At 43.2% G+C, this 105,546-nt stretch overlaps 4 protein-coding genes across 11 annotated transcripts; 2 read left to right on the forward strand and 2 right to left on the reverse strand.

Annotated features, from left to right (window-relative positions):
• Positions 1–17,046: 17,046 nt before the first annotated feature.
• LOC106567903 (solute carrier organic anion transporter family member 2B1) lies at positions 17,047–36,253 on the forward strand. Of its 2 annotated transcripts, none has more exons than XM_014137781.3 (15): positions 17,047–17,252; positions 20,193–20,319; positions 22,821–22,958; positions 24,920–25,082; positions 25,224–25,448; positions 25,976–26,074; positions 28,188–28,318; positions 29,926–30,022; positions 30,291–30,455; positions 31,325–31,514; positions 31,634–31,784; positions 32,604–32,773; positions 33,561–33,625; positions 35,648–35,768; positions 35,987–36,253. In XM_014137781.3, the coding sequence occupies exons 2-15, from the start codon at positions 20,233–20,235 to the stop codon at positions 36,171–36,173; spliced, it is 1,989 nt and encodes a 662-aa protein (XP_013993256.1). In that variant the 5' UTR covers positions 17,047–17,252; positions 20,193–20,232; the 3' UTR covers positions 36,174–36,253. The 2 variants fall into 2 exon arrangements, with proteins under 2 accessions (XP_013993256.1, XP_082816505.1); XM_082960379.1 differs by lacking the exon at positions 17,047–17,252 and adding an exon at positions 19,935–20,070.
• A 10,064-nt stretch (positions 36,254–46,317) lies between these two features.
• Positions 46,318–51,404, reverse strand: pedf (Pigment epithelium-derived factor). Of its 2 annotated transcripts, XM_014137434.3 has the most exons (9): positions 51,321–51,404; positions 51,161–51,218; positions 48,939–49,002; positions 48,419–48,608; positions 48,119–48,277; positions 47,804–48,007; positions 47,563–47,702; positions 47,216–47,426; positions 46,318–47,105 (listed from the first exon to the last, which is right to left on the reverse strand). In XM_014137434.3, the coding sequence occupies exons 3-9, from the start codon at positions 48,999–49,001 to the stop codon at positions 46,855–46,857; spliced, it is 1,218 nt and encodes a 405-aa protein (XP_013992909.1). In that variant the 5' UTR covers position 49,002; positions 51,161–51,218; positions 51,321–51,404; the 3' UTR covers positions 46,318–46,854. The 2 variants fall into 2 exon arrangements, with proteins under 2 accessions (XP_013992909.1, NP_001133806.1); NM_001140334.1 differs by lacking the exon at positions 51,161–51,218 and having other exon boundaries at positions 46,322–47,105; positions 51,321–51,357.
• Positions 51,405–63,038: 11,634 nt separating this feature from the next.
• LOC106567902 (alpha-2-antiplasmin) lies at positions 63,039–69,122 on the reverse strand. 5 transcript variants are annotated; one of them, XM_014137778.3, is made up of 8 exons: positions 68,967–69,122; positions 67,619–67,690; positions 67,299–67,497; positions 67,037–67,180; positions 66,695–66,883; positions 66,448–66,590; positions 66,038–66,242; positions 63,039–65,446 (listed from the first exon to the last, which is right to left on the reverse strand). In XM_014137778.3, the coding sequence occupies exons 2-8, from the start codon at positions 67,673–67,675 to the stop codon at positions 65,070–65,072; spliced, it is 1,314 nt and encodes a 437-aa protein (XP_013993253.3). In that variant the 5' UTR covers positions 67,676–67,690; positions 68,967–69,122; the 3' UTR covers positions 63,039–65,069. The 5 variants fall into 5 exon arrangements, with proteins under 5 accessions (XP_013993253.3, XP_013993251.3, XP_082816506.1 ...); XM_014137776.3 differs by lacking the exon at positions 68,967–69,122 and adding an exon at positions 68,112–68,890; XM_082960381.1 differs by lacking the exon at positions 68,967–69,122 and adding an exon at positions 68,112–68,900 and having other exon boundaries at positions 65,211–65,387; positions 67,619–67,708.
• Positions 69,123–77,017: 7,895 nt separating this feature from the next.
• LOC106567901 (Na(+)/citrate cotransporter) lies at positions 77,018–101,470 on the forward strand. 2 transcript variants are annotated; one of them, XM_014137773.3, is made up of 12 exons: positions 77,018–77,606; positions 79,500–79,628; positions 81,271–81,407; positions 81,577–81,902; positions 82,166–82,355; positions 82,552–82,674; positions 82,918–83,130; positions 97,532–97,641; positions 97,722–97,837; positions 97,950–98,111; positions 98,701–98,838; positions 99,045–101,470. In XM_014137773.3, exons 1-12 carry the CDS (start codon positions 77,478–77,480, stop codon positions 99,171–99,173), a joined length of 1,902 nt encoding a protein of 633 aa, XP_013993248.1. In that variant the 5' UTR covers positions 77,018–77,477; the 3' UTR covers positions 99,174–101,470. The 2 variants fall into 2 exon arrangements, with proteins under 2 accessions (XP_013993248.1, XP_082816508.1); XM_082960382.1 differs by having other exon boundaries at positions 81,314–81,407.
• The last annotated feature ends 4,076 nt before the right edge of the window (positions 101,471–105,546 follow it).

A 105,546-nucleotide genomic window follows, 5' to 3' on the forward strand; every position in this document is an offset into this window, starting at 1 on the left:
GGACCCCTTAATAATTAACCTGCTGTCCCAGAAAGAAAGGTCAATGACTTGGGTGACAGCAGTCTTTGACAATTTTTGGGGCCTTCCTCTGACACCGCCTAGTATATAGGTCCTGGATGGCAGGAAGCTTCGCCCCAGTGATGTACTGGGCCTTACACACTACCCTCTGTAGCGCCTTACAGTCAGATACCGAGCAGTTGCCATACCAGGCGGTGATGCAACCGGTCAGGATGCTCTCGATGGTGCAGCAGTAGACATTTTTTAGGATCTTTTCAGTCTCCTGAGGGGGAAAAGGCATTGTCGTGCCCTCTTCAGGACTTTCTTGGTGTGTTTGGACCGTGATAGTTTGTTCGTGATGTGGACATCAAGGAACTTGAAACTCTCGACCACTCCACTACAGCCCAGTCGATGTGAATGGGTGCGTGTTCGGCCCTCCTTTTCCTGTAGTCCACGATCAGCTCCTTTGTCTTGCTCATGTTGAAGGAGAGGTTGTTGTCCTGGCACCACACTGCCAGGTCTCTGACCTCTTCCCTATAGGCTGTCTCATCATTGTCAGTGATCAGTCCTACCACCATTGTGTCATCGGCAAACTTAATGATGGTGTTGGAGTTTCCCTCTGAGGGGCCCCCGTGTTCAGGATCAGCGTGGAAGACATGTTGTTGCCTACCCTTACCACCATGGGGCGGCCCGTCAGGAAGTCCAGGATCCATTTGCAGAGGGAGTTGTTTAGTCCCAGGCTCCTTAGCTTAGTAATGATCTTTGTGGGCACTATGGTGTTGAACACTGAGCTGTAGTCAATGAACAGAATTCTCACATAGGTGTTCCTTTTGTCCAGGTGGGAAATGGCAGTGTGGAGTGCGATTAAGATTGCGTAATCTGTGGATCTGTTGGGGCGGTATGTAAATTGGAGTTGGTCTAAGGTTTCTGGGATGATGGTGTTGATGTGAACCATGACCAGCCTTTCAAAGCACTTCATGGCTACCAACGTGAGTGCTATGGGGTGGTAGACATTTAGGCAGGTTACCTTCACACAAAGACTATGGTGGTCTGCTTGAAACATGTACGCTACCCATCAAAAGTTCTTGAACAACTACTCAGTCAAGGGTTTTTCTTTATTTTTACTATTTTCAGCATTGTAGAATAATAGTGAAGACATCAACACTATGATATAACACATATGGAATCATGTAGTAACCAAAAAAGTGTTAAACACATCAAATTATATTTGAGATTTGAGATTTTTCAAATAGCCTCCCTTTGCCTTGATGACAGCTTTGCACACTCTTGGCATTCTCTCATCCAGCTTCATGAGGTAGTCACCTGGAATGCATTTCAATTAACAGGTGTTCCTTCTTAAAAGTGAATTTGTGGAATTTATTTCCTTCTGAATGTGTTTGAGCCAATCAGTTGTGTTGTGACAAGGTAGGGGGAGTATACAGAAGATAGCCCTATTTGGTAAAAGACCAAGTCCATATTATGACAAGAACAGCTCAAATAATCAAAGAGAAATGACAGTCCATCATTACTTTAAGACTTTGAAAGTTTCTTCAAGTGCAGTCGCAAAAACCATCAAGTGCTATGATAAAACTGCCTCTCGTGAAGACCGCCACAAGAATGGAAGACCCAGAGTTACCTCTGCTGCAGAGGATAAGTTCATTAGAGTTACCATCCTCAGAAATTCTAGCCCAAATAAATGCTTCACAGAGTTCAAGTAACAGACACATCTCAACATCAACTGTTCAGAGGAGACTGTGTGAATCAAGCCTTCATGGTGAAATTGCTACAAAGAAACCACTAGTAAAGGACACCAAAAACAAGAAGAGACGTGCTTGGGCCAAGAAACAAGAGCAATGGACACTGGACCGGTGGAAATCTATCCTTTCATCTGATGAGTCCAAATTTGTGATTTTTGGTTCCAACCGCTGTCTTTGTGAGACGCGGTGTAGGTGAACAGATGATCTCCACATGTGTATTTCCCACTGTAAAGCATGGAGGAGGAGGTGTTATGGTGTGGGGGTGCTTTGCTGGTGACAGTGTCTGTGATTTATTTAGAATTCAAGACACACTTAACCAGCATGGCTACCACAGTATTCTGCAGCGATACGCCATCCCATCTAGTTTGGGCTTAGTGGGACTATCATTTGTTTTTCAACAAGACAATGACCCAAAACACCTCCAGGCTGTGTGAGGGCTATTTTACCAAGAAGGAGAGTGATGGAGTGCTGCATCAGATGACCTAGCCTCCACAATCACCCGACCTCAACCAAACTGAGATGGTTTGGGATGAGTCGAAGTGCAGAGTGAAGGCAAAGCAGCCAACAAGTGCTCAGCATATGTGGGAACTCCTTCAGACTGTTTGAAAGCATTCCAAATTAACTGGTTGAGAGAATGCCAATAGTGTGCAAAGCTGTCATCAAGGCAAAAGGTGGCTATTTGAAAAATCTCAAATATAAAATGTTTTGATTTGTTTAACACTTTTTTAGTTACTACATGATTCCATGTGTTATTTCATAGTTTTGAAATCTTCACTATTATTCTACAATGTTGAAAATAGTAAAAATAAAAATAAATAAACCCTTGAATGAATAGGTGTTCTAAAACTTTGACCGGTAGTGTAGGTATTACAGAGTTGGCCAGGGAGAGGTTTAAAAAGTCAGTGAAGTCACTTGCCAGTTGGTCTGCGCATGCTCTGTACATATCCCACGGCCTTGTGAATGTTGACCTATGGAGAGAGTGATTGCACAGTCTTCCGGAACAGCTGGTGCTCTCATGCATGCTTCAGTGTTGCTTGCCTCAATGTGAGCATAAAAGGCATTTAGCCGGTCTGGTAGGATCACGTCACTTGGCAGCCGACAGCTGGGTTTCCCCTTGTAGTCCGTAATAGTTTGCAAGCCCTGCCACATCTGACTTGCGTCAGAGACAGTATAGTAGGATTCAATCTTAGTCCTGTATTGAGGCTTTGCCTGTTTGATGGTTCGTCTAAGGGCATAGTGGGATTTCTTATAAACATCCGGATTAGCTCCTTGAAAGCAGCAACTCTAGCCTTTAGCTCGGTGCGGATGTTGCCTGTAATCCATGGCTACTGGTTGGGATGTGAACGTAGGGTCACTGTGGGGACGACATCGTCGATGCACTTATTAATGAAGCCGGTGACTGAGGTGGTATGCTCCTCAATGCCATTGAATGAATCCCGGAACATACAGTCCTGTAGTTTAGCATCCGCGTCATCTGACCACTTCCGTATTGAGCGAGTCACTGGTACTTCCTGCTTTAGTTTTTGCTTGAAAGCAAGAATCAGGAGGATAGAATTATGGTCAGATTTACCAAATGGAGGGTGAGGGAGAGCTTTGTTTGCGTCGCTGTGTGGGGAGTTTTCCACATGTGACATGCTGGTAGAAATGAGGTAAAACGGTTTAAGTTTGCGTGTAAAGTCCCCAGCCACTAGGAGCGCTGCTTCTGGATGAGCATTTTCTTGTTAGCTTATGGCCTTATACAGCTCGTTGAGTGCCAGCATCGGTTTGTGCTGGGAAATAGATGGCTATGAAAAATATAGATGAAAACTCTCTTGGTAGATAGTGTGGTCTACAGCTTATCATGAGATACTCTATCTCAGGCGAGAAATACCTCAAGACTACTGTGGCGGAAGAATCAGAATTAGTTAGGTAACATAGATAATTAAGATGTCTTATCTGCATAATATAATAATAATAATAACGCTGTCCTGGCGTCGTGAGGGAGCTTGTTCCACCATTGGGGTGCCAGAGCAGCGAACAGTTTTGACTGGGCTGAGCGGGAACTGTGCTTCCGCAGAGGTAGGGAGGCGAGCAGGCCAGAGGTGGATGAACGCAGTGCCCTTCTTTGGGTGTAGGGACTGATCAGAGCCTGAAGGTACGGAGGTTCCGTTCCCTTCACAGCTCCATAGGCAAGCACCATGGTCTTATAGCAGATGCAAGCTTCAACTGGAAGCCAGTGGAGTGTGCAGAGGAGCGGGGTGACGTGAGAGAACTTGGGAAGGTTGAACACCAGACGGGCTGCGGCGTTCTGGATGAGTTGTAGGGGTTAAATAACACAGGCAGGGAGCCCCGCCAACAGCGAGTTGCAGTAATCCAGGCGGGAGATGACAAGTGCCTGGATTAGGACCTGCGCCGCTTCCTGTGTGAGGCAGGGTCGTACTCTGCGAATGTTGTAGAGCATGAATCTACAGGATCGGGTCACCACCTTGATGTTAGCGGAGAACGACAGGGTGTTGTCCAGGGTCACGCCAAGGCTCTTAGAATTCTGGGAGGAGGACACAATGGAGTTGTCAACCGTGATGGCGAGATCATGGAACGAGCAGTCCTTCCCCGGGAGGAAGAGCAGCTCCGTCTTGCTGAGGTTCAGCTTGAGGTGGTGATCCGTCATCCACACTGATATGTCTGCCAGACATGCAGAGATGCGATTCGCCACCTGGTTATCAGAAGGGGGAAAGGAGAAGATTAATTGTGTGTCGTCTGCGTAGCAATGATAGGAGAGACCATGTGAGGATATGACAGAGCCAAGTGACTTGGTGTATAGTGAGAATAGGAGAGGGCCTACAACTGAGCCCTGGGGGACACCAGTGGTGAGAGCACGTGGTGCGCAGACGGATTCTCGCCACGCCACCTGGTAGGAGCGACCTGTCAGGTAGGACGCAATCCAAGAGTGAGCCGCGCTGGAGATGCCCAACTCGGAGAGGGTGGAGAGGAGGATCTGATGGTTCACAGTATCAAAGGCAGCAGATAGGTCTAGAAGGATGAGAGCAGAGGAGAGAGAGTTAGCTTTAGCAGTGCAGAGAGCCTCCGTGACACAGAGAAGAGCAGTCTCAGTTGAATGACCAGTCTTGAAACCTGACTGATTTGGATCAAGAAGGTCATTCTGAGAGAGATAGCAAGAGAGCTGGCCACGGACGGCACGCTCAAGAGTTTTGGAGAGAAAAGAAAGAAGGGATACTGGTCTGTAGTTGACATCGGAGGGATCGAGTGTAGGTTTTTTGAGAAGGGGTGCAACTCTCGCTCTCTTGAAGACGGAAGGGACGTAGCCAGCGGTCAAGGATGAGTTGATGAGCGAGGTCAGGTAAGGGAGAAGGTCTCTGGAAATGGTCTGGAGAAGAGCGGAGGGGATAGGGTCAAGCGGCTAGGTTGTTGGGCGGCCGGCCGTCACAAGTCGCAAGATTTCATCTGGAGAGAGAGGGGAGAAAGAGGTCAAAGCATAGGGTAGGGCAATGTGAGCAGGACCAGCGGTGTCGTTTGACTTAACCTGTTTTGGATAGGGGGCAGTATTTTCACGGCCGGATAAAAAACGTACCCGATTTAATCTGGTTATTACTCCTGCCCAGAAACTAGAATATGCATATAATTGTTTGATTTGGAAAGAAAACACCCTAAAGTTTCTAAAACTGTTTGAATGGTGTCTGTGAGTATAATAGAACTCATATGGCAGGCCAAAACCTGAGAAGATTCCATACAGGAAGTGCCCTGTCTGACAATTTGTTCTCCTTATGTGGCATCTCTATCGAAAATACAGCATATGTGCTGTAACGTGACATTTTCTAAGGCTTCCATTGGCTCTCAGAAGGCGCCAGAAAGTGTAATGGGGTGTCTGCAGTCTCTGGGCCTCGCCAATATCCAATGATAGAGCGTGGCGCGAATTACAAACACTTCAAAAATCCCAAAACTTCAATTTGTCAAACATATGACTATTTTACACCATTTTAAAGACAAGACTCTCCTTTATCCTTGATGCAAAGACAACTATGTAGCTAGCTAGCTAACATTACACTAATCAAATCGTTCCGTTGTAATGTAATGTAATGTAATATTACCCGCGGAGCGAAGTACAGCACGACTACTCACTTTGGCATCCGATGCATCCGATGCATCCGATGCTCCGATGCTCCGATGATCATCCCTTGATCATCTTCTTTCCCGAAGATGGCGCCGACAGATAGGGCAGCCGTGCTTCTAGCTCCTAAGCAACTTTGCAGTATTGCGTTTTTCCTGTGTTATTTCTTACATTATTAGCCCAGAATTGTTTTTTTGTTATTACATACAACCGGAAAGAACTTTTGGATATCAGAGTGGCGGTAACTCACCAGCTTTACCAGCATTAGAACCAGGAATACGACTTTCCCGAATTGGATCCATTGTTTGAACCCCCCCAGGGCGAACAATGGAGAAGAGGTATTCAGGGTGGACTCCGGCGGAGAAGGGGTATTCGGAGTGGACTCCTAGTCCAACTCAGGAGGCGTGCACACCACCCATTTTTCCGAGTATATTACTCACTAATGTTTAGTCTCTGGATAATAAAGTTGACCAGCTCAGGGCGAGGATCTCCTTCCAGAGAGACATCAGGGATTGTAACATACTCTGTTTCACGGAAACATGGCTTTCTCGGGATATACTGTCTGAGTCCGTACAGCCAGTTGGGTTATCAGTTCATTGCGCAGACAGGAATAAAGATCTCTCCGGGAAGAAGAAGGGCGGGGGTGTATGTTTCATGATTAACTACTCATGGTGTCATTGTGATAACATACAGAAACTCAAGTCCTTTTGTTCACCCGACCTAGAATACCATATTATCTCCCAAGAGAATTCTCTTTGGTTATAGTCACAGGCGTGTATACTCCCCTCAAGCCGATACAGATGTTCTACCAACACGTTTAATGTAGCACTCGCTCTGACAAAACATTGGACCACTGCTACTCAGCTTTTTGAAACGCCTACAAGGCCCTCCCCCGCCGTCCCTTCGGCAAACCTGATCATGACTCCATTTTGCTCCTCCCTTCCTGTAGGCAGAAACTCAAACAGGAAGTACTCGTGCTACAGACTATTCAACGCTGGTCTGACCAATCGTAATCCATGCTTCAAGATTGTTTTGATCAGTCAGACTGGGATATGTTCCGGGTAGCCTCTGAGAATAATTTTTACATTTTACATTTAAGTCATTTAGCAGACGCTCTTATCCAGAGCGACTTACAAAATGGTGCATTCACCTTATGATATCCAGTGGAACAACCACTTTACAATAGTGCATCTAAATCTTTTAAGGGGGGGGGGGGGGGTTAGAAGGATTACTTTATCCTATCCTAGGTATTCCTTAAAGAGGTGGGGTTTCAGGTGTCTCCGGAAGGTGGTGATTGACTCCGCTGTCCTGGCGTCGTGAGGGAGCTTGTTCCACCATTGGGGTGCCAGAGCAGCGAACAGTTTTGACTGGGCTGAGCGGGAACTGTGCTTCCTCAGAGGTAGGGGGGCCAGCAGGCCAGTGGTGGATGAACGCAGTGCCCTTGTTTGGGTGTAGGGCCTGATCAGAGCCTGAAGGTATGGAGGTGCCGTTCCCTTCACAGCTCCGTAGGCAATCACCATGGTCTTGTAGCGGATGCGAGCTTCAACTGGAAGCCAGTGGAGAGAGCGGAGGAGCGGGATGACGTGAGAGAACTTGGGAAGGTTGAACACCAGACGGGCTGCGGCGTTCTGGATAATAAAAAATAATATCGACGAACACCCAGATACGGTGACTGAGTTTATCAGGAAATGTGTAGGAGATGTTGTACCCACTGTGACTATTAAAACCTACCCAAACCAGAAACCGTGGATAGAGATGTGCTTAACAAGTCACATAATAAGTTGCATGGACTCACTCTGTGTGCAATAATAGTGTTTAACATACATTTTCCATAACTACCTAATCTCTGTACTCCACACATACAATTATCTGTAAGGTCCCTCAGTTGAAAAGTGAATTTAAAACACAGATTCAACCACAAAGACCAGGGAGGTTTTCCAAGGGAGGTTTTCCAACGCCTCGCAGAGAACGGCACCTATTGGTAAATGGTTAAAAATACAGACATTGAATGGTGAAGTTTTTAATGACATTGGATGGTTTATCAATACACCCAGTCACTACAAAGATACAGTTGTCCTTCCTAACTCAGTTTCCAGAGAGGAAGCAAACTACTAAGGGATTTCAAAATGAGGCCAAAGGCGACTTTAAAACAGTTACAGAGTTTAATGCCTGTAACTCTGGAGAAAACTGAGGTTGGATCAACAACATTGTATTCTGAACAAAAATATAAACGCAGCATGTAAAGTGTTGGCCTCATGTTTCATGAGCTGAAATAAAAGATCCCAGAAATGTTCCATTTGCACAAAAAGCTTTTTTCTCTCAGATGTTGTGCCCAAATTTGTTTACATCCCTGTTAGTGAGTATTTCTAATTTGCCAAGATAATCCATCCACCTGACAGTTGTGACATATCAAGAAGCTGACTAAACAGCATGATCATTACACAGGTGCACCTTGAACTGGGGATAATAAACGGCCACTCTAAAATGTGCAGTTTTGTCACACACCACAATGCCACAGACGTCTCAAGTTTTGAGGGAGCGTGCAATTGGTATGATGACTGCAGGAATGTCCACCAGAGCTGTTGCCAGAGAATTTAATGTTAACTTCGCTACAATATGCCACCTCCAATGTTGTTTTAGAGAATTTGGCAGTATGTCCAACCGGCCTCACAACTGCAGATCACGTGTATGGCGTCAAGTGGGCAAGCGGTTTGCTGATGTCAATGTTGTGAACAGAGTGCCCCGTGGTGGTGGTGGGGTCATGTTATGGGCAGGCATATGCTACGGACGACGAACACAATTGCATTTTATCGATGGCAATTTGAATGCAAAGAGATACCGTGGCGGTGGATGAATGGATTTCGTCATCACCTCATGTTTCAGCATGATAATACACAGCCCCATGTTGCAAGGATCTGTACACAATTCCTGGAAGCTGAAAATGTTCCTGTTCTTCCATGGCCTGCATACTCACCAGACATGTCACCCATTGAGCATGTTTGGGATTCTCTGTATATACGTGTACGACAGTGTGTTTAAGATACTGCCAATATCCAACAACTTCGCACAGCCATTGAAGTGGAGTGGGACAACATTCCACAGGCCACAATCAACTGCCTGATCAACGCTAATCTAAGGAGTGTCGCTCTGCAAATGTTGGTCACACCAGATGCTGACTATTCTATGCTATTCTAACTGCAGGTACAGTATGTGGCGGTTCAGCACTGTGGCGGTGAACCACTGAGGTACCATGCTATCATGACCATGGCCCACATGGTGTTAGTGATCGTGCTGGCCAGGAGCAATCAGCCTTATAGCTTTGCTCTTCATTTTGAATGTGGGTACTTCCCTATGTGGCAACCTCATCAGGCATGTCTACTGCAGTAACCGCTCCATCCTGAACCTGGCCTGCTTACCGACCCCCATCAACAACATCTACGGCAAGTAAGTGTATTCTTCATGTCATTCCAGGTTTGTGCATGACTTGTCTTGGACTCTCAGCAGCAGCTCCTTTCTTTATCATCAGTTTCTGCTACGCCAAGATCCTGTCAGCCTGTCTGATGAGGAGGTGTGACAAGGGCAATCCACGTAAGACCTTACAGACCTACGCCTCTCACCTGGTCATCTATATGATCTATGAGATCGTCATTCTTATGATCATCATCAGCTACCGCTTCCCACTAGCTCCAATAAATGTCAGGAGGTTCTACAGTACCATAATCCTGAGAATAATTTAGATAAGGAACACACATTTGATGATAATAGTCATGGATGGTGACATAAATTAGTAATGGATAAAAAAAAAAGTATAATAATATTAGTGCCTTCCATCAGGTTCCAACACTTTAATTGTACAAATGTTAGCCTAAGCATTGGGTGTGTCGCTGGCTAGCAGGGATACTGGTCAGAAAAAATGTATTGTTTCAAAATGTATAATTAAAGGGGCAATCCGGAGTAGAAACAATAACAAAGCAGTCATCCAGCCTCTGTTTTGGTAAAAAGATGAGAGATGGGCCTGAATAAATGTAACCACTCTTAAATTCATAGACATACTGTAGCTATTGATGCAAGGACTGACCATCTAAGTTATCCAATTTAGAGTTTAAGCATATTTTTAGGTTATACAGTGTTTGTCTACATTTACAATGTTTTCAAACATTGGAGTAAAACAATCTTATATTTTCAGTTCTGATGGGGTACCAGTTGAACTAAGCTCATTGAGCTTTTATAAGTTATATTCTGAAGGAATCGATGAGTATGTATCATTGGTATGATATATCCTTATTTATACGTTTGAAAAAATTATGCAGCAAATGATTTGCAAATACATATCAGAAATCTGTCGGAGTGTGTATCTGCATGTATGTGTTTCTTATTTTGCTTGTTGTTTGAAGCAGGGCTTAGGTCAATTCAAATTAAGGTAACTCGATTCAGAAAGTGATTTGAATTTTTAATTACAAAACTTGAAATAAATAGATTCTCCTTTTCAGTCTATTGAGAAGTCACTTAAAATAGATGTAGTGCCAACAGTTTACTTCCTGAATTGACTGATTATATCCAAATTGACCCCAACCCTGGTGTGTAGGCATATCTGTGTGTAAGACTGACTCTGCTATTTCATCACACATACTTGTTTGTCAGTGTTGCAAATTGTTGCTGCAGTATAGAGCCCATGTCTGACTAATGAGTTCCCCAGTCACTGTCATAGAGTCACTAATCACACTGTGTAACACCAGGGGGTTAATGAGGCCTCTGTAGGAACAGCCTCCTCACCCCCTCCAAACAGCCACCGGTGAGAAAGCACTGTGCAGACTCACTCAATGTCCAGTCAACAAACTAAAGTTTTACTTCAGAAGATCAGAGTTGACTGCACTGTACTCCTTTAGGGACTATGGTTGATGTGGTCAGTGTGAGTGTGTGTGCTTCTGTATTTATGTATGTGTGTGAAGGAGGTGGTGTGTGTGGTCTTGTAGGTAGTGAACGGTCCCTCTGGCCTCATAGGTGTTACTGATGACCCAGAGATAATTGAATTAGAGGAGGTGAAGTGATGCACCCTGGGATGGCCCTCCAGGGCAGAAGACAGGGAATAGTTGGGCCCCTTTGGATGGACTGTTCCGTTTGGCCTGTCCCTCTACTCATCTCTTATTCTTCCCCCCCTTTCTCTCCCTTTCTCAGCCAGGTTTTCCACTGGGCACTGCAAGGTTATAGAGCATACTTTAGTGAGGAGTGAGGACACAGAAAATAGTGTCACACAGACAGAAAAGGTCAGCTTACATAATGTAACTTTACGTAGGCCTATTATTGTCTGAAATAGGAGTGGTATTCATTATGAACACAGACTATATAATACTGACTGAGCAAAATTCAAAGTTTGAACTGTTGTCTAAACTAGATCACTCTAGAAGACAATACAGAAAAACCCAAGGCCCAAAAGCCAAACTCCAATCAGTCTTGTGACTATGATGTAGAGGTGGAGCTATTGGGCCTCAAATACCAGGAGACCATTATGGCCTTATCTCATTAGTATTAACGTAGCCGTCTGATAAACACAATCTCTGGCTCCAAAAGCACTAATTACTATCAGACACTGTTAATAGGTGTTTGTTGAAGTCATCCCACAATGGAGCTCGTTAATGACAGTGCAACAGTTCCACTCATCCCTTTGGGTGTTAGGCAGAGCTATTAGGTTAGCGTTCATTACGGATCCTCTAGTCGCTCAGAGGTCCATGCTATTCTAACGGGGGGCGTGTTGACTGGGGGCAGGGGTGATGAAACAGCAGACATTAGGGGAGCCAACATTTCCCTTGAGCTCCTTGTTAATAACAGAGTGTTCCATGGTGCTTGGAGGAGAAAGATAAAAACAGAACTTTAGTTGTCATAGAAACTCAAGGACATGAGAGTAAGAACTGGCCCTAACTCAAGAATTTGACCATCTGAAAATAAGTAAATAATGTTGCCAATTCAACTGGGAATCTGTGCTGTCCTGTTACTCTCTCACCAAATATGTTCCCTTTCACTAGTAGGCTACCCCTAGTCCTTGACACATTTAATTACAATTAATTGACCATTGAACAGGCGTCCACTACAACAGCGGAGGTGATGATGATGATAATGATGACTTTATTGTATCCATTAGGCATTTCTTTGAACAGGTGTTTCACTTCTGAAACAAGAGTTGGAAACACATCCAAGACCTTTTATTGTATAAGAAAATGACTGCCAAGGTCTGACTCAGAAACCTATTACTTTGCTCTGGAAAGATTCACAGTATTTGAGAGGCTGTAATTGATTTATTTAACTCAGCAAGTCAGTTCAGAACAAATTCTTATTTACAATGACAGCCTAGGAAGAGTGGGTTAACTGCCTTGTTCAGGAGCTGAACAACGACAGACTTTTACTTTGTCAGCTCAGGGATTCGATCTAGCAACCTTTCGGTTACTGGCCCAACGCTCTAACCACTAGGCTACTTGCCGCCCCGTTAAATCACGGCTGGTTGTGATACAGCCTGGAATTGAACCAGGGTCTGTAGTGACACCTCTAGCACTGAGAAGCAGTACCTTAGACTGCTGCGCCACTCAGGTCTTATTATTCTTGCACAATAAAAAAATCAGTCTAAGCAACATTCAATGAAAAGTAATATAATAGATATGGACCCTGTAGTGTTGTGTCCACTGCAGGGACGACAGCAAACGTGTGGCGAGCAGGCATTTGCCTCAGCACTTTTCAATTAGGTGGGGTAGCCCCCCACCACTTTTGATTTGGTTTACTAAATTTAAGCAAAAGCATGGAATACAGGGACAAATTAGGCCTACTGTTTTTCAGACTGACTTGCCTTGCCTCATAATCCGTCAACTCACACTCTATGTCCTTCTCATCAGAGTGCTGCTGGTGTGTGTGTGTGTGTGTGTGTGTGTGTGTGTGTGTGTGTGTGTGTGTGTGTGTGTGTGTGTGTGTGTGTGTGTGTGTGTGTGTGTGTGTGTGTGTGTGGTGTGTGTGTCTTGACCAATCAGATTCACTGAAATCACAGGTCGCGCGTGTCAAGCATCTATAGAAAGCTCACTCCCATCAGACAAAAGCAAAAACTCTTTACAGAAATGTTGTAGCAGCCTACACCTACACATTAACAATCTGACATGCTGTATCAGGCTGATCAACTGTATGCCTGGCCTCTATGCGCCCTGTCCCATCTGCCCATGGGAAACGAAGCAGAAAACAGGGAGCGCTGCTCAAACCCTCAACATTCTCCATATCCGCGCTTATAAACCAGGATCACTACAGTATTTATAGCCTAAGCAAATTTATTTGTGTTAAAATGTGAAATGTTGTTTATATTTTGTTTAAAATGTTGTTAATATTAAAACTTTAGTTGGCTAGGCTACCTGGGCCTTTTTTAATAAAAAAAATGTATTAAATCAACAAATAGTGATTACATAGGCTAGACTGTGTTAATGCAAATGTAACAAAAACCCCATTAGTCTACTTTTAAAATATAATTCCTTGAACAAGTACAAGGTTGCTACAGTTTGACAGGGTATTCATCCTCCCTATAGGGCAGGAGTTTTTCTAGTTTAAAACTATGTGACCTGATTAGAAAAACTCTGTCATCATAAAACCGTTTTGCAACCTTTTAATCATTATGTCATACCTTACACAGAGACTAACTTTAAGGTCTGAAAAGCACTTTCCCATTGGCCAAGTCAATTGAAAATGGGAAAACAGTTGTTTACACAAAGAAATGCCATAACTTGTCAGTTTCTGAATTAAACAACAAAATATGTTTTACTGGCCCGCTACATCGGACGCGTTGTCCAGGTAAGTCAGTTAAGAACAAATTCTTATTTACAATGATGGCCTACCCTAGCCAAACCCGGACGATACTGGGCCAATTGTGCATCGCCTTATGGGACTCCCAATCACAGCAGCATGTGATACAGCCTGGATCCGAACCATTGACTGTAGTGATGCCTCTTACACTGAAATGCAGTGCCTTCAACCAGGAGCCAAAATCAGGAGTGGGCTGAACGAAAAATGAAACCATTTTGACAAGTTTGGATTTTGCAGTAAGGAGATTTATTAAGGAGTTAACTTGGATAGTCCATCTGTAGATGCTCTACAGACTATCAGTAACATTTCAACTAACTATCTACTAACCCTAACCCTAACCCTTAACCTAAACCTAAATTTAACACTAACCTTAACCCTTACACTAACCCTCATTTTAAACCGAACCCTAACTGTAACCCTAGGAAACAGTTGCTTATCAACATATAGTTTGTTGATAGTATGACCATCTGTAGAGCATCTGCCGATGGACAATCTGGAATATCCAAATAAAGTGTGGCCAGGAGATAAGTACGCTAAGGGGATGTAGAGTAACTCAAGTACTAAATAGATGGCAATGCAGCCTGGCGAGGGTGTAATTAGAGCAGTAGGCCTGTGATTCAGACCAAGATATCATTGCTTTTCAAAATTTCCAATTACACGTTTGAAGACTGCTGCAAAATGAGTTTTGTCTTGCAGTTGGTTGTATAGTACAGGTTCTCTGTGATTTTCTGTAGCGTGCTCTTTACGGAAATATCCCATACAAAGCACTGTATTACCACCTCCTGGTGATATGATGCCATTGCAGCCTGATCAGAGTCCTGAGGATATCCAATAAAACCACCAAAGGCCAATATCAGAATAGTGTTATTTACACTGAACAAAAATATAAAGGCAACATGTAAAGTGTTGGTCAAATGTTTCATGAGCTGAAAGTAAACATCCCAGAAATGTTCCATACTCACAAAAAATACATTCTTCTCAAAATGTGTGCACAAATTTGTTTACATCCCTGTTAGTAAGCATTTCTCATTTGCCAAGATAATCCATCCACCTGACTGGCGTGCAATATCAAGAAGATGATCATTACACAGCATGATCATTACACAGGGGCACCTTGTGCTGGGGACAATAAGATGCCACTATAAAATTTGAGGTTTGTCACAGAACACAATGCAACAGATGTCTCAAGTTTTGAGGGGGCATGCAATTGGCATGCTGACTGCAGGAATGTCCACCAGAGCTGTTGCCAGAGAATTTAATGGTCATTTCTCTTCCAATAGCTGCCTCCAACGTCATTTTAGAGAATTTTGCAGTACGTCCAACCGGCCTCACTAGCGCAAACCACGTTTATGGCATTGTGTGGGCGAGCGGTTTGCTGATGTCAACGCTGTAAACAGATTGCCCCATGGTGGTGGTGGGGTTATGGTAACGAACACAATTGCAGTTTATCGATGACAATTTGAACGCACAGAGATACCTTGACAAAATCCGGAGGCCCATTGTCGTGCCATTCATCCGCCGCCATCACCTCATGTTTCAGCATGATAATGCACTGCGCCATGTAGCAAGGATCTGCACACAATTACAGGAAGCTGAAAATGTCCCAGTTCTTCCATGGCCTGCATACTCACCAGACATGTCAGCAATTGAGCATGTTAGAGGATGCTCTGGATCGACAAGTACAACAGTGAATTCCAGTTCCCACCAATATCTAACAACTTCGCATAGCCTTTGGAGAGGAGTGGGACAACATTCCACAGGCCACAATCAACAGCCTGATCAACTCTATGCGAAGGAGAGGTCGCACTGCGTGAGGCAAATGGTGGTCACACCAGATACTGACTGGTTTAATGATCCATTTCCCTACCTTTTTTTTAAGTATCTGTGACCAACAGATGCATATCTGTATTCCCAGTCATGTGAAATCCATAGATTAGGGCCGAATTAATTTATTTCAATCGATTGATTGCCTTATATGAACTGTAACTCAGTAAAATCTTTGAAATTGTTGCATGCTGCTTTATTTTTGTTCAGTATAATTAAAAGGATTATTAACGCTAATCAAGGTAACATACAGTTGAAGTCGGAAGTTTACATACACCTCAGTCAAATACATTTAAACTCAGTTTTTTACAACTCCTGACATTTGATCCTAGTAAAAATTCCCTGTCTTAGGTCAGTTAGGATCACCACTTTATTTTAAGAAAGTGAAATGTCAGAAGAAAGTAGAGAGAATTATTTATTTCAGATTTTATTTCTTTCATCACATTCCCAGTGGGTCAGACGTTTACATTCACTCAATTGGAATTTCGTAGCATTGCTTTTAAATTGTTTAACTTGGGTCAAACGTTTCAGATAGCCTTCCATAAGCTTCCCACAATAAGTTGGGTGCATTTTGGCCCATTCCTCCTGACAGAGCTGGTGTAACTGAGTCAGGTTTGTAGGCCTCCTTACTCACACACGCATTTTCAGTTCTGCCCACAAATGTTCTATAGGATTGAGGTCAGGGCTTTGTGATAGCCACTCCAACACCTTGACTTGCACTTTTCGCACCAAAGTACGTTCATCTCTAGGAGACAGAACGCGTCTCCTTCCTGAGCGGTATGATGGCTGCGTGGTCCCATGGTGTTTATACTTGCGTACTATTGTTTGCACAGATGAACATGGTACCTTCAGGCGTTTGGAAATTGCTCCCAAGGATGAACCAGACTTGTGGAGGTCTACAATTTCATTCTGAGGTCTTGGCTGATTTCTTTTGATTTTCCATGATGTCAAGCAAAGAGGCACTGGGTGTGAAGGTAGGTCTTGAAATACAATCACAGGTACACCTCCAATAGACTCAAATTATGTCAATTAGCCTATCAGCAGATTCTAAAGCCATGACATCATTTTCTGGAAATTTCCAAGCTGCTTAAAGGCACAGTCAAGTTAGTGTATGTAAACATCTGACCCACTGGAATTGTGATACAGTGAATTATAAATGAAATAATCTGTCTGTAAACAATTGTTGGAAAAATGACTTGTGTCACGCACAAAGTAGATGTCCTAACCGACTTGCCATAACTATAGTTTGTTAACAAGACATTTGTGGAGAGGTTGAAAAATGAGTTTTCATGACTCCAACCTAAGTGTTTGTAAACTTCCGACTTCAACTGTATATCACACCAAATTAACCATCCCATTCAGATCTATTGCGCTCAGTCTTTACTGTAAGCCATATAAACAACGTGCATAGCTGTCTAACAACCAGTACAGTATGTTGTTCAGACATTCTACCCACATGATAGTAGAGTTTATCTCCTTTATCTTATCCTGTATTCTCTTATAATGTTAACTTACCTCCCTTTTCCTCATTCCCACCCACACCCACAACCCCAGCCCCACTCTCCTCCCCCTATCTGTTCAGTCACTGTTCAGTTACATTCAAGGAATTCCTCAAAGTTGAGCACGCCTTACTTCATCGAGTGAAAGCTACCTCCTGGGGTTCCAACTAAGCTCACTTTCTGTGTGAGTCGATATCTGAGGAGTGGATACAGAACACACCACTAAACCTCAGCTTCATCTACAGAGTAAGTGACCAACTGTACTGTTCTGTAATACTGCTTTTAACTGTGATCCACTAACTCTACTAGCTGTAATTCAGACACTGTAATCTAATGTACTGTGCAGTGTGTAGAGATTATGTGTGAGAGAACAGGTTGCTGTGTGCAGCATAGAGTTGAAGTCGGAAGTTTACGTACACTTAGGTTGGAGTCATTAGAACTTGTTTTTCAACCACTCCACAAATGTCTTGTTAACAAACTATAGTTTTGGCATGTAGGTTAGGACATCTACTTTGTGCATGACAAGTCATTTTTTCCAGCAATTGTTTACAGAGAGATTATTTAACTTATAATTCACTGTATCACAATTCCAGAAGCTTACATACACTAACTTGACTGTGCCTTTTAACAGCTTGGAAAATTCCAGAAAATTATGTCATGACTTTAGAAGCTTCTGATAGGCTAATTGATATCAATTGAGTCAATTGGAGGTGTACCTGTGGATGTATTTCAAGGGCTACCTTCAAACTCAGTGCCTCTTTGCTTGACATCATGGAAAAATCAAAAGAAATCAGCCAAGACCGCAGAAAAAAAATTGTAGACCTCCACAAGTCTGGTTCATCCTTGGGAGCAATTTCCAAATGCCTGAAAGTACCACGTTCATCTGTACAAACAATAGTACGCAAGTATATACACCATGGGATCACTCAGCCGTCATACCGCTCAGGAAGGAGACGCGTTCTGTCTCCTAGAGATAAACGTACTTTGGTGCGAAAAGTGCAATTCAATCCCAGAACAACAGCAAAGGACCTTGTGAAGTTGCTGGAGGAAACGGGTACAAAAGTATCTATATCCACAGAAAAATGAGTCCTATATCGACATAACCTGAAAGACCGCTCAGCAAGGAAGAAGCCACTGCTCCAAAACCGCAATTAAAAAAGCCAGACTATGGTTTGCAACTGCACATGGGGACAAAGACTGTACTTTTTGGAGAAACGTCCTTTGGTCTGATGAAACAAAAATAGAACTGTTTGGCCATAATGACTATCGTTATGTTTGGAGGGAAATGGGGGAGGCTTGCAAGCCGAAGAACACCATCCCAACCGTGAAGCACGGGGGTGGCAGCATCATGTTGTGGGGGTGCTTTGCTGCAGGAGGGACTGGTGCACTTCACAAAATAGATGGCATTATGTGGATATAATGAAGCAACATCTCAAGACATCAGTCAAGAAGTTAAAGCTTGGTGGAAAATGGGTCTTCCAAATGGACAATGACCCCAAGCACACTTCCAGTTGTGGCAAAATGGCTTAAGGACAACAAAGTCAAGGTATTGGAGTGGCTATCCCAAAGCCCTGACCTCAATCCTATAGAACATTTGTGGGCAGAACTGAAAAAGCGTGTGTGAGTAAGTTACACCAGCTCAGTCAGGAGGAATGGGCCAAAATACACCCAACTTATTGTGGGAAGCTTGTGGAAGGCTACCCGAAACGTTTGACCCAAGTTAAACAATTTAAAGGCAATGCTACCAAATACTAATTGAGTGTATGTAAACTTCTGACCCACTGGGAATGTGATGAAAGAAATAAAAGCTGAAAGAAATAATTCTCTCTGCTATTATTCTGACATTTCACATTCTTAAAATAAAGTGGTGATCCTAACTGACCTAAGACAGGGAATTTGTACTAGGATTAAATGTCAGGAATTGTGAAAAACTGAGTTTAAATGTATTTGGTACAGTGTTTGTTTTTGTTGACATTCCACAACTGATTGGTGGTTGTCTCCTGCCCATCTTATCTCTGTTGACTGCAGCCACACCAACTCCCATGTTACACAAACATGCTTGGGGGGAAAAACGTGGAAAAACACCACACAAAAACTAATGCCTTCAGAAAGTATTCATACCATTTGACTCCACATTCTGTTATGTTACAGCCTCAATTCAAAATTGATTTTTTTTCTCTCACCCATCTACACATACCCCATAATGACAAAGTGAAAACATGTTTTTTTTTGTTTTTTTGCAAATGTATTGAAAATGAAATGGAGAAATATCTAATTTACATACGTATTCACACTTCAAAGTCAATACTTTGTCGAAGCACCTTTGTCATCATAGGGATTGTGTGTAGGCCAGTGACAAAAATGTTTTTTATACATTTTAAATTCAGGCTGTAACACAACAAAATGTGGAAAAAGTCAAGGGGTGTGAATACTTTCTGAAGACACTGTCTATTGCAGCATCTTACTGCTTTACAGTAAGAACACACAGTAAGTATATACTGCATGTGGAAATGCTTCTCTAAGGTGTGTTCTAGTGGCCAGTGCCATGCAACCTCTCTTCTGTGTGGTCTTCAGATCAGATTTATATCTGCTATTAGTGCATTGTTTAGTGAGATCTGGTGCATAATGTGCACAGTAATTCACTAAACTGTTGTAAAACGCAGAGGTAAAGTTAATCTTAAAGTCATGATCTCTCCAGCATGTCACCACAACTTGGGATTCTTTATGGGATGTAATGGAGCAATGCTCACTGACTTTCACATTCACTTTGTAATAAGAAATGGTGGACAACTTGAACCCAGGCATATCCCCCTAAATTTTCCTCCCTACATCTGTCTCTGTTGGTCTCAATTTGTCGATCTGTCTGTCCCCATTCTCTGTCTCTTTCTCTCTTAATCTCTCTCTTTCTCTCTCTCTCAACATTATGATGTGAATGAAGATCGTTTCTCTTCAAACTGAATATAAACTCAGAGCACTGCATCTCAATATGATTTAAATGAATAGCACATCTCCTCTACCTGATTTTAACAATGGCAGTAGATACAGAACACCAGCAGAGATAGAAGTAAGTATAAGTGTTATTGGAGTCCAAATTATATAGAGACAAAGTGAATATAAAGATTGAAGATACAAAGTAAACAGAGTACAAGGAAAAGAACTTGACTGGAAATCTTGTGACATTTATAGATTTTCTACTTCCTGGGTTGGATCACTGAGTCAGACAGGTATGATGGCCAGCGACCTCCAGATGAACTCTGAACAATTGAGGTCGAAGCCTCCCGCCAGATGCAGGAGCCCCTTCAACAGCATCAAGGTAGGCTGCGTCACCTCAAAACTACATATAACATTTCCACTTGCAACTAGCGCCAAATGTCAATTACATACCAGTAGTAGCAAAGGAATAGAAATCTATGAGAGTGGCATACTTTTTAGAACGCCACGCAATACTGCTGATTAGCATAATAGCATTTTACCGTCCGGCTGTTGCTGTTGTGTGTACAATTTCCAAAATTATTGGTTCTCGCTTATTACATTTTACTCCCAGTGGTGTAAAGTACCTCTTAAGGATCCGACCCTTTTTTTCAATTTTCGCCTAAAATGACATACCCAAATCTAACTGCCTTTAGCTCAGGACCTAAAGCAAGGATATGGATATTCTTGAAACCATTTGAAAGGAAAAATTTTGCAGTTTGTGGAAATGTGAAATTAATGTATAACACATTCGATCTGGTAAAAGATAATACAAAGAAAAAAACATACGTATTATTCCAGCCCAGGCTCAATTTAGATTTCGGCCACTAGATGGCAGCAGTGTATGTGCAAAGTTTCAGACTGATCCAATGAACCATTGCATTTATGTTCAAATGTTGTACCAAGACTGCCCAAATGTACCTAATTGGTTTATTAATACATTTTCAAGTTCATAACTATGCACTCTCCTCAAACAATAGCATTGTATTCTTTCACTGTTATAGCTACTGTAAATTGGACAGTGCAGTTAGATTAACAATAATTTAGGCTTTCTACGAATATCAGATATGTCCATGTCCTGTGAAATGTTCTTGTTACTTATAACCTCATGCTAATCGCATTAGCCTATGTTAGCTCAACCGTCCGGCGTGGGACCCACACTTTCCTTTAGAAAGGTTAAGTAAAAATACTTCGAAGTAATACTTAAGTCATTTTTTGGAGTATTTGTACTTTGCTATTCATATTTTTGACTACTTTTACTTTTACTCATTCCTAAAGAAGATAATGTACTTTTTACTCCATACATTTTCCCTGACACCCAAAAGTACTCATTATATTTCGATTGCTCAGGCAGGACAGCAATATGGTCCCATTGATGCATGAATCAAAATAACACATTGTAATCCTTACTGCCTCTGATCTGGCGGACTCACTAAACACAGATATTTAATTTGTAAATTATTGATGTGTGGGAGTGTGCCCCTGTCTGTCTGTAAATTAAAAAAACAAGAAAATTGTGGCGTCTGGTTTGCTGAATATAAGGAATTTGATGCATAGCGTTTACTTTTTACTTTTACTCAGGTATGACAACTGAGTACCTTTTCTACCCCTGTACTTAAGTACATTTTAAACCAGATACTTTTAGACTTTTCCTCAAGTAATATTTTACTGGGTGACTTTCACTTTTACTTGAGTCATTTTCTATTAAGGTATCTTTACTTTTGCTCAAGTATGACAATTTAGTATTTTTTCCACAACTGGTTACTCCTGTCTCTCACCTCTCACATCATTACTCCCAACTCTCAGTGAGTGTCAGTGTTCGAGAGCATCAAATCTGTGATGTGTTGTGAGTAAATTGACTGATCTACAAATAATAATTAGTAGTTATTTATGATTCAAGCTGATTTGTAGATCATCTGCAATGTCGAAAAAGCCCAATTGATGTATTGGTCTGCTTTGTGTGTTGTGTTGTGTTGTCGCAGAACTGAGACAAATACCGGGAAGTGAGGTCAAAGGGCAAATCTATGTCTAGAGACTGCTGTTCAGGAGTCCAGAAGATTTAGACTTGGATTCTGTGATGTTAGGGTCACAGAGACAGCTAGCGTGCTAACATTAAGGAGTTTAACCTACATTAATTGACAGGATATCCTCATGTTGTGGACTGGAGCCCAAAAATCTAAGGTCCATCGTCAGAGAGGAAAGGGAGCAAATCTTCCTTGTTTTGCAATCTGAAATGTAGTTTATTTCTTAATGTAGTGAAAACTTTGATGTGTGTCCTGTAGCCTACTGTGATGTTCCTCTCCAGCCCCAGGAGGGGTTGTGTTTCCTGTTGTTTTCAGCACATCCTTGTAGTGTTCCCATGAGTTAGAAACACATAAACTTGGTTCTGTATGTGTCTTTTAACTACATGAGTCTACTTCCTTGTGAATTCACTTGTAAAACTGTATCTTCAGGAGAATTAAGATAAGAAACTTGGCAAATAAAGAATTACTTTAAAAAGATTAGGGTTAGGCAGTTTGTATTACATGTAACACATTATGTTCTGGGAGTGAAAATCCTCATTAAGTTACTCATAGGCCTACAGAGTGGCCATTCTAAAGAGAGAAAACCAGACCCTCTTTAGCCCTCCAGGTAACTACAGTAGCATTATGTTTTGTTACATTACATAATCTCTTTACATAAAGGTGTCATACGTGAAACATGACGTGGTTCCACATAAAGTTCTCCTGAATATTTGAATCAGACTTTTGAGCTTTCTATAGACCATTGATCAGATCTGTTATATTAATTATGAATGATTTATACTACACGTATCTATAGTCTGTCAGCCTCTCTCCCCACTAGTTCTTCGTGCTATGCCATGGTATGCTCCAGCTGGCCCAACTGTTGGTGTCTGGGTATCTGAAGAGCTCCATCTCCACTATAGAGAGACGCTACGGCTTCTCCAGCCAGAAGTCTGGCATCCTGGCCTCATTCAATGAGGTGAGCCTGCCATGCAACCCACCACTCTACTGAGCTGGTTCAGATTTGTTCCAAATTCATTGGGTTAAGATTATTATTTTCAGAAGATGTACTTTAAATTTTCACATGTGAGAGGGTGCACGTGAGTGTGATAAGGTATGTGTGTGTGTGTGTGGACGTGTTTAACTATTCTTGTGGGGACCAGAAGTCGCCCCAAGAATAGTAAATAAAACATTTTTGGACCAACTGGGGACATTTTGTTAGTCCCCACGAGGTCAATTGCTTTTTCTAGGGGTTTAGGGTTAAGGTTATTTTCACTTCCGAGCTGGCCATGATAAGAGACAATACTGTGCAGCTGTATTCATCGCCCTGGCCAAGGCTTTCAACTCTGTCAATCACCATATTCTTATCGGCAGACTCAACAGCCTTGGTTTCTCAAATGACTGCCTCACCTGGTTCACCAACTACTTCTCAGACAGAGTTCAGTGCATCAAATCGGAGGGCCTGTTGTCTGGACCTCTGGCAGTCTCTATGGGGGTGCCACAGGGTTCAATTCTCGGGCAGACTCTTTTCTCTGTATACATCAATGATGTCGCTCTTGCTGCTGGTGATTCTCTGATCCACCTCTACGCAGACAACACCATTCTGTATACTTCTGGCCCTTCTTTGGACACCATGTTAACTAACCTCCAGACGAGCTTCAATGCCATACAACTCTCCTTCCATGGCCTCCAACTGCTCTTAAATGCAAGTAAAACTAAATGCATGCTTTTCAACCGATTACTGCCCACACGTCCAGCATCACTACTCTGGACGGTTCTGACTTAGAATATGTGGACAACTACAAATACCTAGGTGTCTGGTTAGACTGTAAACTCTCCTTCCAGACACATTAAGCATCTCCAATCCAAAATTAAATCTAGAATCGGCTTCCTATTTCGCAACAAAGCATCCTTCACTCATGCTGCCAAACATGCCCTCGTAAAACTGACTATCCTACCAATCCTTGACTTCGGCGATGTCATTTACAAATAGACTCCAGCACTCTACTCAGCAAATTGGATGCAGTCTATCCCAGTGCCATCCATTTTGTCACCAAAGCCCCATATACTGCCCACCACTGCGACCAGTATGCTCTCATATTTGTCGCCAAACCCACTGGCTCCAGGTCATCTATAAGTCTTTGCTAGGTAAAGCCCCGCCTTATCTCAGCTCACTGGTCACCATAGCAGCACCCAACCGTAGCACACGCTCCAGCAGGTATATTCAACTGCTCACCCCCAAAGCCAATTCCTCATTTGGCTGCCGTTCCTTCCAGTTCTCTACTGCCAATGACTGGAACAAATTGCAAAAATCACTGAAGGTGGAGACTCATATCTCCCTCTCTAACTTTAAGCACCAGCTGTCAGAGCAGCTCATAGATCACTGCACCTGTACATAGCCCATCTGTAAATAGCCCATCCAACTACCTCATCCCCATACTGTTATTTTTATTGTTTGCTCCTTTGCAGCCCAGTATCTCTGCTTGCACATTCATCTTCTGCACATCCCTCCAGTGTTTAATTGCTAAATTGAAATTATTTCGCCTCTATGGCCTATTTATTGCCTTACCTGCCTTATCTTACCTCATTTGCACACACTGTATATGGAATTTTCTATTGTGTTATTGACTGTATGTTTGTTTATTCCATGTGTAAATCTGTGTTGTTGTTTGTCACATTGCTTTGCTTTATCTTGGCCAGGTTGCAGTTGTAAATCTGAACTTGTTCACAACTGGCCTACCTGGTTAAATAAAGGTGAAATAATAACATTTTTAAAAAAGTTAGGTTTTTTCGGTTAAGGTTAGGGTTAAGATTAAGGTTAGGTTAAGAGTACGGTTTAGGGTTATGGAAAATAGGATTTTGAATGGGACTGAATTTTGTGTCCCCACAAGGTTAGCTGTACAAGACTGTGTGTGTGTGTGTGTGTGTGCGTGTGTGTAGGTGGGGAACACGGTCCTGATAGTGTTTGTCAGTTTCTTTGGTAGCCGTGTTCACCGACCGCGGTTCATCGGTGGAGGGGCACTGGTGGCCAGTCTGGCTGCTTTGATGATGGCCCTGCCTCATTTCATCAGTGGCCCCTACGAGTACACAGTCCACATCAGCCGTAAGTCACACACACACAAATGCAGACACGTACACACATTCAAATACACGCACACACGAACACACATTTGTTTGAATCTCAAAACAAAAATAGTTATCACCTAACTTCTAACTCCTTCCTACCTCTACCTTTGTTCCATAGAATCCAAGGATGACAACTCTGGCCTCTGCCAATTAGAGAGCTCCTTCCAAACACCCTTGTCCAATCACAGCTGCACACAGCAGGAGAGTCATGCTCAGCAGGGCGTATTCCCGCTCCTGCTCCTAGGACAGCTACTCCTGGGAATCGGCGGCGTTCCCATCCAACCCTTCGGAATCTCCTACATTGATGACTATGCCAGCAAGAGAAACTCTCCCTTCTACCTCGGTACGATCACTGGGAATGATTGGGAAACACAGAAAATTATTGGAATACTGGGAATACACATTCTGATGCAGGTCTTTTGGGCCAAAATGGCGTTTTTTTTAAAACTACAAATCAATAGATTATTGTTGTTTTTTAAGAGGGAGCGTTCCACCATACTTCTGTAACGTTCCTGCAACTTTTGCCTGCACTCTATAACCTCCATTACTGGGAATACTTGCAGGGACATTAGAGGGAGTGTGAGATGAGACATTTCACACATAACCCTGGTGTAGAAGGTGAAAAAAATAGCAATGAAACAAAAGTGAATGTATTGTATCCACTCATTGTTTGCAGCTCTCAAGGCTGTGTCGTGTTTAGTCTAAAAACAATGAGCAGACTTTCATTTTCTTTTCATCAACTTAAGTATGATCTGGGGAGAAGCAAATCATGAGCAATCACACTTTATTTTCTGTTTAAACTTTATTTTCTGTTTAACTGTATTGCCCCACAACAGGAGTGTTATGTCTGACTGTGGTTCCCCCCTGTAGGTATTCTCCTGGCTGTCACGTCTATCGGTCCTGCATTTGGTTTCATGATGGGCTCCTTCATGCTGAGTTTTTATGTCGACATCGACAAGATGTCCAAAGGTTAGCACACGCACTCGCTCACTCACGCACGCACGCACGCACGCACGCACGCACGCACGCACGCACACACACACACACACACACACACACACACACACACACACACACACACACACACACACACACACACACACACACACACACACACACATAGAACTAATATGGAAGTTATATACGGTGCCTTCGGAAAGTATGCAGACCCCTTGACTTTTTCCACATTTGTTACGTTACAGCCTCATTCTAAAATGGATGTAAAAAAATCCTCATCAATCTACACACAGTAGCCCATAATGATAAAGTGAAAACCGTTTTTTAGACATTTTTGCAAATGTATTAAAAATAAAAAACAGAAATACCTTATTTACATAAGTATTCAGACCCTTTGCAATGAGACTCAAAATTGAGCTCATGTGCATCCTGTTTCCATTGATCATCCTTGAGATGTTTCTACAACTTGATTGGAGTTCACCTGTGGTAAATTAAATTGATTGGACATGATTTGGAAGGCACACACCTGGCACACACCTGTCTATATAAGGTCCCACAGTTGACATGAGGTTGAAGGAATTGTCCGTAGAGCTCAGAGACAGGATTGTGTTGAGACATAGATCTGGGGAAGGGTACCAAAAAATCTATGAAGCATTGAAGATGCCCAAGAACACAGTGGCCTCCATCATTCTTAAATGGAATAAGTTTGGAACCAGCAAGACTCTTCTTAGAGCTGGCCGCCCGGCCAAACTGAGCAATCAGGGGAGAAGGGCCTTGGTCAGGGAGATGACCAAGAACCTGATGGTCACGCTGACAGAGCTCTAGAGTTCCTCTGTGGAGTTGGGACCTCCCAGAAGGCCTTTATGGTAGAGTGGCCAGACTGAAGCCACTCCTCAGTAAAAGGCACATGACAGCCCGCTTGGAGTTTGCCAAAAGGCACCTAAAGACTCACAGACCATGAGAAACAAGATTATTTGGTCTGATGAAACCAAGATTGAACTCTTTGGCCTGAATGCCAAGCGTCACGTCTGGAGGAAACCTGACACCATCCCTATGGTGAAGCATGGTGGTAGCATCATGCTGTGGGGATATTTTTCAGCGACAGGGACTGGGAGACTAGTCAGGATCGAGGATCGAACACAGAAAAGTACAGAGAGATCCTTGATGAAAACCTGGTCCAGAGCACTCAAAACCTCTGACTGGTAGGAAGGTTCACCTTCCAACAGGACAACAACCCTAAGCACACAGCCAAGACAACGCAGGAGTGGCTTTGGGACAAGTCTCTGAATGTCCTTGAGTGGCCCAGCCAGAGGCCAGACTTGAACAATTGAACATCTCTGGAGAGACGTGAAAATAGCTCTGCAGCGACGCTCCCCAGAAGAATGGAAGAAACTCCCCAAATACAGGTGTGCCAAGCTTGTAGCATCATACCCAAGAAGACTTGTTTTTTTTTAAATACATTTGTTTTTCCTTTGTCATTATGGGCTATTGTATGTAGATTGAAGAAAAAAAACTATTTAATCCTTTTTAGAATAAGGCTGTAATGCAACAAAATGTGGAAAAAATCAAGGGATCTGAATACTTTCCGAAGGCACTGCATATAATGAATAACTTAACTTATTTACTTCTGTACAACAGTGCATGATATGAGATTAATTTCTATGAGAGAAATCCACTTTACTCCCTTTCTGGAGTAAAATAGGTTCTTAACTGGAATTTGGGTTCCTATAGCCAGTGAGACCTCATTCAACAGAACACTTAACTGATAGCAGTTTACAGGAAAAAATCACTCTCTTTCACTGGGAGAAGCTCCACATTCATTTTCAATGACTGAAAGTGAAAGACTGTGATTTCTTCCTGTAAACGGCTATCAGTTTGACGGAGATTCAATGTTCTGTTGCATGATACCAAGGGGAAAAAAAACTTTCTGTTAACACTGTCAAAAATTGCTCAAAATGTTATAACATGTTGAAACCAGGAACTGTGCTCAGGGTACATTTCTATACATACAGTGCATTTGATTCAATTTATTATTTAATTTAATAGTATCATCGAATATTTTTATTTTATTATTGATATTGTACTTTACCACTAGTACAGTAACATGTCTCTCTCCTGTCTGCAGATGAGATAGGTCTGGAGAGAGGGGACCCTCGCTGGGTGGGAGCCTGGTGGTTGGGCTTTGTCGTGGCAGCCTCCTTCCTCTTTCTCACCTCCCTGCCCTACCTCTTCTTCCCCCAACAGATGCCAAAAGAGGTGATTGTATACCAGCTGAGTCACAGTCATGACATATATTTATGATTTATTGACTCTAACGAAAGTTGCACAATCTTCTCTCATAGAAAATATGTGGTTCAGAGCAAGTGAGAGTGGTGTGTTTTGACCTTGTTGAATAAGGTCTTGGCTCATATCCATCATTCTGAAATGTTGTTTTATCAGATTTTGGTTCATGTTTCTCTAATCAGTCATCCAGCACAAAGAAGAATATTCGTGCCAGGTCTTGCTCAATAGTGAAAGAGGCTGTATATCACATTAACATGCCAGAGCATAACTGGGCGTGCACACACACACACAAACACAAACACAGACACACAGTCTCTCTCTCTCTCTGTCTCTTGAATGCTGGAGCTTTAAAAGCTCTAAAGCTTGGCGTGTAACTTGAGTGCACTGCATTGCACCATACTTAGAATATGTGGACAACTACAAATACCTAGGTGTCTCCAATGCACAATTAAATCTAGAATCGGCTTCCTATTTCGTAAAACAAAGCATCCTTCACTCATGCTGCCAAACATACCCTCGTAAAACTGACTATCCTACCGATCCTTGACTTCGGGGATGTCATTTACAAAATAGCCTCCAACACTCTACTCAGCAAATTGGATGCAGTCTATCAGAGTGCCATCTGTTTTGTCACCAAAGCCCCATATACTACCCACCACTGCGACCTGTATGCTCTCGTTTGCTGGCCCTCGCTTCATATTCATCGCCAAACCCACTGGCTCCAGGTCATCTATAAGTCTTTGCTAGGTAAAGCCCTGCCTTATCTCAGCTCACTGGTCACCATAGCAGCACCCACCTGTAGCACACGCTCCAGCAAGTATATTTCACTGGTCACCCCCAAAGCCAATTCCTCCTTCAGCCGCCTTTCCTTCCAGTTCTCTGCTGCCAATGACTGGAACAAACAGCAAAAATCACTGAAGCTGGAGACTCATATCTCCCCCACTAGCTTTAAGCATCAGCTGTCAGAGCAGCTCACAGATCACTGCACCTGTACGTAGCCCATCTGTAAATAGCCCATCCAACTACCGCTTCCCCATACTTTTATTATTATTATTATTTTGCTCCTTTGCACCCCAGTATCTCTACTTGCACACTCATCTTCTGCACATCTATCACTCCAGTGTTTAATTGCTAAATTGTAATTATTTCTCCACTATGGCCTATTTATTGCCTTACCTCCATTATCCTACCTCATTTGCACACACTGGTGTATAGACTTTTTCTATTGTATTATTGACTGTATGTTTGTTTATTCCATGTGTAACTCTGTGTTGTTTGTGTTGCACTGCTTGCTTTATCTTGGCCAGGTCGCAGTTGTAAATTAAAACTTTTTCTCAACTAGCCTACCTCGTTAAATAAAGGTGAAATAAAAAATAAAAAATACACTTTACATTTGATAATTTTGCAATCAGACAAACTATCTCTTTGCCACATCGTGTGACCCAGGTCTCTTCAAAGTCTATTAGAGAGAGTTAATGCAATACAGGCAGGATTACATGTTTACTGTACCGTATTCACACTCAAATCTGCTTTAACACGAGTAAAGAGCATCATTGTGGTTCTTCCTCTCCCCTGGTTAGGAAGCTGCAGGCGATGCCAAAGAACCCAGAGGCGAGGAGGAAAAGAAACCGCTGCCAGACCCCATCCAGGAACTCACCCTCACACAGTTCCTCAAAAGTTAGACTCTTTTATAAGACCACATCCGTCTGTTTCCTTTCCATTTCCCTTCATTGTGTCTGTGGGTGACTACATGGCGTTGAGGGTGACGGTCACTGATGTCATGATACTGATAGTATATGAAAAGTAGTTGTGGTGGTCTCTCTCTTCCTCTATTGCTTCTCATCCCTTGGTAAATATGGTCTGAAGCAGTTAGGTCATCGACTTCGCTCGCCTCTTCCTTCTCCCCCTCGTCTCCCTCTCTTTCCCCTCCCCTTCTCTCTCCCAGGTTTCCCCCGTATTGCCCTGCGGACCCTGCAGAACCCCATCTACCTGTTGGTGGTGCTGGCACAGGTCCACCTGGCAGCTATGATAGCGGGCCTTGCCACCTTCATGGCCAAGTTCATAGAGCGCCAGTTCACCCAGACCGCCTCCTTCTCCAATATGATGATCGGTGAGAGACACCATTCATTATCTCTGTGGAACATCCTGGTTTAGGTTAAGGTTAGGGTTTGTCTAAAAAAATTGAATAGAAATAGAACCAATGGACCAAATGAAAATTCCACTCCATGGAGAGTGATTGCTTCAGTCAAATCTGCACACCTCAAGTATTTGACACCTGTGTTTGACATATACACAGTACTAGCTAGAATAATTATGCTTCAACTCTCCAATGGTCTATGGAAAGCACAGAGCGCATAGAAAACTACCACATAAACACTTTTAACCCCCTAAGGTCGATGTCCGTGCCCCGTGGAAATCTAATTAGCATAGTAAAAAAATCCCCATAAAAATCTGTCAGATTAATGATCAACTGGAGGTAATCATTCACAGATGCTGTCCAGACGATAAAGACTCCATTGTATGTGCAGAGCACAGCCAATCAAACCCCTGCCACCCATGTTTATAGCCTTGGAATACAGTGTGTTCTCTTTGATGAACAGGGTCAAATCTGGATGGGGTTTACTTGCCCTTTACCCTAGTGTTGTAGCCAGTTCTTTGGCGGGGTGCAGAATCTCCAGTGTTAGCACCTGAAGCTGCCAATATATCAACATTTTCCATGACAACCAAATAAGGCTAACCATTTTTAGGAGGGGGTTAACAGAGCTAGTCCGGGGGGAACCACCCTGCCTAAGTAAGGGGAAACACTGGTTGTGTTCCAGGTTGCCTTTCTCAAAGTCGGGATGCGCACATCTCAGTGTTTTATGTCTCCGGAACCATATTTACATAGCTATCTTTTGAGACTGCAATTAACATTATCTGGAACGTGCCTACTGCTTTATTCTGAGTGACCCTTACTCTTTGATCTTTGTGTGCCTGTAGGTGGGGTGAACATCCCTCTGGCGGTGCTGGGCATCGTGCTGGGCGGGGCTCTGATGAGGAGGCTGAGTATCTCTACTAGAGGCTCCGCCCTCATGTGCACGTCAGCCATCTTGATGTGTATACTCACCGCTCTGCCTCTCCTCCTCCTCGGCTGCTCTACACAGAGGGTCACTGGCGTCTACCCCACCAAGTAGGTTGCCGTCTCAAAAGGTTACCCTCACCTCGCCACCCTCCTTAAAACAACACTTAAGCCATAAGCTGCCATATTGTACCAGGCACCATTTCTCTTACATCTTCTTCTGTTCTCAGACAGAACAGGTCTTTGGAGTGTAGCTCTAGGTGCTCCTGTCCAACTGAGGCCTTTAACCCAGTGTGTGGCTCAGACGGGGTGGAGTTCAGATCGCCCTGTCATGCAGGCTGCTTGACCAAAGTGCTGGACGATAACACCAGCAAAATCCTGGTAAACCACTACACCTGCCTATCCATAAATGGGCCAAATCCTAACTTCTCCTGGCCAACCATTCCCATTCAACGACTCCTAACTTCTCCTGGACAACCATTCCCATTCAATGAATCCTAACTTCTCCTGGCCAACCATTCCCATTCAATGAATCCTAACTTCTCCTGGCCAACCATTCCCATTCAACGAATCCTAACTTCTCCTGGCCAACCATTCCCATTCAATGAATCCTAACTTCTCCTGGCCAACCATTCCCATTCAACGAATCCTAACTTCTCCTGGCCAACCATTCCCATTCAACAAATCCTAACTTCTCCTGGCCAACCATTCCCATTCAATGAATCTTCCATATATTATATTTGCACATGAGCTTAAAAAAGAAAGCAGAGAGAAAATGAAATCATATAAGATGCAGAATGACTGAAGAAACCCTAGATGATGGGTTTCAAGGTAGTAGACATGTCAGACAGACTCTAAAGGGGCCTCACTTCTGCTTTACTGTCACAGCCCGATGCCTACTGCATGGAAAACTGAGTTTAAAGCCAGACTCAGCATTCTTGAACCAACACACACACACACACACTTACACACATGCAGGCACACACACACCACCACCACCACCACCACCACACAAAGCCTGGGAGAAGAATATTAGTTTTGCTTGAAGCCAGAGAGACTGTTTCTTGACAATGTCTTTTCAATGTCTTTGTGAGATTCTCATTCATACCTACTAATGCCAACAGTTACTACCAGATGCAATGGTGTGGGTCTGCTTGGCCTGTGGTTAACGTCATGTGACTCTCTCTGTCTCTCTGACAGAAATACACCGACTGTGGCTGCATAGGGGTCAGCGGATCCTATGGTTATGCGTTGCCAGGGACATGCGGTAGCGACTGTAAACACCTCCTCCTGCCCTTCATGGTTCTCTCTGCTCTCACCTGCTTCATTGCATCATTCTCACAGACCCCATCCTACATGATGATACTGAGGTAGAACATTCACACACCTTTCACACACAGGCCTAACATGATATTAACATACTGAACACACACACCAATGAAAGAGAGAGAGGGAGAGAGAGAGAGCATCTGTAAATCAAAGTCACGTACACAGATTTGCAGATGTTATTGCAGGTGCAGCGAAATGTTTGTTTCAAGCTCCCGTGCCTAGAAAACAATACGCACATAATCCAAAAGTGAAAAGAAATGAAGAAATATCAGAACGAGCAATGTCAGAGCAGGAAGATAAATATATATAATGGTGTGTATAGACAGAAGGGACAGTATATGAGTAGAAATGGTGTGTACAGCAGTAGTTATATAGGTTGAGCAATGACTAAAATACAGTATATACATATAAAGTCGGTAAAACACTATGTAAACATTATTAAAGTGACCAGTGTTCAATGATTATATGTACATAGGGCTGCAGTCTCTAAGGTGCATGCAACAATGATTTCAAGATAAAGTAAAGCACGTTGGTGTGTGTGTGTGTGTGTGTGTGTGTGTGTGTGTGTGTGTGTGTGTGTGTGTGTGTGTGTGTGTGTGTGTGTGTGTGTGTGTGTGTGTGTGTGTGTGTGTGTGTGTGAGAGAGAGATGGTTTACTGCATCCGTTCAGCTGTTGTGATACACTCCGATTTAAACGCTGTTCCATCCAGCTGGTCAGTAGCTTCTTCACACCAGCACTGATTCTGTTACCCCTCACCCATCCTTTCACTCTCCGTCCCCTCTACCCTCTCCATCAATTTTTCCTTCTCTCTCCCACTCTCCTCTACAGGACAGTGAGACCAGAGGATAAGTCTTTTGCTGTGGGGGTTCAGTACATGCTCTTCAGAGTGCTGGGTGAGTTACAGTGTTACAGCCTGAATTTCAAATTGATTCAATTTAGATTTTGTGTCACTGGCCTACACACAATACCCCATAATGTCAAAGTGGAATTATGTTTTTAGAAATTGTTACACATCAATAAAAAATGAAAAGCTGAAAATGTTTTGAATCAATAAGTATTCAATCAATTTGTTATGGCAAGCCTAAATAAGTTCAGGAGTAACAAGTCACATAATGCTTAACAAGTAGTCACAAAATAAATTGCATGGGCTCACACTGTGTGCATTAATCGTGTTTAAAATTATTTTTGAATGACTACCTAATCTCTGTACTCCACACATACAATTATCTGTAAGGTTCCTCAGTTGAGAAGTGAATTTCAAACACCGATTCAACCACAAAGACCAGGGAGGTTTTCCAATGCCCACAAAGAAGGGCACCTATTGGTATCGGTAAAAATGTTTTTAAAAAGCTGACACAATGAATATCCCTTTGAGCATGGTGATGTTACACTATGGATGGTGTATCAATACACCAAGTCACAACAAAGATATAGTTGCCGGAGAGGAAAGAAACCGTTCAGGGATTTCGCCATGAGGCCAATGTTTACTTTAAAACAGTTAAGAGTTTAATGGCTGTGACAGGAAACAACTGAGGATGGATCAACAACATTGTAGTTACTTCACAATACTAACTTAAATGACAGAGTGAAAAGAAGTAAGCCTGTACATTATGAAAAATATTCCAAAACATGAATCCTGTTTGCAATAAGGCACTAAAGTAAAACTGCCAAAAATGAACTTCATGTCCTGAATGCAAAGCGTTATGTTTTGGGCAAATCCAACACAACACATCACTGGTTCAGCCTGCTTTCCAACAGGCACTGGGAGACAAATTCACCTTTCAGCAGGACAACAACCTAAAACACAAGGCCAAATACAGTAAATACTGCACTGGAGTTGCTTACCAACACAACATTGAATGAGTGGCCTAGTTACAGTTTTGGCTTTAAAATCTATGGCAAGACTTGAAAATGGCTGTCTAGCAATAATCAACAACCAACTTGACAGAGCTTGAAGAATTAAGACATTTATAATGAGAAAATATTGTACAATCCAAGTGTGCAAAGCTCTTACATTTACCCAGAAAGAGTCACAGCTGTAATCACTGCAAAATGTGATTCTGACATGTACATATTGACTCAGGGGTATGAATACTTATGTAATCAAGACATTTTAGTGTTTATTTTCATACTTTTTTTAATTATTTTTTTTACATATGTTCATATTTTTCTTCTACTTTGACATCACAGAGTATTTTGTGTAGATATATTACAATTAAATCCATTTTAATCCCACCTTTAACACAATAAAATGTGGAAAAGTCAAAGGGTGTGAATACTATCTGAAGACACTGTATATCAGCATTCCACAGACAGCCACACTCACCTCTTTCCCCTTGATTCCAAGAAATGTAGATAAATGACCTACAGTGATCGACTTTTCTGCTCGAGTAGACATCCATAATTTTAACAGCAAACATCTGGGAAACTGCCTTTTAAATATTTAACCCTGAATTTGACTCTGTTCGTCCTGTTAGGTGACATTAAAGGTACAGTAGAGTCAGCAATATGGCGTAGATGCACAAAGCAAACAGCATAGTGGGTCAATTTCCACAACAACTAAGAGCATTGGAGCGCGATGCCAAACTTCTCTGCTGTTTTGGTCCCGTGGCTACCACGTTGTAAAAGTGTGAAGCGAACTTGTGAGCATGCACAGATACTGTCTTGCATCTCACTCATCACAATATCTGCGTTGCTGCTCATGCAATGTCATTTAGCTGACTCTACCTTTAAGCAGGACCATGTACACTATGGAAGTAAGACTCTACAGGGATAATTAACATAAACACTGCCACTCAAGAATAATAACCTCACAGGCACTCATCCAAATGTCTGTTTACACAGTGTGTGCATGCATGTCTGTGTGCGTGCGTGCATGGATGTGTGTTTATAATTCTGTGTATGTGTGTCTCCAGCGTTCCTGCCAGCCCCAGTCCTGTATGGCACTGCCATAGACACCACCTGTATCATCTGGGGGAAGAAGTGTGGGAGGAACACATCCTGTCACTACTACAACATGGACCTCTTCAGACAGAGGCAAGTGCCAACAGATATGTCAGCCATGTCAGCCATACTAGAAAGTATTTGAGATGTGCTTGATTTAGCATAGAGCAGTTACAGACCATTTTACCAGGCAAACTAAATCAAACACAGTTCAAGTATTTAAAAGTATTTCCAATACTGTATTTATTAGACCCAGGCCTGTTATAGAGTATACAGTATGTCTGATATTCCCACCTCTCTTCTGTGTGCAGGTTCCTGGGTCTGCAGGCATTCTTTGTCACTGGAGCGTTTGTCTGCTTCCTGCTCTCCCTCCTGGTCCTGAAACATAGGGCAGGAAAACAAGGCCAGCAGGCAGGACAGGGATACACTATGATTGACAGAGAGCAGAGTCCAGACAAGAACACTGCCTCCAAAGAATTACAGAGTATGGCAGCATGAGAGAGGCCTAATAGAGAAGGAGAAGAAAGAAAGAAAGAAAGAAAGAAAGAAAGAAAGAAAGAAAGAAAGAAAGAAAGAAAGAAAGAAAGAGAGAAGAAAGAAAGAAAGAAAGAAAGAAAGGAAAGAAAGAAAGAAAGAAAGAAAGAACTGAATTGCGAGCTGAATAGAAAGTCTATTTCTATCCCCCAGAGGGTCATGATGAAGACTACAGAAATGAGAGCTGCTCCTTAGAATTCTCTCTCATTGAGAGTCCATCCCTTACTGTGTGTGTCCTCCATTTTGTCCATGGGAGGACTTGTTACTTTCTCTTCCTTTTCCCTGTTGGCCAATGAGCAGTGCTTCGAAAGTGTTGGGGAAGCTACTCTGAAAATATAGGTTACCAAGCTAGCAATTACTTCACACTGGAAGAAGTTAAGCTACACAAAAGCTACCCTTTAAAAAAAATATATATAGTTTTATTAAACTAAAGTTACTTTGAAAAAGGAGTTCACTACATTAAAAATACTTAGTGAAAATTAATAAAAATAAAAATTACATCAAATGTCAGACTACCAATTGCAATAAAGCATCACTTTGGGGTATCAACAGAATGTGTAATTAAGCCTATTAAACACAAAAACTATGTATCAAGTGAGAATTAAGTCATGTGTGGCTCAATTGGCAGAGCATGGTGCTTGCAATGCCAGGGTTGGGGGTCTGATTCCCATGGGGGACCAGTACGAAAATGAATCCATTCTGAGTAAGCGCGTCTGCTAAATGAATTAGGCAGGTGTGATGCAGAAAAAGGAAATTATTGACTACATCACCCATTTTATTTTTGCAAAAAAGTAGGGTGGAGTTCCAGTAGTTAACTACACTCCTACATGGCAAAAAGTAATTAGGTGTGCAACTCCAGATTTCTTACATACTCATATTATTATTATTTGATTTCTTTAGCCCGTTCGAACTTAAACGATTTAACACGAAACCAACTTCCAAATGCCCAGACTGAGCCAACTGGGGTTGCTTGAGAAAAATATTTTTTATAACATTTATACTTTTTGAACCATATCAATATTTAAATGAGCTCCCAATGGATTTCAATGGGAAAAAGGGTCATAGATTTGAATTGTAATAAAAATTTAAAAAATGGAGATTCTAGACCAATCTCTACTAAGCTATTAACTCCAAACCAACATTGAAATGTTCAGACTGGCCCAACTTAGATTTATTGTCAAAGGATTTTCTTATACTATGTATACTTTTTTAACTATAACGATCTTAAATGTCCATAAATGAACATGAGTTTAAATGAGAACCATAGGAATACAGGGGTAGCTTATCAAAATGGACCAGTTCCTTGGCCAGTTAAGCTACAAGACCAACTTTAAAACATTCAGGCTATACCTACTTCAAATTCTTTAAAAGCTTTATTAACTATAACTACATGAATGTGTCCCACATTTGCATGAATTAACTCACCAACAGTAACTCTTAGACCATTCAAACTAGAGACACCAAAACAACTGTCACATGTTCAGGCTATCCTATACCTTTCTAGTTACCTACTAAAAATACTACCATATTTTCATTTAGTTCAAGTAACACTAAGCTACTGCAAAATGTATTTCAATTACTGCTTGAACTACATAGTTCCCTACTCCCAAAACTGTGCTTAGAGAAAGTACACTATTACTGTGCCCAAACTGACTGTAATAATGTGCACAGCAAGTGCTGTATCTGAGCCATGGCACATTTACTATAGCATGTCAATATCTGGGACCAGTCTGAGTGGTTCCCTATCCACTGAAACAAGGTCAGACCTTTTTCTATACCTCTTATGGTTAAGGTTAGGACTTGGGGAGGATAAGCTGCTATAAGCTGATCCTAGACCTCTAGAGGGTCATCTCTACCTACAGGAGACACCTGATCTATGAACTGTAGATCAGTGCTATCAGACCAGAGAGCATTAGATAACCAAACTTACCAAGCCAATGTTCTTCAGATGTTGTTTTTTTATACCATTTTTATATACCATATATTTTTCTGATTTAAAAAAAAATAAATATTTTTGTCCTTTGTAAACAATATAAAGTGGTGAACGTATACTTTCAAAGAAAACTATCATTATAGATTGAGGAAGCGACTTACATATATACAACTCCAATAATATACAGTGGGGGAAAAAAGTATTTGATCCCCTGCTGATTTTGTACGTTTGCCCACTTACAAAGAAATGATCAGTCTATAATTTTCATAGTAGGTTTATCTGAACAGTGAGAGACAGAATAACAACAAAAAAATCCAGAAAAACGCATGTCAAAAATGTTATAAAATGATTTGCATTTTAATGAGGGAAATTAGTATTTGACCCCTCTGCAAAACATGAGTTAGTACTTGGTGGCAAAACCTTTGTTGGCAATCACAGAGGTCGGACGTTTCTTGTAGTTGGCCACCAGGTTTGCACACATCTCAGGAGGGATTTTGTCCCACTCCTCTTTGCAGATCTTCTCCAAGTCATTAAGGTTTCGAGGCTGACGTTTGGCAACTCGAACCTTCAGCTCCATCCACAGATTTTCTATGGGATTAAGGTCTGGAGACTGGCTAGGCCACTCCAGGACCTTAATGTGCTTCTTCTTGAGCCACTCCTTTGTTGCCTTGGCCGTGTGTTTTGGGTCATTGTCATGCTGGAATACCCATCCACGACCCATTTTCAATGCCCTGGCTGAGGGAAGGAGGTTCTCACCCAAGATTTGACGGTACATGGCCCCGTCCATCGTCCCTTTGATGCGGTGAAGTTGTCCTGTCCCCTTAGCAGAAAAACACCCCCAAAGCATAATGTTTCCACCTCCATGTTTGACAGTGGAGATGGTGTTCTTGGGGTCATAGGCAGCATTCCTCATCCTCCAAACACAGCGAGTTGAGTTGATGCCAAAGAGCTCCATTATGGTCTCATCTGACCACAACACTTTCACCAGTTGTCCTCTGAGTCATTCAGATGTTCATTTGCAAACTTCAGACGGGCATGTATATGTATTCTTGAGCAGGGGGACCTTGCGGGTGCTGCAGGATTTCAGTCCTTCACGGCGTAGTGTGTTACCAATTGTTTTCTTGGTGACTATGGTCCCAGCTGCCTTGAGATCATTGACAAGATCCTCCCGGGTAGTTCTGTGCTGATTCCTCACCGTTCTCATGATCATTGCAACTCCACGAGGTGAGATCTTGCATGGAGCCCCAGGCCGAGGGATATTGACAGTTATTTTGTGTTTCTTCCAGTTGCGAATAATCGCACCAAATGTTGTCACCTTCTCACCAAGCTGCTTGGCGATGGTCTTGTAGCCCATTCCAGCCTTGTGTAGGTCTACAATCTTGTCCCTGACATCCTTGGAGAGCTCTTTGGTCTTGGCCATGGTGGAGAGTTTGGAATCTGATTGATTGATTGCTTCTGTTTACAGGTGTCTTTTTTACAGGTAACAAGCTGCGGTTAGGAGCACTCCCTTTAAGAGTGTGCTCCTAATCTCAGCTTGTTACCTGTATAAAAGACACCTGGGAGCCAGACATTTTTCTGATTGAGAGGGGGTCAAATACTCATTTCCCAATTTAAAATGCAAATCAATTTATACAATTTCTGACATGCGTTTTTCTGGATATTTTTGTTGTTATTCTGTCTCTCACTGTTCAAATAAACCTACCATTAAAATTATAGACTGATCCTTTCTTTGTCAGTGGGCAAACGTACAAAATCAGCAGGGGATCAAATACTATTTTCCCCCACTGTATCATGCTTATAATCTTATCCTGTGAAGAAGAAAATGTAAATATTTTCACGTACATTATATAAAGTGGAATTTTTATTTGATGGACAATTCCACACAAGGCATCTGTTTCTCCATTGCTCTTGTCATGTAATGAGTTATGGTAGGCAAGCATTGTGTGTTCAAAGGCCCTTTCCAAACAGGGAAGAAATCATGCATGTAATGAACTAATGTGAACCCATGTGACATGGAAGAGGGCATTGCTCTCCAAGGGGAGCGAGAGGAGGGAGGTGGAGATGGGGTGGGGATGTTGTGAAACCTGAGCCAAGCATTTATAACTGCCATCCTGAGTGATGATACACAAGGTTAATAAACTCTATCAGCAGACATGTTCAGTCCTCATCCTTTCACTGCAGAAAAGGTTGTGTCAAGGAGTCATGCCAGGAGATGGCATGTTTTTAGTTCATAGAGCAACAGTGTCTTGCTGACTTACTGTCATAAACAGGTATGGGGTGACACAAGCTGGTGCATGAACAATTGTGTGTGTGGACCTGCCAAGACCTCCCTGACATTGATATATCTGAATGCACCTGAATCTCAGAATATCAGAGTTAACATCTGGGAGTTCTGCCATGTCCCGCAGAGTCAAAAGGCAAAGAGGTTCAATTCCTGTTGTCATTCCAGAGAGACACATCATTCTTGAATTGTGAGTGTGTCTGCTGGCTGGCTCTAACACTGCTGCTTCCAGAACTCTATGTTGGGGTATAGGGGAGTGTGAGTGAGTGAGTGAGTGAGTGAGTGAGTGAGTGAGTGAGTGAGTGAGTGAGTGAGTGAGTGAGTGAGTGAGTGAGTGAGTGAGTGAGTGAGTGAGTGAGTGAGTGAGTGAGTGAGTGAGTGAGTGAGTGAGTGAGTGAGTGAGTGAGTGAGTAACTAGGCAAGTCAGTTAAGAACAAATTCTTATTTACAATGACGGCTTACCAGTCAGCTAGTCACGGAGGTGTGCTGGCGAGCGCATCTGTCAACTGTCTTCGAATAATTTGTCAGAATTCTCCTCTTTAGTCTATGTACACAGACTAATCTTTACCTCAGCCACATCTCCCCTTATTTTATTCCATTGTGAAACTGCATCCCATGTCTGCACCCTGCTTCCTCTGTCTGTGTGTGCGTGCGTGTGCGACTTCCTCTTACAGAAAATCTGACCCATAGTGTTATGAAAACATGAAGTTGTGAAATGCTGAATGGTTTAAAGCCAAAGGTTAACCTTGTTCACTGACAGGGATGTGAATTAATATGAACTAAAGTGCATAGTGACATTCAATATAAAATAAGGTTGTCACCAATCAGAAATCACACTGACCAACTGCTGACCTCCATATCTTCACAATGCAGCAGAATGCCAAACATGGCATTTCATGTGGAAAAACACATTGAAGTGTGCTACATGACCTCAGCTCTCCTCTTGGTAAATGAATGTCTCAATCTCAATAGTCTCAACTTGACTCTGCATGTTTTCTCCTCCTGTCCTCTCTCTGCCTCCTCAGTGCCTCCTCAGTGCTGTCCCTGATAAAGTGCTCCCTCACGTGGCCACAATGGGGGGCCTGAGAGGGATGGCATGGAGAGAGAGAGTGAGTCATGATTCACGCCTTCAAACTCAACTCTGGATCTCGAAGCCAGTTCCACTGCATTTTTTAATTGTTCCCCTCTAATCAGCGACTGATGTCTTCCAGGCATGGCTTTGGTTGTGTTTGTTCTGGGAAGGGTTACCGTGGCCACAGGAATCTCTTCCCAAACATGGAAAATGTATTTCGAATCAGCTCGTACAAGAAACATGACTTCATGCAAACACACCACACACACACTACACATACTCTTCATCTATGTTTAATTTGAAAGATACTCTGACGTACAGAAAAGAATGAGAAGAGTATATGTGACCCGTTCCAGGAAGCTAGGCGTATGTTCCACATCACTACTTCACAGGAGAGGCATTTGAACGTACATTTCCTTTTATCAAAATGCGATTTTTGGGAGAAATGCCTTCTGGAACATGTGAACTTCCATGTGCCTTAATAACAGACTTGTATGCCATCTGTAAATATGAATACAATTGTTAAATTACGAGCCTAGTTGGTTTAGCCACAGAAAAAGACAGCAACCTCCCGCTATCCATGATTGGCTGAGATAATGAGTGGGCTGGACATGCCGAGAGAGGCGTTCAGATTGGTTTGCCATACAGCTCGCTTCTGTCTATTTGAGCTGGTCAGTATGTGTAGGTAATCCTGTCTAACGTGGCTTTTTTTAATGTATCACATAGTACAGGTATTCCCAAACTGGGGTACGCACAATGCCGTCAGGTGTATGCCAAATAAAAATGTGATTCACATTTCTTTTAAATGTAAAAAAATTAAAATTCTCTTCACATTTTCAAACAGTACATTTATATTGTCAAACGGGGCTATACAATTGGGCGATTTTTTTTTCCATGCCTAAGTTGCCTCGTTTCACTGCCAAAAATAAAATTAAGCCATCTAGGTGTTCAGCGAAATAACACAATGTCAAATTCAGGTAGCCTAGTGAAATAATTAACATCCAATCACATTAACTGTTACTCTATCGCGGGAATTCCACTAACGGTCCATATGTAGCCAAACGTAGCTGCTTCCATTGTTGGTATCTGTACTGATGGTGCAAAAGCCATGACAGGGAGACATAGTGGAGTGGTATCGCGCGTGCAAGCAGTTGCTCCCAACGCCACGTGGGTAAACTGCAGTATCCACCGAGAGGCTTTTGCTGCCAAGGGAATGCCTGACAGTTGTTTTTTCTTGCCTGAATGATCTGAATCTAGGATTACAGGGACTCTCCACAACTATATTGAGGCTATGATTAAAAAGTTGGAGCTCTTCTCTGTCTGCATTAACAAGGACAACACACAGGTCTTTCCATCATTGTATGATTTGTGTGCAAAAGAACTCAAGCTTACGGACAATGTCAAATGTGATATAGCGAAGCACCTGAGTGAGTTGCGCAATTATGCAACTACTTTCCCGAAACGGATGACACAAACAACTGGATTCATTATCCCTTTCATGCCCTGCCTCCAATCCACTTACCGATATCTGAACAAGAGAGCCTCATCGAAATTGCAACAGGCGGTTCTGTGAAAGTTGAACTTAATCAGAAGCCACTGCCAGATTTCTGGATTGGGCTGCGCTCAGAGTATCCTGCCTTGGCAAATCGCGCTGTTAAGACACTGATGCCCTTTGCAACCACGTACCTATACTACCGTTCAAAAGTTTATGGTCACTTAGAAATGTCCTTGTTTTCCATGAAAACATACATGAAATGAGTTGCAAAATGAATAGGAAATATAGTCAAGATGTTGACAAGGTTATAAATAATGATTTTTAATTGAAATAATATTTGTGTCCTTCAAACTTTACTTTCGTCAAAGAATCATCCATTTGCAGCAATTACAGCCTTGCAGACCTTTGGCATTCTAGTTGTCAATTTGTTGATGTAATCTGAAGAGATTTCACCCCATGCTTCCTGAAGCACCTCCCACATGTTGGATTGGCTTGATGGGCTCTTCTTACGTACCATATGGTCAAGCTGCTCCCACAACAGCTCAATAGGGTTGAGATCCGGTGACTGTGCTGGCCACTCCATTATAGACAGAATACCAGCTGACTGCTTCTTCCCTAAATAGTTCTTACATATTTTGGAGCTGTGCTTCGGGTCATTGTCCTGTTGTAGGAAGAAATTGGCTCCAATTAAGCTCCGTCCACAGGGTATGGCATGGCGTTGCAAAATACAGTGACCGCCTTCCTTCTTCAAGATCCCTTTTACCTTGTACAAATCTCCCACTTTACCACCACCAAAGCATCCCCAGACCAACACATTAACTCCACCATGCTTGACAGATGGAGTCAAGCACTCCTCCAGCAGCTTTACATTTTTCTGCGTCTCACGAATGTTCTTCTTTGTGATCTGAAAACCTCAAACTTAGATTCGTCTGTCCACTTTTTTCAAATCTTCCTCTGTCCAGTGTTCTTTTGCTCATCATAATCTTTTATTTTTATTGTCCAGTCTGAGATATGTCTTTTTCTTTGCAACTCTGCCTAGAAGGCCAGCATCCCGGAGTGTTTTGTGGGACTATTTAATGAAGCTGCCAGTTGAGGACTTGTGAGGCATCTGTTTCTCAAACTAGACACTAATGTACTTGTCCTCTTGCTCAGTCCTCTTGTGCACCGGGGCCTCCCACTCCTCTTTCTATTCTGGTTAAAGACCGTTTGCGCTGTTCTGTGAAGGGAGTAGTACACCGCATTGTACGAGATCTTCCGTTTCTTGGCAATTTCTCACATGGAATAGCCTTCATTTCTCAGAACAAGAATAGACTGATGAGTTGCAGAAGAAAGGTCTTTGTTTCTGGCCATTTTGAGCCTGTAATCGAACACACAAATGCTAACGCTCCAGATACTCAAGTCTAAAGAAGGCCAGTTTTATTGCTTCTTTAATGAGCACAACAATTTTCAGCTGTGCTAACATCATCGCAAAATGGTTTGCTAATGATCAATTAGCCTTTTAAAATGATAAACTTGGATTAGCTAACACAACGTGCCATTGGAACACAGGAGTGATGGTTGCTGATAATGGGCCTATGTACGCCTATGTAGATATTCCTTAATAAATCTGCCGTTTCCAGCTACAATAGTCATTTACAACATTAACAATGTCTACACTGTGTTTCTGATCAATTTAATGTTATTTTAATGGACAATTGTTTTTCTTTTCTTTCAAAAACAAGGACATTTCTAAGTGACCCTAAACTTTTGAACGGTACTGTATGTGAGTGTGGATTCTCGGGCCTCACTAGCATGAAAACTAAATACAGGCACAGACTGTGTGTGGAAAATTATTTTAGACTGAGACGCTCTCCAATACAACCCAACATTGCAGAGTTATGTGCATCCTTTCAAGCACACACTTCTCATTAACCTGTGGTGAGTTATTCACAATTTTCGATGAACAAATAACAAGTAATATGGTTAAATAAAGAGCAGAAATATTGATTATTATTAGTGCCCTGGTCTTATAAGAGCTCTTTGTCATGGCCCACGAGCCGGGTTGTGACAAAAACTCACACTCATGTTTAATAAATGTATCGTATAGTGTGTGTGTGTGTGTGTGTGTGTGTGTGTGTGTGTGTGTGTGTGTGTGTGTGTGTGTGTGTGTGTGTGTGTGTGTGTGTGTGTGTGTGTGTGTGTGTGTGTGTGTGTGTGTTTGTTTGTCGCAGGCTTACAATGATGGCAAAAAAACATTTGAGAGTTCGCTGACCCTGGTGCTAGAGGAGGTACGCAGCTGGAGGTTGAATGTTTGAAGAGGTACGGGACTATAAAAAGTTTGGGAACCACTGGCGTAGTAGAAGGGCAACCATGGCATCCATGATATGGAGAGGCGTCCATCCATGATATATACGGGTAAGATAGTCTAGCTAGCTACATTTTCAGATATTACACGTATCTAATTTTGACAAAGTCTCAAGTTAAAGTGTACTGTTAGCTAACTAGCTAAAGTTAGCTGGCTGGCTCACTCGCTAATGTTATGTGTATGATCTTATTATTCGTATCTCAGAGCCATTTGCTTTGCTAGCTATAGCATAATGTTAGCTAGCTAACATTGAACCTGGTTGGTTAGCTACCTGCAGATTAATGCTGGGTAGTAACACCATGAGTTGAGATTATGGTTCATTGTTTAGCTAGCTAACTAGCTACACATCTTAACAAAAGACTCCACTATGCAAGTATCCATTTCAATAGAAATTCACTGCGACAACCGTTGATAGACGTAGCTGGTAAATTCGCTCTAGCTATCTACTCCGAGTGTGCCAGAGCGCAGAATAACTGACAAATTTACAAATGCTCAAAACCCGTTGAATATAGCCGGTGTCAGTAAACGTTGACAAAAAAAGTGTAAATTGTTGCCAGCAGCACAGTTGCAGTCACCAACGCTCTGGATAACATAAAAACTGCCTAACCAGCTCTGCAAGGGCAGAAAATGGTCAGTGAGCTGTTCTCTCATTTGTGTCTGGAAGTAGCTAGCCAATGTTAGCTTGGGTGCTTGACTGTTGTTGTTAGGACAGAACGCTCGGCTAAAGCTTAAGAGTGTGTGAACGATGCTGAATGGGTGTAGACAATGAGCAGCTCTCCAGTAGATACCAAAACATTCAAAGGCCATTTTCTCAAAAGTGAGGTTAAGTTAATCAACTTTCAAAGCAGAATTACTTTCCCATTGTTCCTCAAATGCAATGCATGATATACAATTTTGTCGCTCTGTGTCTCTGCTTTAATCCAATGTAAAAAACACCATTTCAAATTTTGCTACATAAGACTGAATCAAGGCGGTCGGCCACATATGTTTGTGTTAGTCCTTTAATTTTGTTTAACAGCACAATAGCTAAGGAAAGAGCATCCAAGAGTCCAATTTCTTTCCAAAATAACCCAACCCTTTACTGGAAGCAGCTATTGTATGTCAACTGGATAAAGTTATACAATTCCATCTATGGAGTCAGACAGACAAACAGAAAGACTTAACTTCAATGTTTATTTCTTGCATCGCAATTGACAATATTATGATGAGTATTTTTGGGGTTAAAGAATGTGCCTCTATTTAAAAATTATGAGAGCTGTACTTTTCAATCACAAATTATTTTCCCTGAAAACAACTTGAGACTATCAGTTGTGAGTGTTCAGACTTTTGGTCTGAACTTTTAGTCTGAATGTTATGCATGGTTTCCATACATGATTAAGAAACTGTATTATATGATCAATGGGTAAATCTAGCTGCTTATCCACCCTCTCATATTGTGCATTTATGACACACAGAAGCTTAAGCTTAACGATGGCTGATCCCCTCCTAGGACCTGCTTAGAAGGCAGTGTGTGTCTGTGTTTATATCCTCAGATTGCGTGGGTTGACCACCTTGCCAATAAAGAGCAGTGCTCCCGAGGCCTCATCCCTCACCAGGAACAGGAAGGGATGGTCCACGCAGTACGAAAGGGGTGTGGAGGCGGGGAGGGAGCTGGCATACTGGGTGCCCTCTGGGGCCATCTCCATGACAACCTTATGATTGAGGCTGCCGAGCTTCGCCGCCTGAGACGTGATCTTGGTCAGGTCCGTGTCTGCCAGAAATTCGTCGAGACCTGGAGAGATGGAGAAAGAGGATATGAGAGATGTGAAGGCAGAAGAAGAGCAAAATGAAGACCGAGAGGGAGTGAGAGGAAGAGAGAAGGAGGGAGGTGAAGAAACTCACCCAGGTCAGTGAGCAGTGGCAGCAGGTCAGTGGAGTAGCTGAATTTTAGGACAGGCAGTGTGAGGGCCGTCTGCACGGGGTGAAGGGTCATGGAGAGGTCCTGAACAAACTCAGCTGTCAGGCTCTCCTCCACCAAGGTCATGTTCTGAGTGACATCATCAGGAAGGAACACAAACATGCTGACGTCATCCTGCATCTGGATCTGAGCAATCTGGAGAGAAAGGGAGAGGGAGTGGGGGGGTCATCAATAAATGTTTTCCCTGAGGTAAACTTGATAACTGGCTAGTTAAGAAAGTAATGACCAATGGAAAAAGCATATCTGCTGAATATACTGCATCTGTACTCACTGTACAGCCCAGGTCTGGGTCTACACCCATCTTCACCGGGTAATTGTCCTGCTGCATCATGGAAATGCGGGCGGGAGCCTCTCCAACAAGCTGGAAGTCCTCCATCACTCCACTCTGACTGAACCGAGTCATCCACTTCACTACACACACACAAACAGCATGTTACAAACAGCACCCCATAAACGACTGCACACTTTGGGGAGAAGGGCAGAGAATTGGACTGCAGACAGACTGTCCTTACCTTTGAAGTAGGCCGCGCCCAGAGGAACCACACCAGAGTTCCGTCCCAGGGGCTTGGACATGAAGCGGTCGACCTTGCCGCCCGTCTGCTGTTTGACCCAATCATTGATCTCATTCACATCTTTAGCCCCGCCCATCAGAGCCTTGGGCCGCACCCCATACTGCTTCTCCACCACGCCAAAGTATTCCTGCTTCAGACGCAGCCCTAGAGAGATACACACACACAGGTCAACAAACATACACACAATCAAAATACACACAGACTGATCAAAATTATCTGAGACACATGCATGCTTACACACACACTCTCACTCACTGCGGGCCAGGTAGACACGTGCAGCGATGCTGAGGCCTTTTCCAGGTGCTCTGAGTGAGGCAAGTAGGTCTCTGAGTGTGTCGTGGAGCTGAGGGTCCTGCAGGGTGTGATACCTCAGAGCTCTGTATAACCACCTCTCTGAACGATCCGGAGACGCTCCTGGGGGGGGGGGGGGGAGAGAGAGAGAGAGAGAGAGAGAGAGAGAGAGAGAGATCAATATGTAATTACAAATTTGCCAATTAAACACCAGATAAATAGCAGACAGTGATATAAAGTATAACAGTGCTGAGGCTTACTAACCCATGGATAGCTGAGTGAGCACCGCAGAGATGCTGATGGGGGCCAGGAACACGTTAGTATTGGGGTTGCGACCCGCCAAGGCCCGGAACAGGTTGTAGCCGAAGTCAGAGGTGGCAGCGGCCATCTTTGCTCTGGGCGTGGTAAAGAGCTCCACAGCTTCCTCTTCCCCTCCCGCCGCCTCTGTCTCCAACTGCATGGGATTTGTCAATCGAAAGACACAGGAAGAGAGAGAGAGAGAGAGAGAGAGAGAGAGAGAGGAGGGTTATTGACATGGCTTGTTCATGCAGAATGAGAAAAATAAGGAGATAGAGAAGTGATGTGACAAAGAGTGATGCTGTTCGGAATTGGCAAGCCAGAATGAAAATGGAGGGACGTAGAGATGGAGAGACTGTGGAGAATCTACTAGAGGAAGAGGAGAGAGATAAGGTGTAGAATAGGAAAGCCAAAGGTACGGAGTGAATAAAAGACATGAGAGCATAAGAAAGAATTGAGTGAAAACGGAGATGTGGAGTGGCCTCACCAACTGAGCATAAGAGAGCGAGAGGAGGGCCCCCAGACACAGCAACAGGGTCGTCCGCAGCATCCTGCAACACAAATTCAATTACACACACATTATTATTAAAACATACACTCTCTCCATTGAGAATGCTTTTTAGTCCAGGGCCTAGGCTTAATCTGTGTCAGGGAAACTAGAGTGTGAGTCAGATTTTTTGACTGAGTGTGATTGGCTGCAGGGCTCCTGTGGGAGAACGTAGTGTTAACTTATGATAAACCCTGTCAGCATCTCTTCTTTTCCCTCTTTCACTAGGCAGTGATGTTTAGATGTTTGTGTGTTCAAACTGAGCTCCATTTCTTCCTCTTACTGAGCAGAGACTAAAACCATGCCCAAACCGTCCGTGCGTGACATCGTGCGCAAATTGATTTTGTCCCCCTACAACAAACGTGATCATGACACGCAGGTTGAAATATCAAAACAAACTCTGAACCAATTATATTAATTTGGGGACAGGTCGAAAAGCATTAAACATAACATTTATGGCAATTTAGCTAGCTAGCTTGCAGTTGCTAGCTAATTTGTCCTATTTAGCTAGCTTGCTGTTGCTAGCTAATTTGTCCCGGGTTATTATTTCACCTGAAATGCACAAGGTCTTCTACTCCGACAATTAATCCACACATAAAACGGTCAACCAAATTGTTTCTAGTCAACTCTCCTCCTTCCAGGCTTTTTCTTCTTTGGACTTTATATGGCGTCTAACTTTCATAATAAGGTGTATTACCACAACTGACCCTCTGACCTCAGTTCATCTTTAAATCACCCCAATGAGGAGATGGCATGTGGGTATATGCTTCTGAAAGACAATGAGGAAATGGGAGAGGCAGGACTTGCATCGCGTTCGGCGTCACAAATAGAAGCAACTTCTAGTTTAGCGCTTGCCAACGCAGACGCTCGTTGGTGCGTGCGAGCATTGTGGGTGCAATGATTGAATAACATGTGTACATTTATTTTGCAACGCTCGCGCACACGACGGTTCCGGTTTGGGTAGCGTGTAAGCCTTGTAATATATCCCAAACTTCTGGCTCTCCACACACACAGTGTAACTAACACACAACACAAGCAGAGGCAGACTGTTAACACCTGTTTACTAGCTAGTCACACTAACACAGTAATGTTAATGAGCTTTGTAGAGTGAATAGGGTCATACAGAGTCCAGAGAGGTGAGCAGACTCATTGACACAGACAGAGAAGTGACAAAGTGAAAGGTCACAGAAGGTGGAGATCAGAGATTATGGAGAGCTTGAGGAGGATGCTTTTTCAGACCACACACAAACACATAATAGTATAACTCTGCCAGTTCTCATTCCCAACACCCCCTCTCATTCTTTCCTTCTCCCTCTCACGTTCTCTTTTACCCACACACACATACTCTCTTGTTTCCTCAGCACATCTGGTTGTCATTGAGCTTCTCCTGGTTTCCCTGATGAAAAAAAACATCCATCGCTGAACCTCAGACCATGCACACTTCTCTCAATTTCTTTCTTCTTCTCCGCCCCCTCTCTGCAGGCCTGATGGTTAACCCAGGCACTTAATCTCTTTCCAACCCAAAGATGCCAGCCAAACCCACAGAGAGACCTGTACCGAGGCTGCCCTCTGCCACACAACCATACACAATCACAAGCATGGTAAATTCAAGATAACTTACCACAATGTTTTGCAAATGGTACTGTAGGTCTTATTGTTTGGCTAATGGTACTATAGGTCATCTTGGGGGGGGGGGGGGGGGGGGGGCAGTGCACAAAAAGTTTTGTTTGGGCACCAAACCACTGCTCTCCTACAAGCCCACACATCTATTGACTCCCATACTTTCAGGCCATTAACACTGAATCTCCTGCCATGAGAATGTCTATATCCTGCAGGTAGGGACCACTATGGACACAGCATTCTTCACTTGCTCTATACACATCACCTTGCATATGGAGTCTAGACATGTGTCTTTTGTCTTTTCTCTATTAGACAGGTTTGCAGTTGATCCAAATGGAAATTCTGAACCAGTGAAAAGTAGCCTACTGGAAAAGAAAAGGGACCAGTGGAGCAAATTCACCATAAGATTGTGCACTTGTTTAAGTCAAAAGCATGGATTATTCACTCCTGTTATGGAGATTAAGTTATCCCATAAAATGGTTTCAAAACACCACAACACTACAAAGCCTGATTAAAAAGCTTTACAAAAAAATCCTGCTTACTAAGAGGTGTTATTAGGTCTACTCCGTTCTGTAAAGGATGTTGCACAGGAGGTTCTGACTGGAGAAAAGAAAAATACCGTTAAGGTTTAGTGCCCGAGTCTTTCATACCGTGCAATCGACCTTGATAAAACATCCCATATGATGCCTAAAAGTGACTAACCTTTTAGCACGATTATGGGCCACGTCGCCCGCCCGTGTGTCTCCAGCAGCTGTCTCCGGTGGAGTGCTGAATATAGCGGGGCGATGCACACAGCCGTGTATAGAAGACAGGGAGCCAACTTTCCCCCGCCCTGCTCTGACGTAGCAGAGGATATAGCCGGTTGGGTTTGTCAAGAAGCGGGATGTCTGTTTTGAGCGCAAGGCAAATTCATGGTCCCTTCTCTCCTTCACCGCCCTAACATAATGGTATGTCAAATTTGACGGGCAATCAATTGACCTAAAATGTTAATTATTTTTTTAATTGCAAGAATGTGCTGGAGAGAGTTAATGCTGCAATACGTAACTTTTTGGGCTACCCAACCAAAATCACAGAAACTAGTTATAGATCTGTCACTCATTGAAAGCAAATCTAAGAAGCGGTAGATGTGTTTTATTTCTATGCTTCTAGTTCTTGTGTCTTTTACCTTTGTACACCATGTGGGAGTTAATGTAATGTAACTAGGGGTAGCGGATATGCTGAGCCACTAATGTAGACAATAAGTACATTGCAAATGTAGAGAGGTGGGGGCATGTAATACAATTACCATCTCTACGTAGGATGTCATGCTAAAGATTGCATTAGCTGAGAACATAATTACATTTCCGTCTTCTAACATACTAATGTCAGGAGAAAGCAGGAGAAGGATGGTAGCAAATTGAAGGCCATGTGAAACATAATTATGCAATAAATGTATTATTTGTTGTATAGGCTAGGGGGTTCTGCAACCATTTTGATCCAAAACCGGAACAGATGTGTGCGTTATCAGGCGTAGGCAAGCAAGAAACTCGGGTTGGAAGATAATGGTGGCTGAAAGGCTAAGAGGAGTAATTGCATTAACTAAGGGGATGTACCCATATGCTGTATGTGGATAAAAGCAGAGCCAATGCTCAGGGAAGTTAGATGTTCCGCTGACCACCTCAGCTTTTGCTACTTTGTATTAAAGCCTATATTGAATTCATAAGTTCTAGTATGAGTATTATATTCTTAAGACAATTTTCCACGACATACATGGCGAGCTAGCCAGGAGATCGAAGGGACCTCGGACAGTGTCGTTCTTGGCTGGTGACAGTTTCTCTGGACAATCTCACAAACGGGTGGCCGCCCAACTATATACAGGTAGGATTGTTCTTACGTAGTTGAAATGTTTGTGTAGATTGCTTCAGGGATTCTGTCTCAGCGGAAAAAGACGTCACGTAGGTCTCTCCTTACATTCCTAAAAAACCTAGTAATGCTAAGAGCTTTTGAATTCAATAGAAACTGCATGCATGCATGAATTTTGGGGGTTGTTAAATGTAATTATATGTATGAATTTATGGGGACTAAATGTGTGGTGAGCGGTAGGCCTGGCCTGGTATGGGGCTGCTGCTGCCTGCCCATATGGTCAAAACAAATAAATAAGTAGGTAGAAAGTCCACGATACCACTTTTAAAATGAGAAAAAGGCCTGCTTGGGTGGCATATTCACGAGACCACCCCGGGATGGGGGTCGGCCTGGGTGAATAGTTAGGGAGCAGGAAAATGTTGACCCGATTAGGCGAGGTTCAACTGCAAAACAGATCCTTCAGATTAAACGCTCCGTCTAGCTAACGGGGTCAGTAAATCAGTAGGCCACACCTCGTTGCTGCTCTGAGGAACAGAGTATAGCAGGGAGGGGGTGAGTGAGATATGAAGGAAGACTGACCCGTTTAGGCAGAATTTCCGTCATATTGTGTATGAACGTGAATAAGGATAGGAAGGGAAACTGACCCGATTAGGCAGGACTTCCGTCATATCGTAAAATCCTGTAGAATAATGTCTTCTGTGTTGCGGAAGCGAATCAGATCAGGCTAAAAATTATGGGTCGTTTTAGGTAAAACTTAGTATGTATAAACGTGAATAGGATGTGAAGAAAGACTGACCCGTTTAGGCAGAATTTCCGTCATATCGTAAAATCCTGTAGAATATTGTCCCTTGTGTTGAGGAAGTGAATCAGGAAGGCTAATAAACTATAGATCGTTGGAGGGGAAACAAAGTGTGTATGAACGAATGTGGAAAAGAAATCTGAATGAGTGAAAATTAAGGCCTGAGTGAGTGAAAGTTTCTCTGTGTCAAGGGAGTGAAACAGGGCAGGGAGAAATAAAGAGAAATATTGTGTGTGTGTCGGTTGGTCCGGAGGAGGAATGCGCAAGCCTTTCTGTGACAATAGATCGAGTGTAATAGGAAAAGGATGCGTATAGAGCATACTGGGAAGAAAAATAAATCAAAGGGTATTGATTAAAAGGAACTATGAAAAGGTAGAACATTTACATAATAAATGTGTTAAATAACTATTCTGGAGTGCATAGAACTTGTGGTAAAAAGTATTAAACAAGACACATAATATATACGGTGTGTGAAGTGAGAAGATAAAACATACGGATAAAACACAAGCTATACTATATGGTTAAAATAAACTCAGGCTATTTAGAACAACAACAAATACATAAAGAACAATACCATGGTATAGTCTGTAGTATATACTAGAGATATTACAGCACCGTGAAGGACGGTAGAAGGAAAACAGTAGGTAACACTGTAGCTGCAGGACCCTTAGGAAGTTACACCATCTAGGAGAGAGAGAGAGTGGGTCTGGAGTGTAGAGAATAGATAGGATAAATTAGGAATATAAACAATAAGACATTAAGTAGGATAGAATATCATAAGTGAATAAATATAAAGAGATAAGAAAGTGTAGATATTATAAACAGCTGATTTAGACAGAAAAATGTGTTAAATAGGATTAATAAAGTTAAAGTAATGTAAACTGATCAAATAAATAAGACACCAGTAGAGATCGTAGGGGCGATCTCTACTATAATAATGATATCTGTGAATGGGAAAAACGCACAGTGATATTTGAGGTGCTGTACTAGAATAAGAAATTAAGTCATCTGTAGTGTTCAGTAATACAGTTGCAGACATTATAGAGTGGTCTTTAATAGGATGTATTAAGTGCTGTGACTAATGAATTATTATCTGAGAGAATGAGTAGCCCTACCTTGGAGAATAGTTAATAAAAGGTGTGTATTATAGACGGGAGTGTTTAGGGAATAATAAATAGTGACATGATGACAAACAGACTGTTTTCTCCCTGGAAAATAGAGATAGTGGAATTTAATAAAGCCATGGAGTCGCTGAAAGAAGCGCACGTTAATTCTACCAATTTGGTTTGACTATGAAAGAGTAAACTGGATAATGTAGGACAACATTACCCGGTAAACAGGATAAATAAAATCAAATAAAAAAGTCAGGGAGGCAGGTATGGATTGAAAGAATCACATAAAACCAGAATAAGAAGCTCAACTTGCCAGTGTTTTGAAATCAGCATTCTATCATCAGAAAATACATTACGATGGGGGCCAGATATGACTCTGCTCGCCTCGCAGACGTGCGAGAGGAGAGTAGAGCCATAAAATATCAAAACGTAAGAAGATAGCTCTCTGTTTTAGATATGGGACTGTGGGAAGAATGTGTATAGGGAGACACTGGAACCTAGTGCAGTAGCAGGAAATGCTGCTATACAAGAGTTTGCATCTTTTTCAATAGAGCAACAACTAATCGTTTTGAGCTTAGTAAGAATGGAACTTTCACAAAGCGGTGTATGGTCTCTGTTCGATTAATGAGTGATTAATAGAGATTACAGTTTCTATGTGATGGAAGACGTATTAGATCACGTTCTACCTAACTGTTATTAGAGCACCGATGGGATTTACAAATAGTCCCACTTGGTATCATTTTGCATTGAAACAATCGTTTCTGTGGTGATAAAATACGAGGATGATTTGTTATTGGCGTCGAAAGACGGAAAATAAACTTATATGAGAGATCACCACCTTAGTAAATGAATTGGAGGAACAGGCAAAGCAAATTGTAACATGTTTGAGTTTTTCAATTTCTGAGGGCAAGATAAACTATGTGTTCTGTGGCATGGCCAAACACTCCGCGCATGCTCAGGAAAACGTAAGGGGTTTTCAATTTAGTTAGACATTTTATACCGGCATTCTCTGAAACTGCTAAAACACTTGTAGAATGGAATCAAGAGTGTGAGGAAATGTTTGTCGAGTTAAATAAGTAATTGGGTTAAGCGCCAGCATTGGGATTGCCAAATTTAAAATTAACCTTTAAAATATTTTAGTTAGTTTATGAACATAGTGATGGATTGAAACAAACATTTAATGATTGGAGTAAGGATAGTGGAATTATAATTGTGATGTTCAGTATATAAGTAATACTATTGGCTTGCTGATTAAAAGGTAACATTGTGAATACTAACGAAATGTACACTTTCTTTTCCAGAAGGGGTTTTCATTTTCTCTTGTCGGAAATGTCCTTGGAGACTGCGATACTGGGGAAAGCAGTTAGTGATAGTCGGCTGTTTTAAGAGTAAAAGTATCTGGATTAGGCTATTTTGGTGGGATGTCAAAAGCACTAGTATGGATATACCAGAGTGCAGAATAACGGATTAGTTTACAAATGCTTGAAGCCTGATTGAATATTGCCGGTGTCAGTAAACGTCAGGGAAGAAACATAATTAGAATTATTGCAAGCAGCACAGTTAAACGTTAGCTTGGGTGTTTGACTGCCACATGGGAAAAATAGTAGGAAGTAATGATTCAGAAAGTTTGGTTCAACCCTGTTCATTACAACATATTTGGGGTTTTGAGAACCATGTGACTCAAGAAAAACATAGTCTTTGTTTCGGTATTCGAAATAAATGTATTGAAATGACATAAGAATTGGCTGATGTATTTTCTACATTTGGTGCTTTACAGGTTAATCTTAAACTAATGGATGTTTAATGAGTGTTGACAGTATGTGAATGGTAATATATTATTAATGTCTTTATAGCACTCTAATGATGCGATATTTTAGTCAATTGAAAAACTAAGGTTTCAATACAAGGTTATATGATGAATAAATTGAGCCTTGAGATTGTAAAAATAAAAAAGAATAAAATAATTTGCGGTTGGAAGCAAACAAGCAACTAGTGCGATGTTTGAAATAAAGGTATGAATAAACATTACTATTGTTTGGTTTAATAGTTAGATAACACTAGTAAATTTGAGCAGGAAAGTTCTGTATTCTGGACATTATAATCTGTTTGAATTACGTATTGACTAACAAGATGATAAGACAACATCAACTTTTTGAAGGTTCTACAGTGGTTAACCAATAGTTTTGTATTATACTAAACTAATGACACAGGTTAAAATGATAAGATTACTGGAAAGGGCCTCTGGGATTTAATTTGGATGGACCTTTTTCAATTCAGTTTTAAACTGGGTATACAGGAAGATGGAAATGTTTTGAAATGTGTCCAAATGGTTTCTGAAGGACAGGGACAGAGAAGGGAGAGGAAACATTTAATGGTGTCAAATGCCCTGAATCCTAACAATTTCCCGTGAAGACTGATCAACTTCACTAGAAATTATTGGAACAGGTGGGATTTAAATATAAAATGACTAAGAAACACCAGTCTCTATTCAGAGTGTACAATTACTTTGAAATTGTATTATTTCCATATGAAAATTATGAAGAGTTGTAATCTTAAATTGACTAGTTACTCAAATAATTGTATTTTTTTTAATTTAACATGTTGTTGCTGAATCATGTGTTCATAGGGGAAATGATCAGTTCCATGGGGTTATTGTCTTTGGGTAGATATACAAATGTGCTTTGTTCAGTCTGCATATAGAAGGGAAATATATGTTACTCTGAATTTGGGTTGGACAATTTATAAAATGTTTTAGTTATGATTTGGATATAGAACTGTTTAAATTTACTAGGCCTAGGGAAGCTCTGGAAACTAAATCCTGAGACAGGGAGGTTGACAGAACCTACAGATGATTAGATTTAAGGTTTTTGTTATTTTATTTTATTATGTCATTGGAATTTTAATGTTAAATTGTATTGATATAATTCATTGCATAAAAGGTTTAGTCTGTTTTGCGATAACACCCAAAGATGAAGAAGAAAGGAGACCAACATAACATGGGCATAGAATGTAACGGATGGAGGTTTTCCCCAGGTTTAGTTACATTATGAGTAGTGGTGATTTGTTAAAAATATGCAGTTATTATAATTTATTTTTCTCTTTTCTTGTCTGGTCAATTTCTTTTTGTTTTAAGGAACATAAGTGTGTTTATTGTTCCTGAGGAGGGAATGTTATAAATTGACTAAAATTGGTTTGAGAATGTTTTAGTATGTATCAAACTATGAAAGGAAGTTAGAAGTAGGAAATGATGTGTTATGGGTTAGAACTGTGACTGCATTGGGGATCTGAGGCGGCTCATAAATGAAGGTTATGGTAGTAGAGGGGTGTTATTTCTATAGACTATGTATATTATTAGAGGAGACCTCACAGAAGAGGAAGGACAGCTGGCTGTGTAAAATATAGGGACAATTCTAAGTAAATTAAACATTACACATACCTAGATTATGGTAAGACTAAAAGTGATAGTGGTGACATTTTTAACACTATGGTAAAAGTTTAAGAAACTTATGACTTAGATTTTTAAAGAGGTTGGATATTCTTTCAACTGGAAGACACTTGACTGATTACATGTTATTCTTACAGCAGTTGCTGTAGGGACCATAATTTGGCTATCATTATGTATAAGTATATCTGTGGTAGGAGGCGAGGTATTTGAGACAATGTTTAAATAGGGCTGTTATTTAAATATTACAAAGTAGTGATCTTGACATAAGAACCACAAAAAAAAATGCATGAAATGAAATGTATGCATTCACTACTGTAAGTCGCTCTGGATAAGAGCATCTGCTAAATGACTAAAATGTAAATGTAAGAAGAAAGTCTGTTGTCAGGAAATAACCCATGTGTTAGTGTGTATGTCCTCAGGAGAAAAGCAGCACATAAGAAGCCAGAAATAACCAAGGGCATGGGCTGACTTCTAGAGATTGAGTGTACATCAAGTTACAGGCTGGGGGTATACTTCTTACAGCACCTGCAGTGGTAAAGATTGTCATGTCTCTCATCGGTGGGTGCATAATTCTCACAAGAAGTAAGGTCCAGCTGAATAATGGCTGAGCTTGAAAACACCATGACAGAGGACGCACAGACAGACAGACAGACAGACAGACAGACAGACAGACAGACAGACAGACAGACAGACAGACAGACAGACAGACAGACAGACAGACAGACAGACAGACAGACAGACAGACAGACAGACAGACAGAGAGACAGACAGAGAGAGAGAGAGAGAAGATTCCACTGTAGACATACAGATGGGTTGGGTTTGGGAGCTACTTGTTCTATTGGTTAATGCATCATGTGAAAGAAGATAGATGTTAGGGTAATTGTACTTTGAACAACATGTTGAAGGCATTAATGTGAAAGCATATACAGTATTGAATTACTTCAAGAAGATATAATGTTGATTAGCGATATGCACGTGCCTATCAGTTGAAATGGAGCAGATGGGAAACAAAGTGAAAATGACACGATTTGGGAACACCTCTCAGAACCTGGGGCCGAAAGGGGAAGACTGGGTGAAAGCATGAGGAAGCTTTTTAGGGCTTTTATTTTTGTGGAGTTCAGCAGAAAAATATCCTGGAGGCATAGAGTCAGGTGGAGAGAGAGTGGGAATTGTCATGGTCTCAGGTTTCGGTTTTCATGAATATATTTATGCATGACATATCACATTGTCAATACTGTTGTGTTTTTGTTTTTCACTTTCCAAGTCTTATGCTTAGGAACCAGAAGGAGAGGGGTCGCCAGCTTCAGCTGGAATGTTAGTTGGTGTGTGATAACCCAAATTGGTCTACATGGACAAGTTCTGGCCTGGTTTAGATCTTATCTGTCGGAAAGATATCAGTTTGTCTCTGTGAATGGTTTGTCCTCTGACAAATCAATTGTAAATTTCGGTGTTCCTCAAGGTTCCGTTTTAGGACCACTATTGTTTTCACTATATATTTTACCTCTTGGGGATGTCATTCGAAAACATAATGTTAAATTTCACTGCTATGCAGACGACACACAGCTGTACATTTCAATGAAACATGGTGAAGCCCCAAAATTGCCCTCGCTAGAAGCCTGTGTTTCAGACATAAAGAAGTGGATGGCTGCAAACTTTCTACTTTTAAACTCGGACAAAACAGAGATGCTTGTTCTAGGTCCCAAGAAACAAAGAGATCTTCTGTTGAATCTGACAATTAATCTGGATGGTTGTACAGTCGTCTCAAATAAAACTGTGAAGGACCTCGGCGTTACTCTGGACCCTGATCTCTCTTTTGAAGAACATATCAAGACTGTTTCAAGGACAGCTTTTTTCCATCTACGTAACATTGCAAAAATCAGAAATTTTCTGTCCAAAAATGACGCAGAAAAATTAATCCATGCTTTTGTTACTTCTAGGCTGGACTACTGCAATGCTCTACTTTCCGGCTACCCGGATAAAGCACTAAATAAACTTCAGTTAGTGCTAAATACGGCTGCTAGAATCCTGACTAGAACCAAAAAATTTGATCATATTACTCCAGTGTTAGCCTCCCTACACTGGCTTCCTGTTAAGGCAAGGGCTGATTTCAAGGTTTTACTGCTAACCTACAAAGCATTACATGGGCTTGCTCCTACCTATCTTTCCGATTTGGTCCTGCCGTACATACCTACACGTACGCTACGGTCACAAGACGCAGGCCTCCTAATTGTCCCTAGAATTTCTAAGCAAACGGCTGGAGGTAGGGCTTTCTCCTATAGAGCTCCATTTTTATGGAATGGTCTGCCTACCAATGTGAGAGACGCAGACTCAGTCTCAACCTTTAAGTCTTTACTGAAGACTTATCTCTTCAGTAGGTCCTATGATTAAGTATAGTCTGGCCCAGGAGTGTGAAGGTGAACGGAAAGGCTGGAGCAACGAACCGCCCTTGCTGTCTCTGCCTTGCCGGTTCCCCTCTTTCCACTGGGATTCTCTGCCTCTAACCCTTTTACAGAGGCTGAGTCACTGGCCTACTGGTGTTCTTCCATGCCGTCCATGGGAGGGGTGCGTCACTTGAGTGGGTTGAGTCACTGACGTGGTCTTCCTGTCTGGGTTGGCGCCCCCCCCCCCTTGGGTTGTGCCATGGCGGAGATCGTTGTGGGCTATACTCGGCCTTGTCTTAGGACGGTAAGTTGGTGGTTGGAGACATCCCTCTAGTGGTGTGGGGGCTGTGCTTTGGCAAAGTGGGTGGGGTTATATCCTGCCTGTTTGGCCCTGTCCGGGGGTATCATCGGATGGGGCCACAGTGTCTTCTGATCCCTCCTGTCTCAGCCTCCAGTATTTATGCTGCAGTAGTTTATGTGTCGGGGGGCTAGGGTCAGTCTGTTACATCTGGAGTATTTCTCTTGTCTTATCCGGTGACCTGTGTGTATTTAAATATGCTCTCTCTAATTCTCTCTTTCTCTCTTTCTGTCTTTCTCTCGGAGGACCTGAGCCCTAGGACCATGCCTCAGGACTACCTGGTATGATGACTCCTTGCTGTCCCCAGTCCACCTGGCCGTGCTGCTGCTCCAGTTTCAACTGTTCTGCCTGCGGCTATGGAACCCTGACCTGTTCACCGGACGTGCTTGTTGCACCCTCGACAACTACTATGATTATTATTATTTGACCATGCTGGTCATTTATGAACATTTTAACATTTTAACATCTTCACCATGTTCTGTTATAATATCCACCCTGCACAGCCAGAAGAGGACTGGCCACCCCTCATAGCCTGGTTCCTCTCTAGGTTTCTTCCTAGGTTTTTGGCCTTTCTAGGGAGTTTTTCCTAGGGAGTTTTTCCTAGCCACCGTGCTTCTTTCACATGCTTTGCTTGCTGTTTGGGGTTTTAGGCTGGGTTTCTGTACAGCACTTTGAGAATATCAGCTGATGTACGAAGGGCTATATAAAAATAAATTTGATTTGATTTTGATTTGATTGATAAGTGATGGAAATAAGTGGATGTATGGTGTGATCATAAAACAGAGGCCATAAGTCTCTAAGTTTGAATGCCTCACAGAAAGAAGGCAGAAACCTGAACCAGGACCAGAGGTTCCATGTCTGGTAATCCAAGGTGACCAGGTCCGAGTGTTCCGGAAGAATGGAATGAGCCAAGGAGGGAGGGTCCCTACAAGGTGGCTCGAACAACGTTAATTGCTGTCCAGGTGAAAGGAAGAAAAACGTGGTACCATCTAAACCACTGTACCAAAGTCCCGTCGGAAAGGAGGAGACAACCACCAGGCTAAGAAGACGAAGAGGATGCTGATATACCAGGTGGGTGTCCAAACGGAACGGGAGCAGAGGAGATCGAAGCGCCAGGCAGGAGCCAGCCAGGCAGGGCCAGCCGGAGCCAGGCAGGAGCCGGCGGAGCCAGGCAGGAGCCGGCGGAGCCGGCAGGAGCCAGGCAGGAGCCAGGCAGGAGCCAGGCAGGAGCCAGGCAGGAGCTGAAGAAGAGGTGGATCAAGGAGCAACTTCCAACAGCCCACAGACCCTCTCTCTTGAATATCCAGAGAGTCCAGGGATGGGGAGGAGTGACATGCCTGTTGCTCCTGATGACATACCTACTCTGGCAGATACCCCTGACAGAGGTGCTGTCCAAGGGGACGAAGAAACAACGACAGGAGAATGGAAAGGAGACTTTCTTATCATCAACTTCTCTGTCCTCACATGGTCTTTTTAACAGACAGTGAAACAGGACAGATGAAGAACGGTAGAATGGCCTTGACAGCAACAGCAACAAACCTAGAAGAAATTGTAAAATCACCTCCCGCTAGAGACTACACCAACTAAGACAATAGCAAAACCACAAGAAAGTGGGTTGATGCAGAAAATCTGGACATCTGTTACCAACTGGGGTAGCTACAATGAAGAAACTACCCCAGAATCAAACATTGCTCAAAAATTTAGAAAAGCAACAAGTGGCGTGTATAAGTGGGCTCAGTAAGCAGCAACTAAACATAGGATGGACAATTGCATTTTGTGTAGCAAATCACATTTGACTGATCTTTTAATAGTACCTGAACTTGCATCTTTTGAAGAATGTGTTAGGGGAAAAATGTTCAATGTATTCAGAGAAAATACTATATCCCTTTGTGCAACATAGAATGTAGAATTGCCTTAGGTAGTACCAGGGGTAGAAGTGTCTTAAATGAAACTATGTTGGGAGAACATGAATGTACAACATATGATATAAGAACTGAATTAAATGGTCCTCATAATGATAGGTTTACTATTGTAAAAAGTAGATATGTTTCTACAGCTATGGAGATAATGGGATAGATGTGAGAAACACTACAGTTAATTGTTAAACTATTTGGGTGTTCGAAACTGCAGGAGTTAGTACATTTGATGATAAAGGAATGATTATGGATCACAAAGGTACATGTGGTAATATAACTCAAGTAACACTATCTCTTGCAATATTAAGGAATCAGGACAGAGGTATAGCTCATAGGTTTGGGATGTGTGGGCAGAACAAAGTCTTGAATGTTTTACCAGAAGGCTGGACTGGTCTCTGTGCCTTGGTTAGAGCGACACAACAGGTGTCTATCATTAAATCACAGCAGGATGAGTCTGTAAAGCATAGAGTAAGGGAAGCCTATGAATCAGATCCCAAAGTATATCTAGATGCGATTGGATAGGTGAGAGGAGTTCCTGATGAATACAAAGCAAGAGACGAGGTTAAATCAGGGTTTAAATCAATATTTATTTGGATAACACCTAATAATAACAATGTACTAGATGGAACTTTTCCTTTAGCTATGACTAAACTGAAGGGATTGTGACAAGAGGTTAAGGACAATGAACCCATGGTTGGGACTGGTTGGATTTAGCTTTAAGTAAATGGGGTTACTCCAGGAGGAGGACATGATTGCAATGATTATGGTGTTCAAGGGTTTCCTGTTTTAGTAAAGCACCCGATTATGTGCTTGATTGAAAGCTGGACTGATACAATATGTATAACCTGGTAATAATTTACTATGGAGTGTATTGTCTATTTCCTTTCTACCTTTGACAAGGGATAAATTAAGTTAGAACTTCTGAATTTTGTTTACTTAAACTTGTGGTTAAAATGGGGAAATTCCAGTTACAAGTGTCCATGGACCATGTCCTTAAACAGGTGTTTTCACTGTTGTTACAGAGGTGTCTGTAAGGAAGGATCTTGTTTAAGTGTCATATTGAGAATGACAAGGGTTTTCTTATTTTCTTTGTTTTAAATAACTGAGAACCTCAGGCAAGGCTATGTATTACATGCTAATGCTTTTACATTGTATTTTAAGTTTGATTTTACTTTGTATTTGTACAGATTGGATCTTTCACTGTTTTATTGATGTTTGGTCCAGTTTATTTGTGTGTATATGGTTGATATCTTTTTGCTTTTTATGTGGGAGTTAATGTAATGTAACTAGGGGCAGCGGATATGCTGAGCCACTAATGTAGACAATAAGTACATTGACCGGATAGAGAGGTAGGGGCATGTAATACAATTACCATCTCTATGTAGGATGTCATGCTAAAGATTGCATTAGCTGAGAACATAATTACATTTCCGCCTTCTAACATACTAATGTCAGGAGAAAGCAGGAGAAGGATGGTAGCAAATTGACGACCATGTGAAACGCTTATGCAATAAATGTATTATTTGTTGTATACGCTAGGGGGTTCTGCAACCATTTTGATCCAAAACCGGAACAGATGTGTGCGTTATCAGGCGTAGGCAAGCAAGAAACTCGGGTTGGAAGATAATGGTGGCTGAAAGGCTAAGAGGAGTAATTGCATTAACTAAGGGGATGTACCCATATGCTGTATGTGGCTAAAAGCAGAGCCAATGCTCAGGGAAGTTAGATGTTCAGGACCACCTCAGCTTTTGCTACTTTGTATTGAAGCCTATATTGAATTCATAAGTTCTTGTACGAGTATTATATTCTGAAGACAATTTTCCACAACAGCCAGCACCAAACAGCTAATATCAATATTTTTGGTTCTGGAAAATATATTTCACACTGGTTTAGATGGTACAATGATTATCTGCACTATACTTGCTCGTTTTGTCAAACTGAAATTAAGTGAACTATTAGAATTTTAGCAACCAGGAAAAAATGATTCTTGACTATTTAAATGATAAGTTGTGAGGTATAAGACCTAGCATAAGCCCATTTAAAATAAAATAATCAGTTCTTAATCCAAAACTCCAGTAACATGATCACATCCACTACTAAGACATTGACTTCATCCCTTTTCTTTAATCAATACCCGAGTTGGGAATAATCAGAATGAGAAAGTATGACAAAGCAAAAATAGTGTAAGACAGTGCACAACCAAGTGTAAAAATAGCAACAGATTTGAGTGTTCATCCACACAGTAGTATGGGACAGGTCCATGGTCTCTCCTAAATCAGGGGGCATACACTGGGAAGGGACTGTGAAAAGTCAGGTGTCTTAGGCATAGGGGCTGGGGTTGATCTTGGTCTGGGAACTGCTATACGAGGGCTGGGATCCATATGTGACTGGCTGGGCTGTATTGTTCAGGGCAGAAAAGTGAGAGATGGGTTGGGGCAGGCTGGGCATCAAAGTTGGTTTAGGAAGAAACTGTATGCGTGGTTGGCACAGGATCTTTGCCCTGCCACTTGGGTGTTGGAGTTTCCCCTCTTCATTCAGGGGGTGCTGATTGCCTCACTCCAGCAGGGGCGCCACACTGCATTCTATCACTATGGCTGGTCAAAGTACATTGTTGCTGCTATGGGGACCGGCGCTCTGTACGTTGTTACTATTAGTGCTGTCACTTTGGGTATTGTTGCCATGGGGATCATCACCGAGAAGACTGTCAATGTGCATTGGGCTGGTGTCAGGGGCAGGGTTAGTGACAGTGCCCAGGAAGAGGGGAGCAAGGGAGGCATGGTCTACCAGGGCGAACAGAAAGGGGGAGTTTACGAAGAAGATGGGAACAGAGCGCATTATGGTAACAGAGGTGGCTGCAGATGCGTCGGCCCCTTCCTCACTGAGCTCCACCCTGCAAGCGTGACGCACACTGGACACCTGCAGAGGAACCGCAGAGATACCGGACAGATCAGGACCAGAGAACAGAGATCCCAAACCTGAGAGAGAAGAGATTTTGATTGAGCATTCAGCCATCCTATACTGTTATTGACTGCTGTAAAACACATGTCTGTTTCTAGCTCACGGAACAGTTTCAGACCTGAGAGGAAAAACTCCTGGCCAAAACTATTGACCTTTCTGTGCTAGTCTCTAGACAGACTGGATGCCTCCCACAAATTACCAATGTTCCAGATTGCACGTCTGTACTAAGACCAATGTCAGTTTGGCAGAGGAAAGAGCGGAGTTGGGCGCCGGAAAATCCATCCAGAGCCCTGCCGCAAACATTTCCGGCAGTTAGCTAGGAACTTGCGAAGAATCAACTGAGTAGTTTGCAGGCGCCATGACATTAGCGTTACAAGCTTACAACCACTGACCGCCTGTGGCAAAAGTGACCGCATTGTGTGTACACCTCATGTTTGAGGGGATTATTAATACATTTTTTGCCCCGCCTACCCAAACTTGTGATTTGTTGGGAGTCTCGTCCGTCTGAATAGCACCCTCTCCGAATTGGACAAGAAAATCCAACATGATTCCCAGACCTAGTGCGATTGTCCTAGGTCTGGAATTTCCTAGACCACTTCTGTGCTCACCCATGCTGGACAGCGCCTCCTGTAGCTCTTGACGGTACTGCAGGGTGAACTTTGGCAGTTGGACCTGCATGGTGCTCTCCTGAGGTAGACGCCTGTACAGGTCCGAGATGTTCAGCTTGGCCACCAGCGATGACACATTTCCTCTTCCTGGCAACGGCATCACTACTAGGAAGCTGGTGTTTCCCTTAAACGGAAAACGTGCAACCTGCAAACACAGGAGAAGGGGGGTGGGAGATAGATTTTATAATGGGAGAATGCACAAACTGCACTGTAGATATTAAGAGAAAGGTGGAGACAAGGACAGTATATATTATCAACGTTTCAGGAGTAAAACAAATCTCCAGTAGCAGGATGTCAAAATATAGAAATGATTAAGACAGCAACAGTGCAGAACAGCCAGCCCAACTCACCTGAGCTCCAAGCTCCCCATCTTCTAACAGGCTCAGTGGATACTTGGCTGAGCGCATCATGTCCACATGGACAAAGTTCTTGTTGTCCAGGTAGAATTCCCCCTTCTGTGTGAGCTGAGGGTCGAAGCGAGCCTCCCACTCACCTACCAGAGACAACAGGAGAACAAGCCACAGTTGTAAAGGGTAGACGCTTCTGTATGGTATACAGTTTCAAACCTTTATTTTAAGATGGAGTGAAAGGGCGTACCTTTGAAATGCACAGCATTGATAAGCATTAGCACCATATCATGCGGAATACTGGGCAGGAAATTGGTCATGTGACCTTTAGTGGCCTCCTCCACCCATTGGTTGACCTCCTCCACTGAGATCAGGGGGGCAGGCTCTGATCTGTACCGACGCAGGGATTCTGCAATAAAGGACTGGTACACCTCAAACTCTGAGAGAGGTGAACACAACATATACCAAGTGTCAAAAGTGGTAAGACCTTAACAGCAGTTACAATGGATGTGCTTTATAATTATGTTAGTAGATTGCCATTTTCTGGCACAGAGCTGCAGCGCTGACATCTACTCATCCTGGAAGCACACACCTGGGCGCAGGTATATGCGTGTGGCCACCTGTAGGGAAGTGTTGGTGAGGTGTTGGAGCAGGCTGCCCAGGGTGTGATGGTAGCAGGGTACGGTGTGAGCATGTAGAGAACTGAGCAGCAACTTCTGGGTCTCGTTGTGAGCTCCTGATAGGGGCAACGACCATGTTAAGCACATTAAGTCTTGGAGATAAACTAACAAACACACATATACAATCTCAGATACATACTATTAACATTATACATGAGCTCTCACACGCCTCACCCAGTGAGAGCTGTGCCAGTGCGAGGGCCACACTTAAGGGTGATATGATGACGTTGGGCTGCTCCAGCCCTGCCTGCAGGCTGTCTAGTAGCTGCCGGCCCAGTCTGTCAATTGCACCGCCTACTGACCGCCAGGCCTCCTGTCTGAATACCTGCTCTCCACAGGAGTGGTCCTCAGGAACTACCATACCAGTTTCATCCTGAGAGAGCAAGAGAGGGGGTCCAGGGGTTAGACTGTAAAGACCAGGGTAGGGTGCTAATGGTTAGATATTTAAGAAAGGTTGATGTGTTTCAGGGTAGGGTTATGGTTGGCCCCCTTACAGTTAGTCCCTGCTGACAGAGGCAGAGCAGCAAGAGCACAGCCAGATACAGCACCATATCCCAACAGAGAGCCTGCAAAACAGAACAAACCTGTACAATAATGTAAGATTACAGGTTCAAGGCCCATTTAGGGGAAAGTCTAAGGCAGATGTAAAAAAAAAAAAAAACATTTTTTTAAAATAAATAAATAAAAAGTTTAGGTTTGCTTGTATAGAAATAGATAAGTACGCATACAAAACACAGCATGGATACCCAAAGGTTTCTAGGGTCTCAGTTCCTTTCTAAAGTGCAACAGTGCTTTCACATGACTAGATTGATCAAGTTAGGCTACACAGTGACCAAAAACAGTGACAACCAATACTTCCCTTCGCTATCAACACTGCTTGGACCCAAAACCAACAAAGCCTCTCCCAAAACAAATCAACTTTTCAGAACAATGGCCACACCCCAAACATTCCTTCCCATACAGCATGTTCACAAAATGGTTGCTCACAGAATTAACACTTGACATCACACCACCTATACAAACAATGGCTGTTCCACTACCAAGCTCTAACATGAAAAGGACTCTATGGTGCTTTTATACATTTACATGTTCAACACCAATTATAGTCCCCTGGGAAACATGGACCGAAATGATGGTTCCTACCCTGTCACAGTAACTTTGATATTTAAGATTCAATAGCAGTGATTATCAATGCATAGCAATTATTGAACCACTCATTTTACAGAGCAATAACAAAGTACCTATTGCTGCTGGACATGGGACCACTGATTGGCTGAGAGGAAAAGAGAGCCAATCAAAAGCAGGATTGCTTGGCTAGTGGTCAGTGTGGCGCAGCATAAGCCTGGTACTACAGTGCAGAGATGGGTGGTGTTTTGCTCTGGGACCACAAGTGTTTGTCAGAGGGCCAAAGGTTTTTGTTTTACTTCTAAAGTCCACAAACAGCAAACACTGGCCTCACTACTGCAACGGTATCTCTACAGATGTATGGTAGTATTAGTGTTTATATATATATATATATGACTGCATAGAATCATTAGCATTCATAGACGTAGTAGAAATAGTGGTAATGGGGATATTTATTGATTGGTGATTTTAGTGTACATTTACATTTACAATGTAGTCTTATTTACAAAAAAACAGTTTGTGCTATTATTATATCACTAGTAAACTAATAGCTACAGCCATACATCTAAATCATGGTCCAAATAGCTTTAAATAAAAAGCACTTGCTATAGTAGAATTATATGGTTTCATGCACTGTGCCAAAATACCTACCGACTCCCCAACACCACAATCCCTTCCAAGCCTCTATCAAAGTGAATTGAGATGGTAAAAACTTACCCAGCCAATGTTTGGTCAGGGGATAGGTAATATAGGCAAATAGGATTAGGATATAGACAGACAGAGAGACAGACAGACAGGCACGGTGAGTGTTTCCTTAGCTGGATCCTGTAGTGCACAGTACTCTACATTGTCAGCCCCCTCATTGGCCAGTTAATGTTCAACCCTGCTTTGATTCAGCAGAGTGACTACTGTACCAGAAAATGAAAATATTAACATATGTGACCCACAGGTCAAACCTGCCATTATAAGAGCTTTGGCTCCACAACCCGGACAGAGAGCACTGAGCAGCATCATTCCTTCCCTCTCTCATTCCTTCTCTCTTTGCTTCCTTTCCTCATTTCACAGACATATCACTGATATAAAACATTTAGCAGGTGTAATTCATGTAAAAGTTCCCAGTAGCACAATATTTTCACCTTTCTGCTCTCATCAGATCAGTGGTATCCCTGAGGGAGGAGGACAGATGCATTTTTAAATGTCCAAATAAGGGGGACCCTTATAATGAGAATCTTAATATCTACCAGTGTAGTAAGGACGTTTATGGCAGCATTTACACAGGCAGCACAATGCTGATCTTATTGTCAGTAATAGTTTTTTTGACCAATCAGATCAGCTCCAAATAAGATCAAATGTGAAAAGATCTGATGTCAAAAGACCAATTATTGGGGAAAATATCAGAATTGGGCTGCCTGTGTAAACACAGCCTAAGTTTCTCTATTTATCTCAGAGAAAGATGCAGGGTGTAGTTTGGATTGTGATATTACTCTCTCTGACCTACAAACACATTTTCCTAGAAAGAGTTTGGAAACCCTCACAGATAGCTCTACGATAGTGGCAAATGTCAAATGTCCGCCTACTGAAGTGTTTGTGACCATGAGAGTTGATATGTTCCAATATTATTAACACATGCATGTACTTTATTTACAGCACTGTGTCTCCCTCTATCAGCCCTTGTGGAGGAAACCCAACATAAGCACTGTAGAATGTTTCTATATGAATCAGAGCTGCTATTACACCATTTTGGGCCTAATCCTCTGTCTCTAGCGAGCCCTTTAGGTAAAATAGAGTAAACACAGAGGGTGTAGTTTGGGGAGGGGGATATTGTTTTTCTTGCACAGACTGCCCCATTCCAGCCCTACGCCCACACAAGACCTTGGCACAACCGTTGCCACCCCACAATGCACCTGTGAATCAGGCCATCACCTGCTCAGCCCCCTTGGGGTGGTTTGGGGTGACTGTCTGTTTACTGCCTTCCATTAGGGTAGAATAAAGGACCCCAACTCACAGCCCCCACATGTTAACTCACAAGCCAATTGATTGTGTTATGTATACATGCAGGAATCTGTAAGCATAACTGATTTAGACCTGTACCTGCAACAAATAGCTGACTGCAGAGAACAAGTAGCCTTCTGCACATGGAAATCCTGGCCCTGAAATTAGATTTTCACTGATTGGATTACACTGACAATGAAGAAGAAGATTGGCCATATTGTATGAAGGATGACCTGCAAGGGGTTCTCCATGTTCAAATAAAATTGAAGAAAATTATCTCAGTTTCAACTCTAATTTCTCAGACCATCTTGGCTATTTCAAGTGACATATCGTGATAAGGACTGAGTGTATATATAAAAATGGCCATAGGGTGGCAGTGTAGGATCTGAAGTCAAATCGTGTGTGTGTGTGTGTGTGTGTTTGTTTAACTATCCCTGTGGGTACAAGAAGTCCTCACAAGGATAGTAAAACAAGAAAAGTTGTGCCGGTCCCCACGAGGAAAAATGCTATTTTAGGCTTAGGTTTACAGTTAGGGTTACAATTAGGGTTAGGGTTAGAATTAAGGTTATGGTTACGGTTTACGGTTATGAGTTAGGGTTAGGTATTGTTTTGCAGTTAGGGTAAGGGGTTTGGAGTTAAGATTAGACGTAGGGTTAAGGTTATGGTTATGGTTGGGTTAAGGGTTAAGGTTAGGGTTATTTTTATTTGGTCCCCACAAGGATAGCAATACTTAACTGTGTGTGTGTGTGTGTGTGTGGGTGTGTGCGTGTGTGCATGTGTGTGTGCATGCGTGTGTGTCAAACCTGGGTTCAAATACTATTTCAAATATCTCAATTACTTTCACATATAGTACCAGTCAAAAGTTTGGACAAACCTACTCATTCAAGGGTTTTTCTTTATTTTGACTATTTTCTACATTGTAGAATAATAGTGAAGACATCAAAACTATGAAATAACACATATGGAATCACGTAGTAACCAAAGAAGTGTTAAACAAATCAAAATGTATTATGATTCTTCAAAGTAGCCACCCTTTGCCTTGATGACAGCTTTGCACACTCTTGGCATTCTCTCAACCGGCTTCATAAGGAATGCTTTTCCAACAGTCTTGAAGGAGTTCCCACAAATGCTGAGCACTTGTTGGCCTCTCTTCCTTCACTCTGCAGTCCAACTGTTACGACTTCCGCCGAAGTCGGTCCCTCTCCTTGTTCGGGTGGCGTTCGGCCGTCGACGTCACCGGCCTTCTAGCCATCGCCGATCCACTTTTCATTTTCCATTTGTTTTGTCCTCTTCTTACACACCTGGTTTCAATTCCCCAATCACTTCTTCATTATTTAACCTTCTGTTCCCCCATGTTTGTTTGTGAGTGATTGTTTATCTGTTCATGAATGCGCACGTTAGGCTGGTTACGCTGGGTTATGTTAAACCCTTATTTGTATTTCGTGTTAGTTTGTGCCGTGTGCTTTTGGGTCACCAAATAAAAGGCTCCGTTTTGCTACCAACTATCTGCTCTCCTGCGCCTGACTTCCTACAGCCCTTCACGCATACCATTACAGAATCACTCACCCGTAAATGGAGTCAGCAGGAGTAGATGGCCCCCCTTTGGCGGTCGAGGACCGCGTCCAGCAGCACGCGACCATGTTGCAACGTCTGGGCACCGCCATGGATCGCGTGCTGCAGACGATGGATAGATGGGAGAGAGAATGAGGTCTTCCAATGCCTCCACCAGCCCCACTACAGCAGGCCCCACTGTCCATCCCTCCTTCACCCGGTTCCAGCAGGATTTGGCTCTCGCTCCCGAGGGAGTATGATGGGACGGCTGCCGGATGCCAGGGGTTCCTACTCCAGCTGGAGCTCTATCTGGCAACCGTCCACTCGGCTCCTTCGGGACGTGAGAGCGTGTCCACCCTCGTCTCCTGCCTCTCAGGCAAAGCCCTGGAGTGGGCCAACGCCGTATGGAGTGAAGGAGACGTGGCGTTGGACCATTACGCAGTGTTCCCCCGCCGCTTTCGGGCAGTTTTCGACCACCTGCCTGAGGGTCGAGCGGTGGGTGAATGTCTGTTCCACCTGAGGCAGGGGACGAGGAACACGCGGGATTTCGCTTTGGACTTACTTCTGGACCCTGACCGCCAGCACGGGATGGAACGACAGGGCCCTGATCGATCACTACCGGTGCAGTCTGCGTGAGGTCGTCCATCAGAAGTTGGCCTGCCGAGACACCACCCTCACATTGAACCAGCTGGTGGACCTGTCCATCCGGCTGGACAACCTGCTGGCTACCCACAGACGTCCGGATTGGGGCGTGTCAGTTCCATCCCCCAGCACCTCCGCTCCGACGCCCATGGAGCTGGGAGGTGCTGCGCTTAGGGCGACCGGAGGAGGGGCCATTCCCTGCACCATCTGTGGCCGCAGAGGGCACACTGCTGGTCGGTGCTGGGGGGGTTCTTCAGGGAGTCGAGGCAGCAGGCAGGGCACTATCGTGTCACCCCAGTTGAGTCGGCACCAGGCTCACCCAGAGCTCCCTGTTGCTCACATGTAGGTGTTTATAAAATTTCCTGAGTTTTCCCCGCATTCCCAGCATAAGGCGCTCGTGGATTCAGGCGCAGCTGGGAATTTATTGACCGTTCATTTGCCCATAGATTAGGGATCCCCCTTGTTCCTGTGGATATGCCCTTCCATGTGCACGCCCTAGATAGTCGACCATTAGGGTCAGGGCTGATTAGGGAGGCCACCGCTCCACTAGACATGGTTACGCAGGAGGGTCACAAGGAGAGAATCAGTCTCTTCCTTATTGATTCTCCTGCGTTTCCCGTGGTGCTGGGCCTACCCTGATTGGCCTGTCATGACCCCACTATTTCGTGGCAATAGAGGGCTCTCAAGGGGTGGTCACGAAAGTGCTCAGGGAGGTGTGTAGGGGTTTCCATCGGTGCGACTACAGTGGAAAGTCCAGACTAGGTCTCCACTGTGCGCATCCCCTCAGAATATGCTGATTTGGCTCTCGCCTTCTGTAAGAAGAAGGCGACTCAATTACCACCCCATCGACGGGGGGATTGTGCGATAAATCTCCTGGTAAACGTAGCACTTCCCAGGAGTCACATGTATCCTCTGTCACAGGAGGAGACGGCGGCTATGGAAACGTAGGTCTCTCAATCCCTGGGGCAGGGATACATTCGGCCCTGCACTTCACCTGCCTCCTCGAGTTTATTTTTTGTGAAGAAGAAGGATGGAGGTCTGCGCCCGTGTATTGGCTATCGGGGAATCAATCAGATCACGGTGAGGTACAGCTACCCGCTGCCTCTCATCGCCAGTGCGATCGAGTCAATGCATGGGGCACACTTCTTCACAAAATTGGATCTCAGGAGCTCTTACAACCTGGTGCGTATCCGGGAGGGGGACGAGTGGAAGACGGCATTTAGTACCACCTCAGGGCACTATGAGTACCTCGTGATGCCGTACGGGTTGATGAATGCTCCATCAGTCTTCCAGGCCTTTGTGGACAAGATTTTCCAGGACCTGCACGGGCAGGGTGTAGTGGTGTATATCAACGACATTCTGATATACTCCACTACACACACCGAGCATGTGTCCCTGGTGCGCAGGGTGCTTGGTCAACTGTTGAAGCATGACCTGTACGTCTCCAGTGTCCAGCTGGGCGTCTGTACATTCCGTCTGCTGTCCGCGACCTGTTGATCTATTGGGCCCACACGTCACCCTCCTCTGGTCATCCTGGCATCGGTCGGACGGTGCGCTGTCTTAGTGGGAAGTACTGGTGGTCCACCTTGGCCAAGGACGTGAGGGCTTATGTTTCCTCCTACTCGGATGTGCACCCAGTGCAAGGCTCCCAGGCACCTGCCCAGAGGGAAGTTACAACCCCTACCCGTTCCACAATGGCTGTGGTCGCACCTGTCGGTGGACTTCCTGACGGATCTTCCTCCCTCACAGGGCAACACCACGATTCTGGTCATTGTGGATCGGTTTTCTAAGTCCTGCTGCCTCCGCCCTTTGCCCGGTCCCGGTACGGGCAACACCACGTCCAGGGTATGGAGGGCGTTCATGGAACGTCTGGGGGTTTCGGTCAGCCTCACCTCAGGTTTTCACCCTGAGAGTAACGGGCAGGTGGAGAGAGTAAACCAGGATGTGGGTAGGTTTCTGCAGTCATATTGCCAGGACCGGCCGGGGGAGTAGGCGGTGTTCATCCCCTGGGCATAGATGGCCCAAAACTCACTCCGCCACTCTCCACTAACCTCTCCGCCTTCCAGTGCGTACTGGGGTATCAGCCGGTTCTGGCACCTTGGCATCAGAGCCGGATCGAGGCTCCTGCGGTGGACGAATGGTTTAAGCGCTCGGAGGAGACCTGGGACACCGCTCATGTGCACCTGCAACGGGCCATGAGGCGGTTGAAGGCGAGCGCCGACCGCCACCGCAGTGAGGCCCCGGTGTTTGCACCGGGGGACCGGGTCTGGCTCTCGACCCGAAACCTGCCCCTCCGCCTGCCCTGCTGGAAGCTGTGTCCGCGGTTTGTGGGGACATTCAAAGTCCTGAGGAGACTGAACGAGGTATGCTACAGGTTACAGCTTCCCCCAGATTACCGTATTAATCCCTCGTTCTATGTGTCTCTCCTCAGGCTGGTGGTGGCTGGTCCACTCCAGGATTCTGAGGTGCGGGAGGTTTCTCCACCCCCTCTGGATATCAAGGGGGCCCCGGCGTATGCGGTTCGAGCCATCCTGGACTCGAGGCGTCGGGCGAGGGGCCCTCCGTACCTCGTGGAGTGGGAGGGGTACGGTCCGGAGGAGAGATGCTGGGTGCCGGTGGAGAACGTCTTGTTGCTGCGGGAGTTCCACCATCTCCATCCGGATCGCCCTGCGCCTCGTCCTCCGGGTTGTCCTCGAGGTCGGTGTCGGCACGCAGCTGGAGCTGCACGTCGGGGGGGGGGGTACTGTCTCGACTTCCGCCGAAGTCGGTCCCTCTCCTTGTTCGGGTGGCTTTCGGCAGTCGAGGTCACCGGCCTTCTAGCCATCACCGATCCACTTTTCATTTTCCATTTGTTTTGTCCTTGTCTTACACACCTGGTTTCAATTTCCAAATTACTTGTTCATTATTTAACCTTCTGTTCCCCCATGTTTGTTTGTGAGGGATTGTTTATCTGTTCATGAATGCGCACATTAGGCTGGTTACGCTGGGTTATGTAAAACCCTTATTTGTATTTCATGTTAGTTTGTGCCGTGTGCTTTAGGGTCGCCAAATAAAAGGCTCTGTTTTTCTACCAACTATCTGCTCTCCTGCGCCTGACTTCCTACAGCCCTTCACGCATACCATTACACCAACTCATCCCAAACCATCTCAACTGGGTTGAGGTCGGGTCATCGTGGAGGCCAGGTCATCTGATGCAGCACTTCATCACTCTCCTTCTTGGTCAATTAGCCCTTACACTGCCTGGAGGTGTGTTGGGTCATTGTCCTGTTGAAAAGCAAATGATAGTCCCACTGAGCGCAAACCAGATGGGATGACGTATCGCTGCAAAATGCTATGGTAGACATGCTGGTTAAGTGTGTCTTGAATTCTAAATAAATCACAGACAGTGTCACCCCCACACCATCACACCTCCTCCTTCATGCTTCACATGCGTCGATCATCTGTTCACCTGCTCTGCGTCTCACAAAGACACAGCGGTTGGAACCACAAATCTCATATTTCCACCAGTCTAATGTCCATTGCTCGTGTTTCTTGGCCCAAGCATGTCTCTTGGTGTCCTTTAGTAGTGGTTTCTTTGCAGCAATTTGACCATGAAGGCCTGATTCACACAGTCTCCTCTGAACAGTTGATGTGTCTGTTACTTGAACTCTGTGAAGCATTTATTTGGGCTGCAATTTCTGAGGCTGGTAACTCTAATGCACTTATCCTCTGCTGCAGAGGTAACTCTGGGTCTTCCTTTCCTGTGGTGTTCCTCACGAGAGCCAGTTTCATCATAGTGCTTGATGGTTTTTGCGACTGCACTTGAAGAAACGTTCAAAGTTCTTGACATTTTCCACATTGACTGACCTTCATGTCTTTAATAAATGATGGACTGTCATTTCTCTTTGCTTATTTGAGCTGTTCTTGCCATAATATGGACTTGGCCTTTTACCAAATAGGGCTATATTCTGTATACCACCCCTACCTTGTCACAACACAACTGATTGGCTCAAACGCATTAAGAAGGAAAGAAATTCCACAAATTAACTTTTAACAAGGCACACCTGTTAATTGAAATGCATTCCAGGTGACTACCTCATGAAGCTGGTTGAGAGGATGCCAATGGTGTGCAAAGCTGTCATCAATGCAAGGGTGGCTACTTTGAAGAATCTCAAATATAAAATATATTTTGATTTGTTTAACACTTTTTTGGTTACTACATGATTCCATATGTGTTATTTCATAGTTTTGATGTCTTCACTATTATTCTACAGCGTAGAAAATAGTAAAAAATAAATAAAAACCCTTGAATGAGTAGGTGTGTCCAAACTTTTTGACTGGTTCTGTACATTTCAAAGTAAGTATTCAAATATGCTTTATTTGAAAAGACAAGTAGTTGAATATTGGAATGCATTTGGAAATACACTTGGAAACTATTGGCATGTATTTGAAAATACACAAATGCATTGACTCAAATACACTCTCATGCATTGAATCTAGGTATTTGAAATAGTATTTGAAATAAGTTATTTTTATAGGAAATTGTGTGTGTGTGTGTGTGTGTGTGTGTGTGTGTGTGTGTGTGTGTGTGTGTGTGTGTGTGTGTGTGTGTGTGTGTGTGGTGTAACTTTACATAGAAAGTTTGTAGTTTCCCAGCACCCACTGCTGTTCCAAGGAAACCCTATCTATCTGTCTCCTCCCCCTTATGTCTCTCTCAGAATACAGTACATTCTAGTTTTATTTTCCTATCTAAGATTTCTTTCTAAGTTAATATTTAAGTATAAATGCTACTCAACATTTGTTCTCTCTCTAGCTCTCACACACACTCACTCACACACACACAAGAATGCCACTCAAAAGTGTTGCCACCCCTTTGTACACACACACACATACACACAGAGAGAGAGAGTAAAAAAAACACAGAGAGAGAGTAAAGAGAGAGACAGAGAGATGTCATGTGCAGTCGTGTCCCAACTGTAAAGCCGGAGGTATCTGAGTTCTCTCACGCTCTCCCTCATAATTTTTGCTTTCTTCCCTGGGACGGGACACGTGCAACTCTAATTTATGTCAGTATTCTCTGATCGAGCGAAGATGGTGTCTTCGTTCCAGATTATGTGGATGTTCAAGGATGGGGTCATTCTGTTCTGTACACCGTTCCTGCTCCTCCCGCTGCCTCTACTGATCGGAACCACGGTATGCACCAAATTTCTGGAACGGACTTATTCCAGGGGTCCCTATCTCCTCTTCACACCATCTAGGCCTAGTCTTTCTGCTTTCTGCACCAAGAGTATGCTATCTGTATAATGATTTAAAATATTTCAATAAGAACCTACTAGTATTCTATCGTCTTGTTAGATATTTCATGAATTATTCATTTGTACACCTGACGCATGGTGATTTTGACTTAAACATTTATTCCTTTAGACCTCCCCCACACACGCACGCATGCACAGACACACAAACACACACGCATGCACACACACACAGATGTATTATGTTCATTTATTTTTCAGAAGAGAGCACTTATTCTGCCAATTCAGAAAATGGAAATTCCTACAAATGTTCAGAGGGTAACAGGGTCAGGACCTGGTGTGACAAGGGGGTGACACATTCCTTCAGCTTGCGCCAGGGGTGAACTTGGCGCAGAGCTCTCGTGTTGTCTTTAACCCTTTGTTGTCCTCTTAAGATAGAACTGCCCCGCTAAGCAGCCTGGTCTCAAAGACTACACGTAATATAGTAAAAGGAAATCCGTGACAACTCAAATTAGTGTGATATGTTAAATTTGGTATGGTTACATAAGACAGAAGGTTATAGCCATGGGAAGTAGGGGTGCTGAAGTAATAAGGATTCTAAAACTGTATAATTACTCTTGTCTGAACACTGATTGAATTTGCGCAGCACATACACTACCAAAAAAGTTTGGGGTCATTAAAATTGTTCCTTGTCTTTGAAAGAAAAGCATTTTTTTGGTCCATTAAAATAACATCAAATTGATCAGAAATACAGTGTAGACATTGTTAATGTTGTAAATGACTATTGTCGCTGGAAACGGCAGATTTTTTATGGAATATCTACATAGGCGTGCAGAGGCCCATTATCAGCAACCATCACTCCTGTGTTCCAATGGCACGTTGTGTTAGCTAATCCAAGTTTATCATTTTAAAAGGCTAATTGATCATTAGAAAACCATTTTGCGATGATGTTAGCACAGCTGAAAACTGTTGTGCTGATTAAAGAAGCAATAAAACTGGCCTTCTTTAGACTAGTTGAGTATCTGGAGCATCAGCATTTGTGGGTTCGATTACAGGCTCCAAATGGCCAGAAACAACGCTGTGTACCACTCCCTTCACAGAACAGCGCAAACTGTCTCTAACCAGAATAGAAAGAGGAGTGGGAGACCCTGGTGCACATCTGAGCAAGACAACAAGTACATTAGAGTGTCTAGTTTGAGAAACAGACACCTCACAAGTCCTCAACTGGCAGCTTCATTAAATAGTACCCACAAAACACCAGTCTCAACGTCAACAATGAAGAGGCAACTCTGGGATGTTGGCCTTCTTGTAAGAGTTCCTCTGTCCAGTGTCTGTTCTTTTTCCCTTCTTAATCTTTTCTTTTTATTGGCCAGTCTGAGATATGGCTTTTTCTTTGCAACTCTGCCTAGAAGGCCAGCATTCCGGAGTCGCCTCTTCACTGTTGACTTTGAGACTGGCGTTTTGCAGGTACTATTTAATGAAGCTGCCAGTTGAGGACTTGTGAGGCGTCTGTTTCTCAAACTAGACACTCTAATGTACTTGTCCTCTTGCTCAGTTGTGCACCGGGGCCTCCCACTCCTGGCATAGAAGAGGGAGGAAACATTTCCTCGTCACACCATAGGGTGTTGAAGTTCAAGTTTACATTACTTGAGCTCGACGAATTCACATCGCAGATCAATGTTTATACAATGGCACCACCAGACACAGAGAACATTATGTGTTCATGTGCTTCAGTTATTTTGTGTGTGTTTGTGTCCTTTTGACCTAAAGAATATTTGGGTTCTCTGTACTCTATATGGCTCTAAAAAAAGTATTGTAACTGTGTGTGTTGCAGGAGGCAAAATGTGCCTATGTAATAGCTCTGATGGCAGTGTACTGGTGTACTGAGGTATTGCCACTAGCGGTGACTGCTCTCCTGCCCACTGTCCTTTTCCCTCTGTTTGGCATCATGGAGTCCAAGCAGGTACACTTCCCTCACACACACAAGCGTGCACACATACAAAGACAATCTCTCACGTACGTGCGTAAAGATGTAGGATCTTAATTTGAGCACCCTGCTGCAGGAGAACTTTCCTGCAATGGAAAGGAAATGTAAAACTTGTAGCGTATTTGAGGTTTAAAAAGGCTTTTGAAGTTTGTAATTTCCACTTTGACTTGATTTTCCCTTACCGAAAATGTACACTACATTTGCTGCTATAACAGCTTCCACTCTTCTGGGAAGGCTTTCCACTAGATGTTGGAACATTACTGCGGGAACTTACTTCCATTAAGCCACAAGAGCATTAGTAAGGTTGGGCACTGATGTTGAGCGATTTGGCCTGGCTCGCAGTCGGCATTCCAATCCATCCCAAGGTGTTCGATGGGGTTGAAGTCAGGGCTCTGTGCAGGCCAGTCAAGTTCTTCCACACCTATCTCGCCGAGTGGCGCAGCGGTCTAAGGCACTGCATCTCAGTGCTAGAGGCGTCACTACAGACCCTGGTTTGATTCAAGGCTGTACCACAACCGGCTGTGATTGGGAGTCCCATAAGGTGGTGCACAATTTGCCCAGCGTCGTCCGGGTTAGGGTTTGGCCGTGGTAGGCCGTCATTGTAAATAAGAATTTGTTCTTAACTGCCTAGTTAAATAAATAATCGATTAAAAAAATTATGGACGGGGGCATTGTCATGTGGAAACAGGAAAGGGCCTTCCCCAAACTGTTGCCACGAATTTGGAAGCACAGTATCCTCTAGAATGTCAATGTATGCTGTAGCATTAAGACTTCTCTTCACTGGAACAAAGGGGCCTAGCCCGAACCATGAAAAACAGCCCCAGACTATTATTCCTCCACCAAATTTTACAGTTGGCTCTATGCATTGGGGCAGGTAGCATTTTCCTGGCATCCGCCAAACCCAGATTTGTCCGTCAGACTGCCAGATGGTGAGGCGGATTCATCACTCCAGAGAACGCGTGTCCACTGCTCCAGTGTCCAATGGCAGTGAGCTTTACACCACTCCAGCCGACGCTTGGCATTGCACGTGGTGATCTTACGCTTCTATGCGGCTGCTTGGCCATGGAAACCCATTTCATGAAGCTCCCAATGAACAGTTCTTGTGCTGATGTTGCTTCCAGAGGCAGTTTGGAACTCGGTAGTGAGTGTTGCAACTGAGGAGAGACGATTTTTACACGCTTCAGCACTCGGCGGACCCAGCTGAGCCGTTGTTGCTCCTAGGCATTTCCACTTCACAATAACAGCACTTACAGTTGACCGGGGCAGCTCTAGCAGGGCAGAAATTTGACGAACTGACTTGTTTGAAAGGTGTTATCCTATCACGGCACCATGTTGAAAGTCACTGAGCTCTGCCGTAAATCCATTCTACTGCCAATATTTGTCTATGGAGATTGCATGGCTGTGTGCTCAATTTTATACACCTGTTAGCAAAGGGTGTGGCTGAAATAGCCAAATCCACTAATTTGAAGGGGTGTCCACATACTTGTGTATATATTGTATCAACCCCTACAAAAATGTCCATTAATTATAATCCACATAATAATAGACATTTCCTGTTGAGAGATTATTTTCCTGCTGTAGCAAACTAGCTCAAAGTAAGATCCTACATCTGTATCAGGTGTGTATGCAGTACCTGAAGGACACCAACATGCTGTTTGTAGGCGGTCTGATGGTGGCTGTTGCCGTGGAGTCATGGAACCTTCACAAGCGCATCGCTCTCAGGGTTCTACTTGTTGTGGGGGTGCGGCCTGCTCTGTGAGTAGCTAATCACAGGTGTCTATCTTTATCAGTTTTTCAGGTATCAAATCAGGATTGTCTGCAAAATTCAAGACCATGTAAACCCACTGAGCTAAAGCCTAGCATTCCTTCCTCCTTCTCCACTTCCTCTTTTCTCTTTCTGTTCCCCTTTCGCTGTCCACGCCAGTCTGATGCTAGGGTTCATGGGTGTGACAGCGTTCCTGTCCATGTGGATCAGTAACACAGCCACCACAGCTATGATGGTCCCCATTGTCCAGGCTGTCCTGGAGCAGCTCAACAGCCCACAGAGTGGGGAGAACCCCTTGCCCATCCCCCAGAGCCAGGAGAATGGTATGACTCCCGAGGAAAAACTGGAGAACAGTTCAAACCCACAGGACAAACTTATCATCCAGGACAATCACATTCCACTGAAGAAACCAGCCACAGAGGATAAAGTGGACTCCCCAGACAAGCCAGGTCACCAGGACAACTCTCTGACTGATGGGAAGCCAGGTGAGGGGCACTGGGCTGGGGGCAGAGGTCAGAGCAGGGGGCTAGGTGAGACTGGAGTACTGCCTTCTCACCAACACACCATAATACAGTTACATGTACATGGCGATTTCAGACAAAAGTAAACTTAGGCTGTATGTCTACAGGCAACAGGCACACTATAGCCTGCCTAGCTAACAACTTTGGCTGTGACCTCTTGGTTGTCCTGATTCCCAAACTTCTCTAATATATAGTGGTATTGTCTCCCCCTCCCTCTCTGTATAAAGTGGTAATGTCCATGGTCTTGAAGGAGGGGACTGCAGCAGAGGAGCAGGTTGGGGAGGAAGAGGAGGAGAAGGAGAGGATGAAAATGTGTAAAGGCTTGATGTTGTGTGTGTGTTATGCTGCCAGCATCGGAGGCACTGCCACTCTCACTGGTACCGGACCCAACCTCGTCCTCACAGGGCAGATGAGCCAGTATGTAACACACACACACGCACGCACACACGCACACACGCATGGCGTATGTACCTCTCACAGACACACACCTCGCAAATATTAGTGTATATCCCATATATATGAATATAGATATGGGAGTCTGAACATATCGTGTTGATCAACTGACATTTAACATTTTTGAGAAGTGAAGTTCTTAACAGAAACCCACTGTCAGACTCTTCCCTCAGAACGGTGACGTGGTTAACTTTGCCTCGTGGTTCGCCTTTGCCTTCCCCACAATGCTGCTAATGCTGACGCTGGCCTGGCTCTGGCTCCAACTCGTCTTCATCGGCTTCGAGTGAGTGACCTGGCCAGAGCATCACAGTGCATTATTTTAACTCTACTCTCTCCTCTCTCTCAGTTCAACCATGACATGATATTTGTAAAGGTTTGCATAGGCTAAATAGGGGCAATGTCTCTCTCACTCACTCTGCTTCTTAAATAATCTCTCTCTCTCACTCAGTCTGTCTTTCTCTCACCCCCTTCTCTTTTGCTCCCCCACTCATTTCTCTTGTCCCTTTCTCCCACTCTTCCTCTCTAGTCTGAAGCGTACGTGGGGCTGTGGTGCTGTGCAGTCAGCGAAAGAACATGCAGCGTATGATTTGATCCGTGAGGAGCATCGTCGTCTGGGGCCAGTGTCCTATGGAGAGTTGAGTGTCCTGGGGCTGTTCATTCTGCTGGTGGTGCTGTGGTTCACACGAAGCCCAGGCTTCATCAACGGATGGGCAACCCACATCTTCAACACAAAGGCAGAGTATGTAACACACACCACACAGTGAAATACTGTACACACCATATATATACACTCAACCACACAGGCTCACACACAAAACACTAGCAGGTGGAAATATACAGACACATGCACAGTAACACAAGCTTGATCTGAAGGATAGGCTACCTGAGTTGTCTTTAGACCCAGAACCTTCTGTTAGAACAAGTGTCAGGTCATGGGGAACTGGAGAAAACAAACACAAACGGACAAAACCTGTCGTTCACAGAGTAAACCGTCTGTGTTACATCAATAAACATGTTCTGAACTTTGACACACAGAAACACAAACTTGTGCACGTACACACGCTCTGACCAGCACACACAAAGACTTGCATAGGCACATGCACACACAGAGTCTGGGAAACATGATCTCACTAAAGTGAATGAGAGAGAAAGCACACTTCTTTATGACAAACAGATCGATGGGCAGGAGAGGCACACACTGTGTTCTCTTTTATCTGGTCATGTGACCTCCCTATCACAGAGGGCATATGTGACGTCTGTCAATCTATGAATGGGCACATCACCATGGAAACAGGTGTTGATTATAACAGAATCCTGGATCAAACTGGGGCTAAGGTCATCAAACATGCTCTGTCCATTACGTCAATCCACTCTTTATTTGTATTTGTAGTTATTAAGGATCCCCATTACCTGCTGTCAAGGTAGCAGCTACTCTTCCTGGGGTCCAGCAACATTAAGGCAGTAATATATACAATTACAAATATTACATGACATTACATTTCATAGCACTTTCACAACACATTACGTGTGTGCCCTCAGGCCACTGCTGTACTCTACTACCACATATCTACAATACAAAATATATGTGTACGAGTGTGTAAAGTGTGCGTGTTGTGGATATGTACATGTGGATATGCATGAGTGTGTCTGTGCCTGTGTGTCTCTTTACAGTCCCCGCTGTTCCATAAGGTGTATTTGTATCTTTTTTTAAATCTGATAGTACTGCTTGCATCAGTTACCTGATGTGGAATAGAGCTCCATGTAGCCATGGCTCTATGCAGTACTGTGCGCCTCCCATAGTCTGTTCTGGGGATTGTGAAGAGACCTCTGATGGCAGGTCTTGTGGGGTATGCATGGGTGTCTGAGCGGTGTGCTAGTACTTTAAACAGACAGCTCGCTGCATTCAGCATGTCAATACTTCTTACAAAAACAAGTAGTGATGAAGTCATTCTCTCCTCCACTTTGAGCCATGCCGGATTGACATGGATATTATTAATGTTAGCTCTCTGTATACAGTTGAAGTCGGAAATGTACATACACCTGAGCCAAATACATTTAAACTCAGTTTTTCACAATTCCTGACATTTCATCCATCTAGTAAAAGTTCCCTGTCTTAGGTCAGTAAAGATCACCACCTTATTTTAAGAATGTGAAATGTCAGAATAATAGTGGAGAGAATGATATGTTTCAGCTTATATTTCTTTCATCACATACCCAGTGGGTCGGAAGTTTACATACAATGGTAGCATTGTCATTAAATTGTTTAACTTTGGTCAAACATTTCAAGTAGCCTTCCACAAGCTTCCCACAATAAGTTGGGTGAATTTTGGCCCATTCCCACTGACAGATGTAGTGTAACTGAGTCAGGTTTGTAGGCCACCTTGCTCGCAAATGCTTTTTCAGTTCTGCACACAAATTTCCTATAGGATTGAGGTCAGGGCTTTGTGATGGCCACTCTAATACCTTGACTTTGTTGTCCTTAAGCCATTTTGCCACAACTTTGGAAGTATGCTTGGGGTCATTGTCCATTTGCAAGTCCCATTTGCGACCAAGCTTTAACTTCCTGACTGATGTCTTGAGATGTCGCTTCAATATATCCACATAATTTCCCTCCTCATGATGCCATCTATTTTGTAAAATGCACCAGCCCCTCCTGCAGCAAAGCACCCCCACAACATGATGCTGCCACCCTCGTGCTTTACGGTTGGGATGGTGTTCTTCAGCTTGCAAGCCTCCCCTTTTTCCTCCAAACATAATGATGTTCATTATGGCCAAACAGTTATATTTTTGTTTCATCAGACCAGAGGACGTTTCTCCAAAATGTACGATCTTTGTCCCCATGTGCAGTTGCAAACTGTAGTCTGGCTTTTTTATGGCGGTTTTTAAGCAGTGGCTTCTTCCTTGCTGAGCGGCCTTTCAGGTTATGCCGATATAGGACTTGTTTTACTCTGGATATAGATGCTGTTGTACCTGTTTCCTCCAGCATCTTCACAAGGTCCTTTGCTGTTGTTCTGGGATTCAGTTGCACTTTTCACACCAAAGTACGTTCATCTCCAGGAGACAGAACGCGTCTCCTTCCTGAGCGGTATGATGGCTACGTGATCCCATGGTGTTTATACTTGCGTACTATTGTTTGTATAGATGAAGGTGGTACCTTCAGGCCTTTGGAAATTGCTCCCAAGGATGAACCAGACTTGTGGAGGTCTACAATTGTTTTTCTGAGGTCTTGGCTGATTTCTTTTGATTTTCCCATGATGTCAAGCAAAGAGGCACTGAGTTTGAAGGTAGGCCTTGAAATACATCCACAGGTACACCTCCAATTAACTCAAATGATGTAAATTATCCTATCAGAATCTTCTAAAGCCATGACATCATTTTCTGGAATTTTCCAAGTTGTTTAAAGGCACAGTCAACTTAGGATATGTAAACTTCTGACCCACTGGAATTGTGATACAGTGAATTTTAGGTGAAATAATCTGTCTGTAAGAAATGACTTGTGTCATGCACAAAGTAAATGTAATAACCAACTTGTCAAAACTATAGTTTGTTAACAAGAAATTTGTGGAGTGGTTGAAAAACGAGTTTTAATGACTCCAACCTAAGTGTATGTAAACTTCTGACTTCAACTGTACATTTAAGGTCCTGTTTGGAGCCAATTGTTAAGTCCTTCATCACATTGTCATTGGGTTATAATTAGTTAGTGTTCAGAAAAGGATTGGAAGGCCTCTCCCCGGCCTCCCTCTGCTGCACCTCTCCCTAACTCCTAATCCATGTATACCCCTACCCTAATCCCCTGCTGCCTCCTAACCCCACACAGTCTAACCCCCTAAAATATCCTATAGGATTCAAATAGAAAAATCCTATTACAATCCAATAGCAAATCTTATCAGATTCTGGAAGCTATCCTGTAGGATAGAATCTTATAGGAGTCCAATAGGACTGGTTCCAAAATCTGATAGGATTGTTCTATTGGATTCTTATACTGAAATCCTATAGGATCCTATAAAATACAATTCTATCAGCCTAAATCTCCCAGACACTTGAATTACAGCCACTTGTCACCTAGCCTAGGGATTATAAAAGTGCCTATTAAAATCTTATAGGTGACCAATAGGACTGGTTCCAAAATATGATTTTTCTATTAGTCATACTGCAAATTAACTTGCAGCCTTGAATCCCTGGTAATGGCTCACATCAACACCATAATCCCAGAAACCCTAGACCCACTCCAATTTGCATACCGCCCAAACAGATCCACAGATGATGCTATCTTTATTGCACTCCACACTGCCCTTTCCCACCTGGACAAAAGGAACACTTATGTGAGAATGCTATTCATTGGGTACAGCTCAGCGTTCAACACCATAGTACCCTCAAAGCTCATCACTAAGCTAAGGATCCTGGGACTAAACACCTCCCTCTGCAACTGGATCGTGGACTTCCTGACGGGCCACCCCCAGGTGGTGAGGGTAGGTAGCAACAAATCTGCCACGCTGATCCTCAACACTGGAGCCCCCCAGGGGTGCATGCTCAGTCCTCTCCTGTACTCCCTGTTCACCCACGACTGCATGGCCAGGCACGACTCCAACACCATTGTTAAGTTTGCAGACGACACAACAGTGGTAGGCCTGATCACCGACAACGACGAGACAGCCTATAGGGAGGAGGTCAGAGACCTGGCCGGGTGGTGCCAGAATAACAACCTATCCCTCAACGTAACCAAGACTAAGGAGATGATTGTGGACTACAGGAAAAGGAGGACCGAGCACGCCCCCATTCTCATCGATGGGGCTGTAGTGGAGCAAGTTGAGAGCTTCAAGTTCCTTGGTGTCCACATCAACAACAAACTAGAATGGTCCAAACACACCAAGACAGTCGTGAGGGCACGACAAAGCCTATTCCCCCTCAGGAAACTAAAAAGATTTGGCATGGGTCCTGAGATCCTCAAAAGGTTCTACAGCTGCAACATCGAGAGCATCCTGACTGGTTGCATCACTGCCTGGTACACCTGTTGTATTCGGCGCACGTGACAAATAAACTTTGATTTGATATTGTGGTGGTGTGTTGAATAGGTTGAGAACCTGGGTCATTCTACCAATTACCAGCCTTTTGAGAAGTGTAACGTGGTCAATTTTCTATTTTTTTCCACCTAATTTTAACATTCTGTCATAAAGAGCACATGTTCAACTTCATAAAAAACAAGTTTTCCCATCTCAAGAGGATTTGTTTTTGTAAATTACTATAGTAAGTGCTTATTAAGTGCCAAATAAAGTAAAAGGATTGACTATAGCAAGGTTTATTATTTCTTCTTAAATCAGCCATAAATCCCCTTGTTACAGGGAGAATGAAAGCTTCCCACTGGGCACACACTGGTTGAGTCAATGTTCTTTCCACATAATTTCAATGAAATTACATTGACCCAACGTGGAATAGACATTGAATTGATGTCTGTGGCCAGTGGGCTGTTGTGTGCAAACAGAGAGTTTCAATTGAATGCAAGCTTCACATTTATTGATATTATTTTGTGCCTGCCTATCTATGGGTAACAGGGTTGATGTGTTATGCTCAAGCCGCTCAGTTGTTCACCAAAAAACACCAGAAAATTGCCAAAAAGAGTAGAACCAGCTTTCCTGCTTTTGACTGATGATTTCACTATTAGATGTTCAATGTTTCTTCAAAAAATATATTTAAAAGGGAATTGTTTTACCATATTAAAACGAGAGTTCAGTTCACGTAACATGGTTGACAAAATGAGGGACAAATGCAAATGAATCACTAATCACATAGAATAAATTATGATCTTCAAAAATGACTGTCAAAGAAACAAAATAACTAGGGCTTTACAATGATGGTGAAACTTGGAGACATTTGGGGATTAAGTGGGTTAAAATCTTCCTAGAAGTGACACAGGGTTGACGGAGGGACATGTCAAAATGCTGAATTTGGGCACTTTAGATCGAAGTGCCCGGAGCTGAGTTTCTACTAAGCTAACATATGGGAAATGGAGCCGACGGATAGGGCTGCCGTGCTCTTAGGAAACTTTGTAGTATTTCATTTTTATGTTTTATTTCTTACATTATTAGCTCAGGAAATGTTTGTGTTATTACATACAGCTGGGAAGAACTTTTGAATATCAGAGCGGTGGTAACTCACCAGCATTACCAGCATTAGGACCAGGAATACGACTTTCCCGAACCGGATCCTTTGTTCCCCAGGGCAATTGAACTGATTCCAGAGGCTGTTCCAAAACACAGCCGAAGGAAAATAGGTACTCAGAGGGGACTTTTAGTCCGACTCAGTAGGCGCGCACACCACCCACCGCTTCCGAGTATATTACTCGCTAATGTTCAGTCTGTGGATAATAGAGTTGACGAGCTCAGGGCAAGGATATCCTTCCAGAGAGACATCAAGGATTGTAACATACTCTGTTTCACGGAAACATGGCTCTCTCAGGATATACTGTGTCCGTTCAGCCAGTTCGGTTCTCAGTTCTTCACGCAGACAGGAAAATATCTCTCCGGGAAGAAGAAGGACGGGGGTGTATGTTTCATGATTAACTACTCATGGTGTGATTGTGATAACATACAGGAACTCAGTCCTTTTTTTCACCCAAGAGAATTCTCTTCGGTTACAGTCACAGCCATGTATATTCCCCCTCAAGCCGATACTACGACGGCCCTCAAGGAACTACACTGGACTTTGTGCAAACTGGAAACCACATATCCTGAGGCTGCATTTATTGTAGCTGGGGATTTTAACAAAGCAAATTTGAGAAAAAATGTTACCGAAGTTCTATCAACAGATTGACTGTAGTACTCGCGCTGCTAAAACACTCGACCACTGCTACTCCAACTTCCGGTATGCCTACAAGGCCCTCCCCCATCCTCCCTTTGGCAAATCTGATCACGACTCTATTTTGCTCCTCCCTTCCTATAGGCAGAAACGTAAACAGGAAGTACCCGTGCTAAGGACTATTCAATGCTGGTCTGATCAATCGGAAACCACGCTTCAAGATCGTTTTGATCACGCGGACTGGGATATGTTTTGGGTAGCCTCCATGGAACAACATAGACAAATACACTGATATGGTGACTGAGTTTATCAGGAAGTGTATAGGAGATGTTATACACATTGTGACTATTAAAACCTACCCTAACCAGAAACCGTGGACAGATGGCAGCATTCGTGCAAAACTGAAAGCGCGATCCATGACATTTAGCCATGGCAAGGTGACTGGGAATATGGCAGAATACAAACAGTGTAGTTATTTCCTCCGTAAGGCAATCAAACAGGAAAAACATCAGTATAGAGACAAAGTGGAGTCGCAATTCAACGGCTCATACACGAGACGTATGTGGACTACATAGAGAGAACCAGCCATGTGGCAGGCACTAACGTCTTGCTTCTGGATAAGAACCATTCCTTCTTCGCCCACTTTGAGGATAACACAGTGCCACCGACGTGGCCCGCTACCAAGGACTGTGGGCTCTCCTTCTCTGTGGCCGACGTGAGTAAAACGTTTAAGCATGTTAACCCTCACAAGGTTTCCGGCAAAGACGGCATCCCTAGCCGCGTTCCTCAGAGCATACGCAGACCAGCTGGCTGGAGTGTTTACGGACATATTCAATCTCTCCCTATCCCAGTCTGTTGTCCCCCCCCATGCTTCAAGATGACCATCATTTTTCCTGTACCCAAGAAAGCAAAATTAACTGAACTAAATGACTATCGCCCCGTAGCACTCACTTCTGTCATCATGAAGTGCTTTGAGAGACTAGTCAAGGATCATATCACCTCTACCTTACTTGACACCCTAGACCCACTTCAATTTGCTTACCGCCCCAATAGATCCACAGACGATGCATCACCATCGCACTGCACACTGCCCTATCCCATCTGAACAAGAGGAATACCTATGTAAGAATGCTGTTCATAGCTCAGAATTCAACACCATAGTACCCTCCAAGCTCTTAAGCTTGAGGCCCTGGGTCTGAAACCCGCTCTGTGCGACTGGGTCCTGGACTTCTTGACGGGCCGCCCCTAGGTGGTGAAGGTAGGAAACAACACCTCCACTTTGCTGATCCTCAACACTGGGGCCCCACAAGGGTGCATGCTCAGCCCCCTCTATACTCCCTGTTCACCCATGACTGCGTGTCCACGCACGCCTCCAACTCAATCATCAAGTTTGCAGATGACACAACAGTAGTAGGCCTGATTACCAACAATGACGAGACAGCCTACAGGGAGGAGGTGAGGGCCCTGTGAATGTGGTGCCAGGAAAATAGCCTCTCAGCCAACGTCAACAAAACAAAGGAGCTGATCGTGGACTTCAGGAAACAGCAGAGGGAGCCCCCCCCTATCCATATCGACGGGACCGCAGTGGAGGAGATGGAAAGCTTCAAGTTCCTTGGCGTACAGATCACTGACAAACTGAAATGATCCACCCACACAGACAGTGTGGTGAAGAAGGTGCAACAGCGCCTCTTCAACCTCAGGAGGCTGAAGAAATTTGGCTTGGCACCTAAAACCCTCACAAACTTTTACAGATGCACAATTGAGAGCATCTTGTCGGGCTGTATCACCTACTGGTACGGCAACTGCACCACCCACAACTGCAGGGCTCTCCAGAGGGTGGTGCGGTCTGCCCAACGCATCACCGGGGGCAAACTACCTGCCCTTCAGGACACCTACAGCACCCGATGTCATAGGAAGGCCAAAAAGATAATCAAGGACAACAACCACCTGAGCCACTGCCTGTTCACCCCGCTATCATTCAGAAGGCGAGGTCAGTACAGGTGCATCAAAACTGGGACCGAGAGACTGAAAAATAGCTTCTATCTCAAGGCCATCTCAAGTCTGTTAAATAGCCATCACTAGCACATTAAAGGCTGCTGCCCTATATACATAGACTTGAAATCACTGGCCACTTTAATAATTGAAACACTAGTCACTTCAATAATGTTTACATATTTTGCATTACTCATATGTATTTACTGTATTCTTTATTATTTGTATTTTTTCTTCAAGCTTTACAGAATGTACATCAATGTAAGTACAAAGATTTTACCATATCCCAACCACCCTCCTTCCCTCCCTCCATACAACACATCCACCCAACCCCCTAGTCCCTTCCCTACCTCTCCGCCCTACCTCAGTCCACCCACCTCGATTCCCTCCCTCCCATCCCATACCCTCCCTCAATTCTGTCCTCGAAAACAAAAATTCTACAGAGATATCACACCAAATAGACCTTCAAGAATACAGGGGGATGGGAATATACAAACAACTCAATACAGATTCAATATACAAAAACATAAATAAATGATCAGTAAACCTTGGACAAACTTGCTTGGACTGGATCTAATCAAATCAAACTGTATTAGTCACACACGTCGAATACAACAGGTGTAGACCTTACAGTGAAATGTTTACTTACGAGCCCCTAACCAACAATGCAGTTTAAAAAATATTTTGATATGAATAAGAGATAAAAAAAACAGCATTATAGCATTATATTGATGATTGTACCTATTATGTAATGACTTCTGGTAATGCCTACTGGGAAACCTTAAAGCATGTCATCAGAGGGGAGCCTCTGCAAGCCATTAAAATATGATATAAATGGTTGCCATTTTCTAACAAATGTCTCATTGGAACCCATAAGAGAATACTTAATTTTCTCAAGCTTTAGGAAGAACATTACATCGTTGAGCCATTGAGAAGTAGAGGGGGGCTGAGCAGACTTCCACTGGAGAATAATTCTATGTCAAGCTAATAAGGATGTAAAAGCAACAATATCGGCATGTTTGGGGTCCAAGGAGAACAAGTCTTCTGGAATGCCAAAAATAGCTTTCAAGGGACAAGGCTGCATGCAGGTTAATTTCAATTTCACTCTATCCATCTCCTCATCCAACCACTCCTGTGTAAATTCAACACCCATTTCCCGTTCCCAAGCAGATTTCATTTTGTTGGTGGAGTGTTTGTCCAATGACAAAATACACAAATAGATCTGAGAAATTACTGCTTTCTGTCGAGGTAATAGAGTCAATATGCCATCCCAGGGTTGGTAAGGGGGTGGAGCGGGGAAGCCAGAAAACTGGGAGGAGACACAATGCCTAATTTGAAGGTAATGGAAAAAGTTAGATGGAGAGAGAGTATTTAGAGGCCAGGTTGGGAAAACTATAAAAAATTAGAAGGACTTATTACCTTTCCTTGTCCAGTAAGAGAAAGCATTATCTATTAGAGAAGCGGGGAATAAGTGATTCTTATCAATAGGACCCATAGTAGATGCAGCAGAGAATTTAAAATGTTATCGAAACTTGTACCAAATCTTAAGTGGGGAAAGCACTATAGGATTCCGAGTATAGCAAGAGGGGGATGTTGGGAAAGAAGAGCAGAGTAAAGCAGGAAGAGAAGCAGAAATACAAGAATGTGCCTCTAGGTGGCACCATGGGGTATCTGGAGCATGTAACCAGAATGGCAATTTCTGAAAGTTAGTATAAAAAGTTGGGTAGTGCCAGCCCTCCACTAAACTTGCAGCTCTGAATTAAAGATTTACTGACTCTGGGTACCTTTCCTCCCCACATAAATGTGGCAACAGCCTAATTGATTGACTTTAAAAAAACATTTTGGTAAAAACAATGGGACAGATTGAAATAGATAAAGGAATTTGTGTAAACTGTTCATTTTTACAATCTCCTTCCTATAAGTGATAGTGATAAGCTACCCCATCTCTGAAAATCAGTTTTCATTTGCGCAAGAGGAGCAAAGTTTGCAGAAAAAAGAGCATGTAATGAACGAGTTACGTTCACGCCAAGGTATTTGAAACCAGAGCGGCTAAGCTGAAATGGCAAGTCTGTCTGCTGGAGCTGTAGCGCTGCTGGATTGATTGAGAAGCACTCACTTTTCTGGAGATTCAGCTTGTAACCAGAGAAGGAGCCAAAGTTTACCAGTATGGAAAGGATAGAATTTAAACAGGTTACAGAGTTATTTACATAGAGTAACAAATCATCTGCATATAATGATAACCAATGTTCAACTCCTTCCCGCGTTACACCTTGGAAAGCGGAGTATGCCCGTAAAGCTACTGAAAGGGTCTCAATGGCGCCGGCAAATAATAAAGGGGACAGTGGGCAGCCTTGGCGTGTCCCACGTTCCAGGGCAAAATAATCAGAACGAGTGTCATTGGTACAGACACTGGGGAGATGTATGCAAGTGACAGATCCATGAGCTAAATTTGTCCCCAAATCCAAAAAAATTTAAGGACAGCAAATAGGTACTCCCAGTCAATTCTGTTGAATGCCTTCTCTGCGTCTAGGGAGGTTACCACCTCAGGGGAGTTGGAGAATTGTTTAGAATAAATCCTATTAAACAGCGTCCGAATGTAAAAAAAAAAAGAATATCTGTCCTTTATAAAGCTGGTTTGTTCCTGCGATGTGAGTCCTGGTAAGACTACTTCCAGACGCCCCGCTATCACCTTCGCCAGCACCTTTACATCCACATTAAGGAGACTTAGGGGCCTAAATTAAGAACAGGAAGTGAAGGAGAAGCGCTATTGAAGCCTGTGTTAGGATAGGTGGCAACGACACTTGTTCAAGTGATGCGTTATACATATATAAAAGTAAAGGGGCTAACTTGGTATAGAATTTCTTAAGTTGGAAACCCATCAGGCCCTGGAGCCTTGCTGCTCTGCATTGACTTGTTAGACTGAATAACTTCTTCAAGGTTGAGAGGAGAATCAAGGTCATCTGCAGTTTCAGCCTCAACTGTGGGAGTCTCCAGTTCACCCAAAAATGTAGTCATATTGGCAGCATCTGATGGAAATTCAGATGTATACACGGAGGAATAGAAAGATTTGAAGGTGTCATTGATCCCCATAGGGTCAGAAATCAAGCTATGAGAGGAATCTTTCATTTGGGGAATCGGACGGGTAGCAACACTGCGTTTTAATTGGTGTGCGAGCAGACAACTTGCCCTGTCGCAATGTTCATAGTAGGTACCATGTGAATGCAATAGTAACCGTTCTGCATCTTTAGTGGACAAGAGATTGAATTCAGATTGTAAGTTCAAGCGTTGCTTATATAGCTCTGGAGATGGCGTCAGGGCATATTGATGGTGTAAGTCAAGGATGGCTTGAGTTCTTCTAGTTTAGGTTTCCAAGTTTTGTTTAAATGAGAAGAGTAAGAAATAATGTATCCTCTAAGATAGGCCTTAAGTGATTCCCATAAGAAAGAATGAGAGGTTGAGCTTGTCTGATTTATAAAAAAAGAAAAGATCAATAGAAGTGGAGATAACGTTACAGAAGTCTGCATCAGACAGGAGAAGAGAGGAGTACGAGTTTGTCCTGATAGGACTATGTCGAGGGCTAAAGGTCCATGAATATCTGTCAGAAATTACAATGGTTAAATATTCAGAAGAATTTACATTTGGAAGTAACTTATGATCAATAAAGAAATAGTCAATACGAGAAAAAGAATGGTGTACATGTGAAAAGAAAGAATACTCTCTTGCCTGGGGTTTCTGAAATCTCCAGGGATCTGTACACCCATTCTGAACTATAAAACCTGAGAAGGACTTTGACATAGCAGAAGGAGACATAGTTCTGTGGTTGGAGTGGTCTAAAGCCGGGCTAATAACACAATTCAGATCCCCGCCAAATATCAAAAGATGGGTGTTCAGAGACGGGATTTTCCCCAGCAACCCATTGGCAAATTCAACATCATCAAAATTGGGAGCATATACATTGACCAATACTACAGGTGTGTGCCAAATGGTGCCAGTTATGATTAAATATCTCCCATGACTGTCTGAAATAACATTAGTAATCTGGCTTTGGTGTTAAAGTCTTAATGGAAAACCTGACTAAACCTGGAGTTTTGTAGCCTTGTTTAATGGGTAAATGGGTCTCTTGTAAAACATACCACATCTGCTTTTAGCTTTTTCATATGAGAGAATACCCTAGACCTCTTGACAGGATTGTTCATTGCCGTAGTATTCCAAGATACGAACTTTATAAGATTAGGCCTACCTATAGTACTACTATTAGTGTTGTTAGCCATCTAAAATATTGAAATGAAAAAGGTGTGAAAACAGACCAAGCATTTGCAAAGATAACGGAGAAAACTGATGAAAAAAGCAAAGCAAAAAAAATAGGACCAAAAAAGGCGCAGCTTCGGTGCATATAAACAGAAAACCTTCCTATCCTAACGCAGAGGCTCCATAGCACCAGCAGTGAAATACATTCGAAAAGGCATTCACAAAACGGTAAAGACGAAAAGAAAGAAAAAAAAACAACAAAGGAAAGAAAGCTCGGAAAAAGCTTGGAATTGTAGCAATGCATTACTATGCTAGCCATCTAGCCAAATAAAAAGGACCTCCCAAATGTGTAGTTTAAATGACAACCACACAAGACGGTATTAGTCATTTTTATCAGTTCAATAACGTTAGTGTTCAATGTGCAGACGAGCAGGGAAGCGGAGTGAGAATTCCACTTTCTTCTGATGAAGTGTACGTTTCACATCGAGGAATTTTGCTATTTTCTTGGCGACATTCGAGCTGAGGTCAAGAAAGATGAACACCTTGCGTCCGCAGAAGTGTAGCTGGTCTCTGCCCTGCCTCTGGGGGATGCGCTCCTTGTCACAGTAGTTGTGAAAACTGACAATAAACACTCTAGGCTTGGAGTTGTCGTCTCCGCCCACTGGGGAGGGGACAATGCGGTGGGCTCTATCCAGCTTCGTGGGTGATGGATCGATGGCCGGACCCAGCACATCCGTGAAGAATTCTGACATGAACTTAACTGAGTCGCCTCCTTCACATTTCTCTGGTATACCAACAACACAAAGATTGCAACGGCGAGAACGGGATTCCAGGTCATCGGTTTTGTCAATCAGCTTTTGGTTTTCGGAGCTCAGACGAGCGACCGTTTTCTCAAGTGCTACTATGCGGTCACTGTAGTCACACAGGTCATGTTCAAAGCCGTCAATTTGGTGACCTTGTTCATCCGCAGCGGCTCAGACACCAACTAGGACGGAGGAGAAGCGGGCCAGAGCAGCATCGATGGCAGTTTTGAGCTGAGTGGCAATGGTAGCTGTAATTTCCGAGACCAGAACCGTACGGAGGTTCTGAAGATCTGTGGGGAGTGGGACCGCATGAGGCTCTGTAACAGTTGGACTGGAGTTGGCGCCATTACCATTCACGTTTGCCATCGCGGTTGAAACGTTAGTTACAGGTCTTCTGCTCCTCAGGTTGTGTGACATTTGAATAAAAAAGGTAACTTACGAACTCACCAATGAAATATGATAATAAGAAACTGGAATGCAAAGTGCAAATTTGGAAAACTTAACTAATGCGTAGGAACCTCTTCCACGAGCTTCTTCTCTATACACATGCGAAACCAAAACTGTGTATATACTGTATTCTATCCTATTCTACTGTATCTTAGTCTATGCCACTCTGACATTGCTCGTCCAAATATCTATATATTCTTAACTCCATTCCTTTACTTTAGATTGTGTGTATTGTTAGATATTACTTGTTAGATATTACTGCACTGTTTCAGCTAGAAACACAAGCATTTTTCTACACCAGCAATAACATCTGCTAAACACGTGTATGTGACAAATAAAATGTGATTTGAAATTCTGTACAATGACGGAAATATGACTAAAACATTGAAAGCCTCATAAGGAAATAAATCCTGTACCCTCAGCTCTTTCATTCACACAGTAAAGGATACAACTGTTAGAATAGCTCATGTTAGGAAACCGGAGATTCTCTGCAGAGCCACAAACTATAATTTAATGGGTTTAAAATATTGAGGTTAATTAAGAAAACAGTTATAATAGGATACTGATTGGGGTGACACAAAATCCTACTATAGGGTTGCCAATAGGAAAAAAAGAAGTCCAATGGCATTCCAATATGATTCTGATAGAGGTGACACAAAATCCTATAGGATCCAATAGGATTACTTTTGATTTCCAATAGGAAAAAAGTAGTCCAACGGGATTCCAATAGGATTCTGATAGAGGTGAAACAAAATATTATAGGATTGTGAGAATCCTACAGGATTCCGATGGAAAAATCACAAATCCTATAGGATTGTTTTACTAGGGCCTTACCTTCCAACCATCCAACCTCTCCAGGTTTGTGACTGATGCCACAGTAGCAGTGTTTATTGCCGTGCTGCTGTTCGTCTTGCCCTCTGAGCCCCCCCGGTACCTCTGCTTCTGGAGAACACAGAGCTTTGACACAGGTGAAACACACACACATGCACACACATGCACACACACACTGTAGACATTACTTGACATGTGTGTGCCTCTCTCCTCTCAGAGCCCCCTCGCGGCCCCACCCCTGCCCTGCTGACCTGGCAGGTGACCCAGAGGAAGATGCCCTGGAGCATTGTACTGCTGCTAGGAGGAGGCTTCGCTCTGGCTAAGGGCAGCGAGGTGTGTTTGTGTGTGTAACCTTGAGTGCGTATGTGCATGCGTGCGTGCTTGCGTGCGTGCGTGCATGAGTCTGTGCATATGTACAAGCTTGAATGTGTGTGTATCCATCCAGGTGTCTGGTCTGTCGCGGTGGCTGGGTGATCAGATGATACCTCTCTGCTCTATCCCTCCCTGGGCCATCGCAGTCATTCTCTGTCTCCTCACCGCCATCTTCACTGAGTGTGCCAGCAACGTGGCTACCGCTACACTCTTCCTGCCCATCCTAGCCTCCATGGTACACCCACCCACACTCAACCAACCACACACACACTTCTCTCTCTCCTCCTCTCGCTCGCTCGCTCACACACACACACTCGATTGCTCTCTCATTCTGGGATCAAGTTTCCTTTTCATAAAATTGGATTGTACTGAATAGAGCTGGTCAATAGGGGATCTGAGCCAGGCCTACTACTGAAGAGTCTCTCAGAGAGCGAAAGAGAGAATGTACGAATGAAAGAGATAAGCAAATAGCAAGAGAAGACAGAGGGAAAGAGCTGAATGAGTGAAAAAGTCAACTCAGAGAGAGCGAGAGATACAGAGAGAAAACAAGACAGGTTATTTACACTAATAGGTCACATTAGAGGCCAGACATTGAGACTGTAGCAGCACTGTGTGTAGAGCTCTCAGCTCTGTTCATTCAGTGACGAGAATCTTTGATAACTGAGCCAACACAGAGCCACACACACTTTCATTCATCCTATTCACATCCACATTGCAGGATAGTAGGTTACTAATTGTGCGTGTACTCATATGTGTGCATGTATGTGCTTGCGCACATACGTACATACGTATGTGCTGGCTAATATGTGTGTGTTCTATTGCAGTCCCAGTCCATAGGAGTGAACCCACTGTATGTGATGGTACCCTGTACCCTCAGTGCCTCCTTTGCCTTCATGCTGCCTGTCGCCACGCCTCCTAACGCCATCGTGTTCTCTTATGGATACCTGAAGGTGACGGATATGGTGAGAGCCCCACTTTTGACCTCTGCTTCTATAGGTACCTACTATACAGTAGGAAGTATGAATAATAAGTTAATGTACTGTATGTTGGCATATATTTCACCCTACCACCCCACCCCAAATCTAAACCCCCTCCTCGCACCGTATTCTTCATCCACCATCCCCTCAACCTACCACCACCTCAGCTTTAACCCCTCTCTCTCCTCTAGGCTAAGACAGGTATAGTGATGAACATCCTTGGGATCCTGTGTATCACTCTGGCCATTAACAGCTGGGGTAGAGCCATTTTCAACCTGGACACCTTCCCCTCCTGGGCTAACACCACTACAAGAGGATGAGGGGGGGGGGGGGGGGGGGGGGATGACCCCCCCAAAACACCATCATATGCCCCTGTACTGCAATACCACTGCTACCGATGCCAAAAAGGGGATGAGGGAGGAGGAGGAACGGGGAGTGTTATCAGGAGACCACTGACAACCCTCACTGGTGCAACAGAGGGCTGGCCATGGGAACACTGGTTTACTGCTTTATTATCAGCGTATTTTATACTTATTTTGTACAGATAATATTATTATATTATATGGTAATGAGGGAGCCATGGAGAACTCGGATGATAAATAACTTGTAAAAGCTGTAATACTGTATATAACTTATATTTGTATTAATGGCAATATTGTGATATCAATTGATATTATATAAATATATTATATTACATAAAATTACAGTGCCTTTGGAAAGTATTCAGAACCCTTGACTTTTTCCACATTTTGTTATTACAGCCTTATTCCTCATCGATCTACCCACAATAACCCATAATGACAAAGCAAAATCAGGCTCAGAAAATTTATTTAATTTATTAATTTATTAAAACTAAAAACGAAGATATCACATTTACATAAGTATTCAAACCCTTTACTCAGTACTTTGTTGAAGCACCTTTGGCAGCGATTACAGCCTCGAGTCTTCTTGGGTATGACGCTAAAAGCTTGGCACATCTGTATTTGGGGAGTTTCTCCCATTCTTCTCTGCAGATCCTCTTAAGCTCTGTCAGGTTGGATGGGGAGCGTTGCAGCACAGCTATTTTCAGGTCTCTCCAGAGATGTTCGATCGGGTTTAAGTCCGAGCTCTGGCTGGGCCACTCAAGGACATTCAGAGACTTGTCCCGAAGGATCTCATCAAGGATCTTTCTGTACTTTGCTCCGTTCATCTTTGCCTCGATCCTGACTAGTCTCCCAGTCCCTACCTCTGAAAAACATCCCCATATCATGATGCTGCCGCCACCATGCTTTACCGTAGGGATGGTGCCAGGTTTCTTCCAGATGTGGCGCTTGGCATTCAGGCCAAAGAGTTCAATCTTGGTTTCATCATACCAGAGAATCTTATTTCTCATGGTCTGTGAGTCTTTAGGTGCCTTTTGGCAAACTCAAAGTGGGCTGTCATGTGCCATTTACTGATTAGTGGCTTCCGTCTGGCCATAAAGGCCTGATTGGTGGAGTGCTGCAGAGATGGTTGTCCTTCTGGAAGGTTCTCCCATCTCCATAGGGGAACTCTAAAGCTCTGTCAAAGTGACCATCAGGTTCTTGGTCACCTCCCTGACCAAGGCCCTTCTCCCCCTGATTGCTCAGTTCTAGGAAGTCTTGGTGGTTCCGAACTTCTTCCATTTAAGAATGATGGAGGCCACTGTGTTCTTGGGGACCTTCAATGCTGCAGATATTTTTTGGTACCCTTCCCCAGATCTGTGCCTCGACACAATCCTGTCTCGGAGCTCTACGGACAATTCCTTCGACCTCATGTCTTGGTTTTTTCTCTGACATGCACTGTCAACTGTGGGACCTTATATAGTCAGGTGTGTGCCTTTCCAAATCATGTCCAATCAATTGAATTTACCAAAGGTGGACTCCATTCAAGTTGTAGAAACATCTCAAGGATGATCAATGGAAACAGGATGCACCTGAGCTCAATTTCGAGTCTCAAAGCAAAGGGTCTGAATACTTATGTAAATAGGGTTTTTCTGTTTTTGTATTTAATACATTTGCAAACATTTCTTAAATCCTGTTTTTGTTTTGTCATTATGGGGTATTGTGTGTAGATTGCAGAGGATTACATTTGTTTTATCCATTTTGGAATAAGGCTGTAACTTAAAATGTGGAAAAAGTCAAGGGGTCTGAGTACTTTCTGAAGGCACTGAATGATAAACGCTTTTCAGTAAGTGTAATAACCAATTTAGCTAAAAACCTGACAATCTTCCAGCAAGACAATAACCCCAAGCACACATCAAAATCCACAAGGACATTGTTAATTGACAACAAATCTACAATTTGCAATGGCCATTTCAGTCTCCGAACTTTGAAGAGGGCAGTCCATAAGCGCAGGCAGAGGACATCAAGGATCTGTAAAGATTCTGTATGGAGGAATGGTCTAAGATCCCTCCCAATGTGTTCTCTAATCTCCTAAAACATTTTAGGAAAGGTTCAGTGTCATTATCCTTGCAAGGGTAGGGTGCTGGAGTACTGAAAACAGAGGAGCCAATAATATATGTATTACTTGTTAAAATAAATCTGAGCAATTGTATTAGTATAAAATAAGTCAAAATGTGAGCGTGCAATAAAGCTTAGTATTTGTATTATGTATTGTATACAGTCTATTTTGCTCATCTTTATCAAGGGTGCAAATAATTGTGGACCCCACTGTACAGTATATGCCATGCATTACCACAACAGGTCTTTTTTTCAAACACATATGGTGGGTAGTGACTAGGAGCGTATTCCTCCACACAAACGCCGCAGGACAGGATAAAGTCCACCAACACCAAAAGAGAGTCATGTTCTCAGACATGTTGACAACAACAACAAAAAACTCTCATACTGACAGTCTTCAGTCAAAGAATATCATGTGTATTTCATCTTTCCCCTCCCAGTTAAGTTATTGGATGCTTTGGTTGAATGATTTAAAAAAATATGTTCAGTAATTCAGAGGATTGTGAGAACAGGAGGGTGCATTGAACTATGGCCCTCTGTCTGGGGCAGGTAGAGCTGTGGGAAAACAGTGACATTTCAGCTCAGCAGGGGGCCAGAGGCATGAGCATTATAGCCCTTATAGTATCAATCAAGAACATATAACCTGGACCCCAGGAAGATAAATGCTGCCTTATTTCCATGATGACCATGTCTACACGCAGAGGCGTCATGCCCATAGGGGCACATGCCCCCTCAGATTTGATCTGTTAATAAATACATGCAAAACATTTGTTGTTTTTCTATAACACTACTAGCCACCTAGCAATTTTATGAAGTTGGCTTTAGCTAGCCCAGATAAGTTTGCAATCTCCCAACCTCATAACTAAGCTACCAATACACCATTTCACGCTATTAATCAAGTTAGAGTAGCTAGCTTGTCTAACTATCTTAGCTAGCAGGCCTGCTGGCAAGGTTGGTAGAATTTAGGAAATTAAGCAATAACTAAATAAGACTCCTTTCAAACTCTTTCTTGTGTTTTTAAAGAAAGGAATGTCCAGCCAGTGATCCCAGTTGATTGGTGTTTATTTTGACGATAAGACACAAGGAAGCACATTAGATGTGCAGGACAACAGTATATTGATGGCTGTAGATTCTTGATTTGTCACGTCAATATCAGACTAGGTATTTTGTGATCAAACATAACCATGACCAAAATAGTACAAAATACAATACATGTAAGTACCTGACGATAAGACACGAGGAAGCACATTAGGTGTATAAACAGTGTTGGTGTTTGTAGATTTGTGTTTCATCTGTTAGCATGGAAATAACTGAATTAGCAGGTAGCTAATGCGACCATTACAGTTATAGCATTCTAGCTAACTCATTCTTACTGTCACGCTGGTATAAAAGGATTTGGAGACAGGCACAGGAATAAATAATAGGGGTTTTTAATACACCCAAAACAAACACGTATACAAAACACTGGGACGTATCCAAACAAAAGAGCGAGGGTAAACCTCATAGAATGACATGGGACGAGACCAGATGAGTCCCTGGGCCTGGCTCTCCAGTGGGTGGGCCTATGCCCCCCCTGGCTACGCCCTGCCCAGCCATGTGAAATCCATAGATTAGGTCCTAATGAATATATTTCTATGAACTGTAACTCAGTATAATTGTTGAAATTGTTGCATTTATATTTTTGTTCAGTATAATTCTCCAACACGCTGTGCTGAAACAATAGCCAATAGAAATGCAGTCTTGACTGAGAGCTCACATAGCTCAAGTGAAGACGGGCTCAAATGGTGGTCTTATAAGTGATCGTAGGACAACATCTAACTCCCGTGAGGGTACTGTAGGAGCCTTGGGAGGGCGTAGCCTGTGGGCACTTTTCATGAATTGCGATACTAGAGGTTGTGTCCCAAAAACACACAGCACAGAAGCTGAAACAACGCATAGGTACTCACACGACCAACAGACATGGGAACAATAACCGACAAGGACAATGGGGAACAGAAGACACATATATAACATACTAATAAGGGGAAATGGGAACCAGGTGTGCGTAATCGGGGTTGATGATAATGAGTCCAGTTTAGTGAAGCCTAGAAGGTCGGTGACGTCGACCTCCAGAACTGGTGGACAGAATGAGCAGCAGTACCGGGGGGATCCGTGACACTTACAGCAATAACAAAAGCACATCCCAGGATGCCCCCAATATCTAACAGGTACCGTACACATATTTATACACATCAGGACATGTACATAGAGAACTTGTACACATTGTAAATATGAAAATAGAATACAGTATTTCAGGATGTGACCTCCCACTTGCACGTCAATATCAGACTGGGAAGAACTGAAGTTCGCAATCTCCCCCTATCTGTAAGCATGACCTATGGCATAACACCTCATTGATATGTAAATTCAACCAACCAATAGGAATACATAAATATCAAATACATATCTCTGCAGCGGCCATTGGAAACATAACATTAGGTTACGGGTGTAGAGTAACGGGTCACCAAACGTCCTACGGTAACTTCATCCCCTCCACGCAATGTAACAGATGTTTAATATCAAAGATGTTTACAGTCACGCCACACCCTTATTTTACCCACGTGACCTGCCACAATAAAAAGCACTGTGGCATGACATACTGTCTGTTACTTCACTCAAACCCCACGGAGGTGGAGGAATGACATGAAAGCGTGGCGACCCGTTACTCTACTCAGAGAACCATGGTTACACCCGTAACCCAACGTTCTCTATCGTTTTCATAACGGGTTGCCAAACAACCTACGGGAGAGGCTGTACCAAAGAGGTAATTCGGACAACAGAGTGGGATAACTCACCATTTAACTTAGTCCAGATGAGTCCCTGGGACGTCCTTGTATCCACCACAGGATGCAACAGATTACAATTACCAAACAGGGTAACACAGAATCTCAACTGTGGTACACAACCATATACACAAGCGAACTGAAAGCTAGAACTTACAACATGAGACTTCAATTGGGTGCAACACCACCAAGAGTGGAAGGCCTCTGTATAGAACATCCATCTCACTGATGGTTGATAAGTAAGTATGTACAAGGTTCACGGGTTGAGAGAGCGTGCCTTGTCCAGAACCACAGAGCCCACTGACTTGTTGACATAAAATTGAGTCTGTAGCCCAACTTGCAACAGAATAGATAGAGTCCAGGGAGGCCCCTCTGAACAGGGCCCTTGAAGTGTCCATACCCCTGGTGGAGTGTGTTACCACGCTGTCTGGAGTTGGTCTACCTGCTTCAGCGTATGATTTGGACACTGCATTGGTAATACAATGTGCCAGTCTCTGCTTCGAGACATCACGCCCTTTGGTGTTTATTTAAAAATATATATATATATATTTAACCTTTATTTAACTAGTCAAGTCAGTTAAGAACAAATTCTTAATTTATAATGAGGGCTTACCCCAGCCAAACCCTCCCCTAACCCAGACAACGCTGGGCCAATTGTGCGCCGCCCTATGGTGTTCTCTCCATAATACATTTACATTTTTACATTTTAGTCATTTAGCAGACGCTCTTATCCAGAGCGACTTACATTAGTGAATGCATACATTTCATTTTTTTCATTCCATACATTTTTTTTTTTTTTTTTTTTCGTACTTGACCCCCCCGTGGGAATCGAACCCACAACCCTGGCGTTGCAAACACCATGCTCTACCAACTGAGCTACAGGGAAGGCTTTTCTGTTTGACAAACAGGTCTTGTTGCAGCAAGATATGCACTCAATGTCCTAATCGGGCAAAGTGTATGCAACTCATGACACTCTTGTGAGGAGTGAGAAGGCGGAAGAAATGTCACTATGATTAAGAGCTGGTTAGCATGTGATGATAATAGCACCTTTGGTAAGAATGCTGGATTTGGCAGAAGCACTGCCTTACATCCATCTTCTGCTAAAGTGAGCCATGAAGGATGGGTAGAAAGCGCATGTATACTGAACAAAAACATAAACTCAACATATAAAGTGTTGGTCCCATGTTTCATGAGCTGGAATAAAAGATCACCAAAATGTTCCATATGCACAAAAAGCTTATTTCTCTCAAATGTTGTGCACAAATTTGTTTACATCCCTATTAATGAGCATTTCTCCTTTGCCAAGATAATCCATCCACCTGATAGGTGTGGCATATCAAGAAGCTGATTAAACAGCATGATCATTACACAGGTGCACCCTGAAATGGGGACAATAAAAGGCCACTAAAATG

Source organism: Salmo salar, chromosome 13 (assembly GCF_965601325.2).
Source record: "Salmo salar chromosome 13, fSalSal1, whole genome shotgun sequence".
NCBI classification, from domain to species: domain Eukaryota; kingdom Metazoa; phylum Chordata; class Actinopteri; order Salmoniformes; family Salmonidae; genus Salmo; species Salmo salar.

Coding starts and splice junctions, on each gene's coding strand:
- LOC106567903 (XM_014137781.3), top strand. CDS start 20,233: ATGATGGCCAGCGACCTCCAGATGAACTCTGAACAATTGAGGTCGAAG. Junction 28,319..29,925: donor CCCAACAGATGCCAAAAGAG/GTGATTGTATAC, acceptor TCCCCTGGTTAG/GAAGCTGCAGGCGATGCCAA. Junction 30,456..31,324: donor CTTCTCCAATATGATGATCG/GTGAGAGACACC, acceptor GTGTGCCTGTAG/GTGGGGTGAACATCCCTCTG.
- LOC106567902 (XM_014137776.3), bottom strand. CDS start 68,177: ATGTTAGAGCTTGGTAGTGGAACAGCCATTGTTTGTATAGGTGGTGTG. Junction 66,884..67,036: donor ACGCATATACCTGCGCCCAG/GTGTGTGCTTCC, acceptor CACCTCTCTCAG/AGTTTGAGGTGTACCAGTCC. Junction 66,591..66,694: donor CAATGCTGTGCATTTCAAAG/GTACGCCCTTTC, acceptor TGTCTCTGGTAG/GTGAGTGGGAGGCTCGCTTC.
- LOC106567901 (XM_014137773.3), top strand. CDS start 77,478: ATGTCAGTATTCTCTGATCGAGCGAAGATGGTGTCTTCGTTCCAGATT. Junction 97,642..97,721: donor AACACAGAGCTTTGACACAG/GTGAAACACACA, acceptor CTCTCCTCTCAG/AGCCCCCTCGCGGCCCCACC. Junction 98,112..98,700: donor TGCCCATCCTAGCCTCCATG/GTACACCCACCC, acceptor GTTCTATTGCAG/TCCCAGTCCATAGGAGTGAA.
- pedf (XM_014137434.3), bottom strand. CDS start 49,001: ATGCTGCGGACGACCCTGTTGCTGTGTCTGGGGGCCCTCCTCTCGCTC. Junction 48,609..48,938: donor CGCTCTCTTATGCTCAGTTG/GTGAGGCCACTC, acceptor AATCCCATGCAG/TTGGAGACAGAGGCGGCGGG. Junction 47,106..47,215: donor GCCACTGCTCACTGACCTGG/GTGAGTTTCTTC, acceptor CCATCTCTCCAG/GTCTCGACGAATTTCTGGCA.